Source organism: Hordeum vulgare, chromosome 4H (assembly GCF_904849725.1).
Source record: "Hordeum vulgare subsp. vulgare chromosome 4H, MorexV3_pseudomolecules_assembly, whole genome shotgun sequence".
Lineage (NCBI taxonomy): Eukaryota > Viridiplantae > Streptophyta > Magnoliopsida > Poales > Poaceae > Hordeum > Hordeum vulgare.
In genome coordinates, this window is record NC_058521.1 from 427006105 (window position 1) to 427150283 (window position 144179).

Consider the following 144179-nt stretch of genomic DNA (forward strand, 5'->3'; position numbering starts at 1 on the left):
AGGCAATGGTGTTGATGAAGAAGCCTTCCGTATCTGAATCCCCCTCCGGCAGGGCACCAGAACGTGCCCCAGACGGGATCTTGCGGAGACAGAAGCTTGCGGCTGCGGAAAAGTATTTTTGTGGATCTCTCTCACGGTTTTGGATTTTTCGGGGATTTGTAGGCGGAAGAAGTAGGGCAGACGAGCCACAGGGGGCCCACAAGCGTGCTAGGCGCGGCCCCCCTGGCCGCCCCTAGGGGGCTTGTAGCCTCCCCTGGTGGCCTCTGCCTTGGTTCTCACGCCCCCTGCGTATCTTCTGTTTCCGAAAAAATCTTTTCGGAGGTTTTATTCCGTTTGGACTCCGTTTAATATTCTCCTCTGAAAAGTGTCAAAAACACGGAAAAACATGAACTGGCACTTGGCACTGAGTTAATAAGTTAGTCCCCAAAAAGATATAAAAGGCATACAAAACATCCAAAGTTTGACAAGATAATAGCATGGAACCATCAAAAATTATAAATACGTTGGAGACGTATCATCCGTATTCCTTGTAAAGATTCATTTGTACTTAACAGTTTTACAACCATCAAGTAATTCTTCCAAAGTACGCACTTTGTTTTCGTACATGGTTCCTCTCTCGGATTTTGTCGGAATCCGGGCCCACCATTGCTTCTCCATAGCTCGTAGGTTCATTGTTGTTCAACAACGTGACCTCCAAAACAGGGTTACCGTACCACTCTGTAGTAGTACGCGACCTTGTCGACCTACGAGGTTTGTAGTAACTTGATCCAAAGCTTAATGATCACTATCATCAGTTTCCACTTCAATTGGCGTAGGCGCCACAGGAACAACTTCCTGCGCCCTGCTACACACTCGTTGAAGTGACGGTTCAATAACCTCATCAAGTTCCACCACCCTCCCACTCAATTCTTTTAAGAGAAACTTTTCCTCGAGAAAGGACCTGTTTTCTAGAAACAAACACTTTGCTTCCGGATCTAAGATAGGAGGTATACCCAACTGTTTTGGGTGTCCTATGAAGATGCATTTATCCGCTTTGGGTTCGAGCTTATCATGCTGAAACTTTTCCACATAAGCATCGCAACCCCAAACTTTTAAGAAACGACAGCTTAGGTTTCTTCAAACCATAGTTCATACGGTGTCATCTCAACGGAAATACGTGGTGCCCTATTTTAAAGTGAACGTGGTTGTCTCTAATGCATAACCCATAAACGATAGTGGTAATTCGATAAGAGACATCATAGTATGCACCATATCAAATAGGGCGCGACTATGACGTTTGGACACACCATCACACTATGGTGTTCTAGGTGGCATGAGATGTAAAACATTTTTTCACATTTGTCTTAATTGTGTACCAAACTCGCAACTCAAATATTCATCTCCATTATCATATCGTAGACATGTTACCGTCCTGTCACGACGATCTTCAACTTCACTCTGAAACTATTTGAACCTTTCAATAATTCAGACGTGTGTTTCATCAAGCAAATACACTAGTATCTACTCAAGTCATCTGTGAAGTAAGAACATAACGATATCCACTGCATGCCTCAGCACTCATTGGACTGCATACATCCAAATGCATTACTTCCAATAAGTTACTTTCTAGTTCCATCTCACTGGAAAAACGAGGCCTTTAGTCATCTTGCCCATGTGGTATGATTTGCATGTCTCAAGTGATTCAAAATCAAGTGAGTCAAAACAATCCATCTGCATGGAGTTTATACCAATATGCATGGTTTGCCTGTCTCAAACGTTTCAAAAATGAGTGAGTACCAAGATTCATCCGCATGGAGCTTCTTCATGCATTTTATACCAACATGACTCAAGCGGGAGTGCCACAAGTAAGTGGTACTATCATTACTACTTTGTATCTTTTGGCATCAATATTATGAACATGTGTATCACTACAATCAAGATTCAATAAACCATTGAAGGTATTTATTCAAGCAAATAGAATAACCATTATTCTCTTTAAATGAATAATCGTATTACAATATGCACGATCTAATCATGTTCATGCTCAACGCAAACACAAAATAACAATTATTTATGTTTAACACTAATCTCGATGGTAGAGGGAGTGTGCGATGTTTGATCACATCAACCTTGGAAACACTTCCAACACTTATCGTCACCTTGCCTTTAGCTAGTCTGCGTTTATTCCGTAGCTTTTATTTCGAGTTACTAACACTTAGCAACCGAAACAGTATCTAATACCCTCGTGCTACTAGGAGTACTAGTAAAGTACACATCAATATCTTGTATATAAAATGTACTTCTGTCGACTTTGCCAGCCTTCTCATCTACCAAGTATCTAGGGTAGTTCCGCCTCAGTGACCGTTCCCCTCATAACAGAAGCACTTAGTCTCATGTTTGAGTTCAACCTTGGGTTTCTTCAGTAGAGCAGCAACTGGTTTGCCGTTTCATGAAGTATCCCTTCTAGCCCTTGCCCTTCTTGACACTAGTGGTTTTACTAACCATCAACAATTGATGCTCCTACTTGATTTCTACTTTCGCAGTGTCAAACATTGCGAATCGCTCAAGGATCATTATATATATCCTTGATATGTTATAGTTCATCACGAAGGTCTAGTAGCTTGGTGGCAGTGACTTTGGAGAACCATCACTATCTCATCTGGAAGATCAACTCCCACTTGATTCAATAGACTGTTGCACTCAGACAATCTGATCACATGCTCAATGATTGATCTTTGCTCCTTACTTTGTAGACAAAGAATCTTGTCAGAGGTCTCATACCTCCTAACAAGGGCACGAGCATGAAATCCCAATTTCATCTCTTAGAACATCTCATATGTTCTGTGACGTTCAAAACGTCTTCGGCGCCTCAATTCTAAGGCATTAAGTATTACGCACTGAACTATCACGTACTCATCAAAAACATGTATATCAGATGTTCGCAACATCCATAGACGACGCTCGAGGTTCAGCACACCGAGCGATGCATTAAGTACATAAGCCTTCTGTGCAGCAATGAGGACAATTCTCAGTTTGCGGACCCGGTCCGCATAATTGCTACCATCATCTTTCAACTAAATTTTCTCCAGGAACATATCAAAAACAGTAAAGCCACAACGCAAGCTACAACATTATTTGCAAAGACCTTTTGACTATGTTCATGATAATTGACTTAGCTAATCATATTACTAATAACTCCCACTCAAAATAGACATCCCTTTAGTCATTCGAGTGGCGCATGATCCAAATCCACTGACTCAAGTCCGATCTTCACGTGAGTTGAGTATAGTTCTAGTGGTGAACATCTCCACGTTGATCATGTCAACTATATGATTCATGCTAGACCTTTCGGTCTCTTGTGTTATGAGGCCATGTCTGTACATGCTAGGCTCGTCAAGTTTAACCTGAGTATTTCACGTGTGCAACTGTTTTGCACCCGTTGTATGTGAACATTGAGTCTATCACACCCGATCATCACGTGGTGTCTCGAAACGACGAACTGTCGCAACGGTCCACAGTCCGGGAGAACACAATTTTATCTTGAAAGTTTAGTGAGGGATCACCTTATAATGCCACCATCATTCTAAGCAAAATAAGGTGCATAAAAGGATTAACATCACATGCAAATCATAAGTGACATGATATGGCCATGATCTTGTGCTTCTTGATCTCCATCACCAAAGCACCGACATGATCTTCATCGTTGCTGGCGCCACACCATGATCTCCATCATCACGATCTCCATCATTGTGCTTCCATCAAGGTTGCCGTGCTATCTATGCTATTACTACTAAAGCTACTACCTAGCAATATAGTAAACGCACGTGCAAGCACAAACGTTAGTTTAAAGACAACCTTATGGCTCCTGTCGGTTGCCGTAGCATCGACGTGCAAGTCGATATTTAACTATTACAACATGATCATCTCATACATCCAATATATCGTATCATGTCATTAGCCATATCACATCACATGCATACCCTGCAAAAACAAGTTAGACGTCCTCTAATTTGTTGTTGCATGTTTTACGTGGCTGCTATAGGTATCTAGTATGATTGCATCTTACTTACGCAAAGCCACAACAGTGATATGCAATTTGCTATTTAACCTTCTCCAAGGACCGCCTCAGTCAAATCAGATTCAACTAAAGTTGAAGAAACAGGCACCCGCCGGTCATCTTTATGCAACAAGTTGCATGTTAGTCGATGAAACCGGTCTCTCGTAAGCGTACGAGTAAGGTTGGTCCGGGCCGCTTCAATCCAACAATACCGCCGAATCGATAAAAGACTAAGGAGGGCAGGAAAAATAACATCAACGCCCACAAATTCTTTTGTGTACTACTCGAGATATCATCTACGCATGAGCCTAGCTCATGATGCGACTGTTGGGGAACATCGCATGGGAAACAAAAATTTTCCTACGCACACGAAGACCTATCACGGTGATGATCATCGACGAGAGGAAGATCGGATCCACATACCCTTATAGATCGCTAAGCGGAAGCGTTGATAAACGCAGTTGATGTAGTGGTACGTCTTCACGATCCGTCCCATGAACCGTCCCACGATCCGTCTCACGATCCATCCCACGATCCGTCCCAATCAAGTGCCGAACGGACAGCACCTCCATGTTCTGCACACGTACAACTCGATGACGATCTCCGCCTTCTTGATCCAACAAGAGAGACGTGGATGTAGATGAGTTCCCCGGCAGCGTGACGGCACTCGAGTGGTGGTGGTGATCTATTCCTGCAGGGTTTCGCCTAAGCACCGTAGAAATCCGATCTAGAGGAAGAACTACGAAGTAGAGGTTTAGGGTTGCACGTGGCAAAGTTGTGTCTCAAAAATCCCTAAACCTCTAGTATGTTTAGGAGGAGGGAGGAGGCAGCCTTGCACCACAAGGGATGCTCCCTTGGGTCGGCCGAAGTGGAGGAGGGAGGAGTCCTCCTCCAATCCCAGTTGGATTAGGACTCCTTCCTAAATTTCCCACCTCTTTTGGATTTTCCACTTTTTCCTCATGGGATTTCCTTGGATGACTTTGTCAGCCCATTATTCCTTATTGCGCATCCAATAAACCAATGTGAACCCCTTGGGGCGTGGTGGGCCCACCCAGTGGGCCCCCGGAACCCATTCGTCACTCCCGGCACACTACCAGCAATGCCCGAAAACCTTCCGGAATGCAAACACCAACTTCCTTTATATCAATCTTAATTTCTAGACCATTCCAGAACTCCTCGTGACGTCCGGGATCTCATTCGTGACTTCGAACAAAACTTCGGTCACCGACACATATAACTCAACTATACTGAAACGTCACCGAACCTTAAGTGTGTAGACCCTGCGGGTTCGAGAACTATGCAGACATGACCTGAAACACTCTCCGGTCAATAACCAACAGCGGGACCTGGATGTCTATATTGGATCCTACATATTCTACGAAGATCTCTATCAGTTGAACCTCTATGTCAAGGATTCAGTTAATCCCGTATGCTGTTCCCTTTGTCCTTCGGTATGTTACTTGCCCGAGATTCGATCGTCGGTATCTCCATACCTAGTTCAATCTCGTTATAGGCAAATCTCTTTACTCGTTCCATAATACAAGATCCCGTAACTAACTCCTTAGTCACATTGATTTCAAGGCTTGTTGTGATATTGTATTACCGAGTGGGCCCCGAGATACCTCTCCGTCACACGGAGTGACAAATCCCAGTCTTGATCCATGCCAACCCAAGAGACACCTTTGGAGATACCTGTAGAGCACCTTTATACTCACCCAGTTACATTGCAACATTTGATACACAGAAGGTATTCCTCCAGTGTTCGGGAGTTGCATGATCTCATGGTCATAGAAACAGATATATTGACATGCAGAAAACAGTAGCAATAAACTGACACGATCATATGATACGTTTATAGTTTGGGTCTTGTCCATAAAATCATTCTCCTAATGATGTGATCCCGTGATCAAGTGACAACTCTTGTATATGGCTAGGAAACCTTAACCATGTTTGATCAACGAGCTAGTCAACTAGAGGCTTACTAGGGACAGTGTTTTGTCTATGTATCCACACATGTATTTGAGTTTCCAATCAATAGAATTATAGCATGGATTACAAACGATTATCATGAACAAGGAAATATAATAATAACCAATTTATTATTTCCTCTAGGGCATATTTCTAACATTGGATGCACCGGCAGAGTTTGCACCAACTCTTAATGTGAGAAAGGGCAATGCACGGTACCGAAGAGGCTAGCAAAATATGGATGGTGGAAGTGCCAACAATCGAATACTCAGATTAGTCCGAAGAACACATACACTTATTATCGGTAACTCTCTATCCAGTTATGAAATTCACAAAGAGACAAGTACCCCGAGGAGGAGTGTTTGGGGGTTTGGTTATCCTTGCACATCCTCGACTCATGGTAACGTGAGGGTACACTATATATTCCAACCCCTCCAGAGGTTAGCGATCAATTTAGTAGCTAGAGTTCTCAACTAATTTTTAGTTTTTGAAAAACACACGGGTTTCCCAAAATATGACACCTATCACTAATAGGCTCAAGCTTTTTGCACCAATATTCCAAACATTACTCAAATTAATACCTCAAAACTATTGCAGGTTACTACTATACTTAAATAGCAATCTCAATTACCTACTCATGCAAGAGACACAACTTAGTGCAACGAGCCAACTCTCTAAACAAGATAAGCATGATAACTCAAGAGAGTTCCGTAAACAACCTAAATAAAAGCTCTTAAAAAGATAAGCATGAAAACTAAGAGCTAAGCATGACAGTAGCTATGAAAAGATGAAGAACGCACAAAAAGATAAGCATGAAAACCTATGTTGTGTTCTAGAGTGGAATGGAGCGTGTCTCTCTACCAAACAAGGTAGGCTAGGTTCCGACTTGTTATGAACAGCAAGAAAAACTAAAACAAACTAAAAAGCAAATAGCGGGGCGCTCCAAGCATAGCACATATCATATGAAGTGATAAAAATATAGCATGGAGATGGACGAACTGATGATTGTTGATAGAGAAGGTGATGCACAGGGGCATCCCCAAGCTTAGACACTTGAGTCTCCTTGAATATTTCTTGGGGTGCATGGGGGCATCTCCAAGATTGAGCGCTTGACACTCCTGTATCTTCTTTCATCATCTCTCCGATCGCATACTTGAAAACTCCCTTCACACGAAACTCATCATAAGCTAATTAGAGTGGTTAGTTCCCTTAATAAAATAATTCATTACCTCCTGGAAATAAAGATTTTCATGAAAAGCTACTTCTTCTTATGAATGCAAAAAGGTTTTTGCAAATAAAAAGCAAGCTTAGGATTTGCAAAACAATGAAAGCAAAATATGGCAGAATCTGTGAAAAACAGAACATCAGGTAGTAAATAATTTATTCAGGGCACTTCTGCAACTCAAATGAAAAAACTCAGAACAGATGCCAAAAAGGCAGTTAAATAGAGCATGCTATAAACAAAATCCATATAAAAAAGATGATGTTCTGATTTTTGGCGAATTTTTCCGTCAGGAAGACATAGTCTGTTTCTGGACAGCATGTCACAATCTTTGAACTTTCTTGCAATCAAAGGCTATAACTTGGCACAAAGCTTAAAAATAAAGATACAATGATGTAGACTGTTTATTCATTAGCATCTACTTACTAATCATCCACCTTGAGATATCTATCCAGAACATCTCTCCGGTATTAAGTTGCGAGCCCCACCCAAAGTGTAAACTCAAAGCAACGGACAACTGCATTAACGAACTATGAGTAAGGTAAACAATCCTTGCAAACGTGGTCACAAGCACATCCCCTAGTCTCATGTTTCTGTCACTCAAGTTAGACATCGAGGGGCATGAACCCACAATCGTGCATAACGCTCCCTCTTGGAGTTACAATCTACTACTTGGCCAAAGCAATAAATAGCAACGGAGAACATGCATGAATCACTAAGGAACATAATATAAACGGATAATAAAATATATAACTCATAACAATCTGAACATAATCTCATAATCCACCGGATCCCAACAAACCGAGCATAGCAATAGCAAGAGAATTACATAGATGCCTTGATCATGTAGCGCATCTCACAAGGACTAACCATTGAAGCACATGATTGGAGAGAAGATATCACATAGCTACTCTTCATGGACTCATGGTCCAAGGAGGACTACTCACGGCGCATTCGAGAAGCATCCATGGTGGTGGAGAAGCTGCCGAAGGTCAATCCTCCCTCCGGCAGGGTGCCGGGAAGAGGTCTCCTGAGGCTCCCAATCTCGGAAGAGCTGCGGCGGTGGAACGTTGGAGAAATTCGCGATTCCAGAAAGTCTACGAGGGTTTCCTCTCGGGACTCTAAATATAGGCCAAAGGAGGACACCGGAGGAGGTGGGACCCACCTAGGCGACATCCTGGCGCGGCCTAGGGCCTGGCCGCGCTAGCAGGCCGCCTGGGAGGCCCCTGTCCCCCCTCTCGCCCTCCTTCGGTGATCCGGAAGCTTATGTTTCGCTGATTTTTTTTAATATTTTTTCTAGATGTTTTGGGCTTCAGAAAATTGGGTAAAAGCCCCTACAAAATAGACATCAGCAAACAAAAACTGGTACTGGGTGCACTGATTTAGTAGGTTAGTCCAAATATGTGTAAAATGATATAAAAGTGCAGCAAAACATATAACAATGTCATCCAAACGATCATGGAACAAGCAGAAATTATAGATATGTTTGGGACGTATCAGTAGATAAGGTCATAGAAAGTGTGCTAAAATGATAACATAATAGCAGGGAACAATAAAAAATTATAGATACATTGGAAACGTATCAAGCATCCCCAAGCTTAATTCCTACTCGTCCTCGAGTAGGTAAATGATAAAAATAGATTTTTTGATGTGACAGGCTATATATGATGTATTCTTATGCATGTATGCTGAATGAGAAACGATGAATTAACAAGTATTAACACAACAATATTTATAAGTATAAGCAACAAAACAATTATTTTTTCAAAGTGTACGATCCTCAAAAATTGTTTCAACCCTTTCCATATTTATTATATTATCAAGGCATGGTTCCATCTTTATCACAAAACTAAAAATGTCAAGCACCACGGTGCCCAAGGCAGGCAATTGGATCATACTTTTTCAATATGCATCAACTTTATATTCTTCATGTAATACATGAGCGTGAACCATTTGACATAGCATATAGGTGGAATAGAGTAACGTGGTAGGTTTCAAAGGGGTTGAAAAGTGAAGAAGATAGTCTCGTATCAACTAGGTGTACCAATGGGTTATGGAGATAACCATCAATAGATATTGACACAAGGAGTAGGGATTGCCATGCAAATGATGCACTAGGGCTATAAGTGTATGCAAGCTCCACTGAAGGTAGGTGGGTGTGGATCCAACTTGCTTGCTCATGAAGACCTCAGGACTTTGAGGAAGCCCGTTATCGGAATATACAAGCCAAGTTTATAATTTTTTTGATTCCCACTAGCATATGAATGACGTAGCATGAGACTCTCTACATGATGAACATGTTGCCACTTTGAGGCACAAGTATGGTAAAGGATAGTAGTTGTCCTGGGAACGATTCCGACAATAGAGAGGGGTAGGATAAAGTAGCATGATCTATCGAGATACAAATGGGTGACACAGTGATTTTAGGTAGTTTGGGCCTCTCACGGTGGAGATAACAGCCGTACGTCTCGTGCTCCGGAGTGGTTTTGCTTATCTGTCATGAACACAGAGTTACATGGTCTATTAGAGGGTGAGAGGGGAGAACCAATCTCCAAGCTAAGTCTTGAGGCTAGAGAGAGCCAGGGTTCCGAGAGGAAGACATGAGCCTGTCCCTAGCTATGTGGTGGGGATGACTTATATGGAGTGCGCCACCCCCTCACCTCGTATGTTACAAGATGGGACATTGATGCCATAATGGCAGACTACTACGAAACCTCCATTATGAGGATGATGCATTGGTTGTGTGGTTGGTCTTCGTACACCCGAATGAGATGTATGGTCGAGTGGATGACTGTCTTCCGAGAGGATGGAATGTACTTGTATGAGTGGATAGTATGTATGTATTTATCTAGACCCACCTCATGTGTGGACCCCATGCTATTATGGTATTTCGACCCTTCATGGGCCTACCCGTTATATGTATCCCCAAGAGTAGCCCTCGAGACTCTGACAGATTGTTGGTAGTCGGTTGGAGTCTGTAGAGTTTGTTGAACTTGAATGTTGTTGCTGGGCCTGACCAAGCAGAATGTTTCTTTTTTGTATTTCTATTCCAGTGGGGGCACACTGAGTGCACCTTCTTGAGGTAGTCCCCGAGCCTCTGTCGGACTAGATGAGTCTGGCAGAGGGCTCAAGTCTTCTATTTGTCGGCATGCTGAATGCTTGTTGATTCCTGCCTTATATGATTTCTGGATCAAGGCTTAGTCCCCCAGTGTATTTTTTAACTTAGGCGATACAGGGTCGCAGCTAAGCCTTCAAGTGTGGATGATGTCCTCACTTGGAATAGTTTTTAACTTACGCAATATGGGGTCGCAGCTAAGCCCCCAAGCACGAATGATGTCCTCACTCAGAATAGTTTTTAACTTAGGCGATACGGGGTCGCACCTAAGTCCCCGTGTGCGGATGATGTCCTCACTCGGATTAGTTTTTTGTTGGAAATATGCCCTAGAGGCAATAATAAATTGTTTATTATTATATTTCCTTGTTCATTATAATTGTCTATTGTTCATGCTATAATTGTATTAACTGGAAACCGTAATACATGTGTGAATATATAGACCACAACATGTCCCTAGTGAGACCCTAGTTGGCTAGCTCGTTGATCAATAGATGGTCATGGTTTCCTGATCATGGACATTGGATGTCATTGATAACGGGATCACATCATTAGGAGAATGATGTGATGGACAAGACCCAATCCTAAGCATAACACTAGATCGTATTGTTCGTCTGCTAATGGTTTTCTAATGTCAAGTATCATTTCCTTAGACCATGAGATTGTGCAACTCCCGGATACTGTAGGGGTGCTTTGGGTGTATCAAACGTCACAACGTAACTGGGTGATTATAAAGGTGCACTACAGGTATCTCCGAAAGTGTCTGTTGGGTTGTACAAATCGAGACTGGGATTTGTCACTCTGTGTGTCAGAGAGGTATCTCTGGGCCCACTCGTTAAAGCATTATCATAGTGAGATCAATGTGACTAAGGAGTTAGCCACGAGATGATGTGTTATGGAACGAGTAAAGATACTTGCCGATAACGAGATTGAACAAGGTATAGAGATACCCACGATCGAATCTCGAGCAAGTGTCATACCGGTAGACAAAGGGAATTGCATATGGGATTGAGAATCCTCGACATCGTGGTTCATCCGATGAGATTGTCCTGGAACATGTGGGAGCCAACATGGATATCCAGACCCCGTTGTTTGTTATTGGCCGGAGAGATGTCTCGGTCATGACTGCTTGTTTCCCGAAGCCGTAGGGTCTACACACTTAAGGTTATGTGACACTAGAGTTGTTATGGGAATCGTATATGTGGTTACCGAAGGTTGTTCGGCGTCCCGGATGAGATCCCGGACGCTACGAGGAGTTCCAGAATGGTCCGGAGGTAAAGATTTATATATGGGAAGTCCAGTTTTGATTGCCGAAATAGTTTTGGGGTTTGTCGGTATTGTACCGGGACCACCGAAAGGGTACCAGGGGTCCACCGGGAAGGTCCATCTGTCCCGAAGGGCCACATGGAATGAAAGGGGAGAGGAACCATCCCCTGGTGGGCTGGTGTGCCAAGGGGAGGAGGCCCAAGGCACAAGGGAAGGGGACAAGGCCAAACCCTATGTGGCAGCCCGATACCGACGCTCCAGAAGATTCCCCTTTTATTCCGTTCTCGTCGTGTGGTTCGTTTGCGTGTCGCATTCATCATCGCATCATGCGCATCATCTGCATTGCATCGGCACTCCGTTGCCGTCAGTTTTCAGAACTTGCATCCGTTATTAGTTGTCGGTCCTCTCCATTTCCGTCGTTGTCGTTTTGAGCCTGACCCCACACTCGCACGCGCCCACGGCATAGTTAAAATCTTGTTTTAAAAAGTGTGTATAAAATATTCTTTGATTGGGTTGAAACTTGGCGTGCGGTCTTAGTATAGTGTAGGTAGGCCGCTTGCCAAATTTCGTCCCAATCGGAGTATGTTTGATACCCGAACCGTTAAACCTATAGCAGCACTATAGCGGGTCCAATGTCGGATGTTTCAGTGTTTTAAATCTCTGTCGCCGGGTTGCCTATTTTCCCTCTCATCTCCGCCTAGCCCCTCTACACAGTGCAACGACATGCACACAACCTAGCCCAAAAACCTCCCGGGACCCGAACCGGGTGGACGTGACCGTTGGATCCGGATCAACCCTATTTTACCCTAAACCGTCATCGGTTTGTCAACTCGACTCCCTAACTTAGCTATTTCTGATCATCCAATTTAATCAAAGGGTGAAAAACCCCTAATCCTAGCTAACATGCTATATATAGACGTTCCCTAGCCTATTTTGGAAAACCCTAAAATCTAGGAGATGTGTCCCGTCGCCGCCGCCACCTTCCTTGTTTTCCTCCTCCCACCAACCAAGCACCAGATCCCTCGTCTCTCCTACCCCGCGCCTCCCTGTGTGTTTCTGCTCGAGCAGGAGGTCGTCCTCTAGGCCATCCCTGCACCACCAGGTACAACACGAGGACACCGGAGCCGCGACCTCCTCTGGTGGTGCCCGTGCTGTAGCGGCAGCAAGGCCTGAGCGCAGTGCAGGTGTCCAATTCCTCCTTCTATTCCTTCCTCCTTTCTCTCTCTGTGTTGCTCAGTTCTTCCCATCTCTTCTTTTTTTACAAAGAGGAACCATGGCCGCCTTGACCAAGAGCTCTACTCCGAGCGGCGCTCCTCTGCGTCCGAGCTGCAGCTCCACCGCCGATCCCGGTCGCCCCATGCCTTGCTCCTTCTCCCTTCCCTCTTCCCTCTCTCACCTCGTCTCTCCCTCTCTGTCCAACAAGAGCAGCACCACCTCGCCATGGAACGGGAGCCCGCAGCTCATGATCCGGTTGTCCCAACTCCGAATCGAGCTCGTGGAGGCAGGAATGGATCCCCAACCGCCGGATCTGGCGCCGCCAACCCCCCTTTTCCGCCGCTGGTCCGCTCTACATCGCGGGATCTCGGTGTTGTCGATCTCTGTATTCCCATGTGAGACCCGTAACTGAAGGTTCATTTCTTTCCCTAGGCTCGTCTTGGCATGTTGAGGTTATTGAGAGTTGGCTCTCATTTTAACCATCAGCACACACCTAGCCGAGTTGGATAGCAGAGCCAGCCTCCTTGCAAGAGGTCGTGGGTCCGAGTCCCCACGGATGCACTATTTTCCCCCCATTTTATTCCATCACCAAAGGAACAACTTTTGTATTAGGTTCACTTGACATCGATGCCCCGTTGTGTCACAAGCATGTAGGTAGCCTGTTGGTCCGCGCTCTTCTTTGCAACACGGAGGGTCTTGGGTTCATATCCCAGCTAAGCCCCATATTATTTTACCTTGTCATTTTTGTTGTTGTTGTTTGCGCTAGGGATGTTGCGAATTTCAGATAGAGCATTAGTTTTAAAACGCTTATAACTTTGTAACCATGCTGCTTCTGGCCACGTAGTAATTTGTTTTTTTTCGTGTTTTACCTTTTTACAAGCATATGCATATTTTGAGAAAGAAGGCATATTTTTGCATGCCCATAACTTTTAAACTGTTTATCGCATGCAAAAATCATAGATATGTAGAATGTGTAGAATTTCGTCTTGTTTCGCAAGATGCCACTCTCATGCATGACAAAAACTACTAAGCTTGTTGTATGTATCATTTTGTGTGTCATGTCATGCTAATACCGTTTTACTCGTAACTTTTGAACCATAGCTCCGTTGGAGATGTGCCATATATGTAAATAGACCAGAACGACGAGTGGAGTCACGTGAACCACTTTGTTTTTCTGTTTAACAAACATGAAATGTGATTAGGACAAATCCGGACAGATTTAGAATTTAACACATGTGGTCATATCGGATATGCTATATGTCGTATCCGACCTCATTTAAAATGCCTAGATAGGTAGATTATTTGTGCTTCACTCCTTGCCATGTTTAACCACATTTAATATTGCTGTGTTCCTAAACGGGAGTGAACTAAACAATTAAACATGGAGTTTCGTTGATATGCAACTCGTTGCATAACGAGCTTCACTTAATGTGTAGTGTATGCGTGATGTGAAATGCCATGCCATGCCTTGCATAATTGAACTGATCATGCATCATATTAGGTTGTGCATCATGTCATGCATGTGATGTGGTGAATATCGTGTGTTGATACTTGTTTCCGGTTTGCTTCGTCTCGATAGAGTTCCGCAAGCTTCGGAATGTGAGGATCTGTTCGACTACATCGATTCGGGTGCTTCACAGAGTCATTCTTCCTCCAAGCGGGATCTCAGGCAAGATGATCATTTCCCTAGATACCATTACTATCATTGCCATGCTAGTTGTCTCGTTTCTTTCGTTATGTCTCGTTGCCTACCACCTGTTAAATATCAGCCTCTGAACATTACCATGAAAACCTTCAACGTGATCACAACCTAGCAAACCACTTATTGGCTATGTTACCGCTTACTTAACCCTGTGTTAGCGTTGCTAGTTGCAGGTGCAGTTGCTTCCATGTGATAACATGGGTTTCTCGTCATATCACCCTATTAATTGATATTTAATTTAATGCACCTATATACTTGGTAAAAGGTGGAAGGCTCGGCCTTTCTAGCCTGGTGTTTTGTCCCACCTTTGCCCCCTTAGTTTCGGCTACCGGTGTTATGTTCCATAAATGAGCGCTCCTAACATGCTTGGGGTTGTTATGGGGACCCCCTAGATTCTCGTTTTAGGATAAAGCTCGTCTGGCAAGGCCCAACATTGGTACTATATTTGCCCAACATAATAGTTCTGATAATACTGAAAAACATAGGGCGTCATGAACTCGAGGAGTAATTCTACATAATACAAGGAGGGCCAGTGCTGATGGTGCTGGTCCAAAACAGAGCCACTTGTGCGACCACCCGGGGTAACTCGGGGAATTTCTATCCAGCCACCGTACGTATTGCTCATCCGTCGTGTCCTGAGAATGAGATACGCGGCTCTTATTGGGATTGTCGACACGCCGGGCGGCCTTGCTGGACTTGTTTTACCTTTCTCGAGCGTCTTGTGAGAGGGATTCCGAGGATGCTTTGAGCTAACTCGAGGTTGATTTTTTTCAATAGGGATCCGAGGAGATCACGGGTTTCCCTGATCGAGGTCATTCTGTCGCAACGTGTGGTAGTTCGTGATGGACTAGTTGGAGCACCCCTGCAGGGTTAAATGTTTCGGAAAGCCATGCCCGCGGTTATGTGGCAACGTGGAAACTTTGTTGAACATCCAGTTCTAGATAACTTGAAGTTAATTTAATTAAAGTATGCCAACTGAGTGTGTAACCGTGACTGACTCTTTCATGAGTTCCTTCTCCGATCAAGGACACAGTGGGGTTATGTCTGACGTAAGTAGGTGTTCAGTATCATTCATTTGATCGTCAGTAGTTCACGTTCGCTATGCGTAGATCACCCCCTCTTATTCTTGTACTCGTAAGTTAGGCACCCCATATAATGCTTAGTCGCTTGCTGCAGCCTCACCACTTAACCTTACCTCACCTATTAAGCTTTGCTAGTCTTGATACCTTTGGAAATGAGATTGCTGAGTCCCCTATGGCTCATAGATTACTGCAACACCAGTTGCAGGTATAGGTAAGGATATTAAGACGTGAGCGCGATGATTGTTCATTTGGAGGTTCTTCTTCTTCTTCATCGATCTAGGATGGGTTCCAGGCCGACAACCTGGGATAGCAAGGATGGACGTCGTTATTTTCTTGTTTGTTTTCGTCCGTAGTTGGACCCTGCTCTTCTTCATGATATTTATGTATTATACTGATGTGACTCTGATGTAGCATGTGGCTAGTGTAAGCCAATTAGATATACTCTTCTCTTCAGTACATGTACTTGTAACAATATCCATTCTTGCGAAACGACGAGATGCGCTTCTATCCCTATCGAGGCCTCGTGCCAAAATAAGGATAGGGTCGCATCTTGGGCGTTACAAGTTGGTATCAGAGTAGTACCGACCTAGGAGCCCCCTTGATTGATCGAACTTGGACAAGTCGAGTCTAGTTAAAATTGTTTTGAGTCTACTTATATATCGGAGAGTAGGATTATTTTTTCTCCTCTTCTATGCTCCGGTGAGGATTCTTGACGTAATAATTTTAATTCTACTCCTCTTCTCACTCAAATTTTTTCTTAGGATCACGCGGATATTTTTGGAATCTATCTGATGTCGATGTGACGGAGTTCTGTCTTGGTGCCTCCTGTCTGACTTGATTTCTTCCGGGGAGTTGAGCTCCAGGGGATTCTCGAGCACATTGTTATCATTCAGATTTCTTAGTATCTCAGGACGAAGGATGTTCGAAATTGCTTCAATACTAGTAGTGGCGAGAGGAGTCCGGCTTCCCCAGTACTGGTGCAGATAGATCCAGATGTATCGCCATACTAAGTATCATTGTGATTACAAGCATTTGAGATAGATGAGGTTCCGAGATTATGGTTATGTGTTGACGGATGTGATACACTGGACGGGTTAGTATATGAGTTGAGTGATATATTACTCCTTTTATCCGTGGACCAGAATGCATGACAAGAAATTTCGGGAGTTCTTAGGTGGGAATTCAAGTAGTTACTTATACGACCATCTTCCAACAAATGCATGATGTTAGGTTGGGGTTCGACATCTAGTGGATTCGTTTGTTCACGGCCGTTTTATAGTGGTTCTCCTTGTGTCTTAAAGAGCCTTGTAGCTTGCTACGACTCGGGGACGCTTCGTATGTCATGTGCACTGCCTTGCGCATGATGGCTACTGTAGGATAGAGCCCATGCGAGCCTCATCCACGAAAATATCGAGCGAAATCTCTCTCATGAATTTGTTCTGGCTTGTTTCGTAAGTCTCATCCTTTGTTTTGTTGGAGTATGGTAATTCAAGTTGCTTCGATGTCAAATGGTGATTCCATATCTTTCCTAAGTTGCGTTCTCATATTTTATGAGAGTGCTAATAATTTTGCTCAATCAATTATCTTATCAATTCATTTCAACCGGAGTCGTCATGTCAATTTTGTTTCAACCGGAGGGCTTCTCTTCAAGTGGATTCAATCCTCCCCAAATTTGCAAGATCAGCCTCTCATTTCTTTCCGGTGTTCGTCTCATCTGTCCCTAGTTGTCTTGGTTTTCCCCGCCCTCCCGCCCTTTTCTTCAGTGATTAGATTATCATCCTAGTGCCTTCCTTTTCAGTGTTGCTTCCGCTATCTTCTCTTCCATGTGGTATCCGGGGATTCATTGTGAAGATTCTCAGGAGTTTCTTGTTTTCAATCCTCTCAATTATTTCGAGGTGCTAACCTCATCAAGTTTTCTTTGTACCCTTGCAATATCTCTCTTTTTAATCAATTGTTTCAACGCTGATTTCTTTTGAGTTGGCCCTAACCCATAGGTTCTTTCCCAGGATCTTTCCTGGCTCTTCTAATCTTTTTCGGAGATCTCTAATTCTTTTCAACTATGACGTAAGTATGAATTTCATCAGTCATATTCCTTCTTCAAGATCGCTTCAAATTTATTTTCGTCATTGGCTCAACTTTTCCTTGTTCTTTATTCCGGAGTGTCTTCATTATTCTTGGTGGTGTTATCCTCATCATGTTTCAGCTTGGAAGACCGAAGGAGTGTTTCTCTCAAATCTTGGTCCATTCTCTTGAAGATTCATCATCTCAGCTTTGTGGCATCATCTTGAAATGTTCCCAATCATGAGAATCCATTTCTTGCTATCCGGTGCATTTTAGTGTTGTTTTCATTTCTTGATCCTCCGAAGGCTATCATTTCGAAAGATTTCTTCGTTCTCAGCTTTCAGCTTTTATCCTCAAATTCTTCTCAATTGTTGTCTCTTCATTCGTCTCTCAATTATTCCGGTGCCTTGTTCAAGTTTTCTCTCACATGGCTCATGATCTCTTCATTCTCATATATCTCCATTCATTCTTGTTATCCCCATTCATTCCAATTCTTAATGGTGTCTCCTTCAGGACTTCTTCAAGTTTGTGCTCATATCTCTTCTCAATCTTTTCAGAAAGAATAAGTGGTATGCTAAATCCGTTGCTTGTCATCAATTTAACTTGATGAAGGATAAGCATAACATAATTCTTATTCCTGTTTCATAGTGATTTCAATGTTTCTTCCAGAGTGGCTCAGGATATCAATTCTTTTCCCAACTGCTCCACCTCTTCTTGTCCTTTATCCTCTGAGCTGGTATTTTACGTTCTTGTTAGTGGAGGAGTCATGAAGAGAAGTTGTTTCAAGAGTTAGATATGTAAACCCACCAATTCTTTGATCATGAGATATTTCAACCATGATTTCTTCATTGAGCTATCTTGGATTAGACTTCACCTAAAGCCTTGTCTAAGGGTTGTTGCTATTATGGTGTTGCATTAATCCAAGTTTTCAATGTTTCCCTTGGTGTTAGAAGTTTCGCCTTTCTTGTTACATCCAATCAATCCTTGTTTCTGTTAGTGGCTGGTTGTCACCTCATTATTGGAGATGGTTTTCATAAGTACTCTACAAGATTGTTCTTTCTGTTGTTGGTTTGCCAACAACTCCATTCAATTCTTCTTGCAGGGATGCTTATCAAATTCAATTGTGATAGTAGTTGTCATTCTTTTCTTCATTCTCTCTTCCCAATGATCTAGTTTCTATTCTTTATTCTGGTGGCAATGTGAGGTTGCTCTTTGTATATCAATCTTCTCAGGTTGTCTAGATCATGTTCTTTCCTTGCTTATCATTTTAGTTGTTTTGTTGTGAATCTTGTCAAGCTTTTTCCATCTTATCAAATTTTTGTCCCTTTTTCCTACCGAAGTGCTGCCGAAATTTTGTGTGAATTCTTGCTTGTTTCTCATATCATTCTTCATCTCTTTGTAACCTTCAAGGATCGTTGGTTTCACTATTTTGTCAAAGAAGAGACTAAGTTTTACCTCTTTCTTTCTCATCCTCTTCCTCCCTTTCATTCTTAGATCTCGGGTCGAGATCCTCTTGTAGTGTAGGAGAGTTGTGACAGCCCGAGACCGACGCTCCAAAAGATTCCCCTTTTATTCCGTTCTCGCCGTGTGGTTCGTTTGTCTGTCGCATTCATCATCGCATCATGCGCATCATTTGCATTGCATCGGCACTCCGTTGCCGTCAGTTTTCAAAACTTGCATCCGTTATTAGTTGTCGATTCTCTCCATTTCTGTCGTTGTCATGTTGAGCCCGACCCCACACTCGCACGCGCCCATGACATAGTTAAAATCTTGTTTTTAAAAGTGTGTATAAAATATTCTTTGATTGGGTTGAAACTTGGCGTGCGGTCTTAATATAGTGTAGGTAGGCCGCCTGCCAAATTTCGTCCCAATCGGAGTTTGTTTGATACCCCAACCATTAAACCTATAGCGGCACTATAGCCGGTCCAATGTCGGACGTTTCGGTGTTTTAAATCTCTGTCGCCGGGTTGGCTATTTTCCCTCCCATATCCGCCTAGCCCCTCTACACAGTGCAGCGACCTACGCGCAACCTAGCCCAAAAACCTCCCGGGACCCGAACCGGGCGGACGTGACCGTTGGATCCGGATCAACCCTATTTTACCCCAAACTGTCATCGGTTTGTCAATTGGACTCCCTAACTTAGCTATTTCTGATCGTCTGATTTAATCGGAGGGTCCAAAATCCCTAATCCTAGCTAACCTACTATATATAGACGTTCCCTAGCCGATTTTGGAAAACCCTAAAATCTAGGAGATGTGACCAGTCACTGCCGCCACCTTCCTTGTTTTCCTCCTCCCACCAACCAGGCGCCAGATCCCTCGTCTCTCCTGCCCCACGCCTCCCTCTGTGTTTCTGCTCGAGCAGGAGTTCGTCCTCCAGGCCATCCCTGCGCCACCAGGTACAGCACCAGGACGCCGGAGCCACGACCTCCTCTGTTGGTGCCCGTGCTGTAGCGGCAGCACGGCCCGAGCGCAGTGCAGGTGTCCCGTTCCTCCTTCTCTTCCTTCCTCCTTTATCTCTCTCTGTGTTGCTCAGTTCTTCCTGTCTCTTCTTTTTTACAAAGAAGAACCATGGCCGCCTTGACCAAGAACTCTACTCCGAGCGGCGCTCCTCTGCGTCCGAGCTGCAGCTCCACCGCCGATGCGGGTCGCCCCATGCCCTGCTCCTTCTCCCTTCCCTCTTCCCTCTCTCACCTCGTCTCTCTCTCTCTGTCCAACAGGAGAAGCACCACCTCGCCATGGAAAGGGAGCCGCAGCTCATGATCCAGTCATCCCAACTCCTAATCGAGCTTCTGGAAGCAGGAATGGATCCCCAATCGCCGGATCTGGCGCCACCAACCCCCCTTTTCCGCCGCTGGTCCGCTCGAGATCGCGGGATCTCGGTGGTGTCGATCTTTGAATTCCCATGTGAGACCCATAACTGAAGGTTCGTTTCTTTCCCTAGACCCGTCCTGGCTTGTTGAGGTTATTGAGAGTTGGCTCTGATTTTAACCATCAGCACACACTAGCCGAGTTGGATAGCAGAGCCAGCCTCGTTGCAAGAGGTCGTGGGTTCGAGTCCCCACGGATGCACTATTTTTCGCCCATTTTATTCCATCACCAAAGGATCAGCTTTTGTATTACGTTCACTTGACATCGATCCCCTATTGTGTCACAAGGATGTAGGCAGCCTGTTGGTTAGCGCTCTTCTTTGCAACATGGAGGGTCTTTGGTTCAAATCCCACCTAAGCCCCATATTATTTTACCCTGTCATTTTTTTGTTGTTGTTTGCGCTAGGGATTTTGCGAATTTCAGATAGACCATTAGTTTTAAAACGCTTATAACTTTGTAACCATGCTGCTTCTCGCCACGTAGTAATTTGTTTTTTCTGTGTTTTACCTATTTTACAAGCATATGCATATTTTGAGAAAGAAGGCATATTTTTGCATGCCCATAACTTTTAAACTGTTTATTGCATGCAAAAATCGTAGATATGTAGAATGTGCAGAATTTCATGTAGTTTCGGAAGATGCCACTCTTATGCATGATAAAAACTACTGAGCTTGCTGTTTGTATCGTTTTGTGTGTTGTGTCGTGCTAATACCGTTTTACCCGTAACTTTTGAACCGTAGCTCCGTTGGAGATGTGCCATATATGTAAATGGACCAGAACGACGAGTGTAACTTTGTTTTGCCGTTTAACAAACATAAAATGTGATTAGGACATACATGGACAGATTTAGAATTTAACACATGTGGTCATATCGGAGACGCTATATGTCATATCCGGACTCATTTAAAATGCCTAGATAGGTAGATTATTTGTGCTTCACTCCTTGCCATGTTTAACCACATTTAATATTGCCATGTTCCTAAACGGGAGTGAACTAAACAATTAAACATGGAGTTTCGTCGATATGCAACTCGTTGCATATCGAGCTTCACTTAATGTGTAGTGTTTGTGTGATGTTAAATGCCACGCCATGTCTTGCATAATTGAACTGATCATGCATCATATTAGGTTGTGCATCATGTCGTGCATGTGCTGTGGTGAATATCGTGTGTTGATACTTGTTTCCGGTTTGCTTCATCTCGATAGAGTTCCACAAGCTTCGGAATGTGAGGATCCATTCGACTACATCGGTTCGTGTGCTTCACGGAGTCATTCTTCCTCCAAGCGGGATCTCAGGCAAGATGATCATTTCCCTAGATACCATTACTATCATTACCATGCTAGTTGTCTCGTTTCTTTTGTTATGTCTCGTTGCCTACCACATGTTAAATATCAGCCTCTGAACATTACCATGAAAACCTTCAACCTGATGACAACCTAGCAAACCACTTATTGGCTATGTTACCGCTTGCTTAACCCTGTGTTAGCATTGCTAGTTGCAGGTGCAGTTGCTTCCATGTGATAACATGGGTTCCTTGTCATATCACCCTATTAATTGCTATTTAATTTAATGCACCTATATACTTGGTAAAAGGTGGAAGGTTTGGCCTTTCTAGCCTGGTGTTTTGTTCCACCTTTGCCCCCTTAGTTTCAGCTACCGGTGTTATGTTCCATAAATGAGCGCTCCTAACATGTTTGGGGTTGTTATGGGGACCCCCAAGATTCTCGTTTTAGGATAAAGCTCGTCTGGCAAGGCCCAACATTGGTACTATATTTTCCCAACGTAATAATTCTGATAATACTGAAAAACATAGGGCGTCATGAACCCAGGAGTAATTCTACATAATATAGGGAGGGCCAGTGCTGATGGTGCTGGTCCAAAACAGAGCCACTTGCGGGGCCACCCAGAGCAACTCGAGGGATTTCTATCTGGCCACCGTACGTATTGCTCATCCATCGTGTCCCGAGAACGGGATACGCGGCTCCTATCGGGATTGTCGACACGCCGGGCGGCCTTGCTGGACTTGCTTTACCTTTCTCGAGCGTCTTGTGCGAGGGATTCCGAGGATGCTTTGAGCTAACTCGAGGTTGAGGTTTTCCAATACGGATCCGAGGAGATCACAGGTTTCCCTGATCGAGGTCATTCCGTCGCAGCGTGTGGTAGTTTGTGATGGACTAGTGGGAGCATCCCTGTAGGGTTAAATCTTTCGAAAAGCCATGCCCGCGGATATGTGGCAACGTGGAAACTTTGTTTAACATCCGGTTTTAGATAACTTGAAGTTAATTTAATTAAAATATGCCAACTCAGTGTGTAACCGTGACTGTGTCTTTCGTGAGTTTCTTCTCCGATCGAGGACACGGTGGGGTTATGTTTGACGTAAGTAGGTGTTCATGATCATTCATTTGATCGTCAATAGTTCACGTCCGCTATGCATAGATCACCCCCTCTTATTCTTGTACTCGTAAGTTAGCCGCCTCATATAATGCTTAGTCGCTTGCTGCAGCCTCACCACTTAACCTTACCTCACCTATTAAAGTTTGCTAGTCTTGATACCTTTGGTAATGAGATTGCCGAGTCCCTTGTGGCTCACAGATTATTACAACACCAGTTGCAGGTACAGGTAAGGATATTAAGACGTGAGCGCGATGATTGTTCATTTGGAGTTTCTTCTTCTTCATCGATCTAGGATGGGTTACAGGCCGGCAGCCTGGGATAGCAAGGATGGACGTTGTTCTTTTCTTGTTTGTTTTCGTCCATAGTCGGACCCAGCTCTTCTTTGTGATATTTATGTATTGTACTGATGTGACTCTGATGTAGCATGTGGCGTGTGTAAGCCAATTCCATATACTCTTCTCTTCAGTACATCTACTTGTAACGATATCCATTCTTGACGAGATGCGCTTCTATCCCTGTCGAGGCCTTGTGCCAAAATAAGGATAGGGTCGCATCTTGGGCGTTACAAGTTGGTATCAGAGCAGTACCGACCTAGGAGCACCCTTGATTGATCGAACTAGGCCGAGTCGAGTCTAGTTAAAATTGCTTTGAGTCTAGTTATATATGGGAGAGTTGGATTCTTTTTTCTCCTGTTCTATGCTCTGGTGAGGATTCTTGACGTAATAATTTTAATTCTACTCCTCTTCTCACTCAAAATTTTTCTTAGGATCACGCGGATATTTTTGGAATCTATATGATGTCGATGTGACGGAGTTCTCTCTTGGTGCCTCCTATCTGACTTGATTTCTTCCGGGGAGTTGAGCTCCAGGGGATTCTCGGCACATCGTTATCATTCAGATTTCTTAGTATCTCAGGACGAAGGATGTTCGAAATTGCTTCAATACTAGTAGTGGCGAGAGGAGTCTGGTTTCCCAGTACTCAAGAGCCACATACTCCATCACCACCATGCCGTCGTTCTGTCGGAGTTCTCCATCATCTTCTCCTCACTCCTTGCTGGATCAAGAAGGAGGAGACGTCCCCGGGCTGTAGGTGTGTTGAACATGGAGACACCGTACATTCGGTGTTCGGATCGGATCTTCCGCGATTTGACTCGCCGCGAGTACGACTCCATCGACCGCGTTCAAAGTAGCGCTTCCCCTTAGCGATCTTCAAAGGTATGAAGATGCTCTACCCTTGCTCGTTGCTGGTTTCTCCTAGATAGATCCTTATGAAGCGTAGGAAAATTTTGAAATTACTACGTTCCCAACAGTTGTATCGGAGCCAGGTTCTATGCGTAGATTCTATGCACGAGTAGAACACAAAAGTTGTGGACGATGATTTTGTCAATTGCTTGCCGTTACTAGTCTTATCTTGATTCGGCGGCATCATGGGATGAAGCGGCCTGGACCGACTTTACACGTACTCTTACGTGAGACTGGTTCCACTGACGGACATGCACTTGTTGCATAAGGTGGCTAGCGGGTGTTTGTCTCTCCCACTTTAGTCGGATCGGATTCGATGAAGAGGGTCCTTATGAAGGGTAAATAGCATTGGCATATCAATGTTGTGGCTGTCACGTAGGTAAGAAGCATTTTTGCTAGAAACCCAAATCAGCCACGTAAAACTTGCAACGACAATTAGAGGACGTCTAACTTGTTTTTGCAGGGTATGCTATGTGATGTGATATGTCCAAAAGGATGTGATGTTACATATGTGATGCGTGAGATTGATCATGTTCTTGTAATAGGACTCACGACATGCATGTCGATGAGTATGACAACTGGAGGAGCCATAGGAGTTGTCTTAATTTATTGTATGAGATGCAATGCAATGTGATTACTTTACTTTATTGCTAACCGTTAGCTATAGTAGTAGAAGTAATAGTTGGCGAGACGACTTCACGGGGACACAATGATGGAGATCATGGTGTCATGCCGGTGACAATGATGATCATGCGATGCCCCAAAGATGGAGATCAAAGGAGCAAAGATGATAATGGCCATATCATGTCACTATATGATTGCATGTGATGTTTATCATGTTTTTCATCTTATTCTTAGAACGATGGTAGCAAAGATAAGATGATCCCTCATTAAAATTTCGAGATAAGTATTCCCCTAAGTGTGCACCGTTGCGAAGGATCGTTGTCTCGAAGCACCACGTGATGATCGGGTGTGATAGATTCTAACGTTCGCATACAACGGGTGTAAGCCAGATTTACACACGCAAAACACTTAGATTGACTCGACGAGCCTAGCATGTACAAACATGGACTCAGAATACGGGAGACCGAAAGGTTGAACATGAGTTGTATGGATGATACGATCAACATGGAGATGCTCACCATTGATGACTAGTCCGTCTCATGTGATGATCGGACACACGCTAGTCGACGTGGATCATGTATCACCGGGATGACGAGAGGGATGTCCATCTAAGTGGGAGTTCATTAGATGAACTTAATTATCATGAACATAGTCAAAAGGTCTTTGCAAATTATGTTGTAGCTTGTGCTAATAGCTCTATGGTTTTTTGATATGTTCCTAGAGAAAACTTAGTTGAAAGATGATAGTAGCAATTATGCGGACTGGGTCCGTTAACTGAGGATTATCCTCATTGCTGTGCAGAAGGCTTATGTCCTTAATGCATCGCTCGGTGTGCTGAACCCCAAGCATCGTCGGTGGATGTTACGAACATCTAACATACACATTTTTGATAACTACATGATAGTTCAGTGCATAATGCTTAAACAGCTTAGAGTTGAGGTGCTAAAGACGTTTCAAATGTCGCGGGACATACGAGATGTTCCAAGAGATGAAATTGGGATTTCATGCTCGTGCCCTTGCTGAGAGGTATGAGACCTCCGACAAGATTCTTTGTCTACGAAGTAAGGGAGAAAAGCTCAATCGTTGAGCATGTGCTCAGGTTGTGTGAGTTCTACAATCACTTGAATTGAGTGGGAGTTAATCTTCCAGATGAGATAGTGATGGTTCTCCAAAGTCACTGCCACCAAGCTACTAGAGCTTAGTGATGAAGTATAACATATCAGGGATAGATATGATGATCCTTGAGCCATTCGCGATGTTTGACACCGCGAAAGTAGAAATAAAAAAAGGAGCATCAATTGTTGATGGTTTGTAAAACCACTAGTTTCAAAGAAGGGCAAGGGGCAAAAAGGGATACTTCATGAAACGGAAAACCAGTTGCTGCTCTAGTGAAGAGACCCAAGGTTGAACCCAAACCTGAGACTAAGTGCTTCTGTAATGAGGGGAACAGTCCCTGAAGAGGAACTACCCTAGATACTTGGTAGATGAGAAGGCTGGCAAAATCAACAAAAGTATATTGGATATACATGATATTGATGTGTACTTTACTAGTACTCATAGTAGCACCAGGGTATTAGATACCGGTTCAGTTTCTAAGTATTAGTAACTCGAAACAAAAGCTACGGAAAAAACAGAGACTAGCTAAAGGCAAGGTGACGATGTGTGTTGGAAGTGTTTCCAAGGTTGATGTGATCAAACATCGCACCCTCCCTCTACCATCAGGATTAGTATTAAACCTAAATAACTATTATTTGGAGTTTGCGTTGAGCATAGACATGAGTGGATTATGTTTATTGCAATACAGTTATTCATTTAAAGATAATAATGGTTATTCTAGTTATTTGTATAATACCTTCAATGGTCTTGCACCTAAAATGAATGGTTTATTGAATCTCGATCGTAGTGATACACATGTACATAATATTGTTGCCAAAAGATACAAAGTAGTAATTATAGTACCACTTACTTGTGGCACTGCAGCTTGAGTCATATTGGTGTAAACGCATGAAGAAGCTCCATGATGATGGATCTCTGGACTCGCTCGTTTTTGAAAAATTTGAGACATGCGAACCATGCCTATTGGTATAAACGCATAAAGAAACTCCATGCAGATGGATCGTTTGGACTCACTTGATTTTGAATCACTTGAGACATGCAAAAGATACCACATGGGCAAGATGACTGAAGACCTTGTTTTCCAGTGAGATGGAACAAGAAAGTAACTGTTTGGAAGTAATACATTTTGATGTGTGCAGTCCAATGAGTACCGAGACACGCAGTGGATATCATTATGTTCTTACTTCACAAATGATTTCAGTAGATACTCGTATATTTACTTGATGAAACACAAGTCTGAATTATTGAAAGGTTCAAGTAATTTCAGAGTAAAGTTAAAGATCATCATGAAAACAGGATAATATGTCTATGATGTGATCGTGGAGGTGAACATATATATCTGAGTTACGAATTTGGTAAACATTTAAGACAAATGTGAAAATTGTTTCATGTGAAAAATTGTTTCATAACTCATGTCACCTGGAACACCATAGTCTGATGGTGTGTCCGTATGTCATAGTCATTCCCTATTAGATATGGTGCATACTATGGTATCTCTTATCAAATTACCACTATCGTTTATGGATTAGGCATTAGAGACAACCACACTTACTTTAAATAGGGCACCACGTAATTCCATTGAGATGACACCATATGAACTATGGATTAGAGAAACCTAAGCTGTCATTTCTTAAGAGTTTGGGGCTGGGATGCTTATGTGAAAGAGTTTCAGCCTGATAAGCTCGAACCCAAAGCGGATAAATGCATCTTCATAGGACACCAAAAACAGTTGGGTATACCTCCTATCTCAGACCCAGAAGCAAAAGTGTTTGTTTCTAGAAACGGGCCCTTTATCGAGGAAAAGTTTCTCTCGAAAGAATTGAGTGGGAGTATGGTGGAAACTTGATGAGGTTACTGAACCATCACTTCAATTGGTGAGTGTAGCAGGGCACAGGAAGTTGTTCCTGTGGCGCCTACACCAATTGAAGTGGAAGATGGTGATAGTGATCATGAAGTTTCGGATCAAGTCACTAACAAACCTCGTAGGTCGACAAGGACATGTACTACTCCAGAGTGGTATGGTAATCCTGTCTTGGAGGTCATGTTGCTAGACAACAATGAACCTACGAGCTATGGAGAAGCGATGGTGGGCCCGGATTCCGACAAATGGTGGAGGCCATGAAATCCGAGAGAGGGTCCATGTATGAAAACAAAGTGTAGACTTCAGAAGAACTACTTGATGGTCGTAAGACTGTTAACTATAGATGGATTTTGAAAAGGAAGACAGACGATGATGGTGAAAAGTCACCATTAAGAAAGCTCGGCTTGTCGCAAAGATGTTTCCGACAAAGTTCAAAGTGTTGACTACGATGAGACTTTCTAACTCGTAGCGATGCTGAAAGTATGTTGGAATTATGTTAGTTGTTTCTGCATCATTTATGAAATCTTGCAGATAGGATGTCAAAATATTGTTTCCTCGACGGTTTCATTGAGCAAAGGTTGTATGTGATACAACCAGAAGATCTTGTCGATCCTAAAAAGTGCTAACAAGTATGCAAAGCTCCATCGATCCTTCTATGGTCTGGAGCAAGCATCTCGGAGTTGGAATGTACGCTTTGATGAAGATGATCAAAGTTTTTGGGTTTATACAAGGTTTATGAGAAACTTGTATATCCAAAGAAGTGAGTGGGAGGACTATAGAATTTCTGATAAGAATATGTGGTTGACATATCGTTGATCAGAAATGATATAGAATTTCTGGAAAGCATATAGGGTTGTTTGAAAAGTGTTTTTCAAAGGAAAACCCGGATTAAGCTACTTGACCATTGAGCATCAAGATCTATGGAGATAGATCAAAGTGCTTGATAGAAGTTTAAACTAAATGCATGCCTTGGCAAGTTTTTGAAGGAGTTCAAAATAGATCGGCAAAGAAGGAGTTCTTGGCTGTGTTGTAAGGTGTGAATTTGAGTAAGACTCAAAAGCCCGACCACGGCAGAAGAAAGAGAAAGGACGAAGGTCCTCCCCTATGCATCAACCGTAGGCTCTATAGTATGCTATGCTGTGTACCGCACCTGGATTGTGCCTTGCCATGAGTAAGTCAAGGGGTACAAGAGTGATCCAGGAATGGATCACTAGACAACGGTCAAAGTTATCTTTATTAACTATTGGACTAAGGAATTTTTCTCGATTATGGAGGTGATTAAAGAGTTCGTCATAAAGGGTTACGTCGATGCAAGCTTTGTCACTAATCCGGATGACTCTCACTAGTAAACCGGATTCGTATAGTGGAGCAGTCATTTGGAATAGTTCCAAATGGTGCATGGTACCAGTATCTATAGGAAGACATAGAGATTTGTAAAGCACACACGGATCTGAAAGGTTCAAACCCGTTGACTAATAAACGTCTCTCACAAGAAAGACATGATCGAACCCCATAACTGTATGGGTGTTAGATTCATTGCAATCACATAGTGATGTGAACTAGATTATTGACTCTAGTGCAAGTGGGAGATCTACCTCTTGAGCTTGCGTTGGTTTTGCCCTTGAAGAGGAAAGGGTGATGCAACATAGTAGTAGTAAGTATTTCCCTTAGTTTGATAACCAAAGTATCAATCCAGTAGGAGTATGAAGGCAAGACTCCAAAGTACCTGCGCAAAAACAGAAAACTTGCACCCAACACTACAAAGGGGTTGTCAATCCCTTCATGGTTAACTGCAAGGTGAGATCTGAAGGCGGAAAGTGCAACAAAGTGAAAGTGTAGAGCTGAAAATATGATGTGAAGTAGAGCCGGGGGCCATAGTGTTCACTAGAGGCTTCTCTCATGATAGAAAATATTACGGTGGGTGTACAAATTACTATCGAGCAATTGATAGAACCGCGCAAAGTCATGACGATATCTAAGGCAATGATCATACATATATGCATCACGTCCGAGACAAGTAGACTGATACTTTTTGCATCTACTACTATTACTCCACACATCGACCACTATCCAGCATGCATCTAGTGTATTGAGTTCATAACAAACAGAGTAACACCTTAAGCAAGATGACATGATGTAGAGGGATAAATTCATGCAATAGATATAAACCCCATATTTTTACCCTTGATGGCAACAACACGATGCGTGCCTCGCTACCCCTTCTGTCATTGGGTGACGTCACCGCACGGCATGAACCCAAAACCAAGCACTTCTCCCATTGCAAGAATTATAGATCAAGTTGGCCAAATAAAACCCACAACTCGAAGAGAATTACAAGGATATGAAATCATGCATATAAGAGATCAGAAGAAAGTCAAATAAGATTCATAGATAATCTGATCATAAATCCACAATTCATCGGATCTCGACAAACACTCCGCAAAAGAAGATTACATCGGATAGATCTCCATGAAGATCATGGAGAACTTTGTATTGAAGATCCAAGAGAGAGAAGAAGCCATCTAGCTACTAGCTATGGACCCGAAGGTCTATGGTGAACTACTCACGCATCATCAGAGAGGCAATGGTGTTGATGAAGAAGCCCTCTGTGTCCGAATCCCCCCTCCGGCAGGGCACTAGAACGTGCCCCAGATGGGATCTTGCGGAGACAGAAGCTTGCGGCGTCGGAAAAGTATTTTCGTGGCTCTCTCCCGTGGTTTCAGATTTTTTGGGGATTTATAGGTGGAAGAAGTAGGGAAAAGGAGCCATGGGGGGCCCACAAGCCTGCTAGGTGCGCCCCCAGGCCGCGGCTAGGGGGCTTGTGGCCTCCCCTGGTGCCCTTTGCCTTGGTTCTTGATGTCAGCCGTGCTTCCCTGGCAACGGCGCCAGGAATAGTCGTGTCGACGGCACCAGGAATCCTTCTGCTGCGGCTACGCCTTAAGGGACTTCCTAGGCAAATATGCAAAGGATTTCCCCGGTGGCCTTGGAGCCTTGCGTTGGTGCTCCCTCGAAGCGGAAAGGGTGATGTAGCACAACGGTGGTAAGTATTTCCCTCAGTTTGAGAACCAAGGTATCGATCCAGTGGAGGAGTATCACAAGATCTTGCACAAAAACAAAAAGCTTGCTCCCAACGCTATGAAGGGGTTGTCCATCCCTTATAGATTGTTCGCCAAGTGAGAACTAAAAACAACAAAGTAACAAAGCAAAATAAAAGCGAAAGTGGAAACGATAGATGTGAATAGACCTAGGGGCCGTAGTGTTTACTAGTGGCTTCTCTCATGAAAGCAAGTAGATGGTGGGTGAACAAATTACTGTCGAGCAATTGATAGAACCGCGCAAAGTCATGACGTCATCTATGGCAATGATTATATCTATAGGCATCACGTCCAAAACAAGTAGACCCATATTGTCTGCATCTGCTACTATTACTCCACAAGTCGACCGTATCCAGCATGCATCTAGTGTATTAAGTCCAAAAGAATAGAGTAACGCCTTAAGCAAGATGACATGATGTAGATGGACAATCTCATATCAACGACAGAGAGCATCTTGTTACCCTTGATGGCAACTACTTAATGTGTGCCTTGCTGCCCCTACTGTCACTGGGAAAGGTCACCACATGGTAAGAACCCAAAACCAAGCACTTCTCCCATTGCAAGAATCATTGATCTAGTTGGCCAAACAAAACCCAAGACTCGGAGAGACTTACAAGGATATCAAATCATGCATATAAGAAATCAGCAACGACTCAAATATATATCATAGATAATCTGATCAAAAATCCACAATTCATCGGATCTCGACAAACACACCGCCAAAGAAGATTACATCGGATAGATCTCCATGAAGATCATGGAGAACTTTGTATTGAAGATCCAAGAGAGAGAAGAAGCCATCTAGCTACTAACTACAGAACCGTAGGTCTGAAGTGAACTACTCACGAGTCATTGGAGGGGTGATGATGATGATGAAGAAGCCCTCCAACTCTAAAGTCCCCTCCGGCAGGGCTCCGAGAAGGCTCTCCAGATGAGATCTCGCGGAAACGGAAGCTTGCGGCGGCGGAAAAGTATTTTCGTGGATCCCCTAATTTTTTTGCTGTATTTTAGGGAATATGTAGGCCAAAGATCTAGGTCAGGGGGTGCTCAGGGAGGCCACAAGCCCTGCCACCGTCGCCTCCCCTGGTGGCGGAGTGGGGGCTTGTGGTCTCCCTGGAGCCCTCCTGGCTTGGCCCACAGGCCCCCTGATCTTTTTCCGTGCGGGAAAAAATCATTTCGGGGATTTTATTCCGTTCGGACTCCGTTCCAAAATCAAATCTAAAAAGAGCCAAAATCATAGAAAAAACAGGAATTGGCACTTGGCACTGAATTAATAAGTTAGTCCCAAAAAAGATATAAAAGGTACATAAAACATCCAAAGATGACAAGATAACAACATGAAACCATCAAAAATTATAGATACGTTTGAGACGTATCAGTTCTCAAGCTCCCTTCGTATCTTCTGTTCCGGAAAAAATCTTTTCGGAGGTTTTATTCCGTTTGGACTCCGTTTGATATTCTCCTCAGAAAAAGGTCAAAAACATGGAAAAAACAGGAACTGGCACTTGGCACTGAGTTAATAATTTAGTCCCAAAAAATATATAAAATGCATACAAAACATCCAAAGTTTGACAAGATAATAGCATGGAACCATGAAAAATTATAGATACGTTGGAGACGTATCAAGCATCCCCAAGCTTAACTCCTGCTCGGCCTCGAGTAGGGAAGTGATAAAGACTGAATTTTTTATGTGGAATGCTGATACGTCTCCATCGTATCTACTTTTTCAAACTCTTTTGCCCTTGTTTTGGACTCTAATTTGCATGATTTGAATGGAACTAACCCGGACTGACGCTGTTTTCAGCAGAAGTGCCATGGTGTTGTTTTCGTGCAGAAATGAAAGTTCTCGAAACGTCCTGAAAATTTACGGAGAATATTTCTGGAAAATATGAAAAATACTTGCGCAAAGATCCACGAGAGGGGACGGGCCAGTGGGCCACAAGCCCTGTAGCCGCGGCCTCCCCCTGGCCGCGGCTACAGGCTTGTGGGGCCTACGTGGCTCTGCCGCCCCCAATTCCAGCGCTGTTTATTCCCTTTCGTCCCGGAAAAAATCAAGAGAGAAGAGTTCATCGCGTTTCACGATCCAGAGGCGCCGCCACATCCCGTTCTTGCCCTGGAGGGCAGATCTGGAGTCCATTTTGGGCTTCGGATCAAGGAGATCGTCGCCATCGTCATCATCAACCTTCTTACCTCTTCAATTCCATGAAGCTCTTCATCGTTCGTGAGTAATCTATTCGTAGGCTCGCTGGGCGGTGATGAGTAGGATGAGATCTATCATGTAATCGAGTTAGTTTTGACGGGGATTGATCCCTATTATCCACTATGTTCTGAGATTGATGTTGCTACTACTTTGCCATGCTTAATGCTTGTCACTAGGGCCCGAGTGCCATGAATTCAGATATGAAATTATTATGTTGTCACCAATATATGTGTGTTTTAGATCCGACCTTGCAAGTTGTAGTTACCTACTATGTGTTATGATCCGGCAACCCCGGAGTGACAATAACCGGAACCATTCCCGGTGATGACCATAGTTTGAGGAGTTCATGTGTTCACCAAGTGCTAATGCGTTGGTCCGGTTCTTTATTAAAAGGAGAACCTTAATATCCCGTAGTATCCATTTGGACCCCGCTGCCACGGGAGGGATGGACAATAGATGTCATGCAAGTTCTTTTCCCTAAGCACGTATGACTACACACGGAATGCATGCCTACATCACATTGACGAACGGGAGCTAGCCACATATCTCTCCGTGTTATAACTGTTGCATGATGAATGTCATCCAGCAAATCACCGACCCATTGCGTACGAGTTTGTCCCACTGCCACTGTTACTTGCTCTGCCGTTACTAATGTTGCTGCTACTGTTACTTGCTGCCACTGTTACTTGCTTTGTCCTGCTGCTGCTGCCACTACTGTTGCTACTACTGTTACTTGCTGTTGCTGTTACTTGCTACTATTGCTACTTGCTACTGCTGTCACTACTGCTGTTCCTTGCTAGTGCTGTTACTCGTTACTCTGCTACTACCTACTACAATACTTTTCTGGCGCCATTGGTACTTCAGTTAGGAATAATTTGCCGTCAACATATTCTTTCCTAGCACCGTTGCTATCATACTACTTTTGCTGCTTATATCCTGCTTGCAGATACTAATCTTTCAGGTGTGGGTGAGCCGACAACTCAACTGCTAATACGGGAGAATATCCTTTCACTCCCATCGTGTCGAACCAACAAATTTGGGTTGAATACTCTACCCTCGAAAACTGCCGCGATCCCACATGCTGGTGGGCCATTGCAAGACAATTGCTAATTGTTGAGCAACTAGAAGCAAATGCTACCTAACATATTTGTCCCTCGTAACTTCTTTCATGTGACATGAATGTTCAGATCCGTAAGATTCAAAACAATAGTTTGCTATTTACATGAAAACAATAATACTTCAAGAAAACTAGCAAGGTAATCATGAACTTTTGAAATAACAAGGCGAAAGAAAGTTATCCCTACAAAATCATATATTCTGGCTATGCTCCATCAGCCCCACACAACAAATTTAAATCATGCAGAACCCCGGTATTGGCCAAGTAATTGTTTTCACACTCTTACTTTCTCAAACCTTCTTCAACTCTCACGCAATACATGAGCGTGAGCCATGGATATAGCACTATAGGTGAAATAGAGTGTGGTGGAGGTTGTGAGGCAAAAAGGAGGAGATGGTCACATCGACTCGGCGTATCAAAGGGCTATGAGGATGCCCATCAATAGATATCAATGTGAATGAGTAAGGATTACTATGCAACGGATGCACTTAGAGCTATAAGTGTGTGAAAGCTCAAAAGGAGAACTAGTGGGTGTGCATCCAACTTGCTTGCTCACGAAGACCTAGGGAAATTTTGAGGAAGCCCATCATTGGAATATACAAGCCAAGTTATATAATGAAGATTCCCACTAGTATATGGAAGTGTCAAAACAAGAGACTCTCAATCATGAGGAACATGGTGCTATTTTGAAGCACAAGTGTGGAAAAAGATAGTAGCATTGTCCTTCTCTCTTTTTCTCTCATTTTTTTTGTTTGGGCTCTTTGGCCTCTTTTCATCATTTTTTTGGTGGGCATCTTTGGCCTCTTTTTATTTTCCTTCACATGGGACAATGCTCTAATAATGATGATCATCACACTTTTATTTACTCACAACTCAACACTTAGAGCAATGATGAATCTATAGGAAATGCCTCCGGCAGTGTACCGGGATGTGCAACGATCTAGCTTAGTGTATGACGTTGAAACATCTCGCTAGCTATCTTACAATCATGCAATGTCAATATGAAAGTGACGGCACATGTTATGAGACGAAACGGTGGGAGTTGCATGGCAATATATCTCGGAATGGCTATGAAAAGGCCATGATAGGTAGGTATGGTGGCTGTTTTGAGGAAGGTATATGGTGGTTTTGTGCACCGGCGAAAGTTGCGCGGCACAAGAGAGGCTAGCAATGGTGGAAGGCAAAAGTGCATCTATACCATGGACTCACATTAGTCATGAAGAGCTCATATACTTATTGCGATCGTCTTATTAGTAATCGAAAAAAGTGCTAAACGCATACTCCTAGAGGAAGGGTTGGTAGGTGTTAACCATCGCGCGATACCGACCACAACACAAAGAATGACAATCAATAAATCAATGATGCTCCGACTTCCTAACATAGCGGTTCACCATACGTGCATGTTACGGGAATCACTAACTTCAACACAAGTATTTCTAGATTCACAACACCCTACTAACATAAATCTAATATTACCATATCCATGTCTCAAAACTAAGTGATAGGAATCAAACTTCTCTTTACTAATCAATGCACAAGAATATGGAAGTTTTATTGTATCCTCTTTGGATGCCTATCATCTTTAGGACTACTTTCATAGCACAAGCCAACTACCAAGTTACTCAAAGAGAGCACTCTCAAAAAGATATAAGTGAAAATCGAGAGTTATTATTTCTCCAAAATATAACACCGTTGTGCTCTAAAAAGATCTAAGGGAAGCACTAGAGCAAAGTTATCTAGCTCAAAAGATATAAGTGAAGCACATGCAAGCTAAATTTCCTAACTCAAAAGATATAAGTGAAGCTCAATGAGTATTCTAGCCAATTCACGATGAGTGCATGTCTCTCTCAAAAAGGTGTGCATCAAGGATGATTGTGACACAACAAAAAAGAAAAGACTCCTATAATACACGACGCTCCAAGCAAAACACATTTTTTGTGGTGAATAAAAATATAGCTCCAAGTAACCTTACCGATGGATTGAAGACGAAAGAGGGGATGCCTTCCCGGGGCATCCCCAAGCTTAGGCTTTTTGGTGTCCTTGAATTTGGCTTTGGATGCCTTGGGCATCCCCAAGCTTAAGCTCTTTCCACTCTTTATCCCTTTGTCCATGAGAACATCACCCAAAACTTGAAAACTTCACAACACGAAACTTAAACAGAAACTCGTGATATCATTAGCACAAGAAAACAAACCGCCACCTCTTTAGGTACTGTAGAAAACTTGATTTCTATTTATATTGGTGTTATATTACTGTATTCTTACTTTTCCATGGCTAGTACCCCCCGATACTATCCATAGTTTCATCAAAATAAGCAATCAACACAACAAAAACAGAATCTGTCAAAAACAGACCAGTCTGTAGCAATCTGTATACTTCGTATACTTATTGTATCTCAAAAATTCTGAAAAATTAAGACAGTTTGGGCAATTGGCATATAAACCAGCAGAAAAAATATAAACTCAAAAGCTCTTTCTGTATAGGAATGAAAAATAATTTCGACACTGCAAAGTTTCTGTCTTTTTCAGCAAGATCAAATTATCATCACCAAAACTAGTCATAAACGTTTTACTTGGCACAAACACAAAAAGAAACACAAAAAACACAATCATAACATAATTATGATGGTGTGGACACAACAAAACAAAAATCAAAAAGCAAAGATAAATTCATTGGGTTGCCTCCCAACAAGCGCTATTATTTAACGCCCTTAGCTAGGCATAAGGCGATAGAATCACGTATCGTCATCTTTGGTGCTCAAACCATAAGTAGCCCTCATCATGGATTCATAAGGCAATCTTATTTTATTTCTAGGAAAATGCTCCATGCCCTTATTTAAAGGAAATTGAAATCTAATATTCCCTTCCTTCATATCAATGACAGCACCAATAGTCCTTAGGAAAGGTCTACCAAGAATGATAGGACATGTCGGATTGCAATCAATATCAAGCACAATGAAATCCACGGGTACATAGTTCCTATTTGCAATAATAAGAACATCATTGATCCTTCCCATGGGTTTATTAACAGTATAATCCGCAAGATGCGAATTAAGATAGCACTCATCAATCTCATTGAAGCCTAGAACATCACATAAAGACTTTGGAATAGCGGAAACACTAGCACCCAAATCACACAAAGCATTGCATTCATAGTTTTTGATCTTGATTTTGATAGTAGGTTCCCACTCATCATGAAGTTTTCTAGGGATAGAAACTTCCAACTCAAGTTTCTCTTCAAGAGATTTCATCATAGCATCGACGATATGATCGGTAAATGCCTTGTTTTGGCTATAGCGTGTGGAGAGTTTCATTACTACTCAAAGTTTTGATATCTTCTACTCCACTTTCAATGCTCTTAGCATCAAGATAGATAGACTCCGAATCATTGGGGTGTTTTTCAACCAAGGTGGATTCATATCCAGCCCCATCATCATTAGGTTTGACACTAGAAAACAAGGATTCAATGGGAGTCACACCAAGCACTTTAAGATCTTTGTGATTCTCATCACGAGAACACGCCTTTTTAAGCCATTCATGTCTAGCACGAATTTGGGCTGTTCTTTCTTTACTCTCATTCATGGAAACACACATAGATTTCAAAGTTTCATCCATATTGATCTTGGGAGGAGCACATCTCACTTTCAAAGCATCAATATCAAGAGACATTCTATCAACGGTCCTAGCCAAGTCATCTATTTTGAGTAGTTTTTCTTCTATGGACGCATTGAAAATCTTTTGCAAGTTGATAAACTCTTTAATATTACTCCCTAAATCAGAGGGTAATTTATTGTAATTTCCATGAGCATTGTTGTAGGAATTGCCAAAGTTATTAGTGGGATTACTAGGAAAAGGCCTAGGAATATAGTTACCTCTAAAAGCATTGTTGTTGCCAAAATTATTCCTACCAACAAAATTAACGTCCAAGCTCTCATTGCTACTCTCAATCAAGGAAGACAAGGGCATATCCTTTGGATCTAAAGGAGCACTGATGGGGTTATAGTCCCAGGGTAGCGTCATAGGCCTGCCCTATAGGTCCTACCCAAGGACTACCCTTCACAGAGGGCAAGGCCCTTAGACAGTTCCGACTGAACTAAGGACCCCCCATCATCCAGTCGGTGACGAGCATTCGGAGCGTATTTATCGTACCGACTGAATTCCACTCTGTACATCGTAACCTCCCGGGAGGGCAACGGTCGTACGTTTTCATACACCAGTATTAGCATTTAAGACATACGTTACCTGTAACGTATGCATTTATTCGCCACTACTCCACCCCTGTCCGCCGGACCGTTGTGAAGGGCAGCGCACTCTATATAAGCCGCCCTTCCCCACTGGTGCAGGGGTTGGCTTTTACTGTAATCCTATATTCCACTCGACACTAAAGCTCCCAAGAGTAATGAGACGTAGGGCTTTTAGCTCCACCGCAGAGGGGCCTGAACTCATACAACATCTACTGTCAGACTTATACCCTACACATCCTTTCGTACCCTACACATCTACTGTCAGACTTATACCCACGACAGTTGGCGCCCACCATGGGGCAGGCGTCTAAGCGACTTCCGGTGAGTTTGCAGCTTCATCTTTTCATCATGTCGTCCGTCGGAGATTTGTGCATGGGTCGGGAGATCCTCTTCGGCGCACTCTCCTTCATCGTCGACGATTCGGCATGGCTTCGGGATGCGTCTCTCGACGTCAAGGTGCTCCCCAGTCGCGGGGCTACGCACTTCCGTGCCGGTTCCCGGGCGTCCTTCTTCTCCAGCAGTCGGCCCCGGTGTCGACCTTCGCCCCCGTCACGCGCCGCAACAAGCGGTCCCGCCGTCCGCGGCTCCAGCATTGGGTGCAACACGCCCAGGCGCGCCAGAACGTGTCCTCTGAAGTGGCGGTCCTCGAGTCGGTTGTGGTGTCGCCACCGTCCCAGTGCTTGAAATCAGTTCCGACCGAGTTGCCTTCCGAGTACTTGGGTCGCGGGCCTGCAGCCGATTTCTCATGGCAAATTCCCATGAAAGTCCCCACCGGACTGGCCGGAACGAGCACGAGGTCGGCGAATCGTCCGGCGCTCGCCGTCAACACCACCGTTCTGCCAGTCGACGCACTCGTCAGAGCAACGTCGAGGTGTTCCGTACACCCGTCCTCAACCTGGCTGCCGCTGCCAAGATAGCCAATTCCCTCCAACCGACTGATTCGGAGGCTGGTAGAGGAATCGAGCAGATCCATGCCCTGTTGCACACGGCGCAGCAGCAGAATTCGGCGGTCTCCCAGTCGCACAACAGGATCCACAACAGTTCTGTTCACGCGAACACGCATCGGTCGGTTTACAGCCCCCACTCTCATCAGCGACGCGGAGGGGGCAGCCGTTCCACGAATCCCGAAGATCGTCGCCGTTCACGCACCCCTCCACGGGGTGGGCCTTACGGGCCTCGACATCATGATGATCGGCGTTCAGTCGGTGACACGTATGATCCAAGGTCCGACGCAAGAGGGCGCATCGCCCAGAGGAAGGTCGACAGGAGTCGAGCCCACCGTGATGGTCAAGATGGAGACCGTCCGAGTAGAAGCAGGACTATCGTCTCTGACCCCGAGTGCTTCAGTCAGGCCATCCGTTCAGCTCACATCCCTCCCAACTTCCGATTGGCGATGGGAATCAACAAGTTCGCAGGAGAATCCAAGCCAGAAACGTGGCTGGACGATTACCGAGTGGCGGTCCAGATCGGTGGCGTTGACGACCAGGTCGCCATGAAACATCTCCCCCTGATGCTCGACGGCTCGGCACGAGCGTGGCTGAATCAGTTGGCTCCATCAAGCATCTACAGCTGGGCAGATCTGTCCCGAGTGTTCATCAGGACCTTCGAGGGCACGTGCAAACGCCTTGCTGGTCTCGTGGAGCTCCAGCACTGCGTCCAGAAGCAGAATGAGCCCCTGCGCGATTTCATCCAGCGCTGGACGACCCTCTACCACACGGTGGAGAACGTCACAGAGCATCAAGCAGTCTGCGCATTCAAGGCAGGCGTGCGGTACAGAGATTTGTACCTGAAGTTTGGTCGGATAGGCGACATCTCCATGAGAAAGATGATGGAGATAGCCACACGCTATGCAAATGGCGAAGAAGAAGACCGCATACGTAGCGGCAAGCACAAAGCAGTCGCCGATGGAGATGGGAACATCAATCGGAAGCAAAAGCAGAAAGCTCCGTCCACTCCGCAGGCACAAGCAGCTGCCTTTACAAATGCCAAGTTCAAGGGCAAGGGGAAAGCTCACTATACCCCCAAGAAGAAGCAGTTCGGGAACTCCATCCTGGATCAGCCATGTCCGATCCACACGAAGATGGATGAAGAAGGCAACGCCATATTCCCGAAGCACACCACTCGGCAATGTCGTCTCCTGATCCAAGGGTTCGACGAAGGGCAGCCGAGTGAAAAGGACAACGAGCAGGATGATGAAGACAAGGAGGATCCGTTCCCCCAAGTCCACGCAACATTAATGATTTTTGCTGACGTGGAAAGCAAGAGTCGACTGAAGCTGGTGAACAGGGAGGTGAACATGGCCACCCTGACCAACCCCACGTTCCTCAAATGGTCTCACACTACGATCACCTTTGATCAGTCGGATCATCCAGCACACGTACCCACCCCGGGGAGGCAAGCTCTGGTAGTCGACCCGGGGGTGGAAGGAGTCTGACTGCGCAAAGTCCTCATGGATGGCGGCAATGGCTTGAACATCATGTACGCTGACACTCTCAAGGGGAAGGGCATTCCGATGTCCAAACTTAGCGAGAGCAGCATGCAGTTCCACGGAGTCGTCCCAGGACGAAAGGCCAAGTCACTCGGTCAGTTCGCGTTAGACATCATTTTCGGCTCCGACAAGAACTTCCGCAAGGAAAAGCTGACATTCGAGGTGGTGGACATCCAGAATCGCCTAAGTCAAAAAATTATCTCCGAGTGTGCGCTAACAGCCGTACTCGAGGACTTAGCTCCGATCCAGAATCGCCTAAATCACAAAATTCACTCCGAGTGTGCGCTAAGAGCCGCACTCGGGGACTTAGCTGCGATCCAGAATCGCCTAAGTAAAAAATTCTCTTCGAGTGTGCGCTAACGGCCGCACTCGGGGACTTAGCTGCGATCCAGAATCACCTAAGTCAAAAAAAATTCTCTCCGAGTGTGCACTCACAGCCGCACTTTGGGACTTAGTTGCGATCCAGAATCGCCTAAGTCCAAATTTTTTCTCTCCGAGTGTGCGCTAACAGCCGCACTCGGGGACTTAGCTGCGATCCAGAATCGCCTAAGTCAAAAAATTCTCTCCGAGTGTGCGCTAACAGCCGCACTCGGGGACTTAGCTGCGATGCAGAATCGCCTAAGTAAAAAATTCTCTCCGAGTGTGCGCTAACGGCCGCACTCGGGGACTTAGCTGCGATCCAAAATCGCCTAAGTAAAAAATTCTCTCCGAGTGTGCGCTAACGGCCGCACTCGGGGACTTAGCTGCGATCCAGAATCGCCTAAGTCAAAAAATTCTCTCCGAGTGTGCGCTAACAGCCGCACTCGGGGACTTAGCTGCGATCCAGAATCGCCTAAGTCAAAAAATTCTCTCCGAGTGTGCGCTAACAGCCGCACTCGGGGAGTTAGCTGCGATCTAGAATCGCCTAAGTAAAATATTCTCTCCGAGTGTGCGCTAACGGCCGCACTTGGGGACTTAGCTGCGATCCAGAATCGCCTAAGTCAAAAAATTCTCTCCGAGTGTGCGCTAACGGCCGCACTCGGGGACTTAGCTGCGATCCAGAATCGCCTAAGTCAAAAATTCTCTCCGAGTGTGCGCTAACAGCCGCACTCGGAGACTTAGCTGCGATCCAGAATCGCCTAAGTCAAAAAATTCTCTCCGAGTGTGCGCTAACAGCCGCACTCGGGGACTTAGTTGTGATCCAGAATCGCCTAAGTCAAAAAATTCTCTCCGAGTGTGCGCTAACAGCCGCACTCGGGGACTTAGCTGCGATCCAGAATTGCCTAAGTCAATTTTTTTCTCTCCGAGTGTGCGCTAAAAGCCGCACTCGGGGACTTAGTTGCGATCCAGAATCGCCTAAGTCAAAAAATTCTCTCCGAGTGTGCGCTAAAAGCCGCACTTGGGGACTTAGCTGCGATCCAGAATCGCCTAAGTAAAAAAATTCTCTCCGAGTGTGCGCTAACGGCCGCACTCGGGGACTTAGGTGCGATCCAGAATCGCCTAAGTCAAAAAATTCTCTCCGAGTGTGCGCTAACAGTCTCATTCGGGGACTTAGCTGCGATCCAGAATCGCCTAAGTCAAAAAAATTTCTCCGAGTGTGCGCTAACAGCCGCACTCGGAGACTTAGCTGCGATCCATAATCGCCTAAGTCAAAAAATTCTCTCCGAGTGTGCGCTAACAGCCACACTCGGGGACTTAGCTGTGATCCTGAATCGCCTAAGTCAAAAAATTTCTCCGAGTGTGTGCTAACAGCCGCACTCGGGGACTTAGCTGCGATCCAGAATCGCCTAAGTCAAAAAATTCTCTCCGAGTGTGCGCTAACAGCCGCACTCGGGGACTTAGCTGCGATCCAGAGTCGCCTAAGTAACAAACTCTCTCCGAGTGCGCCCTAAAAGCCGCACTCGGGGACTTTGCTGCGATCCAGAGTCGCCTAAGTAACAAACTCTCTCCGAGTGCACCCTAAAAGCCGCACTCGGGGACTTAGCTGCGATCTAGAATCGCCTAAGTAAAAAGCTTCCTGCGAGTGTATCCTTGAGATCCACTCGGAGGCTTAGCAGACCCTCATTGAGGCTCATGTGGATGTCAAGACAACTGACAACTACATGAGTATGAACTCGCTCCGAGTGCGCACGAGATGCCGCACTCGGGGACTTAGCTGCGATCCAGAATCGCCTAAGTAAAAAAGCTTCCTTCGAGTGTATCCTCGAGATCCACTCAGAGGCTTAGCAGACCCTCATTGAGGCTCATGTGGATGTCAAGACAACTGACAACTACATGAGTATCAACTCGCTCCGAGTGCGCACGAGATGCCGCACTCGGAGACTTAGCTGCGATCCAGAATCGCCTAAGTAAAAAAGCTTCCTTCGAGTGTATCCTCGAGATCCACTCGGAGGCTTAGCTGACCCTCTTTGAGGCTCATGTGGATGTCAAGACAACTGACAACTACATGAGTATCAACTCGCTCTGAGTGCGCATGACATGCCGCACTCGGGGACTTAGCTGCGATCCAGAATCGCCTAAGTAAAAAGCTTCCTTCGAGTTTATCCTCCAGATCCACTCCAAGGCTTAGAAGACCCTCATTGAGGCTCATGTGGATGTGAAGACAACTGACAATTACATGCTCCGCATGTTTGCCATTAGCTTCACCAAGAAACGCCAAACAAAAACCACGAGCTCAAATCGTGTCAGAAAATAAACTTGGTGAAAGAACAGCAAAATATTCGATTCGAATTCAACGTTGGATCTACGATAGTCGGCTCGGTGTGGATCAAGCTTACCCACACCGAACCACGAATGTGACGGCCAACAACAGTGGCCCAAGTTTGATACAGAATACCACTCGGCATACCGAGGTAAAGTTTTTCAAGCGTCATCAGGACTGGCACCAGGACTGGCAGGCTCCACAAAGGTCTTAAGATCGATCCCGTCCGCGATACGAGTGGCTGTCTCGAGGAAGGTCTCCATGAAATCTTCGAATCAAAGCTTCTTGGTGTTGGCGACTTGCAACGCCTTCAGCTTTTCTTCGCGAGCTTCCTTGTAGTGCACTCGGACCAGCGATAGCGCCACGTCCGCACCACAACGCGCGGCAGACTTCTTCCACGCATGCACTCTGTTCGGGACGTCCTCCAGTCGAGTCATCAACCCTTCTATTTCCTGCCGGGAATCGGCTTCGGGCCACAGCTCCTTGTCGATACGGCCGATGACTTCTCTCAGACGGCCGATGAAAGGCCCCACTCTGCCAAGGCGAATATGTGCTCGAAGCATGTCCCGATTCGCTTCGTCGCCGAGTGGAACGTTCGGAACAACCGACCGTTCAATGTCGGCTGCTTCAGCCTCGGCGTCCAGACAAAAATCTGCAAAGAAAAGAAGAGCACAAAGTAAGCGCAGAATGAATTACGAAGTCAAGAAGCACTCGGCAAGAAACTTACCACCGAGCAGTGCAATCATCTTCCTCGCCCAGTCGTTGACATACTTCTCCTGCGAAATGCATCGACGGTTCATCACCTGCATTTGACCCATCAATTCACTTATTTGCTTGCCCATTTTCTCAATTTCGGCTACCAATGCCTTTTTGGTCTCTCGGGACTCCTCCAAAGACTTCTCTAGGTCAGCAAGTGCCCCCTTCACACCAGCCAAGTCATTCACAGCCGCCTCCAATTCCGCAGCAAGCTGAACCTTTTCCGCCTTCAGAGTATTGTACGCGGATCCCATTTCGCAAGTCTTCTGCCAAATCAGCCCAAAGGGAAGCTCAGATACATTCAACAAGGAAAACAAACAAAGTTCTTCAGACCCCTGCCGATGCAAGCACTCGACAGCGGTCTCAGGGACTACACCCAGTGGGTTCACTAAGAGTGACCCCACTGGCATGAAGCTCGAACAGGCCGACCCTATTGAGCTACATGACGAACAGGCAAATCTACGAGATTTCTATAACCCGACCTGAGTAACACTACTCTCGGGGACTACATCCAGTGGATGCACTCCGAGTGCCCCCACTGGTAATATTCGGGCAGACCAGCTCGGATATGCTCAGATAACGGGAAATACATATAAAGACAACTGCCGGTGCAAGCACTCAACATCAGTCTCGGGGACTACACCTACTCGGTTCCACTGCAAAATAATCCTACTGTATCCGAGTATATCACTTGGACACCCAGTGGGTTACAAGAGGGAAGTAAAAACTTACTAGCGCACTTACTCGGATATCGTCTCGGAGCTCCAAGCTTCTCTTGTACAAAGACGCGATGGAGTCGTACGCTCCCTTGGAATCACCCACCATCAACTCCACTTGCACCATGGCTTCCTTGGCGGCTCCCACTTGGTCTTCCGGGAGGTGTCGTGCGTCGTACCGGACTGTCGACGAGCCTGGCACAACAGAAGACTCCTTGGGCATCCCAAGTCCCGCTCCAGTCCGTTCCGCCGCGAGGGACACCGCCTCAGTCGACGGCATCAGCTCGGTCGGTGGAGCGTCCACGGTGGGAGCAGCAGAAGATGGAACAACCTCAAGGACATGCGCCAAAGTTGGTCCTGATCCCCTTTGGTCGTCCTCCTCCAAATGAATCACCTCCGAAGGAAGCTCGACTGAACAACATGAGGTTGCAGAAAAAGGGCAAGATTAAAGACATCACTCGCAAAACAATAATGCAAACTCTCGGAGTCGTCACAATGTACCTTGCTGAGATGTGGCAACGTTATCCGCATCCATGGGATCATCGTCCTGGCGCGGCAGAGAGGTGGCAGAGGTGGCAGCTCTGTCGAGTAAAATCCACTCGTCCGATAAGCATGACTTCAGTCAAATATCGAATGAAGATGGGAGAACAAGATACTTACGTTGAGGCAACTGGAATAGCGATCCTCATCCGAGGCAAAGCTTTCCGAGGCTTGGGCCCACTCGGTTTGGCCACTTTGGACGGTTGGTCCGTAGGCTCGGCAACAGCGTCCCTGGTCCTCTTCACGCTCCGAGCACTCGGAGCCACAGGAGGAGCTGGCGGAGCACTCGGAGCCACGGGTGAAGCAGGCGGAGCACTCGGAGCTGCTGGAGGAGCCGGCGGAGCCGTGGGTTCGTGACGACGCTTAGTTCGAGGCTCTGATGGTGGAGGTGGCGAGCTCTGCTCCCCAACCTCCCCCTCCTCCTCTTCAGACTCCTCCTCCGTCTACCCACTGTCGGAGACGTACTCGGCGCTATCCACGCTGCCCTCCTGGCTGCCCTCCTCTTCCTCAGCAGGATTCCCGTTCGAGACGGGAGAATACCAGTTGGTCCACTCCTGCACAAAATACAATCGACAACGTCAGACATCAAGCGACGACACAAGAAAAGCGATAAATCTAAGAAGATTGAAAGCACTCGACAAGATGCGCTCACCTCATTCGGAGGAGGGTTGTCGGCGTGCAAGGGCCTCACTCGCTGGGCTTCTTGGGTGTTGTCGCATGCGCCTGTGATGCCGCGGACCCACGCTGTCACCGTCTCCCCGGTCACGCACTCTGGGTAAGTCCGAGTGGAATCCTCAGGCCCCACATAGTGCCACATGGCGTGGTGTCGGGCTTGCAGCGGCTGGATGCGCCGACCCAGAAAGGTGTCCAGCAAGTCCGTGCCGGTGACTCCCTTGCGGACGACGGTTATCAACGCGTCGACCAGAGGCTGGATCTGAATCTTTTCCAACTTGAAGAGCGCAAGTTGTCTGGGAGGAGCCGGACCGTCTAGGCTAAAGGGCGGCAACCCAGTCGCAGCATTCGGACAAGCTATGTCCCGGCAGTAGAACCAGGTCAACTGCCAGTTCCTAACTAACTCGGACAACTGGAGAGGGGGGTAGCTACTCTTCGTTTTCTCTTAGAAGCCTAAGCCCCCGCAGAGCTGGAGGAGATGGGTTTTATCGTCCGACTGGCTAAGCTTTTTGACAGTCTGAGACCTAGCGGAGAAGATATACTTAAAGAGCCCCCAATGGGGGGACATCCAATAAAGCACTCGCACAGAGTGACGAATGCGGCGAGATGAGCTATCGCGTTGGGAGGAAAATGATGGAGCTGCGCCCCAAAGTGATTCATAATACCTCAAAAAAAGGGGTGGGGAGGCAGGGAGAAGCCCTGTACACGTGGCTGAGCAGCAAGACGCGCTCTCCCTCCTGCGGCGCCGGCTCCATCTCGCCCTCCGCCGGCAACCTCCATGACTTATTGGCAATCATGCCTTGCTCCACCAGCTCCAGCAGGTCGTTCGTCGTCACCATGGAGGGGAGGAAATCCCCCTGGATCCAACCCGCCGGTAATGCTCGCTGTCGCCGCTGAGCAGGAGCCGCCTTCTTCTTCTTCTTCTTCTGTGACTCAAGCTTGCTCGTCTGCCCCTTCGTCATGGTGAAGGCAGCACATTCGTAGAGGAGGAGAGGAAGGAGGAGGCTTGGAACGCACAGTGAGCTACGGGAGAAGCGGGGCGAGTGCGAGTAACAAGGGCAGCGCAACAAGAAACCCCCGCCGGAGAGGCTTAAATAAGGTTCCGACTGGGTCAGTAATAGGTGGCCCCGAAATCTTATCCCCCGACCGGCTGCTACGATATTAGTGGAGAAGATAAAGGCACGGTAATCGAGGCGGCAGAAACTACTCGATGACAATGTCGACATCCCCGCTGAGCACGCGGCAACCGAAATTTGAAGATCCCAGAAAATCCACCACTGTCAGTTTGACCGGTCACATCGAAAGATTCCGCGGAAGCACTCGGTCCCTGACGGTTCGTTTCACTGGCATATTCACTCGGATCACTGGTCGAAAGGATAAAATGGACCGAGGCTAACAACGCCAAAGTCACATCCATACCAGTCGGATCGGTACTCCAGGTACCACTTCGTCGCTCCAACCCCGATCCATTCGGTGACTAATGATGGGGTTATAGTCCCAGGGTAGGGTCATAGGCCTGCCCTATAGGTCCTACCCAAGGACTACCCTTCACAGAGGGCAAGTCCCTTAGACAGTTCCGACTGAACTAAGGACCCCCATCATCCAGTCGGTGACGAGCATTCGGAGCGTATTTATCGTACCGACTGAATTCCACTCTGTAGATCGTAACCTCTCGGGAGGGCAACGGTCGTACGTTTTCATACACCATTATTAGCATTTAAGACATACGTTACCTGTAACGTATGCATTTAATCGCCACTACTCCACCCCTGTCCGCTGGACCATTGTGAAGGGCAACACACACTATATAAGCCGCCCTTCACCACTGGTGCAGGGGTTGGCTTTTACTGTAATCCTATATTCCACTCGACACTAAAGCTCCCAAGAGCACTGAGACGTAGGGCTTTTACCTCCACCGCAGAGGGGCCTGAACTCATACAACCTCGCCATAGCTAAGGCTCTGCCCATCCTTTCGTACCCTACACATCTACTGTCAGACTTATACCCACGACAAGCACCTTTACTAGCAAAGAATTTCATTAACTCATCCGTCTTAGCACTCAAAGAGTTAATTTCTTCTATAGCATGCACTTTTTTACTAGTAGGTGACCTTTCAGTGTGCCATTGAGAATAGTTTGTCATGATATTGTCTAGGAGTTTTGTGGCTTCTCCTAATGTGATTTCCATGAAAGTTCCACCGGAGGCGGAATCAAGGATATTTCTAGAAGCAAAATTCAAACCAACATAGAAGATTTGTATAATCATCCAAAGACTCAAGCCATGAGCGGGACAATTTCTAATAATCAATTTCATTCTCTCCCAAGATTGTGCAACATGTTCATGATCTAGTTGCTTAAAATTCATGATATCATTACGGAGAGAGATAATCTTAGTCGGTGGAAAATACTTGGATATATAAGCATCTTTGCACTTGTTCCAAGAATCAATACTATTTTTGGGCAAAGATGAAACCAAGTTTTTGCTCGATCTCGCAATGAGAACGGAAATAGCTTCAATTTAATCACATCATTATCAAGCTCCCTGCGTATCTTCTGTTCCCCCGCCCCCCAGGCCGCGGCTAGGGGGCTTGTGGCCTCCCCTGGTGCCCTTTGCCTTGGTTCTCAAGCTCCCTGCATATCTTCTGTTCCAGAAAAAAAATCTTTTCGAAGGTTTTATTCCGTTTGGACTCCGTTTGATATTCTCCTCTGAAAAAGGTCAAAAACACGGAAAAAACAGGAACTGGCACTTGGCACTGAGATAATAAGTTAGTCCCAAAAAAGATATAAAATGCATACAAAACATCCAAAGTTTGACAAGATAATAGCATGGAACCATAAAAAATTATAGATACGTTGGAGATGTATCAGGAGACCGTTGGAAATATGCCCTAGAGGCAATAATAAATTGGTTATTATTATATTTCCTTGTTCATGATAATTGTCTATTGTTCATGCTATAATTGTATTAACGAGAAACCGGAATACATGTGTGAATATATAGACCACAACATGTCCCTAGTGAGCCTCTAGTTGGCTAGCTCATTGATCAATAGATGGTCATGGTTTCCTCATCATGGCCATTGGATATCAGTGTTAACGGGATCACACCATTAGGAGAATCATGTGATGGACAAGACCCAATCCTAAGCATAGCACTAGATCGTATTGTTCGTCTGCTAAAGCTTTTCTAATGTCAAGTATCATTTCCTTAGACCATGAGATTGTGCAACTCCCAGATATCGTAGGAGTGCTTTGGGTGTATCAAACATCACAACGTAACCGGGTGATTATAAAGGTGCATTACAGGTATCTCCGAAAGTGTCTGTTGGGTTGTACGAATCGAGACTGGGATTTGTCACTCCGTGTGACAGAGAGGTATCTCTGGGCCCACTCGGTAAAGCATCATCATACCAAGCTCAATGTGACTAAGGAGTTAGCCACGGGATGATGTGTTACAGAACGAGTAAATAGACTTGCCGGTAACGAGATTGAACAAGGTATAGAGATACCGACGATCGAATCTCGGGCAAGTGTCATACCGGTAGACAAAGGGAATTGCATACGGGATTGAGAATCCTTGACATCATGGTTCATCCGATGAGATCATCGTGGAACATGTGGGAGCCAACATGGATATCCAGACCCCGCAGTTGGTTATTGGCCGAAGAGATGTCTCGGTCATGACTGCTTGTTTCCCGAACCCGTAGGGTCTACACACTTAAGTTTTGGTGACGCTAGAGTTGTTATAGGAATCATATATGTGGTTACAAAATGTTGTTCGCAGTCCCGAATGAGATCCCGGACGTCACAAGGAGTTCCAGAATGGTCCGGAGGTAAAGATTTATATATCGGAAGTCTAGTTTCGGTCACCGGAATAGTTTCGGGGTTCGGGACCACCGAAAGGGTACCGGGGGTCCACCGGGAAGGTCCACCTGCCCCGGAGGGCCACATGGGCTGAAAGGTTAGAGGAACTTGCCCCTGGTGGGATGGTGCGCCAAGGAGAGGAGACCCAAGGCACAAGGGAAGGGGCCCAAGGCCAAACCCTAGGGGCTGCCTTGGGTGGCAAGCCACCTAGGGCGCCTCCACCTCCTACTCCTTGGGCTACCGCACCTCCTAGGGTTTCCCTAGGGTTGGCGCACCCCCTCTCCCTCCCTCCTATATATATATTGGAGGATTTGGAGGGATGCCACACACCTTATTTGATTACCTATGGCGCAGCCCTACCTCTCCACCTCTTTATCCTCCTCCGCGGTGCTTGGCGAAGCCCTGCCGGAGAGCCACATACTCCATCGCCACCACTCCGTCGTGCTGCCGGAGTTCTCCATCAACTTCTCCTCCTTCCTTGCTGGATCAAGAAGGAGGAGACGTTCCTGGGCCTCGCGAGGCTTGGCCCCTCACGAGGGCCTTGCTTTGAGTGGTGCTGGGCCTGTTGGTACTTGCTTGATGAAGTGGGCCAGCCCTGGGCCGCAGGCAGGCAGGTCTGGGTACCCCCATTCCCAGAACGCCGACAGTAGCCCCTGGGCCCACGACGCGCTCGGGTCGGCTTCTGGGCGAAGCCTCGGGACGGCCCAAGGCGTCGCGGGCCCTAATTGCCTGCGGGCGAGGCGGCACACGTGTCCGACCACCGTGCGGCGACGCTCTCGCTCCCCGAGGCGTCCGGGGCGCTCCAGACCATGTTGGCACGATCTTCAAGAACCGTGCCGGCCTTCATTGTTTCATTGAATGGCATCGGTGAGGTCGGCCCGCACCCAACGTCCCTCACGGACGTGACTGCTCGGTTGTCAGGTGAGACGACGTGGGCGGCAATGCGCCTGCCGGCCCGCCTCGCGGCACTCGAGGGGCACGCGATGCTCGCACTCCCACGATGCTTGGTGGCCATGGTTCGCCTATAAATCTACCCCGCCCCTGGCATGGGAGAGGCACCGCGATTTTGAGCTTCGTCTTTGCTTCCTTGGCTCCGCCGAGAAAAACCTCTTCTCCCCTTCGTTTCTTTGTCTTCCATGGCATCTCCACGAGGCGATCCTGGCAGGGAAAATGCGCGGCTCCGTCCGCGCCCTCGTCCGCCCCCGGGAGCAGCAGAGGAGGGCCCTCAGGGTCGCCGCGCGTTCGCTGCCGCTGGGCTCTGAGTGATGAGTAAGTCCCTCATCTGCACCTCCTTTCCTTGTTGTCCTGTCTGCTGCTTGGTGGTTGATCTTCCCTTTTCTCCAGAGCACCCACAGACAAGAAGCTCAAGCTCGGCGAGCTTCAGGAGGAGGCAGAGGGGATGCGGGCCCATCTCGAGAGTGCCGAGTCCACCCTCCAGGCCGCCCGTCAGGGCAAAGCGGAGGCCAAGGCGGAGTTGGCATCGCTGCAGAGGCAGGTACAGGAGGCGACCGACGCTGTTCAGGTCACCCAGGATGATCCGGCGTATGCCCGGATGATGGAGTCCCAGCGCGCCAAGAAGTTCGAGAGCATCGTCGGCCGGGCGGTGAGCACGTCGCGCCGGTTCATGGGGGATGCCGTGGCACTGCCAAGGGTGAGCAGCGACGGGGGCTACCTCGCCTTTTTCCAGAAGGTGGTCGAGACGCTGGAGGCCGGCGTCTCCCGCGTGGAGGAGGACAACGCGTCCAATGCGCGCGAGCTTCCGGGCCTTGCCTTGATGCTCGTCTCCTCCAACCTGCGTTGCCTCGTCCCGCAACTTGATCTCTAGCGTGTCGTCGAGCCGGTGCCCTCTGAGTTCCTGCGTCTTATCCAGGACAAAGTGCGGCCGCGCGTGGACGCCTTGGTGGAGCGGTACCTCCAGGTTCCCGTCTCCAGTGAGGAGGAGAGATCCGACGCCGAGCCTGCCGGCGCCAAGGGCGGTGTCGACGACCTCTCCCCTAGGCGTCCCCAGCTTCTGTTTTCCTGCCCTTGTAATGTTGGACCATGAACTCTGCCCTATCGGGCGTTAGAACTTTGTATGTTACATTCGTTGTTATCCCTTTTTCCTTTCGCTCTTGTATCGATGGCTTGCTCGCTGGTAGTCGTTGCGGCTTGGCTTCCTTGAATAGGGCCCATCGATGACCCAGCTGTTGCTCGGGGGCAACGGCGGTCAGGGCCCTCAGGAGGTCCCATCCTCCTGAGGCATCGTTTGTGCCATTGCATGCTTGCTCGATGGCCTAGTTCCTTGCCGCATCTTAGTCCTTAGGACGCGCATCCTTCTGTTAGTACGCATGTTTTTAATTCATTGTTAGTTCGACGTGAAAACTAGATGGCTCCTGTCTGGGCCTGCGGGGTACTTAGCTCATGGGTTTGCGCCGATCCCTTTCGTAGCTCCTGCTTTGTAGGTGGGACGGGGTGGAGACCCTTTCGGCACTCTATGTCTGCGGGTCCCGGTCCCGCACATTTCCCTCCCGCCGTGAGGCACAACCTGTTACCAAGGTTGTTCCTCACGGGGCAAAGCCCGGACGCCCTGGATGCCGTCATGGGCGACACCTGGGTGGTCGAGTGGCTTTGTGACCAGTAAGGCCCCTGAGGCGTGTTGCTTAGGAGCCCCCCTTGACACACAAGCCGCTCTACATCGATAAGCCCCGGTCCCGCAGATTTCCCCACTGCCGTTAGGTTTGACGCACTTCACGGGGTGGGGCCCCGTCGCCCATGACACCGACCGGAGCTCCAGGATGGCACCAGGCGTGGCGAGTGGCCTTATGACGGGTAAGGCTCCTAAGGCTCGATGCTCAGGAGCCCTCTTTGGCGCTCGAGCGATTCCTCATCCCGTCCCTTTGGTCATTGCCACAGGATGTCGTGAAGCCTTCCGAGACTCTTTATGGTGGTATCGTGCTTCGATCCGGACCCCCGAGCGGGGGTCGACCGCTGAAAATGTTTGCCCCTGGGACGACAAGTCCTTTCTTTCACACTCCTTGGTGCCTAGGGGCGGTGCGGAGCGTCCAACTCCTCAGAAAATGTCATCCAAAAAAGGAGGCTTCAAAGTCGGCGAAACGAGAAAAGCGCAAGAGAAAATTCCCCTTTTTTTGTTTTTTCAAACATCAACTTTTGAAATCAACAAATTTAAGTCCAACAGAAGATAATTCAAGCTCCAGGAAGAAGAAAGCAAATGCCACGTCCGGCTCCTAGGCTAATCTCTGCGGGCATAGTCATTGGTGGATTGTGTTGATTGCCTTCGTTTTCACCCCAGTGCAGAGCGTAGGGCTGCCACTAGGCATGGGAGGGACCCCTCCGCATCCTCGGGGGGCCCTGGGCATATACAACCGCAACTAGTTATTACGTGAGAGTGTCATGGTGGGGGTGTATCTAGGAGGTTGCGAGGACGCTTTGGCCTCGTGAGTGTCCCTACCCCCGAGGCATAGGCGCCTGATTCCTTTTGGGTTGGGCATAGTCATTGGTGGACTGTGATGATTGCCTCCGTATTCTCCCCATCGCGGAGTGTAGGGCTGCCACTAGGCGTGGTAGGGACCCCTCCGCGTCCTCGGGGGGCCCCAGGCGTATACAGCCGCAACTCGTTATTACGTGAGAGTCTCACGGGATAAGTAGGTTCCAGAAAGATTGAAGGACGATGCAGAGGTGCCACGGTTGAAGCAGGTCCCGCGAGTACTGTAGGGAGAACGCGAGGGTGCTCCGGTCTCACGGGTTGAAGCAGGTCCCACTAGACGGGGCCCTTCCAGGCCCCGCCCGTTCCTTCTCCTCAGACTGGTTGAGGGCTTTTCTACTGCTCTACGTCGACATGACCTAGTCCCGTGCATTTCCCTGCCACCGTGAGGCGTCTCATGGGGCAAGGCCCTGACACCCCTAATGCCGACCGAATGTTCCTGGACGGCACCATGGTGGCCAAGTGGCTTTATGACCGTTAAGGCTCTTGAGGCACGATGCTCAGGAGCCCCCTTTGACGTTCGAGCGGCTCTACGTCGCCAAGACCCGGTCCCGCACATTTCCCAACCGTTGTTGCTTTCGATCGAATGGACAAACGCAGCTATGGGGTCAATCCCCGCCACCCCTAATAACGATCGAATGTCCGTGGACGACATCAAGGGTGACAGGTGGCCTTGTGACCGGTAAGGCCCCTGAGGCTCGATGGTCAGGAGCCCCCTTTTGATGCTCAAGCGGCCCCCATTTCATCATGTTGATTGTGGCCTTGGGAAGCCGCGTGGCCCCCCCAGGTCCCGCGACGGGGCGACGCGCATCGGCCGGAGCCCCGAGCGGGAAGGGGGGGGGGTAGATCGCACAAAGATGCAAGCAAGGTAAGATGTCAGATCGCCGAATGGATGCAGCAAAAGTTATGGAAGCATGCGTAAAGGATATGATGGGCAAAAGGTGTGCCCTGAACACTTGAAGTTCATGCGGCCAGCAGACACCCCCTAGAGTAGTGAACCCAGAAAGTTACCTCACGTAGCTTCTTTGCACCTGAGGGGCGCCTCGTGAGGCCCGACCCTTGGCGCTCACACCAGCACCGTAGTCGTCGCGGGTGACTGATACGTCCATTTTGTATCATGTTTTCATGTTGATATTTATCGCTTCTTTGGCTGTTATTTGTTGACGTGCAACTATTCCTGACTTGATGCCTCCACGGCAACAATGCCAGAAAAGAGTTGCTGCCAGTTGCTCAACAATTAGCAATTGTCTTGCAATGGCCCACCAGCGTGTGGGATCGCGACAGTTTTCGTGGGTAGAGTATTCAACCCAAATTTGTTGGTTCGACACGATGGAAATGAAAGGATATTCTCTAGTATTAGAAGTTGAGTCGTCAGCTCAACCACACCTGAAAGATTAGTATCTGCAAGCAGGATATAAGCAGCAAAGTAGTATGATAGCAACGGTGCTAGGAAAGATCTGTTGACAAGGCAGACTATTCCTAACTGAAGTATCAATGGTGCCAGAAAAGTATTGTAGCAGGTAGCAGCAGTGTAATGAGTAACAGCAGTGGCAAGGAACAGCAGTAGTGACAGCAGTAGCAAGTAGCAGCAGTAGCAAGTAATAGTAGTAGCAACAGTAGTGGCAGCAGCAGCAGGACAAAGCAAGTAACAGTAGCAGGAAGTAACAGTAGCAGCAACAGTAGTAACCGCGGCATAGCAAAGCAAGTAACAACAGCAGAGCAAGTAACAAAGGGAGTGGGACAAACTCGTAGGCAATGGATCGGTGATTTGTCGGATGACATTCATCATGCAATAGTTATAACATGGAGGGATATGTGGCTAGCTCCCGTTCGTCAATGTGATGTAGGCATGCATTCCGTGTGTAGTCATACGTGCTTAGGGAAAAGAACTTGCATGACATCTATTTTCCATCCCTCCCGTGGCAGCGGGGTCCAAATGGATACTACGGGATATTAAGGTTCTCCTTTTAATAAAGAACCGGACCAACGCATTAGCACTTGGTGAACACATGAACTCCTCAAACTATGGTCATCACCGGGAGTGGTTCCGGTTATTGTCACTCCGGGGTTGCCGGATCATAACACATAGTACATAACTACAACTTGCAAGATCGGATCTAAAACACACATATATTGGTGACAACATAATAATTTCAGATCTGAAATCATGGCACTCGGGCCCTAGTGACAAGCATTAAGCATGGCAAAGTAGTAGAACCATCAATCTCAGAACATAGTGTATACTAGGGATCAATCCCCATCAAAACTAACTCGATTACATGATAGATCTCATCGTACTCATCACCGCCCAGGGAGCCTACGAATAGATTACTCACGAACGATGAAGAGCTTCATGGAATTGGAGAGGGAAGAAGGTTGATGATGACGATGGCGACGATCTCCTTGATACGGAGCCCAAAACGGACTCCTGATCTGCCCTCCATGGCAAGAACGGGATGTGGCGGCGCCTCTCGATCGTGAAACGCAATGAAATCTTCTCTCTTGATTTTTTTCAGGATGAAAGGGAATATATAGAGCTGAGTTTGGAGGCAGGGGAGTCTCGTGGGCCCAACAAGCCCTGACGGCATGGCCTGGGGTGTGGCCGCGGCCACAGGGCTTGTGACCCACTGGCTCACCCCCTCCGGTGGATCTTTGCACAAGTATTTTTCATATTTTCCAGAAATATTCTCCGTAAATTTTCAGGATGTTCCGAGAACTTTCATTTCTGCACAAAAACAACACCATGGCAACTGTGCTGAAAACAACGTCAGTCCGGGTTAGTTCCATTCAAATCATGCAAATTAGAGTCCAAAATAAGGGAAAAAGAGTTTGGAAAAGTAGATACGATGGAGACGTATCAACTCCCCAAGCTTAAAACCTTGCTTGTCCTCAAGAAACTCAGTTTTCAAACTGAAAGAGAAAGAAAAACTTTGACAAACTCTGTTTGATCTTGTTGTTGCAACTATGTCTAACTCATAAACAGAATTTCAGCAAGATCACAAGTTAACCACATAAGCAAGTGACACGAAGGTCTCACGGTAAACTAATATCAATGGCATAATCAACTAGCGAGCAAATAATAATGAGTTTCAGATACCAACAATTCAATCAAAACAAGCATGAAGCAATATCAATAGGTGGTATCTCGCTAGCTCTTTCTGAGACCGCAAAACATAAATGCAGATCACTTTCAAAGATCAAGGGCTGACTAAACATTGTAATTCATAGCAACGAAGATCGAGTCATAGTCATACTCAATATCAATCAAAAGCAAAGCATAAAAATGACAGAGGTGCTCTCTAATTGGTGCTTATATAAGAAGAGGATGACTCAACAGGAAAACAAATAGACATGCCCTTCGCAGAGGGAAGCATTAATTTGCAGAGGTGCCAAAGCTCAAGCTTTGAAAACAGAGATAATAATTTTGGGTGGCATGCTTTCATTGTCAACGCAATGACCAAGAGTTCTCAAATATCTTCCACGCTTCACATGCTATAGGCGGTTCCCAAACAGAAAAGTAAAGTTTTAACTCCCCCACCACCAATCAATCACACTCCACGGCTAGCCGAATCCTCGGGTACCGTCCATACTAACATCAATCCCGGGGGAGTCTTGTTTTACAGTTATGTTTTCGATTTACGCGTGGAACTGGGCATTCCAATTACCGGCCCCTTTCTCGTGAATGACAGTGAATAAACACATGTCGAGGAGAACACGCCTAACATGGAAGATATCAATAGCCCCCTGTCACCACATGAGCGGTTCGGGCATGCAAAACAGATTATTTCTTGAAGGTTTAGAGAATGGCACATGCAAATTTACTTGGAACGTCAGGTAGATACCGCAAATAGGTAGGTATGGTGGACTCTCATGGAAAAGCTTTTGGGTTTATGGAAGTGAATGCACAAGTAGTATTCCGCTTAGTACAAGTGAAGGCTAGCAAAAGACTAGGAAGCGACCAACTAGAGAGCGACTACAGTCATCAAGATGCAATGAGTTTGACTAACATTGACTGCAAGCATGAGCAGGACATAAATCACCATGAACACGAACATCATAGAGGCTATGTTGATTTTGTTTCAACTACATGCATGAACATGCGCCAAGTCAAGCCACTTGAATCATTAAAAGGAGAATACCATCCTATCATACTACATCATAGTCATCTCAAAATCTATGTTCGCATTCAAGACAAACCATTATAAGCTCCTAGCTAATTAAGCATGGCATCAGAAACTATGATCTCTAAGTTGTCAATGCAAACATGGATCTCGCTCAACAAAGCTGATTCTGGGACGACAAGCTAGTCATATTTACAAAAACAAAATAGATAGAGTTCATACGAGCTTTTCCAGTCTGTGTCACTTCATCATATATCATCATTTTTGCCTTTCACTTGCATGACCGAACGATGTGAACAATAATAAGAGTGCTCGTGCATTGGACTAAAGCTGGAATCTGCGGGCAAACACAAAGGAGAAGACAAAGTAATATGGCTCTTTGAAAGCTAAACAGGTATGCATGCAAGAGCCACTAAACATTGTAACCAATATCTTCTACCTCGACCCAAAGAAAAAGAAAACTATTTACACGGGGAAGCTCCCAACAAGCAAAAGAAGAAAGGAAAATCTTTTTGGGTTTTCTCAAAAGGACACAAAACAAGAAAACAAGAAAACGAAAATAAACTAGCATGGATGATACAGTGGCAAAGTGTAAACACCGGCTAACAAAGTGAAAGCATAAGCATGAATGTAAAGTTGGTGCAAACACGTACTCCCCCAAGCTTAGGCTTTTGGCCTAGGTTGGTCTACTCCCAAGGACGGTCCTGGCGAAACCCAAAATCATAACCGGGGTTATACGGGAGCGGTGCAGCCACTGCCTGAATAGCTGCCTCACGGAGACGAGCAGCCTTCGCCTCCCTCTCATACTCCACTGCCTCTCCTCTGGTTATGTAATATCTCTGTTTTACCTAAAAGTCAAAGAAAGCAGGAGCAAGAAGGGTAATATGGAAAACACGCTGCCGGTTAAATATCAATCGGTATAGGAGGGATTCATCATCCCTCTCAAGGAACTAGTAGCGTGTCATAGAGACGCGGTCAAGGAAAGCTGTATGGAGCGGGGGATCTCCTACGCGGATGGGTACTCCAAGAAAATTTGCTATGCGAGTGGCATAGATCCCGCCAAAGAAATCCCCATCAATAGCATTATTATTCAGCCTCCTTGCTATAATAGCTCCCATGTTGAAGCTTTTTTCACCCGTCACTGCGCTCTTAAGGATACTAAGGTCGGATGGGCATAGGCGACAATGTTCAACCTTGCCGTTAATGCATCTACCGATGAAGAGGGCAAAGTAGTGCAAGGTAGGGAAATGAATGCTCCCTATGGTAGCTTGTGTGATGTCTCGAGTTTCTCCAATAGTTATACTAGAGACAAAATCTCTAACCAAAGACTTAGCAGGATCATTAAGACTACCCCCATCGGGTATCTTGCAAATTCTATTGAAATCCTTCAAATCCATGGTGTAGGATTTATCATACAGATCAAACAGTATGGATGAGTCACGGCCAACTGAAAATTTAAATCTACGCATGAAAGAGGCAGTGAGCATAGCATACTGTTCACATTTATCTGAGAGGAATTCTTCTAACCCGCCATTGCGGACAAGTGTATCAAACTCATCCTTGAAGCCTGCTTCGATCATGAACTCATCGGAAGGCCATTCACATGGTTGTACCGGTGCGTCCCTTAGTTGATAAGGATCGGGCTCCCGAATAGAAAGACGGGGACCCTTCTTACTTGAGGAACCACCAAGAAACTTCCTCCTGAACATAATTTCTTTTTGCTGAAATTTTTGAAGTTCAAGAGAAAAGTGAATAAAGACCAACCACACCTTGTAGCAACTACTCCTACTAGTGCCTAGAGACCGTATCACGCGCTAAAACTACTTGGGACCAGCTAAAATCAACATTTCAAGCTCAAGAACAGGGTCACCAAGGTAGCAAGAATACGCGAAGGATAAAGCACTAGAGTAGAAACTAATTGGACCAACGGAGGAGTCACTTACCAAGGAGTAATTTCCCCAAAACGGTTCGGAGAATGGTGCTTTGAGGAAAGAGATCAAAAATCACAACCAAATGAGCAAGAACACGGGTTGAGCTGCGAAACGATTTTTTCTGGAGGTAGAAGAAGAGGATGGGAGCTGGGATGAGTGGAGGGGGTCCCTGTGGGCCCCACAAGCTTGGTGGCCGCGGCCAGGGGGAGGCCGCAGTGACAGGGCTTGTGTCCCACTGGTGTGGCCCCCAGGCCAGCTCTCAGTCCCAGTATTTTTCAAAAAATCCAGAAAAATCATATTTGATTTTCAAGACCATCGGAGAACTTTTATTTTCGGGGTACTTTTCTTCGGGACGCTAAAACAGGAAACAGGGAAAACTAAACTAAAGCTATCATTTTTCTTCTAAGCAACAGAAAGTGAAAGCTTAAAACAAAGGTATGTGACTCCATGATTCATCCATTTCATGGTCATCGAAAGAAGTCCGTCAATGGGGTTGGTCAAATCCTCATGACAAAACTTTTTCAAATCGCAAAAGGAAACGGAGAATTGTGGAATGGCCACTAAGTCACCTCAATGGGGATATGAATCTCCCCAACAAGCAAATCATACTTCATCTTGACACGAGGAATAGGGCATTCGAAGCTCCCAATAAGAATCGATGAAGTTTTTTTGATAGCATTGATGCAATGTACTTGATATCGTATCTTTGGAAAGTGCACTGTATGCTCATTACCGTTGACATGGAAAGTGACATTTCCTTTGTTGCAATCTACAACAACCCCTGTAGTGTTTAAAAAGGGTCTTCCGAGGATGATAGCCATGGCATCGTCCTCGGGAATATCCAAGATAACAAAGTCTGTTAAGATAGTGGTGTTAGCAACCACAACACACACATCCTCGCAAATGCTGACAAGGAAAGCAGTTGATTTGTCGGCCATTTGCAGAGAGATTTTAGTGGGTGTCAACTTATCCAGTTCAAGTCTACGATAAAGAGAGAGAGGCATAACACTAACACCGGCTCCAAGGTGACATAAGGCAGTTCTTACGTAGTTTCCTTTAATGGAGCAAGGTATAGTGGGCATTCCGGGATCACCAAGTTTCTTAGGAGTTCCACCTTTGAAAGTGTAATTGGCAAGCATGGTGGAGATCTCAAGATCTGGTATCTTCCGTTTATTAGTCACGATACCTTTCATGTACTTGGCATATGGAGACATTTTGAGCATATCAATTAACTGCATTTGCAGAAAGACGGGTCTCATCATTTCAATAAAGCGCTCAAAATCCTCATCATCCTTTTTCTTGGATGGCTTAGGAGGAAAGGGCATAGGTCTTTGAACCCATGGCTCCTTTCTTTACCATGCTTCCTAGCAGTGAAGTCATTCTTATTGTATCTCTTAGGTTGTGGGTTATCAGGATTAATCGTAGGTTCAATCTCCACATCCTTATTATTGCTAGGTTGAGCATTATTATGAACATTGCTGTCCATATTGTCACGAGGTTCATGTTCATCACGAGGTTGTGTTTCTACATCAGACGCAGAAATATCATTTGGTTCTTCAGGTGTGACAGTATTTGGTGAACTGACATGTAGGTTTCTATCTTCCTTCTTCTTCTTCTTAGGATGACTAGGTGTATCAGCATTAATTCCTTGAGAATCTTGATCAATTCTCTTAGGATGGCCTTCAGGATACAAAGGTTCCTGAGTCATTTTGCCTCCTCTAGTAATGACTCTGACAGAGTTGTCATTTAATTCATTGAGCAAGTCATTCTGAGCATTAAGTACTTGTTCTACCTGAGTAGTAATCATAGAGGCATGTTTACTCAGAAGCTTCAGATCATTGACATTTGTGTCTACACAAGCACTTAAATGACTAAGCATACGAGTACTTTGTTCCAATTGTCTGCTAACATAATCTTTGAAACTCTGTTGTTTGGCAACAAAGTTGTCAAATTCATCAAAGCATAGGCTAGCAGGTTTGTCAAAAGGAATATCACTCTCATCAAACCTACACAGATAATTTACTTCTACTACCTGTATCGGGTTATCGAGACCGTGGATATCTTTGATAGGCGGTAGATTTTTGACATATTCAGATTTAATGCCTTTCTCTTGCATAGATTTCTTGGCTTCTTGCATATCTTCGGGACTGAGGAATAGAATACCTCTTTTCTTAGGAGTTGTCTTAGGAGGTGGTTCGGGAGTAGTCCAAGCATTATCGTTTATCATGATGTTATTCAGTAGGATCTCAGCTTGTTCTACAGTTTGTTCCCTAAAAACACAACCGACACAACTATCTAGTGTTGGAATTATGCCCTAGAGGCAATAATAAATATAGTTATTATTATAATTCCTGTATCAAGATAATCGTTTATTATCCATGCTATAATTGTATTGAATGAAGACTCATTTACATGTGTGGATACATAGACAAAACACTGTCCCTAGCAAGCCTCTAGTTGGCTAGCCAGTTGATCAAAGATAGTCAGTGTCTTCTGATTATGAACAAAGTGTTGTTGCTTGATAACTGGATCACGTCATTAGGAGAATCACGTGATGGACTAGACCCAAACTAATAGACGTAGCATGTTGATCGTGTTATTTTGTTGCTACTGTTTTCTGCGTGTCAAGTATTTATTCCTATGACCATGAGATCATATAACTCACTGACACCGGAGGAATGCTTTGTGTGTATCAAACGTCGCAACGTAACTGGGTGACTATAAAGATGCTCTACAGGTATCTCCGAAGGTGTTAGTTGAGTTAGTATGGATCAAGACTGGGATTTGTCACTCCGTGTGACGGAGAGGTATCTCGGGGCCCACTCGGTAATACAACATCACACACAAGCCTTGCAAGCAATGTAACTTAGTGTAAGTTGCGGGATCTTGTATTACGGAACGAGTAAAGAGACTTGCCGGTAAACGAGATTGAAATAGGTATGCGGATACTGACGATCGAATCTCGGGAAAGTAACATACCGAAGGACAAAGGGAATGACATACGGGATTATATGAATCCTTGGCACTGAGGTTCAAACGATAAGATCTTCGTAGAATATGTAGGATCCAATATGGGCATCCAGGTCCCGCTATTGGATATTGACCGAGGAGTCTCTCAGGTCATGTCTACATAGTTCTCGAACCCGCAGGGTCTGCACACTTAAGGTTCGACATTGTTTTATGCGTATTTGAGTTATATGGTTGGTTACCTAATGTTGTCCGGAGTCCCGGATGAGATCACGGACGTCACGAGGGTTTCCGGAATGGTCCAGAAACGAAGATTGATATATAGGATGACCTCATTTGATTACCGGAAGGTTTTCGGAGTTACCGGGAATGACGAATGGGTTCTGGGAGTTCACCGGGGGGGGGGGGCAACCCACCCTGGGGAAGCCCATAGGCCTTGATGGTGGCACACCAGCCCTTAGTGGGCTGGTGGGACAGCCCAAGAGGGCCCTATGCGCCTGGGAAAGAAAATCAAAGAGAAAAAAAAGAGGAGGTGGGAAGGGAAGGAAGGACTCCCACCCACCAAACCAAGTCCAACTCGGTTTGGGGGGGGGAACCTTCCCCCTTGGACTCGGCTGACCCCCTTGGGGCTCCTTGAGCCCCAAGGCAAGGTCCCCTCCCTCCCACCTATATATACGGAGGTTTTAGGGCTGATTTGAGACGACTTTTCCATGGCAGCCCGACCACATACCTCCACGGTTTTTCCTCTAGATCGTGTTTCTGCGGAGCTCGGGCGGAGCCCTGCTGAGACAAGGTCATCACCAACCTCCGGAGCGCCGTCACGCTGCCGGAGAACTCTTCTACCTCTCCGTCTCTCTTGCTGGATCAAGAAGGCCGAGATCATCTCGAGCTGTACGTGTGCTGAACGCGGAGGTGCCGTCCGTTCGGTACTAGATCGTGGGACTGATCGCGGGATTGTTCGCGGGGCGGATCGAGGGACGTGAGGACGTTCCACTACATCAACCGCATTCACTAATGCTTCTGCTGTACGATCTACAAGGGTACATAGATCACTCATCCCCTCTCGTAGATGGACATCACCATGATAGGTCTTCGTGCGCGTAGGAAATTTTTTGTTTCCCATGCGACGTTCCCCAACAGTGGCATCATGAGCTAGGTTCATGCATAGATGTCTTCTCGAGTAGAACACAAAAGTTTTTGTGGGCGGTGATGTGCGTTTTGCTGCCCTCCTTAGTCTTTTCTTGATTCCGCGATATTGTTGGATTGAAGCGGCTTGGACCGACATTACTCGTACGCTTACGAGAGACTGGTTTCATCGCTACGAGTAACCCCGTTGCTCAAAGATGACTGGCAAGTGTCGGTTTCTCCAACTTTAGTTGAATCGGATTTGACCGAGGAGGTCCTTGGATGAGGTTAAATAGCAACTCATATATCTCCGTTGTGGTGTTTGCGTAAGTAAGATGCGATCCTACTAGATACCCATGGACACCACGTAAAACATGCAACAACAAAATTAGAGGACGTCTAACTTGTTTTTGCAGGGTATGCTTGTGATGTGATATGGCCAACGATGTGATGTGATATATTGGATGTATGAGATGATCATGTTGTAATAGAAAATATCGACTTGCACGTCGATGGTACGGCAACCGGCAGGAGCCATAGGGTTGTCTTTATACTAACGTTTGTGCTTGCAGATGCGTTTACTATTTTGCTAGGATGTAGCTTTAGTAGTAATAGCATGAGTAGCACGACAACCCCGATGGCAACACGTTGATGGAGATGATGGTGTGGCGCCGGTGACAAGAAGATCGTGCCGGTGCTTTGGTGATGGAGATCAAGAAGCACGTGATGATGGCCATATCATGTCACTTATGAATTGCATGTGATGTTAATCCTTTTATGCACCTTATTTTGCTTAGAACGACGGTAGCATTATGAGGTGATCTCTCACTAAAATTTCAAGACGAAATTGTGTTCTCCCCGACTGTGCACCGTTGCTACAGTTCGTCGTTTCGAGACACCACGTGATGATCGGGTGTGATAGACTCAACGTTCACATACAACTGGTGCAAAACAGTTGCGCACGCGGAACACTCGGGTTAAGCTTGATGAGCCTAGCATGTGCAGACATGGCCTCGGAACACATGAGACCGAAAGGTCGATCATGAATCATATAGATGATATGATTAGCATAGGGATGCTTACCACTGAAACTATACTCAACTCACGTGATGATCGGACTTGAGCTAGTGTAAGTGGATCATGAACCACTCAAATGACTAGAGAGATGTACTTTTTGAGTGGGAGTTTAGCGAATAATTTGATTAAGTTAAACTCTAATTATCTTGATCATAGTCTAAGTCCACTTTGAATATATTTGTGTTGTAGATCATGGCTCACGCTACAGTCATCCTGAATTTTAATACGTTCCTAGAGAAAGCTAAGTTGAAAGATGATGGAAGCAACTTTGTAGACTGGGCTCGTAATCTTAAGCTAATCTTACAAGATGGGAAGAAGGATTATGTCCTTAATGCTGCGCTAGGAGATGAACCACCCGCTACAGCTGATCAGGATGTTAAGAACGCTTGGTTAGCACGTAAGGAGGACTACTCAATAGTTCAATGTGCAGTCTTGTATGGCTTAGAACCGGGACTTCAACGTCGCTTTGAGCATCATGGAGCATTTGAGATGTTCCAGGAGTTGAAGTTTATCTTTCAGAAGAACACCCGGATCGAGAGGTATGAGACCTCCGATAAATTCTATGCTTGCAAGATGGAGGAGAACTCGTCTGTCAGTGAACATGTGCTCAAAATGTCTGGGTACTCAAACCGTCTAGCTGAGCTGGGTATTGAACTCCCGCAAGAGGCTATCACTGACAGAATCCTTCAATCACTGGCGCCAAGCTATAAAGGCTTTGTGTTGAACTACAACATGCAAGGGATGAACAAGTCTCCCGGCGAGTTGTTTGCGATGCTGAAAGTCGCAGAGTCTGAACTCCGTAAAGAGCATCAAGTGTTGATGGTGAATAAGACCACTAGTTTCAAGAGAAACGGCAAAGGCAAGAAGGGTAATTCAAAGAAGAGCGGCAAGCCTGTTGCCAATCCGACGAAGAAACCCAAAACTGGACCTAAGCCTGAAACAGAGTGTTACTATTGCAATGGTATGGGTCACTTGAAGCGCAATTGCCCCAAGTATCTGGCAGATAAGAAGGCGGCCAAAGAAAAATCAGGTATATTTGATATACATGTTATTGATGTGTACTTAACCGGCTCTCGTAGTAGTGCCTGGGTATTCGATACCAGTTCTGTTGCTCATATTTGCAACTCGAAACAGGAACTGCGGAATAGACGAAGGCTGGCGAAGGATGAAGTGACGATGCGCGTAGGAAATGGTTCCAAAGTTGATGCAATCACCGTCGGCACAGTTTCACTTCAGTTACAATCAGGATTAGTGATGAACTTAAATCATTGTTATTTAGTGCATGCGTTGAGCATGAACATTATATCTGGATCTTGTTTATTGCGAGACGGTTACTCTTTTAAGTCAGAGAATAATGGTTGTTCTATTTCTATGAGTAACATCTTTTATGGTCATGCACCTAATGTGAGAGGATTGTTCATATTGAATCTTGATAGCGATACGCATATACATAACATTGAGACCAAAAGAGTTAGAGTTAACAATGATAGCGCCATATTTTTGTGGCACTGCCGCTTAGGTCATATTGGTGTAAAGCGCATGAAGAAACTCCATGCTGATGGACTTTTGGAGTCACTTGACTTTGATTCACTTGACACGTGCGAACCATGCCTCATGGGCAAGATGACTAAGACTCCGTTCTCCGGAACAATGGAGCGTGCAAGTGACTTGTTGGAAATCATACATACCGATGTGTGTGGTCCGATGAGCGTGGAGGCACGCGGCGGATATCGTTATTTTCTCACCTTCACTGACGATTTGAGTAGATATGGTTATGTCTACTTGATGAAGCACAAGTCTGAAACATTTGAAAAGTTCAAGCAATTTCAGAGTGAAGTTGAAAATCATCGTAACAAGAAGATCAAGTTCCTACAGTCTGATCGTGGGGGTGAATATCTGAGTTTCGAGTTTGGTGCTCACTTAAGACAATGTGGAATTGTTTCACAGTTAACACCGCCTGGAACACCACAGCGTAATGGTGTGTCCGAACGTCGTAATCGTACTTTATTAGAGATGGTGCGATCTATGATGTCTCTTGCCGATTTGCCGTTATCGTTTTTGGGTTATGCATTAGAAACAACTGCATTCACTTTAAATAGGGCACCATCAAAATCCGTTGAGACGACACCATACGAACTGTGGTATGGCAAAAGGCCAAAGTTGTCGTTTCTTAAAGTTTGGGGATGTGATGCTTATGTCAAAAAGCTTCAGCCTGAAAAGCTGGAACCCAAAGCGGAAAAGTGCGTCTTCATATGTTACCCAAAAGAGACAGTTGGGTACACCTTCTATCTCAAATCCGAGGGCAAAGTGTTTGTTGCTAAAAACGAAGCTTTTCTCGAGAAGGAGTTTCTCTCGAGAGAATTGAGTGGGAGGAACATAGAACTTGAAGAGGTTGTCGAACCTCTCATCCCTCTGGATGGTGGCGCAGGGCAAGGGGAAACCTCTGTCGTTGCGACGCCGGTTGAGGAGGAAGCTAATGATGATGATCATGAAACTCCGGTTCAAGTTTCTGTTGAACCACGCAGGTCGACGAGACCACGTGCTGCTCCAGAGTGGTACGTTAATCCCGTCTTATCAATCATGTTGTTAGACAAGAATGAACCTGCAAATTATGAAGAAGCAATGGTCGGCCCAGATTCCAACAAATGGCTAGAAGCCATGAAGTCCGAGATAGGATCCATGTATGAGAACAAAGTGTGGACTTTGGAGGTACTACGTGAGGGCCGCAAGGCTATTCAGAACAAATGGATCTTTAAGAGGAAGACGGACGCTGACGGCAGTGTGACCGTTTATAAAGCTCGACTTGTGGCAAAGGGTTTTTCACAAGTTCAAGGAGTTGACTATGATGAGACATTCTCACCCGTAGCGATGCTTAAGTCCGTCAGAATCATGTTAGCAATAGCTGCATTTTTCTATTATGAAATCTGGCAGATGGATGTCAAAACGGCGTTCCTTAACGGTTTCCTTAAGGAAGAGTTGTATATGATACAACCCGAAGGTTTTGTCGATCCTTAGAATGCTAACAAGGTGTGCAAGCTCCAACGATCCATTTATGGACTGGTGCAAGCATCTCGGAGTTGGAACAAATGCTTTGATGAGGTGATCAAAGCATTTGGGTTTATACAAGTGGTTGGAGAATCTTGTATTTACAAGAAAGTGAGTGGGAGCTCTGTGGCGTTTCTAATATTATATGTGGATGACATATTGTTGATTGGAAACAAGGTGGAGTTTTTAGAGAGCATAAAGGATTACTTGAATAAAAGTTTCTCTATGAAGGACCTAGGAGAAGCTGCTTACATTCTAGGCATTAAGATCTATAGGGATAGATCAAAACGCCTGATAGGACTTTCACAAAGCACATACCTTGATAAAGTTTTGAAGAGGTTCAAAATGGAACAGTCCAAGAAAGGGTTCTTGCCAGTTTTACAAGGTACGAGATTGAGTAAGACTCAGTGCCCAGCAACTGATGAAGATAGAGAGCATATGCGCTCCGTCCCCTATGCTTCAGCCATAGGTTCTATCATGTATGCAATGTTGTGCACTAGACCGGATGTTAGCCTGGCCATAAGTATGGCAGGTAGGTTCCAGAGTAATCCAGGAGTGGATCACTGGACATCGGTCAAGAATATCCTGAAGTACCTGAAAAGGACTAAGGAGATGTTTCTCGTGTATGGAGGTGACGAAGAGCTCGCCGTAAAAGGTTACGTCGATGCAAGCTTTGACACAGATCCGGACGACTCTAAGTCGCAAACCGGATACGTATTTATTCTTAATGGGGGTGCGGTAAGCTGGTGCAGTTCCAAGCAAAGCGTCGTAGCAGATTCTACATGTGAAGCGGAGTACATGGCTGCCTCGGAGGCGGCTAAGGAGGGTGTCTGGATGAAGCAGTTCATGACGGATCTTGGAGTGGTGCCAAGCGCAGTGAATCCAATAACCTTGTTCTGTGACAACACGGGTGCCATTGCCTTAGCAAAGGAACCACGGTTTCACAAGAAGACCAGACACATCAAACGACGCTTCAACCTCATCCGCGACTACGTCGAGGGAGAGGACGTAAATATATGCAAAGTGCACACGGATCTGAATGTAGCAGACCCGCTGACTAAACCTCTTCCACGGCCAAAGCATGATCAACACCAGAACTGTATGGGTGTTAGATTTATTACAATGTAATTCACATGATGATGTGAGGGCTAGATTATTGACTCTAGTGCAAGTGGGAGACTGTTGGAATTATGCCCTAGAGGCAATAATAAATATAGTTATTATTATAATTCCTATATCAAGATAATCGTTTATTATCCATGCTATAATTGTATTGAATGAAGACTCATTTACATGTGTGGATACATAGACAAAACACTGTCCCTAGCAAGCCTCTAGTTGGCTAGCCAGTTGATCAAAGATAGTCAGTGTCTTCTGATTATGAACAAAGTGTTGTTGCTTGATAACTAGATCACGTCATTAGGAGAATCACGTGATGGACTAGACCCAAACTAATAGACGTAGCATGTTGATCGTGTTATTTTGTTGCTACTGTTTTCTGCGTGTCAAGTATTTATTCCTATGACCATGAGATCATATAACTCACTGACACCGGAGGAATACTTTGTGTGTATCAAACGTCGCAACGTAACTGGGTGACTATAAAGATGCTCTACAGGTATCTCCGAAGGTGTTAGTTGAGTTAGTATGGATCAAGCCTGGGATTTGTCACTTCGTGTGACGGAGAGGTATCTTAGGGCCCACTCGGTAATACAACATCACACACAAGCCTTGCAAGCAATGTAACTTAGTGTAAGTTGCGGGGTCTTGTATTACGGAACGAGTAAAGAGACTTGTCGGTAAACGAGATTGAAATAGGTATGCGGATACTGACGATCGAATCTCGGGCAAGTAACATACCGAAGGACAAAGGGAATGACATACGGGATTATATGAATCCTTGGCACTGAGGGTCAAACGATAAGATCTTCGTAGAATATGTAGGATCCAATATGGGCATCCAGGTCCCGCTATTGGATATTGACCGAGGAGTCTCTCAGGTCATGTCTACATAGTTCTCGAACCCGCAGGGTCTGCACACTTAAGGTTCGACATTGTTTTATGCGTATTTGAGTTATATGGTTGGTTACCGAATGTTGTTCGGAGTCCCGGATGAGATCACGGACGTCATGAGGGTTTCCGAAATGGTCCGGAAACGAAGATTGATATATAGGATGACCTCATTTGATTACCGGAAGGTTTTCGGAGTTACCGGGAATGTACCGGGAATGACGAATAGGTTCCGGGAGTTCACCGGGGGGGGGGGGGGGGGCAACCCACCCTGGGGAAGCCCATAGGCCTTGAGGGTGGCACACCAGCCCTTAGTGGGCTGGTGGGACAGCCCAAGAGGGCCCTATGCGCCTGGGAAAGAAAATCAAAGAGAAAAAAAAGAGGAGGTGGGAAGGGAAGGAAGGACTCCCACCCACCAAACCAAGTCCAACTCGGTTTGGGGGGGGGGGGAACCTCCCCCCTTGGACTCGGCCGACCCCCTTGGGGCTCCTTGAGCCCCAAGGCAAGGTCCCCTCCCTCCCACCTATATATACGGAGGTTTTAGGGCTGATTTGAGACGACTTTTCCACGGCAGCCCGACCACATACCTCCACGGTTTTTCCTCTAGATCGTGTTTCTGCGGAGCTCGGGCGGAGCCCTGCTGAGACAAGGTCATCACCAACCTCCGAAGCGCCGTCACGCTGCCGGAGAACTCTTCTACCTCTCCGTCTCTCTTGCTGGATCAAGAAGGCCGAGATCATCATCGAGCTGTACGTGTGCTGAACGTGGAGGTGCCGTCCGTTCGGTACTAGATCGTGGGATTGTTCGCGGGGCGGATCGAGGGACGTGAGGACGTTCCACTACATCAACCGCGTTCACTAACGCTTCTGCTGTACGATCTACAAGGGTACGTAGATCACTCATCCCCTCTCGTAGATGGACATCACCATGATAGGTCTTCGTGCGCGTAGGAAATTTTTTGTTTGCCATGCGACGTTCCCCAACATCTAGGTGGTCTCTAGAAGCATCGATAAGTCCATTATAGAAGATATCAAGTATCTCGTTCTTCTTAAGAGGGTGATCAGGAAAAGCATTCTGTAGCTGGATGAGCCTCCCCCAAGCTTGTGGGAGACTCTCTTCTTTGAGTTGAGCAAAGTTGTATATTTCCTGCAAGGCACTTTGCTTCTTATGGGCAGGGAAATATTTCTCACAGAAGTAATAGACCATATCCTGGGGACTACTCACACATCCATGAGCAAGAGAAGTGAACCAGGCTTTAGCGTCATCCTTCAGAGAGAAAGGAAACAGCTTAAGGATATAGTAGTAGGGGATCTTCTCCTCACTAGTGAAGAGGGTGGCTATATCGTGTAGTTTGGTAAGATGGGCTACGACCGTCTCAGACTCATAACCGTGAAAGGATCAGATTAGACTAGAGAGATTATCTCAGGGTCGACAGAGAATTCATAATCCTCATCGGTGATAAAGATAGGTGAAGTGGCAAACTTCGGGTCGTATTTCATCCTAGCTTTCAGAGATTTTTCATTCCACTTGGGAAGTAATTTCTCAGCGTCATAGGCATCCTTACACACAAGAAAATCCTCATCTATCTCTCCCTCCATAACATAACCCTCAGGTATATCAGGCGATTCATATCTAGGAGAGCTAGATCTAGCAGGAGCAAAAGCAGGTTCTATCTCCATAGTATCGGCAGTTTCAGAAGCATCACGAGCATTGGTAGTAACTCTAGCAATATGAGCATCAAGGAATACCCCTAGTGGCGTATCAGGCAAAGTAGTATCTCTAGCAGTACCAAGCATAGCATCATCAGGCAAAATAGCATCTCTAGCATCATCAGGCATAGCAGTATCAAGCATAGCATCTCTAGCAGTATCAAGCATAGCATCTCTAGCAGTATCAGGCATAACATCTCTAGTAGTATCAGGCATAACATCTCTAGCAGTATCAGGCATAGTAGCATCATAAGCATCATCAAGCACAAGCGACATATCAGGATTTCTAGCAGGAGGTGGTGTCGCAAACTTACTCATAACTGAAGGTGAATCAAGTGCATAGCTAGATGTCAGTTCCTTACCTCCCCTCGTAGTTGAGGGCAAGACTTTGGTTCTAGGATCTTTCAGATTCTTCATAGTGATCAGCAGATATAAATCCCAAGTGACTCAGAGAATATAGCTATCCTTCCCCGGCAACAGCGCCAGAAAAATGTTGATGACGTGCAACTATTCCTGACTTGATGCCTCCACGGAACGACGCCAGAAAAGAGATGCTCCCAGTTGCTCAACAATTAGCAATTGTCTTGCAATGGCCCACCAGCGTGTGGGATCGCGGCAGTTTTCGAGGGTAGAGTATTCAACCCAAATTTGTTGGTTCGACACGATGGGAATGAAAGGATAGTCTCCAGTATTAGAAGTTGAGTCGTCAGCTCAACCACACCTGAAAGATTAGTATCTGCAAGCAGGATATAAGCAGCAAAGTAGTATGATGGCAACGGTGCTAGGAAAGATCTGTTGATAAGGCAGACTATTCCTAACTGAAGTATCAATGGCGCCAGAAAAGTATTGTAGCAGGTAGTAGCAGTGTAACGAGTAACAACAGTGGCAAGGAACAACAGTAGTGACAGCAGTAGCAAGTAGCAGCAGTAGCAAGTAAGAGTAGTAGCAACAATAGTGGCAGCAGCAGCAGGACAAAGCAAGTAAAGTAGCAGCAAGTAACAGTAGTACCAAGAGTAGTAACAAGAGCAGAGCAAAGCAAGTAACAGCAGCAGAGCAAGTAACAAAGGCAGTGGGACAAACTCGTAGGCAATGGATCGGTGATTTGTCGGATGACATTCATAATGCAACAGTTATAACACGGAGAGATATGTGGCTAGCTCCCGTTCGTCAATGTGATGTAGGCATGCATTCCGTGTGTAGTCATACGTGCTTAGGGAAAAGAACTTGCATGACATCTATTTTCCATCCCTCCCGTGGCAGCGGGGTCCAAATGGATACTACGGGATATTAAGGTTCTCCTTTTAATAAAGAACCGGACCAACGCATTAGCACTTGGTGAACACATGAACTCCTCGAACTATGGTCATCACCGGGAGTTGTTCCGGTTATTGTCACTCCGGGGTTGCCGGATCATAACACATAGTAGGTAACTACAACTTGCAAGATCGGATCTAAAACACACATATATTGGTGACAACATAATAATTTAAGATCTGAAATCATGGCACTCGGGCCCTAGTGACAAGCATTAAGCATGGCAAAGTAGTAGCAACATCAATCTCAGAACATAGTGGATACTAGGGATCAATCCCCGTCAAAACTAACTCGATTACATGATAGATCTCATCCTACTCATCACCGCCCAGCGAGCCTACGAATAGATTACTCACGAACGATGAAGAGCTTCATGGAATTGGAGAGGGAAGAAGGTTGATGATGACGATGGCGATGATCTCCTTGATCCGGAGCCCAAAACGGACTCCAGATCTGCCCTCCAGGGCAAGAACGGGATGTGGCGGCTCCTCTGGATTGTGAAACGCGATGAAATCTTCTCTCTTGATTTTTTCCGGGCCGAAAGGGAATATATAGAGCTGAGTTTGGAGGCGGCGGAGTCTCGTGGGCCCCACAAGCCCTGACGACGCGGCCTGGGGGGGTGGCCGCGGACACAGGGCTTGTGGCCCACTGGCTCACCCCCTCCGGTGGATCTTTGCGCAGGTATTTTTCATATTTTCCAGAAATATTCTCCGTAAATTTTCAGGACGTTCCGACAACTTGCATTTCTGCACAAAAACAACACCATGGCAATTCTGCTGAAAACAGCGTCAGTCCGGGTTAGTTCCATTCAGATCATGCAAATTACAGTCCTAAACAAGGGCAAAAGAGTTTGGAAAAGTAGAGACGACGGAGACGTATCATTATTTCACTTCACGGTACTATTCTTATGCCTTTTCTCTCTTATTTTGCATGGTTTACATGAAGAGGGAGAATACCAGCAACTGGAATTGTGGCCTGAAAGTGGAGCAAAATTGAGATACCTATTCTGCGCAACTCCAAACGCGTGAAAATCAACGGAGATTTTTTCCCAATTTATAAAAAATTCTGGGCGGAAGAAGTGCTGAAGGGGCACCAGGGGGTGCCCACAAGCCTGCACGGCGCGGCTACCCCCTAGGCCGCGCCATGGGGGCTTGTGGGCAGCCCACTGGCCCACTTGCTCCCCTCTTTTGCTATATGGAGGGTTTCGTCCAGGAAAAAAAAACAGACATGAGCTTTTTCATGATTTCGCCGCAGCCACGAGGCGGAACTTGAGAAGAACCAATCTAGAGCTCCGGCAGGACGATCGTGTCGGGGAAACTTCCCTCCCGCAGGCGGAAATCGTCACCATCGTCATCACCAACACTCCTCTCATCGGAGGGGACTCGTCACCATCAACATCTTCATCAGCACCATCTCATCTCCAAACCCTAGTTCATCTATTGTAGCCAATCTCCGTCTCGCGACTCCGATTGGTACTTGTAAGGTTGCTAGTAGTGTTGATTACTCTTTGTAGTTGATGCTAGTTGGATTACTTGGTGGAAGAGTTTATGTTCAGATCTTGATTCTACTCATTACACCTCTAATCATGATTATGATTATGCTTTGTGAGTAGTTACTTTTGTTCCTGAGGACATGGGATAAGTCAGGCTAATAATAGTCATGTGAATTTGGTATTCGTTCGGTATTTTGATATGTTGTATGTTGTTTTTCCTCTAGTGGTGTTATGTGAACATCGACTACATAACACTTCACCATTATTTAGACCTAGAGGAAGGCATTGGTAAGTAGTAAGTAGATGATGGGTTGCTAGAGTGACAGAAGTTTAAACCCTAGTTTATGCGTTACTTCGTAAGGGGCTGATTTGGATCCACTAGTTTAATGCTATGTTTAGACTTTGTCTTAATTCTTCTTTCGTAGTTGCGGATGCTTGCGAGAGGGGTTAATCATAAGTGGGATGCTTGTACAAGTAAGGGCAGTACCCAAGCGCCGGTCCACCCACATATCAAACTATCAAGGTAACGAATGTGAATCATATGAACATGATGAAACTAGCATGACAGAAATTCCCGTGTGTCCTCGGGAGCGTTTTTCCTCCTATAAGACTTTGTTCAGGCTTGTCCCTTGTTACAAAAGGGATTGGACCACTTTGCTGCACCGTTGCTACATTTGTTACTTGTTGCTTGCTACGAATCATCTCACCACACAATCACTTGTTACGGACAATTTCAGTGCTTGCAGATTTTTCCTTGATGAAAACCAGTTGTGAGATCCTTCCGCTCCTCGTTGGGTTCGACACTCTTACTTATCGAAAGGACTACGATTGACCCCCTATACTTGTGGGTCATCAAGACTCTTTTCTGGCGTCGTTGCCGGGGAGTGAAGCGCCTTTGGTAAGTGGAACTTGGTAAGGAAACATTCATATAGTGTGCTGAAATTTGTTGTCACTTGTCACTATGGATACTAATCCTTTGAGGGGCTTGTTCGGGGTATCTTCACCTCGAACGGAAGCACAAAGAGTTGCTCCTCAAGTTGCTGCACCTACTGAAAATATTTGCTTTGAATTTCTTTCGGGTATGCTTGAGAAACTGCTGGCTAATCCTTTTACATGAGATGGAACATCACATCCAGACTTGCATCTGATCTATGTAGATGAGGTTTGTGGTTTATTTAAGCTTGCAGGTGTGCCCGAGGATGAGGTCAAGAAGAAGGTCTTTCCTTTTCTGAAGGATAAGGCGTTGACATGGTATAGGCTATGTGATGATACTGGATCATGGGACTACAATCGGTTGAAATTGGAATTTCATCAAAAGTTTATCCTATGCATTTAGTACATCGTGATCGGAATTATATTTACAATTTTTGGCCTCGTGACAGAGAAACAATCGCTCAAGCTTGGGGGAGGCTTAAATCAATGTTATATTCATGCCCCAATCATGAGCTCTCAAGAGAAATTATCATTCAGAACTTCTATGCTCGGCTTTCTCATGGTGATCGCACCATGCTTGACACTTCTTGTACTGGTTCTTTTATGAAGAGAGATATTGACTTCAAATGGAATTTATTGGAGAGAATTAAACGCAACTCTGAAGATTGGGAGCTGGAGTCAGATATGAATTTCACTTTTGATTGCGTTAAATCCTTTGTTGAGACAAATACTTTTTGTGACTTTAGCGCTAAGTATGGACATGACTCTGAGATAGTAGCTTCATTGTGTGAATCCTTTGCTGCTCATATTGATCTCCCCAAAGAGAAGTGGTTTAAATATCATCCTCCTTTAGAAGTCAATGTAGTCAAACCCACTCCAGTTGAAGAGAAAGTCATTGCCTTTAATGATCCTGTGGTTCCCAATGCTTACATTGAGAAACCACCTTTCCCTGTTAGGATAAAGGATCATTCCAAAGCTTCAACTGTGATACGTAGAGGCTATATTAGAACACCAACACCCTCTGAGCAGATTAGAGTTGAACCTAGCATTGCTATTATCAAAGATCTTCTGTCTGAAGAAGTTGAGGGACATAATATTCACTTTTGTGAAGATGCTGCTAGAATTGGTAAACCTCACGCTAGAGACAAACATAGGACTATTGTTGGCATGCCTATGGTTTCTGTTAAGATAGGAGATCATTGCTATCATGGTTTATGTGACTTGGGTGCTAGTGTTAGTGCGATACCTCAGTCCTTATACGATGAAGTCAAAGATGAGATTGCACATGTAGAGATAGAACCTATAGATGTCACTATTCAGCTTGCCAATAGAGATACTATCTGCCCTGTGGGAATTGTTAGGGATGTTGAAGTCTTGTGTGGTAAAACGAAGTATCCTGCTGATTTCCTCGTTCTTGCTACCGCTCAAGATAGCTTTTGTCACATCATATTTGGCAGACCCTTCCTCAATACTGTCAATGCTCATATTGATTGTGAGAAGCAAACTGTCACTGTTGGCTTTGAAGGTGTGTCACATGAGTTCAATTTCTCTAAGTTTGGTAGACAACCTCATGAAAAGGAGTTGCCTAGTAAGGATATATCTCTTTTTCATCAGGATAGGCATACTTACAAGTATGAGGCAACTGTTTAAGCTCGAACACAGGATCACCCTTTGGTGGGGGTGGATCCCCAAGCAATTCAACAGGCAAGTTATTCTTAAGAATAGGATATTGTTCTAAGACAACTCTATCTATTTCATCCCTTTCATCCATATGCATATCATTTTCATGCTCAAGCAAGTATTGCTCTAAGGGATCAGTAGGAGGCAACTGTTTAAATTAGTGCCCCTGGTTCCTTAGTTGTGCTCACTTTTCCCCATGCTCCATACGTTTGCTCACTTTTCCCCTCTTCCTTAGCTGAAACTCTCACAAATGCTCATCGCGGCCGTTTGTTGTCTTGACCGTCCATTGACCGTTAATTGCTGACGAGTGGGGCCGAGTCTTCGGCTGACTGTTGCTTGCTGACGGGTGGGACCGCAAGGAGACACGTATTGGGCAGCTTGTCTGAATCTGAAACATATCTAGACAGGCCGCACTGCACCGCGCCGCGCCGCCTCCTCCGCCGGCATCGTGCCGCGTCCACCGTAGTTGTTTCCTCCACCCTATGCCCTATTCCGTTTGTCAGCGACGTCGCGTCTCCGTCAGATATAGCCCACCTCCCCATCTAGGATTACATGGCGATGTTGAGTGAGGACACCCGGAATGCAGTCGTCCGTGGAGAGGATTGGGTCGAATCCGCGGCAGATAATTCATGGATTAAACCTGGGTAAGCATTGTTTCCTATCGACTTGACGTTCTAAGTCGTATTGTAGGCCGTATTTGACTTCTGTTTGCTTGAATCGTTCAAATTTGTGCTCGATTTTACCCGGCTAACTGAAGCCTTTATTTCCTTCAACAAAATAGGATTGATCCCGCGCTGGCTTTCCGGCTGGCGATTAGAATGGAAACTAGTGTGCTGCGTGGTACTAAACCACATTTGATTTCATCATTTTTCTATCCCAAAGTGGTAGAAACCAGCATATCTTTCAAAGATTTGCAAGCTGAGCTAAGAAACACCTATCCCTGGAGTGATGCCGATGCTGTTGAACTGAATTACTTCAGCAGTGACGAGCAAAGATTTCTCCCACTAACTTGCGACGATCATATGCCGTTGCTTTTTGCTGGGATTGCTGGCTGCCGATTCGGTAAACTCCAAATCGATGTGCTTCAGCCACACGCAGAACGGGTGAAGGGGAAGGGAGTTCAGACATCATCTGTCTGTGCTAATAGCCAGCACCCCGGCACTCCTTGTAGGTCGACACCAAGTAAAGCAAGTGGTTCATGGAGCCACAACATGCCTGCTGCCAATTGTGGTTCCGATTCAGCTGCTGCTTCTCGTGTACCTTCTGCAGTTGGTGTAGAAGAGGATGCAGAACCTGACGAGGCAGTGCCTACAAATGATGATGAAGACGAGATGATGTTTCCTGAACTAGTCGATGTAGCCAGTCAGCAAGCAGTGGATGACGAATATATGGAGGAGCCCATCAGCCAAGCTAGGTTTGATGACACTGACGATGAAGAGAAGGTGGAGAACATGGACAGCTTAATCGAGGATGAATACGATGGTGATGACATGCCAACAATTGAGTGGAACATGGAAAAAACTGAGCTTAGTGTAGGTACCATTTTCCAATCAATGGTGGACTGTCGGAATGCAGTGACAACATGGTGCATTATATCTGAAGACACCTATAAGATTAAAAGGAGTGAGCCGGCAAGGTTCATAGTTTTTTGTCCATATCCTAGGTGTAGGTGGAAGTTGCATGCATCTCGTATGAGAAAGAGCAAATATATTCAGGTAATCCAAGTTCAGTTAGTAATTTAGTTTCAAATTGTTGAGTAAGGTTTCTTAACTGTTTTTTACCCTTTTATTTTGTTTCAGATAAAGAAAAACCCACACAAGCACACCTGTCCACCTGGAGGGGGAGGGGGGAAGGCCAAAACCAAGCTAGCAAAAACTAGGTGGGTGGCAGATGCTATATTGGATTGGCTGAGAGAAGAACCTGGACTTGGTCCAACAGCACTCCATGGGAAGCTTTTTGAGAAGTACAAGATAGAAATTCCTTACATGAGAATTTTCAATGCTAGGGAAAAGGCTCTTGACAGAATTAATGGTCAATGGAATGACAGTTTTCAGCTGCTTTACTCTTTCAAAGCTGAAGTGGAGATGGCAAGTCCAGGGAGTGTTGTAGAGATTGACAAGCATACAAGATAATTCAAAATAAAAGGGAAGTCATTTCAGAAGGAGTGCTTCAGAAGGGATTTTGTTTGTTTCAAGGCTTGCTGGCAGGGGTTTCTAGATGGTTGCAGGCCCTATTTGGCTGTAGATGCTACACATTTGACTGGAAGATGGAGAGGACAACTAGTAGCAGCTTCTGCAGTTGATGGACACAACTGGCTATTCCCAGTTGCATTTGGTGTGGTGGAGGCAGAGTCTGAGGAAAGTTGGGTCTGGTTTCTGCAGCAGTTGCGCAACATTATAGGCACACCCCCCGGTTTGGCTATACACACAGATGCTTGCAAGGGTTTAGAGAGTGCAGTGGAAATTGTATTCCCTGGAGTGGAGCATAGGGAATGTATGCGACACCTAGCGCATAATTTCAAAAAGAAGTTCAAAGGTAAAGTTTATGATGAGAACTTATGGCCAGCATCATACACATGCAGCAAAAGGAAGCATGAACACCATTTGAGAGTGTTGTATGCTCAAAATCCTCTTGTGAAGGAGTACATGGATGCACATCATGATAAGGTGTGGTCAAGAAGCAAATTCAACGAAATCTGCAAAGTAGATTATGTGATCAGTAACCTTCCAGAGTGCTTCAATTCAAAGTTCAAGTCAGTGAAAGGGCTCTTGTTGTGGCAAGCATTTGACAAGATGAGGCAAATGATCATGATAAAGATGGCTCTTCGCAAAATAATTGCAGAAACACAATATGTTGGTCATCAAATGCTCCCATCACTGATTAAGGCATTGCACTTGAAGGCAAGAGGCCTGAAGATGAAATGTATTCGATCTGGTACATATGAGGGAGAGGTTACCTATACTGACACTAAAAATAGGGTATGGAGGTATACTGTGAACCTAAGTACTAGAGAATGTACTTGTAGGCAATGGCAGATCCGTGGGAAGCCATGCATACATGCCCTACATCTGATGACCGTTATCGGGGGTGCAGATGGTGAAGTTGATCAATATTGTTCTGAGTATTTCTCTGTTGCCAAATGTATGGCTTCTTATGCTGAAAGTGTGCCTGCACTATTGGGGAAAGATCAATTGATCATAGTAGATCCAGGGTTCAAACTCCACGCTCCTGTCATTACTAGACCACCAGGAAGACCAATGAACCAGAGGATTAGAGCAGGTGAGGAGGGTCGTCTACCAAAGAAGCGTGCTTGCAAAAAGTGTGGAGTTCTGGGGCATATTGCTAGGCTTTGTACCAATGCAGTGGATGCATCATTTGGAGAGGAGGAAAGATGGACATCAGCCAATGCTGAGGAGAATGCAACAATAATGGAGATTGAAGATGCAGTGGAGAATGCAGCAGCAATGGAGATTGAAGATGCAGTGGAGAATGCAGCAGCAAATGAAGCAGAAGATTTTGAAACCATGGCCTTTGATGTTTTTGAAGCTATAAGAGAGGAAGAGGAGGGGGTAATTGTTCCAATTGTGCCTTTAAAGATTACTGAACCCATAGATGACCGTCAAATGGTCGTCAAGTGCTCGGCGAGTGGAACTACTCCATCAACACCTCCACGGGGAAAACACCAAGTAAAGCCCAAGATCAAAAGGAACAAGAGTCTGAAAGAAAAGAGCATCTCAACTAGGGAAACGAGGAGCAAGACGGTGAAGCCAGCTGCAAACACACGGAGCAAGTCAAAAATTTGAATTAAGTTGTTGGAAAATGTTTGTGTTGTCAATTTGAGGGCGAGTCGATCGCTTAAAACTTGGTAGATTTGTATTAAGATGTTGGCATCTTAAAACTTGGTAGCTTTGAGCTACTGTAATAATGTTGGCATCAGTTGTAATAATGTTGGCATCAGTTGTAATAATGTTGCTTCTACTTTGGTTCCTTATTTGAGTCAAAATTCAAATTTTCATCAAAATTTGAATTTAAATCAATATTTGAATTTGGGCCAAAATTTGGATTCGAGCCAAAGTTGAAGTTGAACATTGGAGGTTCATTGCTCTGTGCGGTGTATTTGATCGAGCATTTCAAGTCCAATATTCTTAGGTGAGCAGTCCGAATGAGAAATGTGCTAGAAACGAGCTCGAAAGCTAGGGTAAACAGTCCTATTTGAAATCAAGTTTTTTTTTACCTTCCCTAAATGAGACATATATATTTTTATTAACACTTATTCCATATATATAGGGTAAAAACGAAGTTTCACTATTTATTGATTAATATTCATATTACTACATTTTTTTTGAAAAAAATATGCTTTTAATTCAAAACCGTAAAATAACACGTTTTAGATAAAAAGTAAGTTCAGATCCTTCTTATTCACTCCAAAATGAAGCTATGGAGATTTTTCTGATTTTTTTGAATTTTTTTTTTCAAACTCTAAACCCTCTCTCCCTATTCTACGAACTGTGAAAATGTTCATAGGTGATAGCTCATTTTTGTGAAGGCTTTTTTCATGAAAATGACCTACACCAAGTTTATATTTTTTCTCATAACCTTGTCACATATGACGGCTATGTGCGCAAGAATTACAACATTTCGATTTTTTTTGAATTTTTTAAAAACATTTGAACTTGATTTCGACATGTCACTTCAAAAAATGACTTTTCAAAAAAACGCCCCTATACCGAGTTTATATTTTTTTTATGGTAACTAGGTCTCATAAACAGACGAACTACGTTTGTTTTATATTTTTGCGATTTTTTCTAATTTAGTTATGGCCATTTGAAATCTGGTCAAACCCTAATAACCCCGTTGACTCGCTCATAACCCCACAGAAATGCTCCAAACCCTGGCGTCGAACGTCCGCCGTCGGATCATACCCTAGCGCCAAACACCACGCGTCAGATGTGGGCAGGCATGCGCGATCCGCGTGATGCATCCTGATTGGCTACTGCACTGTCCTTCTCGGGTTTTTACGATCTGCCCCACTTTACATATGAAATTGTATTTTTCGCACATGACCACCACATGTCAGTGTTAAGAGTTGGTTCAAATATTCAAACTGCAAAATACAATGTGGCAAATCGTCAATATAGCTTCCCCTTCTCCTCTTCTCCATGTGACAGACAAAGGCATCGAGCAGATCGAGCAAATCCTCCGTTTCTTTCCCCATCTTCTCATTCTTCTTCCTCTGGACCAATTCCTCTGTTTTTTCCTCTCGGGTGATATGTCGACCTCCTCGTCAGCCCCCCGTTCCACGTGGCCGGTGTATGGTCCAGTGCCGATGACTCGATGCACTGACTGCCCACGGATTGCGCCACTGAAGCGGTTGACTTCGAAGCAGGAGAAGAATGGGAACTTTGGGCGCGAGTTCGTCAAATGCGAGAGCAAGCCGGAGGGGCAGGTTAGATCTGAGTTTTCCGCGCATCCTTTATCTCTGTTAGATTTGGATTTAGGTTACATGATTTCATTTTCAGATCGTGAAGAAATGCCACCATTTCGAGTGGATGGATGATTACATCCAAAGGCTTCAAGGGTTGGGCTTGCTGGATTTGAGGGGGGATGCAATCCGCGAGTTCAATCTTCCCCATAACAGTGCCGCTCCGGCAGCAGCAACGCTTCCAGAATACCCGACGGTGGTAGATGTCGAACTGAAGACGGAATTGAAGAAGATGAACAAGAACTTCAAGCAGCTGATTGAGTTGAAGAAGCAATCCAATCTGATAGCTTTAGGAATACTTGCTCTAGGAATTTTTTACTTGATGGCCATCTCTCATTAGAGATGTTTGTCTACTGTTGTTGCCACTGTTTAGCAATCCTCGTCTGTTTATCTCAAATGCAACTATGTTTAGTGCAACTGTCGATCTCTGAATGTATGCAGTTTACTGTTAAGTTTTGACACTTTCAGTTTCGACAGAAGACAACTACCAGTTCAGTGATAGGATTATTTTGTTAGCTAATAACCTCGAGTGTTGGGTCATACCCTAGCTCGTCAGATGACAGTAAGCAGTACTTGAGCAGCACGAGGGATATACATCAAGTTCATCTCTTCTCTCTCGCACTTGCCAAACTTTTGTCCTCGAGTTCGTCAGTTCTGTTAGAAAAAAACCTAGTTTGCGGGCCCAAAGAGAATCAAGCTGCAATAGGCCCACAAAGGATAAATGAGGCCCAGAAACAAGTGATGTTTCTTTTTTTGTTTAGGAACGATTGCTTTGTTCTTTTTTGTTTTTGATTCCTTTTTTCATTAATTTGATTGCCCAATCTCTTCTATCTCATTGAGGAATTTTTTTGGCTTTCCTTTATGGGTCCCTTCATTTATCCTTTTGACTAAAGCCAAACATCTCAAAGTGTAGTTTTCTACATAGTGTAATTTATACTTCATGATTGGAAAAAGAGGTCCAACCATACTTCAAACATAGTGTAGTTTTCTACATATTAAAGTAGGGATTAAAGTATATAAAACTACACTTTTGACTAAAGCCAAACATCTCAAAGTATTTGATACTTCAATATTTCTGAAAACCAAAGTATTCTTGGAATACCTAAAAAATACAGAGCTCAGCAAACCAAAGCCGTGTACAAATGTACAATATGTTCTTATTTTTAGAAGGCATCTATAAACACATCATTTTTAGTTAGTTTGGTTAATTTTTCCCACGCCAATTAGCCGTGTCTAAACTTGGGACAAAAAAATACAAACATAACAAAGCATTAATATAACACACATAACTTAACTTAGATAGGGTTTCTAGGGCAACATAAGTTCTTGGGACATATAACACGACACCAATTTCTTACATAGATAATAATAATTAGGGTAGCTAGGTCGGGCAACACACACACCAAACTAATACTACATACTAGATAGGGTAGCTAGGGCAACACCACCATGTCTTCACCGTCGTCTTCACCTTAACCGCCGGCTTCACCGTCTTCTTCGTCGCCGGCTTCAGTACTCCTCCTCCTCAAGGACGTTGTCGCCGAGGTAGTACGGGAGGCTGTGCATGCGGTCGCGAGCGGGGAAGATGCTCTCGAAGTCGGTGAAGATGTTATAGGTGGTGAATGCGATGAACTCGCACCCACACCAATACACCTTGCCGAGCAGGTGGTAGGCATCGAACCTGTTGGTGAAGTGGACGACTAGCCCTACCGGTGGAGCGTTGGCATGGGGACGCTGCTCCACGAGGTTGAACATGGGCGGCGAGCCCGCCGGGAGGTGGTGGAAGCCCGCACGGAGGAACCCCCGTGCAAGCTCAGTGCTACCCCTCCAGCGTGAGAACGCCCACACGTGGAGCGATTCCTCGACGACGACGTTGGCGGGGTACCGCCGTTCCGGCACGGTGGGAGGCTCTTGGAACGTTGGGTCGTAGAACTGCATCTTGAACGCTTCGCTGAGTGGAACCGCTCTGGCTTTTGGGGGAAGAAGAGAAGTGGGAGCCGCACATGGATCTGTAGAAGAAGAGGCAATGAAGGGCAGTTTAAATAGCCGTGGGAGACGAAGTGGGTACACGCGCAAATGGCGTAGATCGTGACTCAGTGCTGCTGTGTGAACTGATGCGATCATCAATGTGTGAACGTGAATCGAAGCGAGCGTGCTCTGCGTTGGCGGCTCTATGTGCTCTGCGTTGGCGGCTGCCTCCCCCTGCTATGTTGGCGGCTGCCTGCCTCCCCCTTCTGCGTGATCTGCGTTGGCAGCTGCCCCTTCTGCATGCCCCTTCTGCCACCAGCACAACTGAATCGAGCGGCAGCCGTGTGGCGTGAACTGATGCCTCGACATATGGACGCGAGCATGCGAGCGTGCGTGTAGCCTGCCCCTTCTGCCACCGGCACGTATGCCTGTGACGCGTGAAACGACGTTGCGGAGTGACTGAATCCACTGGCAACCGTGCAGCATGGATCGATGCGTGCGTGTCGGCGTGCATGCATGCGTTTAGGTCTAGGTCACTAGATGCGTGCGTGGCGGTGTTCGCATGCATAGCAGGCTACATCGATGCCAAAGACGGGCATGCATAGCAGGCTGCATCCATCGATAGTAGGCTTTTTTAATTTATTACCAACAAACTAACGGGCCTGTCCTATGAACACAAACATGGCCCACCAGCGAAGCCACAGCCACAGTCAACAGAGTTCGACATGGCCCCACAAGTCAGTTAACGACCAAGACGGCAAACGCGTGTTATCAACATTTGTGAGAGTTTCAGCTAAGGGAGAGGGGAAAAGTGAGCAAAAGTTTGAAGCGTGGGGAAAACTGAGCACAACTAAGGAATTGGGGGCACAGATGGAATAATCCCATCATATTCCCTATTATTAGTGCTAGCATCTCGGAGCATGAAGAAAAGAAGTTACTAAAAACTCTCAGGAAGCACCGTGCTGCTATAGGATATACGCTTGATGATCTTAAGGGCATTAGTCCCACTCTATGCCAGCACATGATTAAAACTGATCCTGAATTCAAACCAGTTGCTGATCATCAAAGGAAATTGAATCCTAAGATGAAAGAAGTAGTGATAAAAGAAATACTAAAGCTCCTGGAAGCAGGTATTATCTATCATGTTGCTCACAGCGATTGGGTGAGTCCGGTGCATTGTGTTCCTAAGAAGGGAGGCATTACCGTTGTCCCTAATGATAAGGATGAAATGATCCCACAAAGGATTATTACTGGCTATAGGATGGTGATTGATTTTAGGAAGTTGAATAAAGCCACTAGGAAAGATCATTACCCTTTGCCTTTTATCGACCAAATGCTAGAAAGGCTGTCTAAACACACACACTTCTGCTTTCTAGACGGTTATTCTTGTTTCTCCCAAATACCAGTTGCACAAACTGATCAGGAGAAAAACACTTTCACCTACCCTTTCGGCACCTTTGCTTATAGACGTATGCCTTTTGGCTTATGTAATAAACCTGCCACCTTTCAAAGATGTATGATGGCTATATTCTCTGACTTTTGTGAAAAGATTGTCGAGGTTTTCATGGATGACTTTTCCGTTTACGGGTCTTCCTTTGATGATTGCCTCAACAACCTTGATCGAGTCTTAAAGAGATGTAAAGACACCAATCTTGTCTTGAATTGGGAGAAGTGACACTTTATGGTTAATGAAGGCATCGTCTTAGGACATAAAATTTCTGAAAGAGGCATTGAAGTCGATAAGGCTAAGGTTGATGCAATCGAGAAAATGCCATACCCCACAGATATCAAAGGTATAATAAGTTTCCTTGGTCATGGTGGTTTCTATAGAAGGTTCATCAAAGACTTCTCTATGATTTCTAGGCCTCTTACCAATCTCTTGCAAAAAGATATTCCTTTTGTTTTTGACGATGATTGTGAGGAAGCCTTTGAAATACTTAAGAGGGCTTTGATAACTGCACCTATTGTTCAACCACCTGATTGGAACTTACCTTTTTGAAATCATGTGTGGTGCTAGTGATTATGTTGTTGGTGCTGTTCTAGGGCAAAGAGTCGATAAGAAGTTGAGTGTTATTTACTATACTAGTAAAAATCTAGACAGTGCCCAAAGAAACTATGCCACTATGGAAAAGGAGTTCTTAGCAGTCATGTTTGCATGTGAAAAGTTCAGGTCTTACATAGTTGATTCCAAAGTCACTATTCACACGGATCATGCTTCTATTAAGTACCTCATGGAGAAGAAGGACGCTAAACCTAGACTTATCAGATGGGTTCTCTTGCTACAAGAATTTGATCTGCACATTGTTGACAGAAAGGGTGCTGATAACCTAGTAGCGGATAACTTGTCTAGGTTGGAGAACGTTCTTGATGACCCACAACCTATTGATGATAGCTTTCCCGATGAGAAATTGAATGTCATCAATGCTTCACGTAGTGCACCGTGGTATGCTGATTATACAAACTATACGTTGCCAAATACATACCACCTAGTTTCACATACCAACAAAAGAAGAAATTCTTCTTTGACTTGAGACACTACTTTTGGGATGATCCTCACCTTTATAAGGAAGTAGTAGATGGTGTTATTAGACGTTATGTACCTGAACATGAACAGGGACAGATCCTACAGAAGTGTCACTCCGAGTCCTATGGAGGACACCATGCGGGAGATAGAACTGCACACAAGGTATTGCAATTAGGTTTCTATTGGCCCACTCTCTTCAGGGATGCCCGTAAGTTTGTCTTGTCTTGTGACGAATGTCAAAGAATAGGTAATATTAGCAAACATCGGGAAATGCCTATGAACTATTCACTTGTCATTGAAGCATTTGACGTCCGGGGCTTTGATTATATGGGACCTTTTCCAAAATCCAACGGGTATACGCATATCTTAGTTGCTGTTGATTACGTCACTAAGTGGTAGAAGCTATCCCCACTAGTAGTGCTGATCACAACACCTCTATCAAGATGCTGAAAGAAGTTACTTCCCTAGATTTGGAGACCCTAGATATCTAATGACCGACGGTGGTTCACACTTCATTCATGGTGCTTTCCGTAAAACGCTTGCTAAATACGATGTCAACCATAGAATTGTGTCTCCCTACCACTCTCAGTCCAGTGGTCAAGTAGAGCTAAGTAATAGAGAGATTAAACTAATTCTGCAAAAGACCGTCAACAGGTCTAGAAAGAATTGGTCTAAGAAGCTCGATGATGCACTGTGGACTTATAGAACTGCCTATAAGAATCCCATGGGCATGTCTCCGTACAAAATGGTGTATGGGAAAGGATGTCACTTACCTCTTGAGCTAGAGCATAAAGCTTATTGGGCAATCGAAGAACTCAACTTTGATTTCAAACTTGCCGATGAGAAGAGGTTATTTGACATTAGCTTGCTTGATGAGTGGAGAACTCAAGCATATGAGAATGCCAAGCTCTTTAAAGAGAAGGTTAAGAGGTGGCATGATAAGAGGATACAAAATCGCGAGTTCAATGTAGGTGATTATGTCTTGCTATATAACTCTCGTTTAAGATTCTTTGTAGGCAAGCTTCTCTCTAAATGGGAAGGTCCCTATGTTGTTGAGGAAGTATATCATTCCGGTGCTATCAAGATCAACAACACGGAAGGTAATTGTCCGAGAGTGGTAAATGGGCAGAGAATCAAGCATTATATCTCACGTACTCCCATAAATGTTGAAAGCAATATCATCAATACCATAACTCCAGAAGAATACCTAAGGGACATTTATCAGCCTGTTTCAGACTCCGAAAACGAAGAGGTATGATATTCGGTAAGAAAACAGAGTCCAAAACTTTTCCAATAGGATTTTTTCTCCATTTTGGAATATTTGAAAAAAGTACAAAAATTGGAAGTAGTCCGGAAAGTGCGCGAGGAGGCGACAAGCCTGCACGGCGCGGGCCCACCCCCTGGCCGCGCCGTGAGGGCTTGTGGCCACCTCGTGCGCCTCCCGGACTCCGTTTTCATGCACGGGAATCCTTCTGGTCTGGAAAAAAATCATTATATATACTCCTGTTTGGTCTGACCCTTGCATCACGCAGATTTCCTCTATTTTTCGTTTCGAGCCTCTTTTCCGCCGCAGATCTAGGTCAAGATGTCGTCCCACAAATCTGTGGGGGAGAACAACCTCCGTCAAATCTATGGGGAAGTTCATGCTGATTTGAAAAGGATGGAGGTCATGGAGGCTAGAGAGAGGCTACCTAAATAAAACAAGGGCAAGGCCATGGAGAAGGATCAGGCATGGGATGAAGTGCAATCTGTGCTCAACAAGGAAGAAGTTGAAGGAGTGGATTTCCTCCAACCCTACCTCCACCTACTGTCTCCATCCTTGATTGAACTCTTGAGGTTTTGTGAAACAACTCGTGCTCGCAATACTTGTCTCACTCGTGAAGTTGTTTTGCTGGAAAAACATATCGCACATCTCCAAGGCATAAATCAAAGATTAATGGCCTCCTTGGAGTCAAAGATTGCAACAACTCCACCATCACCACCAAAGGAAGACAACTGAGCATTGGTATGGGCAATCCCCTTGGCTTGTGCCAAGCTTGGGGGAGTTGCCCCGGTATCGTATCACCATCACATCTTTTGCCTTTACCTTTGTTTTAGTTTTCCTTTTCAGTTTTCTCTTTTTCTAGTAGAGTAAAAGTTTTAGTCCTTTAGTTTTGAGTTTAGCTTTGTGTCACCCCGATGTATTCTTGCTCGTGAGCCTTATAATAAAGAGTGTCTTAGTTGAAGGGCTTTGCCTCTTGCCATGATCAAAAGAGTGAGAATACAACAAAAGCATGAAAGATCATGTAGTGATCTTATGGGAAGTGATGGCTTCACATATAAAAAGACTGAGGATTGAAACTTGTTGAGGGTAGGAAAACGTAGACCTTGGTCATTGTTGCAATTAATAGGAAGTGATAAAGAAGGAGAGGTTCACATATATATATATATCATTTCTGACACCATCTATGATTGTGAACACTCGCCAAACTATTGCATGCCTAGAAGTAGATGTTGGACAAGGAAGACAACGTAATGGATTGTGTTTGCTTGGCTCTGAACTATGTTATATGATTAGAGATCCCTTTGCATGTGACGATTGCTTCCACCTCATATTAGCCAAAACTCCCGCACCAAGTAGAGATACTACTTGTGCATCCATAAACCTTCAAACCAGTTTTGCCATGAGTGTCCACCATACCTACCTATGGATTGAATAAGACCCCTCAAGTAAGTTGTCATCGGTGCAAGCAATAAAAATTGCTCTCTAATATGTATGATCTATTAGTGTGTGAAAAATAAGCTTTATACGAACCTGTGATGAGGAAGACATAAAAGCGACAAACTGCATAATAAAGTTCTTTATCACAGGGGGCAATATAAAGTGACGTTCCTCCGCACTAAGAGGACACGCATCCAAACCTCAAAAGCGCATGACAACCTCTGCTTCCCTCTGCGAAGGGCCTATCTTGTACCTTTACCTTTTACCCCTGAAAGAGTCATGGTGATCTTCACCAATTCCTTATTTTGCCTTTGTCTTGGCTACCGTCATATGCTTGGGAAAGATCTATATTCATATGTCAACTTGGAGGTAGGCATTCACGAATCATTATTTTTGACATTACCCTTGAGGTGAGCAGTTGGGAGGCAAAACTATAAGCCCCTATCCTTCTCTGTGTCCAGCTGAAATTTGATCTCATGAGTACCACGTGAGTTGTAGCAATTGTAGAGAACGAAAGAATGATTGAGTATGCGGATTTGCTTTACAAGCTCTTATTTGACTCTTAACGATGTTGTGATAAATTGCAATTGCTTCAATGACTAAAGGCTATCGGTTGTTACTTCTCGATAAGGTTCTTGATACATGCTTTACCTTGTGAAGGAATTATCACTTTAGCATGAGATATTACATGTTGGTATTGCTGTTCTGATCTTGATCATGATGCATGCATGTTCATATCTTGTTTTGTCGACACCTCTCTCCCTAAACATGTGGACATATTTTATTGAGCTCGGCTTTCGCTTGAGGACAAGCGAGGTCTAAGCTTGGGGGAGTTGATACGTCCATTTTGCATCATGTTTTCATGTTGATATTTATTGCTTCTTTGGCTGTTATTTCACTTCACGGTACTATTCTTATGCCTTTTCTCTCTTATTTTGCATGGTTTACATGAAGAGGGAAAATACCGGCAACTAGAATTCTGGACTGAAAGTGGAGCAAAGTTGAGATACCTATTCTGTGCAACTCCAAACGCCGTGAAAATCAACGGAGATTTTTTCACCAATTTATAAAAAATACTGGGCCGAAGAAGTGCCGGAGGGGCACCAGGGGGTGCCCACAAGCCTGCACGGTGCCCCCCAGGCCGCGCCATGGGGGCTTGTGGGCAGCCCACTGGCCCACTTGCTCCCCTCTTTTAATATATGGAGGGTTTCGTCCAGGAAAAATCAGACAAGAGCTTTTTTGTGGTTTCGCCGTCGCCACGAGGCGGAACTTGAGCAGAACCAATCTAGAGCTCCGGCAGGACGATCTTGCCGAGGAAACTTCCCTCCCGGAGGGGGAAATCGTCGCCATCGTCATCACCAACACTCCTCTCATCGGAGGGGACTCGTCACCATCAACATCTTCATCAGCATCATCTCATCTCCAAACCCTAGTTCATCTCTTGTAACCAATCTCCGTCTCGCGACTCCGATTGGTACTTGTAAGGTTGCTAGTAGTGTTGATTACTCTTTGTAGTTCATGCTAGTTGGATTACTTGGTGGAAGAGTTTATGTTCAGATCCTTGATGCTACTCATTACACCTCTGATCATGATTATGATTATGCTTTGTGAGTAGTTACTTTTGTTCCTCAGGACATGGGATAAGTCATGCTAATAATAGTCATGTGAATTTGGTACTCGTTTGGTATTTTGATATGTTGTATGTTGTTTTTCCTCTAGTGGTGTTATGTGAACGTCAACTACAGAACACTTCACCATTATTTGGACCTAGAGGAAGGCATTGGGAAGTAGTAAGTAGATGATGGGTTGCTAGAGTGACAGAAGCTTAAACCCTAGTTTATGCGTTACTTCGTAAGGGGATTATTTGGATCCACTAGTTTAATGTTATGGTTAGACTTTGTCTTAATTCTTCTTTCGTAGTTACGGATGCTTGCAAGAGGGGTTAATCATAAGTGGGATGCTTGCCCAAGTAAGGGCAGTACCCAAGTGCCGGTCCACCCACATATCAAACTATCAAGGTAACGAACGCGAATCATATGAACATGATGAAACTAGCATGACAGAAATTCCCGTGTGTCCTCAGGAGCGTTTTTCCTCCTATAAGACTTTGTTCAGGCTTGTCCCTTGCTACAAAAGGGATTGGGCCACTTTGCTGCACCGTTGCTACTTTTGTTACTTGTTGCTTGCTATGAATCATCTCACCACAGAATCACTTGTTACCGACAATTTCAATGCTTGCAGATTTTTCCTTGCTGAAAACCACTAGTCAGATCCGTCTGCTCCTCGTTGGGTTCGACACTCTTACTTATCGAAAGGACTACGATTGATCCCCTATACTTGTGGGTCATCAGTGACCCGCGCCACTTGTGTCTCGTTGCTTTGTCTGACTTGTCCTCCTAAGGCCGAGTTTCCGGTTCTTCGCAGTTTCTCCGCAAGGGAGGCGCCTGGCGTTAGGCCTCGCGTCTTGGGGGTGCCTTCCCGCCTGCGCCTCTTGGGCCCAGTGCTCTGCCGGTTGGAGCCCCAGGGTCTGGCTCGAGGGGCACCACCAGAGATTTCCTTACTCTTGATGTGGACTGGCGCCCGGCGTGGACGCTTGAGGTTCTTCCTCGACGGGAGGGTCAGTGGTGTTACATAACACGGTACGTAAGGCTCCACGTAGGTGTTCGATCGACCTCCAAATCCATTCAGCAGCGCGACAGTGGCGGTCCCTCTCTGTGCCAGGGGGAGGTCTCCCCAGTTGCTTTGTTCGGAGATCCTCTTGCGACGAGCCTCTGCACGAAGTCGCTTGCTCTTGTTGCCGCCGTTGGGTGGTGCCGGCATTGCCTGGTGCAGACTCCCCCCTTGGTATCCTGGCGTGTCTCCATTGTCGTGGTTCGCCCGCACCGACGCCTCCACCGCCCGCTGGCTGCGCGTGATAGAGCGCTCCCGCCTGGCCGCCCCGGGTTGTCGGGGGCCGACCTGGCCTTGGTGATGTATGCCAGCGTGTGGATCGAACGACCTGCCGTTCTCTTCATGCCCCTCGTGGTTGCCGGCATGCTACGCCTCGAGGCCGGCTATCGGAATCTGGAGGAGGAGGAGGGCAGCATGCGACGTGTCTCTCTCGGCCCCGCCCACTCCAAGAGGGGCCCCGTCGCTTGCAAGCCCGATGACCGGAATGAGGTGCGAGCCTCCAGCGCCCGGCGCCTGTGGCCCTGAAGAAGAGTGGGGTCGGATGGCCTTCTTGGCGATGGCGATCAGCTCCGCGATGTGGTCCGCCCAGGCGTCGAAGCCCCCTTGCGCCGTGTTGAGGAACCTTGCATGGGAAACAAAATTTTTCCTACGCACATGAAGACCTATCATGGTGATGTTCATCTATGAGAGGGAGATCAGATCCACATACCCTTGTAGGTCGCTAAGCGGGAAGCATTAAGAAACGCGGTTGATGTAGTGGTACAGCTTCGTGATTCAAATCACCGTCATCCCACGATCCGTCCCGATCTAGCATCGAACGGACGGCACCTCCGCGTTCAGCACACGTACAACTCGATGATGATCTCCACCTTCTTGATCCAGCAAGAGATACGGGGAAGTAGATGAGTTCTCCGGCAGCGTGACAGGGTGCCGGTGATGGTGACGATCTATTCCTACAGGGCTCCGCCCGAGCTCCGCAGAAATCCGATCTAGAGGAAGAACTACGAGGTATAGGTTTGAGTTGCACGTGGCAAAGTTGTGTCTCAAAAGCCCTAAAACCACCAATATATATAGGAGGAGGGGAGGGGCTAGCTTTGGGGCTCAAGAGAGCCCAAGGGCGCCGGCCGGAGGGCGGAGGTGGACTCCCACTCCAATTCGGTTTGGAGGAGGAGGAGTCCACTTGTGAGAATCGTGACTCAAGTCTTAGAATCCTAAGATCTTACGATCCAAACTAGCCCCTCTGATTCTACGGTTCTGCTCATAGAATCTAAGTTTCTACGATCCTGATAGTTGTGATTCTATGATTCACGATCCTAGCAAAGGAGTTCCGATCCGATTCAGAATCGCGATTCTGACAATATTGAGTCCACTCCTTCCTTCCCACCTCCCTCTCCTTTTTTTCTTTCTTTTGGTTTTTTTTCCTTGTGGCGTCATAGCCCACTTGGGCTGGCCTCACCAGCCCACTAAGAGCTGGTGCACCATCTAGGACTACTAGGATCACTCCCGGGTGGGTGAGCCCCTCCCGGTGAATACCTGGAACCCATTCATCACTCCCAGTACACTGCCGGTAATGCCCGAAATCTTTCCGGTGACCAAATGAAACTATCCTATATCTCAATCCTCGTTTCCGGACCATTCCAGAAACACTCGTGACGTCCGTGATATCACCCGGGACTCCGAACAACCTTCGGTCACCAACACCTATAACTCAACTATACTAAAACATCACCGAACCTTAAGTGTGCAGACCCTACGGGTTCGAGAACTATGCAGACATGACCCGAGACACCCCTCGGTCAATATCCAATAGCGGGACCTGGATGTCCATATTGGATCCTACATATTCTACGAAGATCTTACCGGTTGAACCTCTATGCCAAGGATTCATATAATCCCGTATAACATTACCTTTGTCCTTCGGTATGTTACTTGCCCGAGATTTGATCGTCGGTATCACTATACCTATTTCAATCTCGTTACCGGCAATTCTCTTTACTCGTTCTGTAATACAAGATCCCGTGAGTTACACTTGAGTCACATTGCTTGCAAGGACTATATGTGATCTTGTATTACCAAGTGGGCCCCGAGATACCTCTCCGTCACACGGAGACAAATCCCAGTCTTGATCCATGCTAACTCAACGGACAACTTCGGAGGTACCTGTAGAGCACCTTTATTGTCACTCAGTAACGTTGTGACGTTTGATACACACAAGGTATTCCTCCGGTGTCAGTGAGTTACATGATATCATGGCCATAGGAATGAATACTTGACACGCAGAAAACAATAGCAACAAAATGACCCGATCACATGCTACGTTTATGTCACACCGTGTTTTTACTACCACTTCTTTGTAATGCAAAAATCTGAGCTTGTTAAAACTTTTTCAAAACTAATGATGTGAGTGCCATGATTGTCAGTGTATGCTTGTGTGTTTGATCATGTGATGATAAAAACCCCATTTCACAATATTGATTTATTTCCAAAAACCTTTATTTGTTTCTGATCAAGTTAAAACCCTACTTTGAGTTGCACTACATGCCCTTGATGGCAAGAAGTGCTTCTACCCAAAGTTGGTATTCTAATTTTAACTTCATTTTCGTGCTTCAAAACCACAAATAATTACTTTTAAAATTATTTTTCTAATTAAATTGCATGTCCATTTCTGAGGCCAGAATTGGTATTCCTACTTGGAAAAATACTTTTCTTCCTTAGAAAAATCTGATTAAATTTGGAGATGATCACAAGGACATATATTTTCCATACATAGGATTTTAAACCCCTATTTTTATTATAATTATTTGAGTAAAACCCTGAAAACCATATCTATCTCTTTTGACCTTTTGAAATATTTCCAAAGGAAATATTCTCAATAAAATTCTAGAAAATTCCAGTAGTATCCGTAAGCCATATTTGGTGTCCACATAAAGGATCACCTTGATCCAAGGTGATCAAGGACCCCAAATAACCCTAAAGCCCTTTCTGTCCAGATTGGAGTTAGAGCAACTCTACATAGCAAAGTTTGTCCTATGATGCTGAGACTTTGCAGGAGTGCCTAATACCTCAAATGAGGGTTCCACACCAAAATGTGATTTGTGGGACTAAATTTACCCTCACTCTCTTTCGAAGGAACATATCTGGTCAAATAGTGGTGTTTTCAAGTTTACAAAGCTAAACTTGTCCAATGGAGCTCAAACTTGGTGAAACCCCATGTGTTAGCACCAAACCCAAACCTGTTAAGTGGCAGCACTAGTGGTGGGGTGCAACCCCCTCAAACCACTGTCGAGCACCTTTTGATAGATGGGTAAAAGCCCCTTTACCCCACAGCTAAACCCAACCCCTTTGCTCCAAACTCTCAGATTAGGTGGCCAGTATCAATGCCCAACCCCAGTCAAGTGGACCCTCTCTGGTTCCAAATGGAAATGAAAAAAAACCCCAATCTAAGCTTTAGTTCAAAGCTGGCAGCACCTGTATTTCTTGTTTCCCTTGACCAGTCGAAGCTCCCCCAAGACCCAAATGGCTAGCCACACTCCCAACCAGTGCCAGGAAATGCTAGACACGTCCAAAGTGCCTCAGAGCGCGCCAGCATGCCGTGGCAAGCCAAAACTGCGCTCTGGGCGCGCTACAGGAAGCCACCAAGGTGGGGGCGACGCTCTCGGCCAGTTCCAGCCTCCCCCGAGGTGTCTAACCTCTTCCCCGATAACCCCTCTGCATCAAGCAACCCCTAGGGCTCCTCCTCTCCCGCGCTAGAGCTGGTGCGACGTGAGCCCGCATGCATCAGAACCGGCCAAGGTTGCGTGACCACGGATGCTCGACTCCTCTTCCTCTCTCTCTCTGTTGCAGATGGTTTTGGTGGTCCAAAACCACGTCCTAAGACCATGGTTTCGACCCCAGGTCCTCCCTGCACCCCCACGCGTGCCACGGTGAGTCATCGGCGCTCTCGAATTGGCTCACCGTCGCGGGCCTATAAATAGCCCTCCCCCTCACTCATGCACCCCTCAGACAGCTTCACCACGACCACTAGCACCTCCCTAACCAGCCTAGCAAGCCAGCAGAGCCCCGGTGCTCGAGATCGACCGAGGCCCCTCCGCCTTGGAGCTCCGGTCGATCTCCAGCTACACGACGGCTCCTGCGTCCCTCGACCCACCAAACTGATCCCCTCAACCCCAAGAAGCTTCCCCCCAACTCGCCGAGAATTTTCGTGCCCCTAGCTACCAGTTCGACCACCTACCGAAACTCCTCCGCCGTGACCTCCTCGTCGCCGGCTAACCCCTGCCTCTCTGTCGTTGTTCCGACCCCAAGCAAGTAAGCGGCGTCATGCCGAACCCATTCCTGTCCTTGTTTGGGCATGAGGACGTCGGCAGCCTCACCGGCGTGCTCCTCCTCCTCTCTGGTCGGAGGTAGGAGATGACCCCGACAGGTGTGCCCCACCTGTCGGTGGCCCAGCCTCCTCCTTCACGCTGCCCGCAAGACCCGTGCCTGGGCAGGCTGTCTGCTGGCCTTGGGCCGGCCCAGTTCTAGGCCGAGCCAGGCCAGGGGATTTAGCCCTTTTCTTTTATTTTTAAAATCTATTTTCTAAGATTTTTCTAAAAATAATTAACCAGAGTAAAAATATAATTTTTCCACTATTATTATTCTAAAAATGTGTAGTATTTAATAAGACCAATGGGTGAATTTTTCAACACCTATTCTGTTTTACAATAAAATAAAGGACTAAATTGGAATAGTTTTGCTTCTGTTTGGTTGATTTTAAAAATGTTCCTTCATTGGAATGAGGGTCAAATATTTTCCAAAATAACAACTTAGATTTATCAGTAATATAGAACATTTTTAAAATTACTTTGTGATCTGTTTTGGAGTGAGCTATTTCTTATTTATTCTTTTTACGACGATAGAAAATCTGTGTGACGAGGGAATCAGAGCGGAAGACCTCGAAGACCCCGAATACCTAGCAGACCAAGGCAAGCAGCCCTTTGACCATGACTGAGCATATGTTATATTGCATGTTAAGATAGCAAGTATTTCTGTTGCATATGATCATAAGTGGCGGTAAATCATTTGATGTGATGTTACCGATGGCTCCTCCGGAGCACATGCATTGAGCTTGATCCTACCCCTTGAGGATCATGCTATTATCATGTTGACAAGTAATGCTAGAGTAGATAGCATGAGCATGATGTTGGCATAAATCAAAGATTTATGAAAACCCCGTCAGGAGCCACTAATGCTCGAGGGTGATGATGAGTTAGGTGGTCACTTTTGGTGAAGTGGTGCACCCGGTATTTGTGTGAGTATGGTTTCGGAAATGGGATTAGATTTATGATGTGTCGACCGTCCCAACCTTACTAGTACGACCACGTTACCCTTATGGGACGGGGCGATGTTGATTACTTTGGTCGGTGCTATCAAAGAGCCACATTACTAGTGGCAGGAGTGATGTGTGGTCACTCTCCTGATGGGGTCGTGCCAGGTAGGACGACTATGCCATTTTATGAGTTCCAGGCACACCGTTGGTCCCTGCATGGTTGATACTGTCCAGAGTCGATGCTCGTAAGACATACAACATGTGGGTTGGGTACCAATCGAGTGGACCTCTTTGTCTAGTATCGTCAGGTGAAAGGCATTGATCGGGTACTTACCACGGGTATGTTATATACCGCGATTCGTGGATGACACGGAAGTTTCCCGGATCTCGTGTGTCCAGCGTACTACCTCTGCAGAGTGTAAAACTATTCGAATAGCCGTGTCCACGGTCAAGGACAGTTGGGTAATCCTGCTTAAACTACGTCCAGTCGTTTCCGCATAAACCAAGTTTGTGTGAGTTGTGTTGGAAAGCGTGTTATTATGAAAGTAATGATATGATCAAGTTTGGTGACTTGGCATATAGGGTGATCCCGGATGGTTCAACCCTCGACAGATATATTGATATCTGTAACCTATTCTTCAAAAGTAATTCTATAAATTGATGCATGTTCATGATCATTCCACCAGGATGAGTTACACCAAAGATGCATGATATTGTTATTCTTCACTTTCATTGTTCATATCATGGGCTGTTCGCGAGTACATTCAAAAGTACTCATTGGCTTGCCACTGGTTATGTTATTGACCAGACATGGAAGGACCGGAGTTTGGAGATGAGTACGTCTTCGGAGAAGCCCCTGCGAACTAGGACGCTTCCGAGTCACAACGCCTGTTTGTGTAGGCTTGATGGCATGGGCACCCGCTTAGCCCCTATGATTTCCGCTAATAGATGTATCGGTATGATCTGGCCTTTAGGCCCTGTTTGTGAACTTGTCCATTCGGTCATGTGATGTAGTAATCAGTATTCGGATGTAAGACTCTTTTATTCGGTATCTGTGTTCGGTGAGCATTGATCTCTGGGATCACTGAGCACGGATATCTCGACTCATAAGTCGGGGTCCCCACACAATGATGTATGAGTAGTTCACTACAGACATACGGGTATGTAGTTAGTATCTATATGGCTATCTCTATCTCTCTTGATCTTTAATACAATGACCATCTCATCTTCACTTTGATATATCCGATGTAATTATTTTGTATGGTGTGTTTGATGGGATCCGATGAATTGTGAGCTTATATTCAGATTATTCATGAAAAGTATTTGAATCTTCTCTGAGTTTTATGATTCTTATTTGCATGATCATTATAGCTTCGTTTATTATCCATGCTATAATTGTATTGAATGGAAACATAAATGCATATCTGGATATATAGACAAAACTATGTCCCTAGTGAGCCTCTAGTTGACTAGCCTGTTGATCAAGGATGGTTAAGGTTCCTAACCATAGACAAGTGTTGTCACTTGATGACGGGATCACATCATTGGGAGAATGATGTGATGGACGAGACCCCAACTATAAACGTAGCATGTGATCGTGTCATTTTGTTGCTATTGTTTTGTGCATGTCAAGTATTCATTCCTATGACCATGAGATCATGTAACTCACTGACACCGGAGGAATGCCTTGTGTGTATCAAACGTTGCAACGTTACTGAGTGACTATAAAGGTACTCTACAGACATCTCCGAAGGTGCCCGTTGAGTTAGCATGGATCAAGACTAGGATTTGTCACTCCGTTTGATGGAGAGGTATCTCGGGGCCCACTCGGTAATACAATATCACATACAAGCCTTGCAAGAAATGCGGCTAAAGAGTTAGTCACGGGATCTTGTATTACAGAACGAGTAAAGAGACTTGCCGGTAACGAGATTGAAATAGGTATGGGGATACCGACGAACAAATCTCGGGCAAGTAACATACCGAAGGACAAAGGGAATGGTATACGGGATTGTTTGAATCCTTGACATAGAGGTTCAACCGATAAGATCTTCGTAGAATATGTAGGATCCAATATGGACATCCAGGTCCCGCTATTGGATATTGACCGGAGAGTGTCTCACGTCATGTCTGCATAGTTCTCGAACCCGCAGGGTCTGCACACTTAAGGTTCGGTGACGTTTATGTATAGTTGAGTTATGTTTGTTGGTGACCGAACTTTTTTCGGAGTCCCAGATGAGATCCCGGATGTCACGAGGGTTTCCGGAATGGTTCGGAGACGAAGAATGATATATAGGATTGTTGCATTTGGCTTCCGGAAAGATTTCGGGCATTTCCGGTAAAGTACCGGGAGTGACGAATGGGTTCCGGGGTTTTACCAGGAGGGGCCACCCACCCGGGAGAGAACCTAATATGCCCATAGGTGGCGCACCAGCCCTTAGTGGGCTGGTGAGGCCATCCCAATAGGGCTATTTCGTCAAAGGAGAAAAAACAAAGGAAAGAAAAGAGGAGGTGGAAAGGAAGGAAGGGACTCCTCCTTCCAAACCAAAGTGGAGGAGGATTCCTTCCTCCCTCTCGGCCGAAGCCCTCCTACTTGGAGTAGGAGGCAAGCCCGACCCCTTGGTTCCTCCTATTTATACTAGATGTTTTAGGATTTTTGAGACAAAACTTTGCCACGTGCAACCCTGAACCTCTACTTCGTAATTCTTCCTCTAGATCGGATTTCTGCGGTATGTATGTGATGTGATATGCCCAAAGACATGACATGATATATTGGATGTATGAGATGATCATGTTGTAATAGTTAAATATCGACTTGCACGTCGATGCTACGTCAACCGACAGGAGCCATAGGGTTGTCTTTAAACTAACGTTTGTGCTTGCAGATGCGTTTACTATATTGCTAGGTAGTAGCTTTAGTAGTTATAACATAGATAGCACGACAACCTTGATGGCGGCATAATGATGGAGATCCTGATGATGGAGATCATGGTGTGGCGCTGGTGACGATGAAGATCATGCCGGTGCTTTGGTGATGGAGATCAAGAAGCACAAGATCATGGCCATATCATGTCACTTATGATTTGCATGTGATGTTAATCCTTTTATGCAGCTTATCTTGCTTAGAACGACGGTAGCATTATAAGGTGACCCCTCACTAAAATTTCAAGATAAAATTGTGTTCTCCCCGACTGTGCACCATTGTGACACTTTGTCGTTTCGAGACACCACGTGATGATCGAGTGTGATAGACTCAACGTTCACATACAACGGGTGCAAAATAGTTGCACACACGGAACACTCGGGTTAAACTTGACAAGCCTAGCATGTACAGAAATGGCCTCGGAACACAAGAGACCGAAAGGTCGAGCATGAATCATATGGTAGATATGATCAGCATGGATATGTTCACCACTAAAACTATACTCAAATCACGTGATGATCGGACTTGAGTTAGTGAATTTGGATCATGCCACACTCAAATAACTAGAGGGATGTCTATTTGAGTGGGAGTTTATTAGTAATATGATTAGCTAAACTCAAATTTTCTTGAACATAGTCTAAGTAATCTGTGTAGATCACTGGCTCACGCAATAACAACCCTGAATTTCAATACGTTCCTAGAGAAAGCTAAGTTGAAAGATGATGGTAGCCACTTTGTAGACTGGGCTCGAAATCTGAGGCTTATCCTTCAAGCTGGGCAAAAGAATTATGTTCTTGATGCAACGCTAGGAGATGAACCACCCGCTATGGCTGACCAAGATGTTTTGAAGGCTTCGCAAGCTCGTAAGGATGACTACTCACTAGTTCAATGTGTAGTTTTGTATGGCTTAGAACCGGGACTTCAACGACGTTTTGAACGTCATGGAGCATATGAGATGTTCCAGGAGTTGAAGTTTATCTTTTAGAAGAATGCCCAGATCGAGAAGTATGAGACCTTCGATAAATTATATGCTTGCAAAATGGAGGAGAATTCGTCTCTCAGTGAACATGTGCTCAAAATGTCTGGGTACTCACACCGTCTAGCTGAGTTGGGGATCGCTCTCCCGCAAGAAGCTATCACGGACATAATTCTTCAATCACCGCCACCTAGCTACAAGAGCTTCGTGTTGGACTATAACATACAAGGGATGAATAAGTCACCCGGCGAGTTATTTGCGATGCTGAAAGCCGCTGAGTCAGAAATCCAGAGGGAGCATCAAGTGTTGATGGTCAATAAGACCACTAGTTTCAAGAAAAAGGGCAAAGGCAAGAAGGGTAACTCCAAGAAGAGTGGCAAAACTGTTGCCCCTCCGACGAAGAAACCCAAGGCTGGACCCAAGCCGGAAACTGAGTGCTATTATTGCAAGGGGACTAGTCACTGGAAGCGCAACTGCCCCAAGTATTTGGCCGATAAGAAGGCGGCCAACGCCAAACAAGGTATATGTGATATACATGTTATTGATGTGTACCTAACCAACTCTCATAGTAGTGCCTGGGTATTTGATACCGGCTCTGTTGTTCACATCTGCAACTCGAAATAGGAACTGCGTAATAAACGAAGGCTGGCAAAGGATGAAGTGATGATGACGTGGGAAATGGTTCCAAGGTTGATGTGATCGTCGTCGGCACGATCTCACTTCAGTTACCATCAGGATTAGTTATGAACTTAAATAATTGTTATTTAGTGCGTGCATTGAGCATGAACATTATATCTGGATCTTGTTTATTGCGAGACAGTTACTCATTTAAGTCACAGAATAATGGTTGTTCTATTTATATGAGTAATATCTTTTATTGTCATGCACCCAATGTGAGGGGTTTGTTCATATTGAATCTCGATTGTGATGACACTCATATCCATAACATTGAGACTAAAAGATGTAGAGTTAACAATGATAGCGCCATTTTCTTGTGGCATTGCTGCTTAGGTCATATTGGTGTTAAGCGCATGAAGAAACTCCATGTTGATGGACTTTTGGAGTCACTTGATTTTGAATCACTTGACACATGCAAACCATGCCTCATGGGCAAGATGACTAAGACTCCGTTCTCTGGAACAATGGAGCGTGCAAGTGACTTGTTGGACATCATACATACTGAGGTGTGCGGACCAATGAGTGTGGAGGCGTGCGGCGGATATCATTATTTTCTCACCTTCACCGAAGATTTGAGTAGGTATGGATAAATCTACTTGATGAACATAAGTCTGAAACATTTGAAAAGTTCAAACAATTTTAGAGTGAAGTTGAAAATCATCATAGCAAGAAGATCAAGTTCCTACGATCTGATCGAGGGGGTGAATATCTGAGTTACGAGTTTAGTGCCCACTTAAGACAATGTGGAATTGTTTCACAATTGACACCGCCTGGAACACCACAGAGTAATGGTGTGTTCGAACGTCGTAATCGTACTTTATTAGATATGATGCGATCTATGATGTCTCTTACCGATTTGGGGCTATGCATTAGAGACAGCTGCATTCACTTTAAATAGGGCACCATCAAAATCCGTTGAGATGACACCATATGAGCTATGGTATGGCAAGAAGACAAAGTTGTTGTTTCTTAAAGTTTGTGGATGCGATGCTTATGTCAAAAATCTTCAGCGTGAAAAATTGGAACCCAAAGCGGAAAAGTGCGTATTCATAGGTTACACAAAAGATATAGTTGGGTACACCTTCTATCTCAGATCAGGGGGCAAAGTGTTTGTCGCTAAGAACGGAGCTTTTCTTGAGAAAGAGTTTCTCTCGAAAGAATTGAGTGGGAGGAAGATATAACTTCATGAGGTTGTGGAACCTCTGCTTCAACAAGATGGTGGCGCAGGGCAGAAAGAAATTTCTATCGAGGCAACACCAGTTGAAGAGAAGCTAATGATGATGATCATGAAGCTCCGGATCAAGTTACTGTCGGACCTCGCAGGTCGACAAGAGCACGTACTGCTCCTGAGTGGTACATGAATCCTGTCTTATCTATCATGTTGTTAGACAACAATGAGCCTGTGAATTATAGAGAAGCAATGGTTGGCCCAGATTCCAACAGATGGTTACAGGTCATGAAATCCGAGATAGGATCTATGTACGAAAACAAAGTGTGGACTTTGGAAGTATTACCTAAAGGTCGCAAGGCTATTCAAAACAAATGGATCTTTAAGAAGAAGACGGACGCGGACGGTAATGTGACCGTTTATAAAGCTCGACTTGTGGCAAAGAGTTTTCACAAGTTCAAGGAGTTGACTATGATGGGACATTCTCACCCGTAGCGATGCTTAACTCCGTCTGAATCATGTTAGCAATAGCTGCATTTTTCGATTATGAAATATGGCAGATGGATGTCAAAATTGCGTTCCTTTATGGGTTTCTTAAGGAAGAGTTGTATATGATGCAACCCGAAGGTTTTGTCGATCCAGAGAATGCTGACAAAGTATGCAAGCTCCATCGATCCATTTATGGACCGGTGCAAGCATTTCAGAGTTGGCATAAGCGCTTTGATGAGGTGATCAAGGTGTTTGGGTTTATACAAGTTGTAGGAGATGCTTGTATTTACAAGAAAGTGAGTGGGAGCTCTGTAGCGTTTCTAATATTATATGTCGATGACATATTGCTGATTGGAAACGATGTGGAGGTTTTGGAGAGCGTAAAGGATTACATGAACAAAAGTTTTTCAATGAAAGACCTAGGAGTAGCTGCTTATATATTGGGCATTAAGATCTATAGAGATAGATCGAGGCGCCTAATAGGACTTTCACAAAGCACATACCTTGATAAAGTTTTGAAAAAGTTCAAAATGGAACAATCCAAGAACGGGTTCTTGCCTGTGTTACAAGGTATAAAGTTGAGTAAGACTCAGTGTCCAGTAACTGCAGAAGATAGAGAAAGGATGGATGCACTCATTGTGAAGAAAATCACCCAGCTGAGGAATGCCCAACTAGTTAGATGACTTGTTTCTTGTGTGAAGGAACCACCCACTACCCAGCGGCGTGTCACATTTACCCCAAGTATGCCTGAAACCCATAGACCCCGGGACTAACAAGGACCAAGTACTATCTTTTTGGAGAAGGAAACATGGATCAGCAAACGTTTTCTTAGGAGCATACGAAAACCCGAGAGTTGTGAAGATACGATAGATGTTTTGTTGAGCTTGCAGAACCAATGGATTATCCGAACTTCGTTCGTGTACAAGAGAAATTCTACAACGCTTGTGAGGATGCCCAAGTGTTAGAATACGAGATTCACTAAGCCTTATACAAGGTAATGATTTCAGTGTGACATGGCTTGGCCACCATGACGACTTACTATTGTTATTCTCTTGCTATTTGGAATGGTAAATCTTTGAGACTTACCCATAGTGAGAGACGACGTTCTTTGAAGCTTTTGTTTAAGCCTTAGAATGGTATAAGAAAGCCCATGTACATGGCACTTGTTGTCACGCATAGGAAATTTTACGGTGAGGGTGAAGCTAAGACCCTTCTCTCTGCAAGATAACCACAAATGGTAGACCACCATGAGAATCATCGATAGGTTATTTAGAATGGTCACGAGACTTGTCAGTTAAGAAGACCCAGTGACAGAAGAATCTTATATCAACAGAAGAACCCTCGATTTTGATGGAAACATTATGAATATAATGGAAGAACTTCACCAAAGAAGTTACCATGAAGAATGTGACGAGCGAGATGCCAAGACCCCAGAGGATTGTTAAAAAATTGAGCAACCAGTAACTCTCATTTTAAGTGTGGTAGCACCCCACTTTGCAGGAGACTAGATTTGTTAGAAGACCCCCCAAACCATAACCTTTTCTTTCTAGCCTCTTCGAATCTCGAGGACGAGATTCATTTTAAGTGTGGTAGTTTGTAACATCCCAAAATTATAAATTTTGGAATGTTAATATAATTATTAGATTGATTGTTTGCTTGTTTATTTGAGTGATTGAAACTTGAGTGGAATTTGAAACTTCTCAAAAAATGAGAGGGAATAAAATGACTTTCCCAAAATTTTCTATTTTAAATCCCTTTTCAATTTTGAGTTTGAATATTTTCAAAACCCTTTAATTAAAAAAAATCAAACGAGAGGAGGAAAATGACCCTCCAAAATAAGAGACAATGTTTTGATTCAAATTTTAAGTATTTGCAATTTATTTGAAATTCAAATTCCTTTTCATTTTAAAGTTATTGCAAAAAAATAATCTTTTTAAAAAGTATTTTTTTTGGTTTTGAAAATATGTTCATGTTTTAGAAAATTTTATTCTGAAAATTTTGATATATAATATGTCTATATAAAATGTTCTCTCTTTTTCATTTATACGTTTTTCTTCTTTGCTTTAAAAAAAAACAAAAAAAAATTTGTTCGTTCGAGAAAAAAGAAAAAACAAAGACCACGGGTGGCCGTAACTACTCATGTGGCTGGCTGAACTATTGGCCCATGCGGCCCTTCTTCTCTCTTTTGTTCTATTTTCTCCTCTTTACGTATATGTTTAGTCCCACATTGCGTGTCTATGGACCATTAGACCTCTCTTCCACCTATAAATATAGATCCATAGGAGCATCCAAAAAATCATCTATTTCGGGTTAAATCAATCTTTTGATTTAACTAGATTTATTAAATAAAAATATTTTTTTCTTCTCTTCGGCAGGATTTCTCGAAGTCGTCTCCTCATTGGAATTAATTCTTACTTTGCATTCTAAAGGTATTTCTCTTTGTATTTTTTTATACTCCCGTAGTTTATTATTTCTAGATTAGTATTCCTACACTAGTATACGGTAGAGTAATTAGATATATTAATTAGTCTTCGTATTTCCACATTAATACTAGAATTCTTTTAGACGTAGCACTTTTATTCCGTAAAAGAGCTTGGCCCAGATTTTTCAAATAGCCATAACTTTTTACTCGTTTATCCGAATTAGATGAAACCAACGCCTAGAGTTTCGTCTTGATCCCACCTATCCTGTGAACCTATCATATCAACTTTTTGAAATTTTCAAATTTCGAAATTTGTTCATATTCATATTCAAACTTCTTTTGATCATATCTTTTTATCCGTAGCTCCGTTTTAGATAAATTCAATTGCGTCGGATTCGTATCAAAATAATCTTCCTGTTTGTATCATTAGTTTTAACTTTTCAACTTATAATTTTGATGAAATCAGATTTATCTATTCGTGGCCAAAAGTGTTCACATCGTTCTAAGCCGATTCAATGTTATATTGACGTATTTGTATCTTTTGATCCGCTATTTCAAATCTAGTAATTCTTTTTTCTACACGCTCATATTTATCTCCTATATCCAATAGCATCATTAGTTTCGACCTTTGAACCTTACAAATTTGAGCGATTCAAATTTGTATTCGAACATTCATTTGATCTTATCTTGCAAATCATACCACCTTTTCAATTGATTCCTTTCACCCCTAAACACTCATGTCATATATTTTTGTACATAACCATCGTACTTCAGTTCAACTTCTCTTGACCTTTTTAATGCAAATTCAATTCATACTTCAATTCGCTATAACTTGCGTTGTAGTGCTCCATTTCAAGAAATTCTTTCTACAAATAAATTCTTATGCCTTATACTATTTGTCAAACAACATTCATGTTATTCACCCAATATTTTTTATCATCTCCCATAGTGTATGCAAGTCGAGCTTATATAGCAATGGTTCCTCGTCCATTAACTCTTCTGATCTCATTCATGCACCTTCACTTTACAACACACTTAGGACCTTTTTATTAAACCTTAGTACGTTGTTATTTTGCACCAAGACATGATTTGTTCTTATGTTCTCTTGGTTCTTCCTTTTTGGCATGAATGTTTATTGAATGCTATTCATTTACGATAGATTGCTCGGAGTGTGGCGAGTAGAATTATCAGGATTTTGAGAGCGACTATCTTCATCAAGTAATACCAGGCAAGTCATTTGATCATGTATCACCTATGTTTTATGCATCGTAGTTCTACCATCCTATGCCCAATTGCATGCTGCTTAGGTACTTGGAAATTTTAGTATAGATTGCAGTATCATGTGGTAGGCACACAACAACCCCGATACTTGGCCCCGGGATGACAAATTTCATATTGCTATGCTTGAGTAGACGGGATTTCGGTTGAGTGCATAACACGAGTGATGCGAGGTTGATTAAATAATCGAGACCGGTTAAGACAAGATTTTCAAGACCACGGACGCAATGCAACTCTGGGTGAAGGACGGTTGATCGGCTCCCTGGAGAACCCAGTGGATGACCCGGGATGCTGGAGAGGCCATGACATCCCGCGGAAAGCTTCACTCAGGCTCAAAGAGACGGACGGATATTTTCAAGACCCAAGGCTTACCTGCACAACCACAAGTCATTATGGGCTCTGGCTAGGTTGGACAACGCGGCGACTCTGGACAGGCGATGCTAGCAGATGTAGAAGAACGGTAGGAATGGATGGGCACCGACAGGGATTCAGAGGGACCCGTTGAAAGACCATGTTTTGATCATCCGGTCTTCAAAAACACTGAAGTGCGAGGACAAACCCGGAGGCGATCAAATCTTGTGGGGAACGTGTGCAAAACTCTGCAGAGTGCCCAACCTAATCGATTAGCCGTGTCCACGGTCATGGACAACTTGAGCCAAAGGAACTGAAGTTATCTGGATTTCTCAACACCATTAAATATATCTGATGAGGGTAATTATTGACAACTCGGGTACGAGAATTGGTTGGCGGAACCATCTCGTTAACAACAAACAACGTAGTAACATTTTGCTTTTATCCCTCTCTTGATGTAGGAGAAAACTTGCTTTTCGCTAAAAACTTATAGCCCCACCTGCCATATATGCATATAGTATAGATGATTACTTTTCACCCCTCTCTTATGTGACTTGCCGGCATATTCAATATGCTGACCTACACGGCTGCAACGTCTTATGTTGCAGATATTTTTCTTCGACGAGTAAGAGTACGATTCAGGGTTACGGTCTACACTCAACTTGCCATTGGTGTTTATTGGGACTCCACTCCCTTGGCCGCTTCCGCTGAGATAATTAAGGTATATATCAGTTTTACGCTATTTACATGTGATTGCACTTTGATATATACATTGATGTACTGTGTGTGCCAGCATACTAATCCAGGGATGGCACAGAAACACAGAGGCTTGACTCGTCTTGAGTCGGGTCGCTACAATCATGTATGCAATGCGGTGCACAAGACCGGAAGTCAGCCTGGCCATAAGCATGGCAGGCATGTTTCAAAGTGATCCAGGAGTGAACACTGGGCGGCGGTGAAGAATATTCCGAAGTACCTGAAAAGGACTAAGGAAATGTTTCTCGTTTATGGAGGTGACGAAGAGCTCATCTTAAAGGGTTACATCGATGCAAGCTTTGACACTGATCCGGATGACTGTTAAGTCACAAACCGGATACATATTTATTCTCAATGGGGGTGCGGTAAGCTGGTGCAGTTCCAAGCAAAGCGTCGTAGCAGATTCTACATGCGAAGCGGAGTACATGGCTGCCTCGGAGGCGGCTAAGGAGGGTGTCTGGATGAAGCAGTTCATGACAAATCTTGGAGTTGTGTCAAGCGCACTAAATCCAATAGCTTTGTTCTGTGACAGCAGTGGTGTCATTGCTCTGGCCAAGGAACCAAGGTTTCACAAGAGGACCAGACACATCAAACGATGCTTCAACCTCGTCCGCGACTATGTCGAAGGAAAGGACGTAAATATTTGCAAAGTACACACGAATCTGAATGTTGCAGATCCGCTGACTAAACCTCTTCCACAAGCAAAGCATGATCAACACCAGAACTGTATGGGTGTTAGATTCATTACAATGTAAATCACATAGCAATGTGAGACTAGATTATTGACTCTAGTGCAAGTGGGAGACTGTTGGAAATATGCCCTAGAGACAATAATAAATAGTTATTATTATAATTCATGTTTCAAGATAATCGTTTATTATCCATGCTATAATTGTATTGAATGGAAACATAAATGCATGTGTGGATATATAGATAAAACTATGTCCATAGTGAGCCTCTAGTTGACTAGCCTGTTGATCAAGGATGGTTAAGGTTTCCTAACCATAGACAAGTGTTGCCACTTGATGACGGGATCACATCATTGGGAGAATGTGTTGGAAATATGCCCTAGAGGCAATGATACAATAGTTATTATTATATTTCCTGTTTCAAAGGTAATCGTTTATTATCCATGCTATAATTGTATTGAATGAAAGCATAGGTAAAGGTGTGGATATATAGACAAAACAATGTCCCTAGTAAGCCTCTAGTTGGCTAGCCAGTTGATCAAGGACGACTAAGGTTTTCTGACCATATGCAAGTGTTGTAACTTGATAACTGGATCACATCATTAGGAGAATGATGTGATGGACTAGACCCAAACTATGAACGTAGCATGTGATCGTGTCATTCTGTTGCTATTGTTTTATGCGTGTCAAGTATTCATTCCTATGACCATGAGATCATGTAACTCACTGACACCAGAGGAATACCTTGTGTGTATCAAACGTCACAATGTTACTAAGTGACCATAAAGGTGCTCTACAGGTATCTCTGAAGGTTTCCGTTGAGTTAGCATGGATCATGACTCGGATTTGTCAGTCCGTGTGACGGATAGGTATCTCGGGGCCCACTCGGTAATACAACATCACATATAAGCCTTGCAAGCAATGTGACTCAAGTGTAAGTCACGGGATCTCGTATTACGAAATGAGTAAAGAGACTTGCCGATAACGAGATTGAAATAGGTATAAAGATACTTGATACGTCTCAAACGTATCTATAATTTTTGATTGTTTCATGTTGTTATCTTGTCAACTTTGGATGTTTTATATACCTTTTATATATTTTTTGGGACTAACTTATTAATTCAGTGCCAAGTGCCAGTTCCTGTTTTTTCTGTGTTTTTGACTCTTTTCAGATCTGATTTTGGAACGGAGTCCAAACAGAATAAAATCCCGGAAATAATTTTTTTCCAAAACAGAAGAAGATCGGGGGACTTGAGGGCCAAGCCAGGAGGCCCACAGGGAGCCCACAAGCGTTATAGCCGTGGCCCGGGGGGCCCGCGGCTACCAAGCTTGTGGCCTCCGTGGAGCTCCCCTGCCCTAGCTCTTTGGCCTATATATTCCCTAAAATGCCAGAAAAAATCAGGGCATCCACGAAACCACTTTTTCGCTGCCGCAAGCTTCCGTTTCCGCAAGATCTCATCTGGAGACCCTTCTTGGTGCCATGTCGGAGGGGACTTTGGAGCTGGAAGTCTTCTACATCAACATCATTGCCTCTCCAATGACTCGTGAGTAGTCTACTTCAAACCTACGGGTCTGTAGTTAGTAGCTAGATGGCTTCTTCTCTCTCTTGGATCTTCAATACAAAGTTCTACATGATCTTCATGGAGATCTATCCGATGTAATCCTCTTTGGCGGTGTGTTTGTCGAGATCCAATGAATTGTGGATTTGTGATCAGATTATCTATGAGTTATATTTGAGTCTTTGCTGATTTCTTATATGCATGATTTGATATCCTTGTAAGTCTCTCCGAGTCTTGGGTTTGTTTGGCCAACTAGATCTACGATTCTTGCAATGGGAGAAGTGCTTGGTTTTGGGTTCATACCGTGCGGTGACCTTTCCCAGTGATAGAAGGGGCAGCAAGGCACGCATCGTGTTGTTGCCATCAAGGGTAACAAGATGGGCTTTCATCATAGATTTGAGATTGTCCATCTACATCATGTCATCTTGCATAAGGCGTTACTCTGTTCTTATGAACTCAATACACTAGATGCATGCTGGATAGCGGTCGACGTGTGGAGTAATAGTAGTAGATGCAGAAAGTATCGGTCTACTTGTTTTGGACGTGATGCCTATATGTATGATCATTGCCATAGATAACGTCATGACTTTGCGCGATTCTATGAATTGCTCGACAGTAATTCGTTCACCCACCGTCTACTTGCTTTCATGAGAGAAGAAACTAGTGAACACTACGGCCCCCGGGTCTATTCAGAATTATCGTCTCTGCTTTTACTTTTACTTTGCTTTGTTTACTTTTTGCTTTCAGTTCTCACTTTGCAAACAATCTATAAGGGATTGACAACCCCTTCATTGCGTTGGGTGCAAGCTCTTTGTGTTTGTGCAGGTACTTGTGACTTGACGCGATCCTCCTACTGGATTGATACCTTGGTTCTCAAACTGAGGAAAATACTTATCGCCGATGTGCTAAATCACCCTTTCCTCTTCAAGGGAACACCAACGCAAGGCTCCAAGGCCGCGGGGGAATCCTTTGCATATTTTCCAAGGAAATCCCTATAGGCGTAGCCAACAGCAGAAGGATTTCTAGCGCCGTTGCCGGGGGGAGATCAGGTCAAGATCTATCCAAGTAAGTGTCACAAACTCATCTCTTGCATTTACCTTTTTTGCCAGTTGCCTCTCATTTTCCTCTCCCCCACTTCACATTTTCCGTTTTCATTTGCCTTTCTCCTTTGCCGTTTTCATTTGCCTTTTGCCGTTTTCCTTTGCCAGTTTTCTTGCTTGCTTGTGTTCTTGTTTGTTTGTTGAAGTCATCATGGCTGAAAACACCAAACTTTGCGACTTCTCGAATACTAATAATAATGATTTTATTAGTACTCCGATTTCTCCCGCCACTAGTGCGGAATCATATGAAATCAACGCTGCCTTGCTGAATCTTGTTATGAAAGAGCAATTTTCTGGCTTTCCTAGTGAAGATGCCGCATCCCATCTCAATACTTTCATTGAACTTTGCTATATGCAAAAGAAGAAAGATGTGGATAATGATGTTGTTAAATTGAAGCCTTTTCCGTTCTCTTTGCGAGATCGTGCAAAAACTTGGTTTTCTTCTTTGCCTAAAAATAGTATCGATTCTTGGAATAAGTGCAAAGATGCTTACATATCCAAGTACTTTCCGCCGGCTAAGATTATCTCTCTCCGTAACGATATCATGAATTTCAAGCAACTTGATCATGAACACATTGCACAATCTTGGGAGAGGATGAAGTTAATGATTAGAAATTGACCTGCTCATGGCTTGAGTTTGTGGATGATTATACAAATCTTTTAAGCTGGTTTGAATTTTGTTCTAGAAATATCTTGGACTCCGCCTCAGGTGGAACGTTCATGGAAATCACGTTAGGAGAAGCTACAAAACTCCTAGACAATATCATGACCAACTACTCTCAGTGGCACACTGAAAGGTCACCTGCTAGCAAAAAGGTACACACTATAAAACAAATTAACTCGCTTAGTGCTAAGATGGACGAGTTGATGAATTTGGTTGCTAGTAGAAATGCTCCTTTAGATCCTAATGACATGCCACTATCTTCCTTGATTGAGAGTAGCAACGCTAGTTTGGACGTTAATTTTGTTGGTAGGAATAATTTTGGCAACAACAATGCTTTTAGAGAAAACTATGTTCCTAGGCCTTTTCCTAGTAACTCCTCTAACAACTATGGCAATTCCTACAACAATAGTTATGGAAATCATAACAAATTACCCTCTCATTTAGAGAGTAATATCAAAGAGTTCATCAACTCTCAAAAGATTTTCAATGCATCCATAGAGGAAAAACTATTCAAAATAGACGATTTGGCTAAGAGCGTTGATAGGATGTCTTGTGATATTGATGCTTTGAAAGTTAGATGTGCTCCTCCCAAGGTTAACTTGGATGAAACTTTAAAAGCTATGCGTGTCTCCATGAATGAGAGCAAAGAAAGAACCGCCCAAATTCGCGCTAAGCATGAATGGTTTAAAAGGGTTCGTTCTAGTGATGCAAATCACGAAGATCTTAAAGTGCTTGGTGTGACTCCTCTTGAATCTTTGTTTTCGCGTGTCAAACCTATTGATGAAGGGGCTGGATATGAATCCACTTTGGTTGAAAAATGCCCCAATGATTCGGAGTCCACCTATCTTGATGATAAAGGTGTGGAGAGTGGAGTAGAAGAAATCAAAATATTGGGTAGCAATTAAACTCCCACTTTGGATTTCAAGGAATTCAATTATGATAGTTGCTCCTTGTTTGAATTCATTTCCTTTATGCAATCCATTGCAAACTCTCCACATGCTTATAGCCAAAGCAAAGCCTTTACCGCACATATCGTAGATGCTATGATGAATCTCTTGAAGAGAAACTTGAATTAGAAGTCTCTATACCTAGAAAACTTCATGATGAGTGGGAACCTACTATCAAAATCAAAATCAAAAACTATGAATGCAATGCTTTGTGTGATTTGGGTGCTAGTGTTTCCGCGATTCCAAAGTCTTTATGTGATATTCTTGGTTTTCATGAGATTGAAGAGTGTTCTCTTAATTTGCATCTTGCAGATTCTACTGTCAAGAAACCCATGGGAAGGATCAATGATGTTCTGATTGTTGCAAATAAGAACTATGTACCCGTGGATTTCATTGTACTTGACATAGATTGCAATCCTTCATGTCCCATTATTCTTGGTAGAGCTTTCCTAAGGACTATTGGTGCTATCATCGATATGAAGGAAGGGAATATTAGATTTCAATTTCCACTAAAGAAGGAAATGGATCATTTTCCTAGGAATAAAATAAGATTGCCTTATGAATCTATGATGAGGGCTACTTATGGTTTGAGCACCAAAGATGACTATACGTGATTCCATCACCTTATGCCTAGCTAAGGGCGTTAAACAATAGTGCTTGTTGGGAGGCAACCCAACGAATCTATCCTTTTTATTTCTGTTTTGTGTTTTCAGCACTTTCATAATTCTGTTATGATTGTGTTTTTTATGTTTCTTTTGCGTTTGTGCCAAGTAAAACTGTTATGATTAGTCTTGGGGATGATCGTTTGATCATGCTGGAAAAAACAGAAACTTTCTGCTCACGAAAAGAATTTACATTTTTTTTCTGTGAGATATTTTGAGTTGATTCTTTTTGCTGCTGATTTCTACGCAAATTCTTCAAACTTTCTTAAATTTTCAGAATTTTTGAAGTACCAGAAGTATACGAAGTATATAGATTACTACAGACTGGTCTGCTGTTAACAGATTATGTTTTTGTTGAGTTGGTTGCTTATTTTGATGAAACTATGGATATTATCGGGGGGTATTAGCCATGAAAGATTGAAAATACAGTAACCCAACATCAACATAAGTAGAATTTAAGTTTGCTACAGTACCTAAGGAAGTGGTGATTTGCTTTCTTATACTAATGTTATCACGAGTTTCTGTTTTAGTTTCGTGTTGTGAAGTTTTCAAGTTTTGGGTGAAGTTCTTATGGACAAAGGGATAAAGAGTGGCAAGAGCTCAAGCTTGGGGATGCCCAAGGCACCCCAAGTTGATTCAAGGATGCCGAAAAAGCCTAAGCTTGGGGATGCCCCGGGAAGGCGTCCCCTCTTTCGTCTTCAATCCATCGGTAACGTTACTTGGGGCTATATTTTTATTCACCACATGTTATGTGTTTTGCTTGGAGCGTCTTGTATCGTAGGAGTCTTTTATTTTTGTTGTGTCACAATCTTCCTTGCTGCACACCTAGAGAGAGAGAGATGCACTCACCGTGATTTTGTCGAGCTTCACTTATATCCTTTGGTTAGACAATTCAGCTCACATGCATGTGTTTCACTTATATCTTTTGAGCTAGTTGATTTTGCTCTGTGTGTTTCAATTCTATCTTTTAGAGCACGGAAGCGCGTGGCGTGGTAGTTGATCTATGCTATGAAAGTAGTCTCAAAAGGGGTAGTTATCCAAAGGGATATGAAAACTTCCACCTTCATGTGCATTGAGTAGTTAGAGAAGTTTGATTCATCTCAATTAGTTTTGAGTTGTGGTTGTGGTAATATTGAAGTTATACTAGTAAGGTGTTGTGGATCTAGAAATACTTGTGTTGAAGTTAGTGATTCCCGTAGCATGCACGTATGGTGAACCCCTATGTGATGAAGTCTGAGCATGATTAGTTTATTGATGGTCATCCTTTGTGTGGCGGTCGGGATCGCGCGATGGTTTATACCTACCAACCCTTCCCCTAGGAGTATGCGTTGAATGCTTTGTTTCGATTACTACTAAAACTTTTGCAACAAGTATATGAGTTCTTCATGACTAATGTTGATTCCATGGTTTAGATGCACTTTTACCTTCCACCATCACTATCTTCCTTAGTGCCGTGCAACTTTCGCCGGTGCATAAAACCACCATTAGCCTCCCTCAAAACAGCCACCATACCTACCTACTATGGCTTTTTCAAAGCCATTCCGAGATATATTGCCATGCAACTACCACCATGACATGTGCCACCACTTCTACATTGCCATTGCATGATCATAAGATCTCTAGCATAATGTTTCCGTTGATGTCTATGCCATACTAGATCATTGTTACGGTACACTACCGAAGGCATTTCATATAGAGTCATCATTGCTCTAAGTTTTGAGTTGTAAGTGTGATGATCATCATTGATGGAGCATTGTCCCATGTGAGGAAACAAAAATAGGCCAAAGATGCCCACCAAAATAAAAAAAATAAAAATAATAATAAAAAGAGGCCAAAGAGCCCACCAAAAAAAATGAGAGAAAAAGAGAGAAGGGACAATGCTACTATCTCCTTTCCACACTTGTGCTTCATATTAAGCACCATGATCTTCATGATTGAGAGTCTCTCGTTTTGTCACCACCATATAGAGAGTGGGAAATTTTCATTATATAACTTGGCTTGTATATTCCAATGGTGGGCTTCCTCAAAATTGCCTTAGGTCTTCTTGAGCAAGCAAGTTTGATGCACACCCACTAGTTTTCATTAAGAGCTTTCACTTACTCTTAGCTCTAGTGCATCATTTGTATGGCAATCCCTACTCATTCACATTGATATCTATTGATGAGCATCTCCATAGTCATTGATATGCCTAGTCAATGTGACCATCTTCTCGTTGTTTGCCTTGCAACCTCCACCACACTCCATTCCACTTATAGTGCTAAAACCATGGCTCACGCATTGCGTGAGAGTTGAAAAGGTTTGAGAAAGTAAAGGTGTGAAAACAATTACTTGGCCAATACCGAGGTTGTGCATGATTTAAATTCGTTGTGCAAGGATGATAGAGCATAGTAGACTATATGATTTTGTAGGGATAACTTTCTTTTGGCCTTGTTATTTTGAAAGTTCATGATTACCTTGCTAGTTTGCTTAAAGTATTATTGTCTCCACGTCAATAGCAAACTATTGTTTTGAATCTAATGGATCTGAACATTCATGTCACATAAGAGGAATTACAAAGGACATCTATGCTAGGTAGCATGAAAGCATCAAAAATATATTCTTTATCACTTCCCTACTCGAGGACGAGCAGGAGTTAAGCTTGGGGATGCTTGATACGTCTCAAAGGTATCTATAATTTTTGATGGTTTCATGCTGTTATCTTGTCAACTTTGGATGTTTTATATACCTTTTATATCTTTTTTTTGGACTAACTTATTAATTCAGTGCCAAGTGACAGTTCCTGTTTTTCTGTGTTTTTCACTCTTTTCAGATCTGATTTTGGAACGGAGTCCAAACGGAATAAAATCCCCAAAATAAACTTTTCCAGAACAGAAGAAGATCGGGGGACTTGTGGGCCAAGGCAGGAGGCCCACAAGGATCCCACAAGCCCTGTAGCCACGGCCAGGGGGCCCGCGGTTACCAGGCTTGTGGCCTCCCTGGAGCTCCTCTGCCCTAGCTCTTTGGCCATTAGATTCCCTAAAATCCCAGAAAAAATCAGGGCGTCCACGAAACCACTTTTCCGCCGTCGCAAGCTTCCGTTTCCGCAAGATCTCATTTGGAGACCCTTCCCGGTGCCCTGTCGGAGGGGACTTTGGAGCTGGAGGGGTTCTACATCTACATCATTGCCTCTTCAATGACTCGTGAGTAGTCTACTTCAGACCTACGGGTACGTAGTCAGTAGCTAGATGGCTTCTTCTCTCTCTTGGATCTTCAATACAAAGTTTTCCATGATCTTCATGGAGATCTATCCGATGTAATCCTCTTTGGCGGTGTGTTTGTCGAGATCCGATGAATTGTGGATTTGTGATCATATTATCTATGAGTTATATTTGAGTCTTTGCTGATTTCTTATATGCATGATTTGATATCATTGTAAGTCTCTCTGAGTCTTTGGTTTTGTTTGGCCAACTAGATCTATTATTCTTGCAATGGGAGAAGTGCTTGGTTTAGGGTTCATACCGTGCGGTGACCTTTCCGAGTGACAGAAGGGGCAGCAAGGCACGCATCGTGTTATTGCCATCAAGGGTAACAAGATGGGCTTTCATCATAGATTTGAGATTGTCCATCTACATCATGTCATCTTGCTTAAGGCGTTACTCTGTTCTTATGAACTCAATACACTAGATGCATGCTGGATAGCGGTCGACGTGTGGAGTAATAGTAGTAGATGCAGAAAGTATCGGTCTACTTGTTTTGGACGTGATGCCTATATGTATGATCATTGCCATAGATAACGTCATGACTTTGCGCGATTCTATAAATTGCTCGACGGTAATTTGTTCACCCACCGTCTACTTGCTTTCATGAGAGAAGCCACTAGTGAACACTACGGCCCCCGGGTCTATTCACAATTATCGTCTCTGCTTGTACTTTTACTTTGCTTTGTTTACTTTTTTGCTTTCAGTTCTCAATTTGCAAACAATCTATAAGGGATTGACAACGCCTTCATAGCGTTGGGTACAAGCTCTTTGTGTTTGTGCAGGTACTTGTGACTTGACGCGATTCTCCTACTGGATTGATACCTTGGTTCTCAAACTCAGGGAAATACTTACCGCCGCTGTGCTACATCACCCTTTCCTCTTCAAGGGAACACCAACGCAAGGCTCCAAGGCAGCGGGGGAATCCTTTGCATATTTGCCAAGGAAATCCCTATAGGCGTAGCCAGCAGCAATACTGATGATCAAATCTCGGGCAAGTAACATACCGAAGGACAAAGGGAATATTATACGGGATTATATGAATCCTTGGCACAGAGGTTCAACCGATAAGATCTTCGTAGAATATGTAGGATCCAATATGGACATCCAGGTCGCGCTATTTGATATTGACCGAGTAGTGTCTCGGGTCATGTCTACATAGTTCTCGAACCCCCAGGGTTTGCACACTTAAGGTTCGGTGACGTTTTAGTATAGTTGAATTATATGTGTTATTGACCGAAGATTGTTCGGAGTCCCGAATGAGATCACGGATGTCACAAGGGTTTTCGGAATGGTCCGGAAATGACGATTGATATATAGGATGGTTTCATTTGGTCACCGGAAAGATTTCTGACATTACCGATAGTGTACCGGGAGTGACGAGTGGGTTCCGGATATTCACCGGGAGTGATCCTAGTAGCCCTAGGGTGGCGCACCAGCCCTTAGTGGGCTGGTGAGGCCAGCCCAAGTGGGCTATGGCGCAACAAGGAGAAATACCAAAAGAAAAAAAGGAAAGAGGGAGATGGGAAGGAAGGAGTGGACTTCTTCCCCCAAACCGAATTGGGGTGGGAGTCCACCTCCTCCTCTCGGCCGACGCCCTTGGGAATCCCTTGAGCCCCAAGGCTAGCCCCTCCCCTCGTCCTATATATATTGGTGGTTTTAGGGATTTTGAGACACAACTTTTCCACGTGCAACTCAAACCCATACCACGTAGTTCTTCCTCTAGATTAGATTTATGCGGAGCTTGGGCGGAGCCCTGCAGGAATAGATCATCACCAACACCGGCGCGTCATCACGCTGTAAGGAACTCATCTACTTCCCCGTCTCTCTTGTTGGATCAAGAAGGCAGAGATCGTCGTCGAGCTGTACGTGTGCTGAACGTGGAGGTGTCGTCCGTTCGGTACTAGATCGGGACGGGTCGTGGGACGGATCGTGGGACGACGGTGATTTGAATCACGAAGTTGTATCACTACATCAACCGCGTTTCTTAAACCTTGCCGATTAGCGATCGACAAGAGTATCTGGATCCGATCTCCCTCTCATAGATGAACATCACCATGATAGGTCTTCGTGTGCGTAGGAAAACTTTTGTTTCCCATGCAACGTTCCCCAACAGTGGCATCATGAGCTAAGGTTCATGTGTAGATGTAATCTCGAGTAGAACACAAAAGTTTTTGTGGGCGTTGATGTTCGATTTGCTTCCCTCCTTAGTCTTTTCTCGATTCGGCAGTATTGTTGGATTGAAGCGGCCCAGACCAAAATTACTCGTACGCTTACGAGAGACCGGTTTCATCGACCAACATGCAACTCGTTGCATAAAGATGACTGGCGGGTGTTGGTTTTTTCAACTTTAGTTGAATTGGATTTGACCGAGGCGGTCCTTAGAGAGAGGTTAAATAGCAATTTGCACATCTCCGTTTTGGTTTTTGCGTAAGTAAGATGTGATCATAGTAGATACCCATAGCTGCCAGGTAAAACATGCAACAACAAATTAGAGGATGTCTAACCTGCTTTTGTAGTGTATGCTTGTGATGTGATATGGACAAACACATGATGTGATATATTGGATATATGAGATGATCATGTTGTAATAGTTAATATCGACTTGCACGTCGATGCTACGGCAACCAGCAAGAGCCAGAGGGTTGTCTTTAAACTAACGTTTGTGTTTGCAGATGCATTTACTATATTGCTAGGTTGTAGCTTTAGTAGTAATAGCATAGATAGCACGACAACCTCTATGTCGGCACGATGATGGAGATCATGGTCTGGCGCAGGTGACAAGAATATCATGCTGGTGCTTTGGTGATGGAGATCAAGAAGCACATGTTTATGGCCATATCATGTCACTTATGAATTGCATGTGATGTTAATCCTTTTATGCACCTTATCTTGCTTAGAACGACAGTAGCATTATAAGGTGGTCCCTCACTAAAATTTCAAGATAAAATTATGTTCTCCCCGACTGTGCACCATTGCGACAGTTTGTCGTTTCAAGACACCACGTGATGATCGAGTGTAATAGATTCAACGTTCACATACAATGGGTGCAAAACAGTTGCACATGCAGAACACTCGGGTTAAACTTGACGAGCCTAGCATGTGCAGACATGGCCTCGGAACACAAGAGACCGAAAGGTCGAGCATGAATCGTATAGTTGATATGATTAGCATAGAGATGTTTACCACTTAAACTACGCTCAACTCACGTGATGATCGGACTTGAGTTAGTGAATCTAGATCATGCCACACTCAAGTAACTAGAGGGATGTCTATTTGAGTGGTAGTTTATTAGTAATTTGATTAGTTAAACTCTAATTTTCTTGAACATAGTCTAAGTCTAGTTTGCAATATTTTATGTTGTAGATCAATGGCTCATGCAGTAGCAACCCTAAATGTCAATACGTTCCTAGAGAAAGCTAAGTTGAAAGATGATGGAAGCAACTTTGTAGACTGGGCACGTAATCTTAGGCTCATCCTACAAGCTGGGAAAAAGAATTATGTCCTTGATGCTGCGCTAGGAGATGAACCACCCTCTACGTGTGACCAAGATGTTTTGAACGCTTGGCAATCGCGTAAGGAGGACTACTCAGTAGTTCATTGTGCAGTCTTGTATGGCTTAGAACCGGGACTTCAATGACGTTGTGAGCGTCATGGAGCATATGAGATGTTCCAGGAGTTGAAGTTTATCTTTTAGAAGAACTCCCGGATTGAGAGGTATGAGACCTCCGATAAATTCTATGCTTGCAAAATGGAGGAGAATTTGTCTGTCAGTGAACATGTGCTCAAAATGTGTGGGTACTCAAACCATCTTGCTATGCTGGGGATTGAACTCCCGCAAGAGGCTATCACTGACAGAATTCTTCAATCACTGCCACCTAGCTATACGAGCTTTGTGTTGAACTATAACATGCAAGGTTTGAACAAGTCACCCGACGAGTTATTCGCGGTGCTGAAAGTCGCAAAGTCAGAACTCCGAAAAGAGCATCAAGTGTTGATGGTCAATAAGACCACTGGTTTCAAGAGAAACGGTAAAGGCAAGTAGGTTAACTCCTAGAAGAGCGGAAAAACTGTTGCCAATCCGACGAAGAAACCCAAGGCTGGACCTAAGCCGGAAACAGAGTGTTATTATTGCAAGGGGATGGGTCACTCGAAGCGCAACTGCCCCAAATATTTGGCTGATAAGAAGGCGGCCAAAGAAAAATCAGGTATATGTGATATACATGTTATTGGTGTGTACTTAACCAACTCTCATAGTAGTGCTTGGGTATTTGATACTGGTTCTGTTACTCATATTTGCAACTCGAAGCAGGAACTGCGGAATAAATGAAGCCTCGCGAAGGATGAAGTGACGATGCGCGTGGGAAATGGTTCCAAGGTTCATGCAATTGCCGTCGGCACAGTCTCACTTCAGTTACCATCACGATTAGTTATGAACTTAAATGATTGTTATTTAGTGCATGCGTTAAGCATGAACATTATATCTGGATCTTGTTTATTGCGAGACGGTTACTCATTTAAGTCAGAGAATAATGGTTGTTCTATTTTTGTGAGTAATATCTTTTATGGTCATGCACCCAATGTGAGAGGTTTGTTCATATGGAATCTTGAGTGTGATGACACACATATACATAACATTGAGACCAAAAGATGTAGAGTTAACAATGATAGTGGCACGTTTTTGTGGCACTGCTGCTTAGGTCATATTGGAGTAAAGTGCATGAAGAAACTCCATACTGATGGTCTTTTGGAGTCACTTGATTTCTGAAAGTGCATTATATCGACTAGAGGGGGGGGGTGAATAGGAGATTTTTAGAATTTCATCACTGAGGAAATTCCTTTTGAGGAAATTCCTCACTGTTGACTAACTTACAGCGGAAACAGTAAAGGATCAGAAGTGCAAAGTTTCACAACAACAATTTTTCAGAGTGAAGAATGTGAAAACAGATTGCACTGTGAGCAGGCACGCAGAATACAGATGAGGATTAACTGACGTGAAGAATTTGGGGTTGAGGAAATTCAGAGAAAGTCTTAAGCAAATTCTTCAAACAGTCGTAGTGAAAGTCATCAGCACATAATACGAGGAAAGTAAGGAGTTGAGGAATTAGAACCCGTTTCTCAGTGAAGACAGTCGTTGATGACCCAGTTCCAACTGTTGTGACAGTCGTACATCTGGTTTGGAGCGGCTTGGTATTGAAACCAAAGGACACACAGTCCCGGGACACACAGTCCCTACCGTATTCTCCTTGAGCTAAGGACACACAGTCCTCTCCCAACACTCGTGGTAAGTCTTCAAGGCAGACTTCCAAACCTTCACAAACTTGGTCACCCCGTGATCCACAATTGACTGCTCGAAAGCTCTAGACCATGACGCCTAACCGTCTGGAGGATGCACAGTCCTCAAAGGTAAAAGGCTTCAGTCCCACACAGGAACAACTTCTTTAGTGATGCTCAATCACTAGGTTTGGTTTGTGGTTTCGGTGTATGGTGTATTTCCTCACTGATGAATTACTCTCGAAGGCTCTGAGGAATTGGGTTGCTCTTATGACAAGTGTCAGTTTCTAACAGAGTAGCCAACCAGCTAGTGGTTGTGGGGGGTGGCTATTTATAGCCTGGGAGCATCCCGACATGATTTGACACTAATGCCCTCAAATAATATGACCGTTGGAGTGGATAAGACCAATGACTTGGCGTGGCTATCGAAACAGTCGGAACCCTCAACTGTGAGAGTCCTCATGTCACTTGTATTCCTCACTTGAGGCTTTTGGTAGGATTAGGCTTGGGTTGAGCATCATGAGGAAATTCATTCCATAGTGTAACTTCGACCCCCTTTAACAGTACGGTCTTCCTATTACTCAAATGCGAAGAAAATAAAACAGAAAGTGTAAATCTTCATGCTTCAAATTCTTCAGAGTGATTTTCTTCAGGACACACCGAACTTCTCAATATCAGTATCTTCATGAGGAATATCAGTTTCATCGCAGATTCCTCGCGATTCATTTCTTCAGCTTCAGACCACTTTCTTCAACTGAAGACATATATTTTTAGGGGTCGATATTCTTCAAATATCTCAAACTCCTCAATGACTTATAGATCATGTGTACACTCACAAACACATTAGATACTTAACCTATAAGTCTTCAAACCACCAAAATCACTAAGGGGCACTAGATGCACTTACAATCTCCCTCTTTTTGGTGGTTGATGACAATTAGGTTAAGTCTTCAACAGGGATCAAAAATATGAAGTGTAAATACTCATTTGAGGAATTGGAAATCAAGATTCATAGAGACTCCCCCTGAAGATGTGCATATCTTGAGGATTTTGCTTTTCACAGCAAATGCACATTGATGATTTATATCATGGAGATCTCCCCCTGAGTCTTGTAAATCATGCATACATATAACATATCATATGAAGAAAATGAAAATGCATGATGACAGATGGTATCTGACAAATTCCACCATGCGTGCATTAAAACTTGAGGAATAAGCATGCGAAGAAAAATGTTCAAAAGCGTTAGAGTACCATTGGGCTTAAGTTACAACTCATTACTTAAAAACTTCAGAAGAGCCAAGAGTTTGTAACTTAAATATAGTTCATAAGCCCCAAAAATATCCCGCTTGAAGACTAACTCTCAAGTTTCTCCCCCTTTGTCATCAAGTGACAAAAAGGGACAAACTGAGGACTAACGTCCGTGAAGATTTTCACTTCATGGCAGTTGAGGAAGAGCCGTGATGCTTCTTGGGAGTAGTCTTCTTCCTTGGACCGGTAGTAGTGTCGAGTTGTTCTTCATCAGTTTCAGAAGTGCGGAATGAAGAAAAGGAGCTGTCTTCAAGGTCTGGCACTAGAATAGGTCTGAACTTCTTCTTGGGAGGCCACGACCATTCGAAGTCTCGCTCAAAGTCCATTTCTTCAAGCTCAGTCTGAGTCTTCAGATGTGCAAGTGTAGCCCAGGTGCGATCAAAAACGTCATGCAGATAGTGATGGTTAAGCTTCACAGAGTTCTGTGTTTCAGTGAGGGTTTTCACAATGGCACCAAACTGACGTTTGACCTACTTGTGATTTCGATCCACCTTCTGGTTAAGACTGAGGAGGAGCTCTCTTGTATTCATCATGCGAGGAGGAACGGGGCTTGCCGGACGAGTCTCAGTATCATCCCGTGAAGAATAAGCTTCTGGCTCTCTGAACTGGCCATCAAGGGGCCTACTGCCTTCTTCAATCACAGATTTGCCTTTTCCTTCAATGGACTCGAAAGTCTTCTTGTTGACCCGGATAGGAGGCATATAACCAACATGGTTTTGGAAATCAGCGTGGAAGTTGATGCCTGTCCTTGTCCTGATGAATCTCATGATCCATGGGGCATATATCTTGTGATCAAAAGGACACATAGCATTGTCTGCCAAAGTCCTCAAGAAGAAATCATGCATGTTGATAGGAATACCATGGATAATGTTGAAGAGGATATTCTTCATGAGGCCTACAACATCTTCTTCATCATCATGGCCTTTGATCGGCGCGAGCACACTGCAGAGGATTCTGTAAACAGATCTGGGTGTGTACTTGAGCTCATGGACGAGGAAGGTTGTTCTCGGAAGTTTTCCTTCAGCCAAAGGCTTCATGAGGACTTCCATCATCCCATTGGGCAGCTCACGCTCACCATAAAGCTTCACAGCCTCATCTGAGGGAATTGGTACATGCAGTTCACGGAGGAGTTCAGTAGCAGGAGCCTTGTAGTGAGTGTTTTGTGTCATACAATCAAACACCCAAGTGTTAATGTCTTCAGGGTTGCCTAATATGTGAAGAGTGGCATAGAACTGAAGAAGTAGCTCGTTGTTCCAGTCAAAGATGTCGGAGCACATTGGGAGTAAACCAGCATCATGGAGTACACTTAGGACTGGCTCCAGGCATGGTATTGCTTCAAGTTCAACATGAGGAATATGCCTGTGCTGGAATATCTTGTTTCGTCCACATAGCACAGAGGCATAGTAATTCATCTGAGTCCTAGTCCAAAACTTTAGATGCCTCATTTGAGGCTTGTCATAGGGGTTCTCTCCAATGAAGTACATGCGTTCTTTAAAGAAATTTTCCTTTTGAAACTTAGGACGCTTGGAGAATGGCTGACGCTGAACTGGCTTAAGATTTTGCTGAGGAACAGGAGGGGAGACAACAATGGCAGTCTCTGGGTTGAGCACGACAAATGCATTGTCTTGGTCAGGTGCATTCTCCTCAGCATTTTCCTCAGGGTGAGGAATTTTAGCAGCTGATACTTCAGCATGAGGAGATGGTGCTGGCTGGGCGTCAGGCTGAGGGGCTTGCTTTGGCTGTGCATCAGGCTGAGGAATAGCTTCTTCTTGCTCAGTTGGAGGAGTTGGGTCAGCCTGTTCCTCATCTTGAGGATTCTGCTCAGAGCGTTGAATTTCATCAGCTTGAGGATTTTCAGTTTGTTCTTCCTTAGCTGGCTTGGTGGCAGATGCAGTTTCATCAGCTGGTGCAGCTGATGCTTGAACAGTGTCTTTCGGAGGAATGAAAGGCTGAGGACTGTCGTCTATATGAATTTCCTCGTTAGTGTGTTCCTTAGAGGCGGCATCCTTCATTTCCTCATCTGCCTTTTTCGCTGGATCATCAATGATGACCATTTCATAGGAAGGAGCGACATTCAGGGGCACATGGTCCAGAGGAGTAGTTTCTTCAAGTGCTTTGAGGCGCTTGGCCTCTGTTTCTTCTTCTGCTGAGGAGGCCTTTCTCTTTTTGGCTTCCTTCTCAGCAGCCCTGGTTTTCTTCACGTCTGATGCACACGGAGTCATCTTCTTCACCGTTGAAGCTATTGGTGAAGGGGTTCTCTTGACAGATTCTTCAGCTGGTATTGAGGAACCAGCTGGAACAGAGTCATCAGCTTGCTTTGGCGAAGCAGCTGGGTCAGGGGCAGTCTCATCAGCTGTAGCAAATTCATCAGCAGGAGTTTCCATGATGATTTCTTCAATAGCCAGTTCATCCACACGGCGTTCTTGGTGTACTTCCTCAGCTTGAGGAGTTTCCTCATCATGAGGAGATTCATCTGCTGGCTCCTCAATCAGGGGCTGAGAAGTTGGTGCTGGGGGTGCAGCCTTCTTATTGTAATCATCAACAACACTAGTGGCCAGCTTGATGAAATTGCTTTTGAGACTCTTTCGATCCGACAGCTTTGAATACTTGTCAGTCAATTTCTTGAGCTCTGCCTGTGTTGATACGAGTGCATCAGGAGTCAATTTGAGGAGATTCTGCTTGAGGAATTTCTCCTTTTTAAGCTTTGCAACTTTGTCCTGCTTGGCCTGCTGTTCTTTCCACTTGGCTTCATTGATGAAAGTGGTCACCATGTGGCTGATGCCAGGGGGAAGTTTCAAATCATCAAGCGGAGTGTTTGGGTCCTCATACCAGATGTTGATGTAGTCAAGGAGGACCTTGGGGTCCATTGCCAGAGGAATAGTGCTGCCTGATGCTTGAGCTACTCTTTCCTGCTTGTTTCTGATGATTGCTTGCAGGGTTTGATCATCAAATTCATCACTGCCCTCTGATGCAGACGGGACGGTGATGATTTTGCTCGGGCTTGGTACAGTTGCACGTTCAACAGATACCTGAGTCTTCGCAGGAGGTGTTGAAGACTTTGTCTTCGAGCTAGTTGCAGCTGGGAGTGAGGAGCTGGATCTGGCGGTCATAGGCTTCATGACTTGCTTCTGTACTGGTTTTACTTGTGGCTTTGGTGGTGGTGCTGAGGATTTTGGAGCTGAGGAGATTGGTACCGAGGGCTTTCGTGCTGATGGTTTTGGTGTTGAAGGTTTTGGTGCTGAGGGTTTTGTGACTGAAGCCTGAGCAGACTTCTCTTGAGGCTTTGGAGCCCTTGGCTTGGATGGCACAAACTGCATTTGAGGAATTTCTGATCCAGAGGTTTCTGCGGCAGAGGAAGTAGCAGCAGCTGAGGTAGTAGCTGAGGATTCATTGAATTTCCTCACTGCAGTTTCTGCCTGCTTCTTGAGCTTAGCCAGATGCTTTTCCTTCACATCTGGATAGTCAACAATGCTCATGAGGCTTGAGGGATGTGCTACTTGATGATCCTCAAGTGGGGCTCTTCTGCCAAGGGGCTTCGGAGCGAATTTCTTCGCATACTTGGGAGTCACAAACCTGTATTCCTTCCATTCCTTCGCCCATCGGCGTTCTATCTTCTGCAGCCGTATCTTTCTCTTGGCCATTGTCTCATTTTCATCAGGTGTGCAATAGTCCAAGTAAATATCCTCAGGGATATCCACAACTGTGTTTTGCTCAAGTTTCTTTCCTCCCTTCTGTTTTTTGTCATCCTCCATTTTCTTCAGCTGAGGATTTTGCTGATGAGATTGAACTCTTGAGGATTCTGATGAGACTTGAAGATTTTCTTCCAGAAATGCTGCAAATGAGTTAATGTGATGAGAACCGAGAGATTCATCAGCTGACATGTGTGTACCTGTGAACAGAGTATAGGTGCGAGGAATTTGGAGAGGTCATATGTGTTGGGGATATTACCTACTAAATGACCCGCCCAAGATGGGTCGGGTTACCAATGAGGCGATTCATCCTCTAGGTTATTCGGGCTTCGGCCTGGCCGGTTCAAGGTCGCGTGACGGTCATGATTTCTGGAAGGTCTCCGGGTTTTGGAGGACGGCGACTTAGAGACCACAATGATCACGAGTTGTAGGAAGGAAGGGACTCTTGTAAACCCTAAGGCCTCGACCTATATATAAAGGCGAGTCCTAAGGAGGAGGGGGAGGTTAGAAATCATCGAGTGCTAGGTTAGGCGAATTACGCCTCCCTTGTAATCGAATCCACATCAATACACACGAAGCAGGACGTAGGCTATTACCTCCTATCGAGGGGCCGAACCTGGGTAAATCGCCGTGTTCCTCCCGTTTAGCCCCTTTGAGTCGCCACCAAGGTGCGATGGCTCCAGTACTAAGTCCTTTCACGAGGACATCTGCCGTGACAAAACCACGACAGTTGGCGCCCACCGTGGGGCCTACGCATGGTGGAGTTGAGTTCTCAAAGGGAGCCCTACCAGGGTTTGGGAGTTACGCGACGGCGCTCATGACTCGGAGCCGCCGCGGGATAACCTACATCGACAACCAGCGATGTGGACCTGAAGCGAATTCGATCGAGTCTGGCTACAAGGTCCCCTTCGGCAAGATCAACATCTTCATCGGCATGATCGGATCATCCGTTCCTGAGCCGGACATCTCGACCGACATCGTCGAGCCGGCCAGGTACGTCCGCCCAGTCATAACACAGAATTTAACTCGCCCGGTCTTTGTGGGGTTCATGTAGGGATCGGAGGAACCAGAACACTTGGCGACTCAGGAAGTTACCCCGGTCAACTCTGACGACGAGTCATCCATGGGTGATTCAGATTCCATCCGGTCTCTCCATGGGGACGGTCTCAGAGGCTTGTCGCTGGCCATAGATCCGGAAATCCTTGATCGAACCCGCCGTCAGATCGCCATCTACATGGCTGGGGCAACTCAACCCGCACAAAACCCTACCGGAGGCGATGGGACCGGCGGGACATCCAGAAGTGCATCCGCGGTCCTGGTGGATTTAGCGGCGGAAATCACGAGACTAATGGCGACTCCCCTCACGCCAGAGAACCAAGAGGAGATAAACGCAGAGTTCCCAAGCTTAGAGAGGCGGTGGCAAAGGCCCACCAGGATGCTGAGATGGAATCCGCCAGGATCGAGACTCGACAAGCCCAAATCACGGCCGAAAGGATGCGATTAAACACTGACAACTGGCGGCTCGAAAGACAGCAGCGCGCGTCCAACGCCGTCCATCAGCGGAGACACCACGGTCGCCTGCCCCATGACCTCAACCCGACCCGTCTGTTCGACACTCCCCGAACCCCCGGGATGGGAGCCGCCCCGGCAGGAGGACCGGGCCGCCCACCTAACCCGCCGGTTCAGCCGATTGAGGGTCAAATTCCTCGTTTCCGGACCCCTCAAGGCCACTTCTCCAACCCGGTGGATAACATGCTTGCCGCAACTCGCCACCTGGAGTCCCTTCCGATTCACGGCAACACCCCAGCTGAGATTGAAGCAAGGAATGCCATCGAGATGTTGAAAACAGCGGTGGTTCAAAACGCCCAGTTCTCGCATAGCCTCGAGAGGTTGCACTCCACCCCTCAGGAAAGCTATACCAGGAGCAGGCCGGAGGACCAGCCTGCCATAAACAATGGGCCGTGACACTTCGCGCAGGACAACCCACCCGAGCGGAACCCGTCGGGCCGAGACCTCCCGAATATCCAAGACGCCCCGGCCCCCCTCGTAGGGGGCGGAGGGCGAGTTGGGGTACCATGCTTATCCCCGGCCCTTCGGAACGAAAGGATGCCCAAAGACTTTAAGGGACCAAGGAAAGTGTCTAATTATACACCAGACCTCGAACCAACTTCATGGATCGAGGGTTACGAGATTGCCATGGACATGCTCGACGTAAACGAGGCGGTTTGCGCCCGATACTTCACTATGATGCTCGAGGGGTCGGCACGCACCTGGTTGAAAAATTTGCCTCCCAATTCCATCCAGTCCTGGGCCGAGTTAAAAGAGCGTTTCATCAAAAACTTCCGGGGAACCTGCAAACGTCCAATGACAATTGTCGATCTACAACACTGTGTTCAGCGCCCGGACGAATCGGCCCACCATTGGTCGCGGCGGGTGGCAGAAATTATTCATTCGTCAGATGGTATTATGGCGGCTCAAGCTGTGCTCATCCTCGAGCACAATTGTCATTACGAGCCCTTAGTACAGAAGCTGGGGCGACTCAAATGGAAGGTCCAAGACATGGGCGATCTAATGGACACCCTCACTAGGTATGCCGAGGCGGATGATACTAAGGATCCTGGCGAGGATGGCAAGGCTAACTCACCCAAAAAGGGCGAGTCGTCCAAAAACCATACCCGTTTCCAGGGGCGCAACCGTCACAATCAGGGGACCAATGGCAAGCGTAGACCGCAGGAGGAGCCCTCGGACTTGGTCGCCAACACCAATGCTAATGATGGCAAAAAGAAGAACCGAGGCTTCAGTGGGAAAAGGCCGCGTAACTATGAAGAGTTACTCAAGGGCCCTTGCCCACACCACGCCACGGCTGACGGCCCGGCGAGTCATTCTTAGGAAAACTGTTTCGTGATGCGAGAATTTCGGGCGGAGGCAAGCAAGAAGAGCCAAAACGAAGATCCAAACCGGCGCCAGGACCAACTCTCCGCGTCCAACCAAAGGCAGAACCCCTTCGGCGGCTTTCCCCAACAGGGGGCTCAGGGAGGCCCGCAACCAGGCGGCGGCCAGTACCCGGTGCACCACCAGCGGCGGTACAACCCGCCAGGAGTTTTCCAGCAGCCGCCCCCACAGGGGGCTCCACAGGACCAGGATGACAATGGGGGCTTCCGCAGCAATCCCAAACAGCTAAGTAATGGGCAGTACCATGTTTTCACCAATAATGCTTGCAGGCATGACAAAAAGGTAAGTCACCGGGCGTACAGTGTAACTGAGCCAGCGATTCCCAGATATCTCCACTGGTCCGAGCAGACCATAACATGGAGCAGGGAGGATCACCCGCCAAGAATAGATAACCCGGGCAACCTGGCATTAGTCATGGCTCCCCAAGTGGGGGGTTACACCCTGTCAAAGGTATTAATGGATGGTGGCAGCAGCATCAATATCCTATACTTCGACACCTTCCAGAGGATGAATCTATTGGAGAAAGACTTGATGCCTTCGACCACGGTTTTCCACGGAATTGTCCTGGGCAAGTCGGCTTATCCCATAGGCCGGGTCAGGCTCTCAGTAGCCTTTGGAACTGCGCAGAATTACAGGTCGGAGGCTCTAATCTTCGAGGTGGTCAAGCTGAAAAGCCCATACCATGCGTTATTCGGGCGACTGGCTTACGCCCGCTTCATGGCCCGCCCGCGCTACGTCTACCTCAAGCTAAAAATGCCTGGTCCTAAAGGACCCATCATGGTTGATGGAGATAGAAGGATCGCAAAGGAATGTGAAGAAGGGGACGCGGCTTATGCGGAAGTCGCTTGTGCGGCGGAAGAGCTCAAGCACCATCGGGCCAATGTTGACCCGGCTGACATGTCACCACTCAAGAAGCCGACTACAGATTCTGAGTCGCCCCTCAAGTTCAAACCGACGGATGATACTAAGATAATCGATTTCGTGCCTGGCGATTCATCCAAGCAGTTCACCATTGGGACGGGTCTGGACCCCAAATAGGAAAGCGCGCTCATCGAATTCATCCGTGAGAATCGGGACATCTTCGCATGGAAACCTTCTGACATGCCTGGTGTACCGAGAGAATTCGCTGAGCACCATCTTAACATTGACCCAAAATGCAAACCTATCCAGCAGTACCTTCGCAGATTCAACGAGGAACGACGCAAGGCGATTGGAGAAGAAGTCGCCCGCCTTTTAGCCGTCGGGTTCATCGTGGAAGTTTTTCACCCCAAATGGCTGGCTAACCCGGTGTTGGTACTCAAGAAGAATGGCACTTTCCGTATGTGCATTGACTATACAAACCTCAACAGGGCTTGTCCCAAGATCCTTTCGCTCTTCCCCGCATCGATCAAATCATTGACTCGGTGGCGGGATGCGAACGATTGTGTTTTCTGGACGCCTATTCAGGATATCACCAGATCAAGATGGCCGTGGAAGATCAGGAGAAGACGGCCTTCATAACCCCCTTCGGGGCCTTTTGCATTGTGTCCATGCCTTTCGGACTCAAAAGCGCGGGGGCGACTTATCAATGTTGTATCCAGAAATGTCTTTGTAACCAAATTGGTCGCAACGTCCATGCCTATGTCGACGATATTGTGATCAAGACCCGCCAGGGGGAGACACTATTGGAAGACCTTAAGGAGACTTTTGATAATTTACGAGTATAAAAGATGAAGTTAAATCCTACCAAGTGCGTTTTTGGTGTACCTGCAGGAAAATTGCTGGGTTTCTTGGTATCGGAGCGCGGCATCGAGGCTAACCCGGATAAGATCGAAGCTGTTACCTCTCTCGGAAAACCGGCGAATGTTAATCAAGTTCAACGGCTGGCAGGTCGCATTGCGGCTTTAAGTCGTTTTGTGAGTCGCCTAGGGGAAAAGGCGATTCCTCTTTATCTATTATTAAGGAAGTCTGATCGATTCGTGTGGACAAATGAGGCAGACGAGGCGCTTGAGGCCCTGAAATGCCAATTGGTTAACCCGCCGGTCCTGGCAGCCCCGACTAAAAAGGAGCCTATGCTTCTGTATATCGCGGCGAATTCCAAGGCAGTAAGTGTGGCTATGGTCGTTGAAAGAAAGGAAGAAGGGAAGGAATACCCAGTGCAACGCCCAGTATATTTTATCAGCGAGGTGTTAACTCTTTCCAAACAGCGATACCCGCATTGGCAAAATCTGGTCTATGGGGTGTTTATGGCGAGTCGAAAACTTAAGCATTACTTCCAGGAGCACCCCGATCACAGTGGTAAGTTCTGCTCCCCTTGGTGACATTATCCAGAATTGGGAGGCAACAGGGCGAATCGCCAAATGGGCGATAGAGCTTGGGTCTCATCACATACAGTATACTCCTCGCACAGCTATCAAATCCCAGGCACTAGTTGATTTCGTTAACGACTGGATCGAGCTACAGGTTCCGGAAGACCGGCCTGACCTTACCTACTGGACTATTTACTTTGATGGGTCTAGGCAGCTGGAAGGCTCGGGGGCTGGTGTGGTGTTAGTATCCCCTCAAGGAGATAAGTTCTGTTACGTTCTCCGACTCATGTTTCCCTGCACTAATAATGCGGCGGAATATGAAGCTTTGCTTCATGGCTTACGACTCGCTAAAGAGATGAACCTAACACGAGTCAGGTGTTTTGGCGATTCCGATTTGGTGGCGCAACAAGTTTCGGGTACCTGGGACTCTCGGGATCCCATGATGGCGGCTTACAGACGAGTTGTGTCTGACGTAGCGGGTTATTTTCATGGCTATGAGGTGGACCATATTGACCGGCGACTCAACGAGGCAGCTGACGCCCTCTCGTGACTCGGCTCACAGAGGTTCCCCCTAACATTTTTTAGGATATCTTGCATAAGCCATCCGTGGTCTTACCCTTAGAGGAGGAATTGGCGATACCAGATCCCGAGTCTCAGCTCGTGGCAGCTCTCCATGTCATTCCGGATTGGGTTCTCCCTTATCTGGCTTATCTCACTCGCGGCGAGTTACCCGCCGACGAAGTTTTGGCTCGCCAGATCGTTCGGCGCAGCAAATCCATGGTCATCATTAATGGCGAGTTGTATAAACGGAGCGCTTCTGGGGTTTTTTAGCGATGTGTCTCCCCCGAAGAAGGATGCGCGATCCTAAATGACATTCATTCCGGAGACTGTGGACATCACGCCGGCTCACGTTCTTTGGTATCAAAGGCTTTTCGTCATGGTTTCTTTTGGCTCACGGCTCACGCAGATGCAGAAGACATAGTTCGTCGGTGCGAAGGGTGCCAACGTTATGGGAGGCAGGCTCACGTGCCGGCTCAAGAATTGAGAATGATTCCCATTACTTGGCCTTTCGTAGTCTGGGGGCTGGACATGGTTGGTCCCTTTAAAATGTCCTCCAACAAAAAGACCCACCTATTGGTGGCGGTTGATAAATTCACCAAGTGGGTTGAGGCGGAACCTGTTGGAGCTTGCGATGCGGAGACAGCGGTCAAATTTTTGAAGAAGCAGATTTTCCGGTTTGGATATCCGCACAACATTATTACTGATAATGGTACTAACTTGTCCCAAGGGGCGATGCAGGATTTTTGTCGTCGAGAACATATCCGACTTGATATTTCTGCGGTTGCTCACCCGCAATCTAACGGGCAAGCAGAACGGGTGAATCAGGAGGGCTTGCGAGGGATCAAGCCCCGACTCATGGTTCCCCTGGAAAGGACTCCAGGGTGTTGGGTTGAAGAGTTACCTTCGGCACTATGGAGTATTCGGACTACCCCGAACCGGTCCACGGGATTCACCCCTTTCTTTTTGGTCTATGGAGCAGAGGCTGTTCTTCCTACGGACATAAGGCATGACTCCCTTAGAGTCGCCGCATATGTGGAGCAAGATAATGAGCTGGTGCGTCAAGATTCTTTGGGTGCCTTGGAGGAGGCGCGTGACCTGGCTGCGGCCCGTTCGGCTATCTACCAGCAAGATCTGCGGCGTTATCATAGTCGCCGGGTTAAGAGTCGGACCTTTAAGGAAGGCGACTTAGTGCTTCGTCTAATACAAGATCAAGCAGGCATGCACAAGTTGTCACCCCCTTGGGAAGGGCCGTTCGTCGTCAGCAAGAACCTCCGCAATGGCTCTTACTATTTGGTGGATCTTCGGCCTAATCGACAGACCACAGAGGCTGAGTCAACTCGCCCCTGGAATATTGCCCATTTGCGGCCTTACTACACTTAAGCTCTTAAGCTTTACATTTTGTAAGTTTTTCAGTTTCATTATGAAGTAATAAAATATTCCTCGACTTGGGGGCTTCTCTATTAAAAAGCAAATTGTGTCATCCTGTTGCGACCATATGAGGCGACAGAACCTGCATTTAGGGTGGGTGCACGAGCTTTCTGACTCGCCTCCCCCTGTCGCGACCTTATGAGCCGACAAAACCTGCATTTAGGGTGGGTGCACGAGGTTTCTAACTCGCCTCCCCCTGTTGCGACCTTATGAGCCGACGAAACCTGCATTTAGGGTGGGTGCACGAGCTTTCTGACTCGCCTCCCCCTGTCGCGACCTTATGAGCCGACGAAACCTGCATTTAGGGTGGGTGCACGAGCTTTCTGACTCACCTCCCCCTGTCGCGATCTTATGAGCCGATGAAACCTGCATTTAGGGTGGGTGCGCGAGCTTTCTGACTCGCCTCCCCCTGTCACGACCTTAGGAGCCGACGAAACCTGCATTTAGGGTGGGTGCACGAGCTTTGTGACTCGCCTCCCCCTGTCGCGACCTTATGAGCCGACGAAACCTGCATTTAGGGTGGGTGCATGAGCTTTCTGACTCGCCTCCCCCTGTCGCGACCTTATGAGCCGACGAAACCTGCATTTAGGGTGGGTGCACGAGCTTTCTGACTCGCCTCCCCCTGTCGCGACCTTATGAGCCGACGAAACCTGCATTTAGTGTGGGTGCACGAGCTTTCTGACTCGCCTCCCCGTGTCGCGACCTTATGAGCCGACGAAACCTGCATTTAGGGTGGGTGCACGAGCTTTCTGACTCGCCTCCCCCTGTCGCGACCTTATGAGCCGACGAAACCTGCATTCAGGGTGGGTGCACGAGTTTTCTGACTCGCCTCCCCTTGTCGCGACCTTATGAGCCGACGAAATTACTATTGCTATTTTTCGTTGTGGCATAGTTCTTGAAGGTTTTAAGCCTTTTCTTTCTGATGCTTGTTGAAAATATCTGTAGTTTTGGTTGTTTTTACATGTGCTATTCTCAAGGCTTAAGACAGGAGGGTGATAAGAGTTGTTTCATCCATGGCGAATTAAGCGCTATAAAAGACTCTTACAAAAAGTCGGGTTAAATATTTCAAGTCGCCTTAAGGGCGATATAAAGATTCGTGCAAGAGGTATCATCAAAAACAGTACTGACTTATGGAAAAGGGACCTATTACATGGCTCTCAGGCCAAACTCAATAAAATTTACTTTGCTGGCGCCTCGGGATCATCCTGATGTGAGCTCTGGCCGAGTTCGATTTGCAATTCGCCCAGTACCCAATTGCACTTGGCCAAAGCAGCGAAGTCATCTTCATCAGTCAGAATTGATGCCAGGTCCGCCTCCAAGTCGAAAGGATTCTTGGGTCGCCGAGGAGTTAGGCTGGTCGTCACAAAGGTTGGTGGGCTGACCTTCTTGTTTCTGCTATCATAAGCCGCCTGGTATTTTGTTAAGTCAAGGCTTGCGGCAAGTTGATTCGCGGCCAGCCGAGAATTCTTGACGACTCGCTGATAGTCCTCTTCAACAAATTCGGACCTATCGTCCTTGAGCTGAGGAAAGCCTGCGGCTACTTCTTCTACGTTGATTTCTGGGGCATATGCCAAACAGCGACTCAGGGCAGTCAGAATACCTCTCCGGGCGGCTGACCGAGTTAACTCGCCAATCTGAGGGGGAAGTGTGGACAAGCAGCCAAGCACCTTCTTGATGGAAGTGATAGGTTCTTTTGCACCCATCACAGCTTTAACTGTCAAGACACTGGCTGTGTATAATTGCTCTGTCAGCGTGTAAATCGCCTTCAGCATCAACACACAGTCTTCTTGAAGGTTGGCGGCTCTTGGACCTGAATCATGATGATTAGCGACTTATCATAAGTAAAACAAAGAAGAGAGGAGGAGATCAAAGGTTTAAGTAAAGCTTACCAAAGACGGCTTGCGTCATGTTGGAGATATGACGCTTTAAGCCGGACAATTCCTGTTGTACAGTGGCCAGCCTAGCTTCAGCTGTCTCTGCCCTCTTCAAGGCGGCATTTTGTTCAGCCTGAGCTTCTTTCAACTCGGCCTTAAGTTTTACCAGTTCGGTCAAGGCCAATTGACATTTTTCCTCCAACTTAGCTCGGGCGTCTTGTTGTCCAGCTAAGCTTTTCCTTAAATCGCCCAGCGCCGATTCTGTCTGAGCAAGGTTTTCCTATTGAAAGTTTAAAATAAGGACAAGTCTCAGAATTACTGCAAAGCAATATCCCTGACACTTGGGGGCTAATGTATAATTTTTTCAGGAGAAATTATACAAAAATCAAGACCCGGCTCATCTTTTTACTGATGACCCGGCCCTTGGGGGTTACTGGTCGCGAAGCTTTTTCTAAATTTTCAAGACCCGGCTCATCTTTTTTACTGATGACCCGGCCCTTGGGGGTTATTGGTCGCGAAGGTTTTTCTAAATTTTCGAAGACCCGGCTCATCTTTTTACCGATGACCCGGCCCTTGGGGGTTAATGGGAATAATATAAGTATAACAAAATTTACCTCATGTTTGTTGTTTAACATCTTCAGCAGGTTTTTCTCCATCTCATAGCTCGCCTCCAGGCGACTTGCAAAGTGAGAACAGAGTTCCTTAAACTCCAAATTTGCATAGTCGGAAAGTTTTGCCTTGGAGAGCCCAGACTCGGGAATGGCCTGAGAGGAGGATGCTACATGTTTGGACAAAACTGTTGCCGCCGGCTTAGAAAAGCCAGAGCCAGTAATAACTACAACATCTGGGTCTTCTGTTGTCATCAATGGGTTCGGCGATTTAGAGGCATCCATTGTTTCCTTCGGCGACTCAGGAAGATCCACTTGAATCGCAGGCTCAGCCTGATCCGGATTGTCTTGAGTCGGAGTTGATTTCTTCGGGGGTTCTGAAGTCGCATCAGGAGTTGATCCACTGGTTTTTCTTTTCTTGGCTTGTGCCCTAACAAAAGGGAATAAGCACGTTAAGGAATTGAAAAGATCGTTATTCTCAAAACTCGAGGCAAGGTTATCAAAAGACTTACCCCGGAACTCGAATCATTGGTGGAAGTGTTGACATCACTGAGTCGTCGGAAGTGGGAGGAGAGTTCTGCAAGAGTTATACATCAATAATACAGGCGAGTTACAAATGTGATTCAAAGAAGCACGAATAATGGTTACTCATAAAAGTACCTCGCTTGGCTTTCTTTTGTTCGTTGCTGGTAAGCCAGATACCAGATCGCCAGAGTGACTTTGTGTTTTCCGGTTTGAGGCGTGTTGTGCTTTCTTCAGTAGGAAATTTGGGTCCAAATAAGCATTTGGATGTGAGAAGGGAACTTTCCCACATAATCGCCGGGCCGGCTTAGGTGGAGAAGGAGATGAATCGGAGGAAACAGAAATTACCTCAACAGAGTCTTCTTGGCTTTCGTTATCTTCATTCTATTACAAGGAGAGAGAGAGGTATAAATATGAAGGTTAAACAACAGTGATAGGTGGCGAGTGAAAAGAGGACGTATTTGTACCTCTGAAAGTGCATCGCCGACTTGAGATTCGTCGACTTCGGATGGCTCAGCCGCAGCAGATTTTCCTTTGCCCTTGGCTTTCTTAGAGGGCGGCTTAACATTTTTCATGGCTTGCTTTTTAGGTCTCCTGGACCAGAACTTATCGCCTTTCTGAAAAGGTATATATTACGAAACCATGATAGCAATGAAACAGAAGGGATAAATGCCGAGGGCGGGTCAGGTTTGGTTACCTTGGGCGCCGGGTTAATCTTGCAAAAAGGCTTAAGGCCGATTTGGCCGCACTTTCCCGCAGGCTCGCCAGTCAACTTTTTGATGATGGCAACAATGTCCTTTTCTATTAAAGCTGTGTGAAAGTAGCATTGAGGATGATCCAGGGTGCCATCAAATTCGCACATCAGCCCGTCCCGGCGGCTCAGAGGAAGGATGCGCCATTCTACCCAACAGCGGATTAGGTCGATCCCGGTAAGCCCGTTGTTCGTCAAGGATCTTAACTCGGACAATATTGGGATGAATTCCGATTCTTCCTCCTCGGTGAGCTTGTGTGGGAGCTTGAAATTGGTTGGAAGGCGAGTTGGCCTGTAGCCCAGAAGCTTGTTCTCACGAGCAGGAGATGTCTCTTGACAGTAAAACCAAGACTCACCCCAGCCTTTGGGATGGCTAGGCATGATAAGTGAGGGGAATGGGCTATCCCTGTGGCGCTGGACGTTGACACCACCAAGTTCCAAGCCGGGACCGTTGTGGAATTCCGTTTGGTGATTCAGATGGAAAAAATGCCAGAATAAGGAGACGGAAGGCTCGATCCGCAGATAAGCCTCACAGAGAACTTGGAATTGGCTCAAATTGCTTATGGAATTGGGTCCCAGATCCTGGAGTCAGACGTTCATAAAGGTCAAAGCGTCCCTAAGAAATATCGATCCGGGCGGCTTAAACCCCATTCCAAGTGTTCAACAAAAACTACTATTTCCCCTTCTTTGGGGTTAGGGAGATCCTCTCCCAACCCGGTGCGCCAGCCAATGACATCTTGAGGATCCAAACAGCCCGCTTTCACATAATTGGCTAAAACAGCGTCATCAACCTTGGTAGGAAGCCAGTCACTCTTGAAGACGACGCCCGTGCTACAAGTAAGTAAGAGTATGATATTACATATCTTGGACACCCACTGTATGGGATGGAATCGGTTCATTTAACCCACCGAGTACTTTGGTTAAAGAAAGATTTAACCCGCCAGACCAAGAGGCCGGGTTGGGTTGCTATGGTGACTTATGGAAGTAGGGTTATTCCCAAAGGCTACGTTTCTGAGGATGGTAAAATCATTTCGTCCTGAAGCACTAAGGGGGTGAAGACTACAAACGACTTTTCGCAAACAGTAAATAAGGAATCGATCTACCAAACAGATGTGAAAACCTACGGATATAACTGGGCACGAACAATTTATTATCAAGTGATGCTCCTCGTTTGGTGGAGACATTGTGTCCAAAGATTCGCGAGTATAGCGGATAAGTAAAAGTATTCAGGGCACTGGCTACCCAATCGGCACTCGTGCTAATCGATTCGAGGAAGATGAGCGACTATGAGTGAAAAGCTTCAAAGGTACGGCAATGGTGGAAGCTCAAGTAAGGAATTAACCTACTCCTAAAAGGTGAATGAAGGCCTAACCTGATGCTCTCGATCGAGGACGGCAGATGGTGACGGAGGTCGTTGAAGAAGCGCAGAGGTCCCGACGAACGAAGAGATCTTCGGCGGCGGCGGAGTTCGAGGCGAGCAACGAGGTGGTCGATGATGATGAAGTGGTCAATGGCGGCGGACGGATCGTCCGCGGTGCGAGGCTTGATGACGGCAACGGCTTATGGGCGGCGCCGAAGCTTCTCGGACGAGGGCGGAAGGTGCGGCCGGCGGCGGAGCCCTCGAGGGACGATGAGACCTTTTGCTGTGATAATGGGGGAGACTGACGAGACTGGTAGGTGGGAAGCACCAGCCCTGTCCACCCCGTCTATTTATCAGGACGGGCGATGGGATCGAGGCGCCGTGAGCGGGAACCGCTGGGGAATAAGAAGATTCGCCATGATGACGTCCGAAGATTTTGGGATAACGATGCACTAAAGATCCATTGGAATTATGTTAGTCTTCCCGAGAATCGAGGGATAAGAAGATGCCGACAGGAAATGGTTTGGCGACTCAAAGATTTTTTCGGTGCCGGATGGCGAGTTACAATTTCTGACGCATGGAGAAAGATGAAGGAGTGAATCACCTTCAACTGAGCGGAAGCATTGGCGTGAAAGTTCAAGTCAATCTGGGGCCTAATGTTGGGGATATTACCTATTAAATGACCCGCCCAAGATGGGCCGGGTTACCAATGAGGCGATTCATCCCCTAGGTTATTCGGGCTTCGGCCTGGCCGGTTCAAGGTCGCGTGACGGTCATGATTTCTGGAAGGTCTCTGGGTTTTGGAGGACGGCGACTTAGAGACCACAATGATCACGAGTTGTAGGAAGGAAGGGACTCTTGTAAACCCTAAGGCCTCGACCTATATATAAAGGCGAGTCCTAAGGAGGAGGGGGAGGTTAGAAATCATCGAGTGCTAGGTTAGGCGAATTACGCCTCCCTTATATCGAATCCACATCAATACACACAAAGCAGGACGTAGGCTATTACCTCCTCTCGAGGGGCCGAACCTGGGTAAATCGCCGTGTTCCTCCCGTTTAACCCCTTTGAGTCGCCACCAAGGTGCGATGGCTCCAGTACTAAGTCCTTTCATGAGGATATCTGCCGTGACAAAACCACGATAATATGCGTTCTCAGATTTGAAGAAAATGAAAAAGTTTGACAATTTGAGGAATATAACCAGTGGTTGAGGAATTTGCCTAAGCATACTGTTCTTGGGTTCCAGAGTTGTACAGATCCAAAAATTCGCACAATTGAGGAATCTCGTGAAAATCTTAGATGCTTAGCATAGTTCATCAATGATGTGGTGATAGGCAGTGTTTGAGGAATCAACTGCTTATCGATTCTTGGGGAAAAACAGATTTCACATAGAAGATGTAAAATTTTAGATCTAACTTGTGGTAAAAATGGGATTTATTTACCCTGGAAGGTGCGCACGAAGAACACAGAAAGGTATGTGTGGAGAAGCTCTTCGGTCGCGTGTCCAATGCACCCTAACCCAGCGACAGAGGACGTCTACGGCGGCGGCGGACGAAGATGGTCCGACTCCGGCGTGGTTCCAGCGACGGAGAAGTCGAGGCAGTGAAGCTCTTCCTCACCGGTGACGAGACTACCAGCGATGGTGGTAGGGTTCGGTGGTGTTAGCTGTGGCAGAAGAGCGATGGAGTGAAGAAGAGTATGCCGAGGGGGATAAGGACATATTTATAGCCAAGTTACTGTTGGTGCGAAAATTTCGGACCAAACAGCCCCTGCCTCTATGTCTCCGCAGGACATGTGTAGCTCCCGAACAATGCGGTGGAGATAGTGGAGATCGTGGTTATCCGATCATGGGAAGTGGGGTTCAGTTACTGTGTATTAAAGAAACAATTTTCGAAGATTTGAGGATTTTCGTTACAAAATCATCAGCTGACAAGGACGCAGTGAGGATTTTTGAACAAAGTTTCAATTAGAACGCATATGAAGAATTGAATAGACTGGATGAGTATACAATAGAGAGAAAGTAGGGTCCGATCACATTCACTTAGCAGAAATATCAAATTGAAGAAATAGCTATAAGTGAATGTTGTTGAGGACTTGAAATCACAGTCTATCTAGTCAAACGAAAGTCATCAAGTGTTTTTGAAGATTTTGTGATAAATCATCACAATGAAGAACATCTGTTTTGAAGAAAAACACATTTTGAGAAAATAGAACATTTGAAGAAAATCAACTTGAGGAATTTCACATTGGGCGGTGGCGTGACCCACCATATAAGAATGTTGATTACAGACGCCGCGTACAATTGTTGTAGGGCCCTGAGAATCAATTTCTTCGTTGATTTCTTCACACTCAGAGTGACATTCTTCATCAGTTGAAGAAAGTCGATTCATCATGTGTTGCACATCTAAGTCATCAATTTTGCACAAGTGTTAGGATGTGTGCATGTTTTTACAAAACATTTGAAGATTCTAAGATATTTAGCTCACACCGCAACTTGCAAAACCTTTTCTCATCCAAGGGCTTAGTGAAGATATCTGCTAGTTGATCATCAGTCTTCACATGGTCGATGAGGATATTTCCCTTGAGGACATGGTCCCGAAGAAAATGATGACGAATCTGGATGTGCTTGGTCTTCGAGTGCTATACTGGGTTGTATGCAATCTTGATAGCACTCTCATTGTCACAGTAGAGAGGTACATTCTTCATGTTGATGTCGTAGTCCTTGAGGGTTTGCTTCATCCATAGTAATTGAGCACAACAAGAACCAGCAGCAATGTACTCAGCTTCGGCAGTGGAGAGTGATACGTAGTTCTACTTCTTTGAGGACCAGCAAACTAGTGACCTTCCGAGGAAATGGCATGTGCCAGAAGTTGACTTGCGATCCACACGGTCACCAGCATAGTCAGAATCAGAATACCCTACCAGATGAAGATTTGAGCCCTTGGGATACCATAATCCTAGTGTTGGTGTGTGAGCTAAGTATCGAAGAATATGTTTCACAACCTTATGGTGTGATTCCTTCAGTTTTTCTTGAAAACGTGCACACATGAAAAAACTAAGCATTATATCTGGCCTAGATGCACATAGATACAATAAAGAACCAATCATAGAACGATATACCTGCTGATCGAAATCTGTACCATTTTCATCAGTGCCGAGGTGGCCGTTGGTAGGCATTGGAGTCTTGGCACCTTTGCATTCATGCATGTCGAATTTCCTCAAAACATCCTTGAGGTATTTCTCCTGTGATATGAAGATTCCATTGCTTTGTTGACGAATTTGAAGACCCAAGAAGAATTTTAGCTCCCCCATCATGGACATCTGATATTCTTCACTCATCATGTAGGCAAATTCATCACTGTATCGTTTGTCAGTACAGCCAAGTATGATATCATCGACATATATTTGGCACACAAATAGCTCATTATCATAGGATTTAGTGAAAAGAGTTGGATCGAGTGAACCAAGTTTGAAGCCTTTCTTCATGAGGAATTCCTTCAATGTATCATACCATGCCCGAGGGGCTTGCTTGAGACCATAGAGCGCCTTTTTGAGTCTGAAGACTTTGTCTAGATTCTTTGGATCCTCAAAACCTGGGGGCTGAGCAACATATACTTCTTCCTCAAGCTTACCATTGAGGAATGCACTTTTCACATCCATTTGATATAAGATGATGTTATGATGATTAGCATAAGCAAGTAGTATTTGAATAGCTTCAAGTCTAGCAACAGGTGCAAAAGTTTCATCGAAATCTATTCCTTCAACCTGGGTGTAGCCTTGGGCTACAAGTCATGTCTTGTTCCTCACCACTTGACCGTCCTCATCTTGCTTGTTTCAGAAAATCCACTTGGTGCCGATGATGTTGTGCTTGCGAGGATCTGGTCGTTTGACGAGCTCCCATACGTCATTCAGCTTGAATTGAAGAAGTTCGTCTTGCATAGCTTGGATCCACTCCGGTTCCAGAAAAGCCTCAGCAACTTTTGAGGGTTC